The 103,143-nt window shown below is 35.5% G+C and overlaps 7 protein-coding genes and 2 long non-coding RNA genes across 38 annotated transcripts in view; 5 read left to right on the top strand and 4 right to left on the bottom strand.

Moving 5' to 3' along the window:
- Nucleotides 1-6,513: 6,513 nt before the first annotated feature.
- LOC18440796 (serine/threonine-protein kinase STY13) lies at nt 6,514-16,373 on the bottom strand. Its single transcript, XM_006850934.4, has 3 exons — nt 14,441-16,373; nt 7,338-7,689; nt 6,514-6,928 (listed from the first exon to the last, which is right to left on the bottom strand). The coding sequence occupies exons 1-2, from the start codon at nt 15,325-15,327 to the stop codon at nt 7,350-7,352; spliced, it is 1,227 nt and encodes a 408-aa protein (XP_006850997.1). The 5' UTR covers nt 15,328-16,373; the 3' UTR covers nt 6,514-6,928; nt 7,338-7,349.
- Nucleotides 16,374-32,344: 15,971 nt separating this feature from the next.
- On the top strand, nt 32,345-38,892 carry LOC18440797 (uncharacterized). The gene is made up of 6 exons (XM_006850935.4): nt 32,345-32,645; nt 33,941-34,085; nt 34,549-34,809; nt 36,805-36,886; nt 37,713-37,900; nt 38,369-38,892. The coding sequence occupies exons 1-6, from the start codon at nt 32,437-32,439 to the stop codon at nt 38,666-38,668; spliced, it is 1,185 nt and encodes a 394-aa protein (XP_006850998.1). The 5' UTR covers nt 32,345-32,436; the 3' UTR covers nt 38,669-38,892.
- A 1,993-nt stretch (nt 38,893-40,885) lies between these two features.
- LOC18440798 (protein STRUBBELIG-RECEPTOR FAMILY 6) lies at nt 40,886-56,976 on the top strand. Of its 18 annotated transcripts, none has more exons than XM_088847475.1 (16): nt 40,886-41,264; nt 50,212-50,344; nt 50,927-50,998; nt 51,097-51,162; nt 51,271-51,342; nt 51,438-51,509; nt 51,769-51,840; nt 51,932-51,997; nt 52,207-52,272; nt 52,388-52,512; nt 52,790-53,067; nt 53,602-53,873; nt 54,368-54,503; nt 54,607-54,722; nt 55,163-55,319; nt 56,497-56,976. In XM_088847475.1, the coding sequence occupies exons 1-16, from the start codon at nt 41,174-41,176 to the stop codon at nt 56,665-56,667; spliced, it is 1,965 nt and encodes a 654-aa protein (XP_088703601.1). In that variant the 5' UTR covers nt 40,886-41,173; the 3' UTR covers nt 56,668-56,976. The 18 variants fall into 18 exon arrangements, with proteins under 18 accessions (XP_088703601.1, XP_088703540.1, XP_088703616.1 ...); XM_088847414.1 differs by having other exon boundaries at nt 52,388-52,701; XM_088847490.1 differs by having other exon boundaries at nt 40,898-41,264; nt 51,092-51,162; nt 52,388-52,701.
- Nucleotides 56,977-61,022: 4,046 nt separating this feature from the next.
- On the bottom strand, nt 61,023-65,692 carry LOC18440799 (squamosa promoter-binding-like protein 3). 3 transcript variants are annotated; one of them, XM_088847521.1, is made up of 4 exons: nt 65,403-65,692; nt 63,849-63,985; nt 62,960-63,190; nt 61,023-61,408 (listed from the first exon to the last, which is right to left on the bottom strand). In XM_088847521.1, exons 1-4 carry the CDS (start codon nt 65,495-65,497, stop codon nt 61,287-61,289), a joined length of 585 nt encoding a protein of 194 aa, XP_088703647.1. In that variant the 5' UTR covers nt 65,498-65,692; the 3' UTR covers nt 61,023-61,286. The 3 variants fall into 3 exon arrangements, with proteins under 3 accessions (XP_088703647.1, XP_020526749.1, XP_088703637.1); XM_020671090.2 differs by having other exon boundaries at nt 64,390-65,424; XM_088847511.1 differs by having other exon boundaries at nt 62,960-63,183; nt 64,390-65,424.
- Nucleotides 65,693-77,050: 11,358 nt separating this feature from the next.
- On the bottom strand, nt 77,051-83,708 carry ACOS5 (acyl-CoA synthetase 5). 2 transcript variants are annotated; one of them, XM_006850938.4, is made up of 5 exons: nt 82,537-83,708; nt 80,167-80,365; nt 78,917-79,062; nt 78,315-78,382; nt 77,051-77,473 (listed from the first exon to the last, which is right to left on the bottom strand). In XM_006850938.4, exons 1-5 carry the CDS (start codon nt 83,695-83,697, stop codon nt 77,209-77,211), a joined length of 1,839 nt encoding a protein of 612 aa, XP_006851001.2. In that variant the 5' UTR covers nt 83,698-83,708; the 3' UTR covers nt 77,051-77,208. The 2 variants fall into 2 exon arrangements, with proteins under 2 accessions (XP_006851001.2, XP_088703466.1); XM_088847340.1 differs by lacking the exons at nt 77,051-77,473; nt 78,315-78,382; nt 78,917-79,062; nt 80,167-80,365 and adding an exon at nt 80,731-81,446.
- On the top strand, nt 82,386-84,018 carry LOC148783941 (uncharacterized). Its single transcript, XR_016041132.1, has 2 exons — nt 82,386-83,580; nt 83,677-84,018. It is a non-coding gene; the product is annotated as an uncharacterized LOC148783941 (long non-coding RNA).
- Nucleotides 84,019-85,604: 1,586 nt separating this feature from the next.
- Nucleotides 85,605-92,039, bottom strand: LOC18440802 (CemA-like proton extrusion protein-like protein). Of its 5 annotated transcripts, XM_088847346.1 has the most exons (8): nt 90,923-92,039; nt 89,869-89,954; nt 88,758-88,931; nt 87,519-87,633; nt 87,179-87,276; nt 86,852-86,987; nt 85,931-86,054; nt 85,605-85,826 (listed from the first exon to the last, which is right to left on the bottom strand). In XM_088847346.1, exons 1-7 carry the CDS (start codon nt 91,583-91,585, stop codon nt 85,986-85,988), a joined length of 1,341 nt encoding a protein of 446 aa, XP_088703472.1. In that variant the 5' UTR covers nt 91,586-92,039; the 3' UTR covers nt 85,605-85,826; nt 85,931-85,985. The 5 variants fall into 5 exon arrangements, with proteins under 5 accessions (XP_088703472.1, XP_088703478.1, XP_088703489.1 ...); XM_088847352.1 differs by lacking the exon at nt 87,519-87,633 and having other exon boundaries at nt 90,923-92,031; XM_088847363.1 differs by lacking the exon at nt 89,869-89,954 and having other exon boundaries at nt 90,923-92,012.
- Nucleotides 92,040-93,501: 1,462 nt separating this feature from the next.
- Nucleotides 93,502-95,944, top strand: LOC105421139 (uncharacterized). Of its 2 annotated transcripts, XR_016041107.1 has the most exons (3): nt 93,600-94,097; nt 94,284-94,354; nt 95,692-95,944. It is a non-coding gene; the product is annotated as an uncharacterized LOC105421139 (long non-coding RNA). The 2 variants fall into 2 exon arrangements; XR_966896.3 differs by lacking the exon at nt 94,284-94,354 and having other exon boundaries at nt 93,502-94,097.
- A 3,357-nt stretch (nt 95,945-99,301) lies between these two features.
- Nucleotides 99,302-103,143, top strand: part of LOC18440803 (putative ribonuclease H protein At1g65750) — a 5,173-nt gene continuing 1,331 nt past the window's right edge. Inside the window, exons 1-3 of one of the 5 annotated variants that reach the window (XM_020671309.2) lie at nt 100,661-100,680; nt 101,769-101,864; nt 102,553-102,769. In XM_020671309.2, coding sequence (XP_020526968.1) covers nt 101,862-101,864; nt 102,553-102,769 — 220 coding nt within the window. In that variant the 5' untranslated portion in view covers nt 100,661-100,680; nt 101,769-101,861. Of the gene's footprint in view, nt 99,499-100,660; nt 100,681-100,959; nt 101,865-102,226; nt 102,391-102,552; nt 102,770-103,143 lie in introns of those variants that run through there. The other 4 variants (XM_088847328.1, XM_006850941.4, XM_088847325.1 and 1 more) reach the window with 4 other exon arrangements.

Here is a 103,143-nt window from a genome sequence, read left to right as displayed (position 1 = left end):
AGACCCTTTTCCGCATGAACTACCAAATATATGATTGCTGCATTCAGCCATTCTGAAGGATATAAGTTCAACTTTCTTAGCTTACTTGTAAGATGTATGGATAAAGGAAAATGGTTATCAAAATAAGTAAGGGTGCGGTTTGTATAGAGCCTAGGCTCAAAGCATCAAATTAGGGCCCACCTTCAGGATTGAGGTTTCAATAGTGGAATTTTTTTACTAGTCCTTAAAATATATTTTCATCTTTAATTGTAAAATTTAAAGTGTGTAGATTGAGCAGATCTATGAAAACTTGAATAACTTAAAAATTGTCGGTCCAAAAGTGTGATGCAAGATGCACTATTTCAAAACTTTAAATCCATTTTTTTCTTGTGTCCATGTATCTTGATGTTGTGATGATCAATTTGAGGATATTTGGGCATCAAAATAACCTTTTCTAGTGAAATTTTTGAGGTAGGGTATAATTTGGTTGTTTAGAGCCTAGGCTCTATATAAACTTTTCTCAATGTGTAAAGCCTCACCTCATAATGCATCAAAAATTACTATTCAAGCATGGGAAAACCTTTACATCAATCATCTCGACTTGAGCATATTAGTTGTGAAAAAAAAATTAGGATTTTAAGCTCAAAAAATCGTATATATCGTAACAAATTATTTAGACCATCTATTTCACCTTAAAATTAATTGTTCATAGATCAGCAAGATGTAGACCACTATTGAGTTTCAAATCAAAGTGGTATCAAATTTTTTATCGGTGTTGGAAATTGATTTAAATCCATGATGGAGATTTTTGTTGTCGAAAGTGCTTTTTAGATGAGGATTTGAGGTACAGGCTTTATTTTGTTTTCATAAAGCCTAGGTCTATAGAAACTTCATCCAATTTGGGTAGTGATGTCATGCAAGGGTTGAATTATAGTATAATACAATCACATTTTTAAAAAACTTTGTGGTATTTGTATGACCCAAAATTTTGCGTACATACTCTCTTCATCTCAATAAGCAATATTAGCTTTTCAATTCCCCTCCAACAACGGTAGATGTCGTCAAAATGATTCCCTTTAAAACAACAAATTCATACCAGTTATTCGGTAAATTTTAAAATCTTAGCTTTTATAAATGCAAAATCTTTTTTTTTTTTTTAATATTGCTTATCAAATGATAATAATGCCATATAAAAAAATTGGAAAAGAAAAAAAGCCTTCCAAGATTTAGATCTAAGCAACTTTTCAAAATGGATGACTTATGTTAATTGGGCTAAAACAATGCTTTTTAAGTTACATTTTTATTTTATTTTTTTGTAATTGTTCATTAGGATGAAAAGAATGAATATTTCAAAATTTGAATCAAACAAATGGTTTTGAAAGTTGTTGCATTATATTACTGAAGAACGGTTCAAATCACTGCCCTATTTAATTTTTCCTCTCCCTCGGAAGTCTAACCATTTTAAGAGCATGGTCTCTCCGCGAATTGCACTGCAATAATTTGCCGACTGTGTACAATAGCTCTGCTCTTGTTGAGTGACATGTGTCCATATGTTTAATTTTGGTCAAAATATCTACAATAAAAAAATTAATAGAAAAACTCATTTTCATTTGAGTATTTTAAAATAGTTCTCCTCTTTGTATATTTTGCACTCAAATATCACTTTTGAGAGAATATGGACTTCCGGATAATACTCATAAATGACTTGTTTTTGGTAAGAGATGAAAATGTGTATATTCAGGTGTATGGTACACATCGGTATTCTAGTGCATCTCTCCCTTTGAGTCGGAATAAATATTTTTTTGAACCCTATCCTTTAAAGTGGATGTTCCAACGCGAATCTTGGCAATCACTTGTTATGATTCTACTTATTGATCATTTTGAACCAAAATAAAACCTTTTGGTGGAATATTCACTTTATGTATAATATCCCAACTCATGACGTGTACGTGTGGGATGAACTAAATCCTCATTAAATTTGATATTTCCATTTGAAAGAGCTCTTATATTTTCTGCGATACCGCATGTGAATACTCTACCGGTATGAAAAGTTTTTAATGTTAGTTGAGTTTCCGGTTCTCCAATTTATTGACCCGCAATAATACCTACAGCTTCTCCTAGTTCGATCAGATTACCATGAGTGGTACTCCGACGATAACATAACTGACAGATCCAAAATGTACTCTTGCAAGTGAAGGGGTTTCGAATATATATTGGTTGTGCCCAAGAGGTTATGAATTGATTGACAAGTCCAATCGCAATATATTGATTTCGAGTCGCAATGCATCGCAGACCCATATATACATCGTTCATTAATATGCGATCAATTAGTATTTAGACCCCAACCCCATTTCAAGGACTCACGGAAATACCTCAGATAGTGCCACAGTCCGTTCTACGTACAACAATGTGTTGAACTACTTCAACAAGTCTACGCATGCGGTATCCAGCATCTGTGGTTCGTAGAGCAGTATCCACAAACTCCTTTGCGGGCTCCATAACAAGAAATTGTACATTCCATTAAAGAATTGTATTAGGTTTTAGTTTGAGACATATTTCTTATCATTACACAACTCAAAACAAGAAATAAATAATAGAAAGTATTAAAATACTCTTACAAGATTCATGGGTGTTTTGATTAAATTCTATTTCTTTCGATTTTTTTTTTTTATTCTTTACAAGTGCATATTGGTATAAAAACTCCGCCATCTATTTCATACATGATCCAATAGTTGGACTAAGATAGAAAAAATGGAACACTAGTTTAGTAAGAATATTAGTAGAATCGAATTAGTTAAGAAAGTACCTAAAAGAGATTAATTTTGATGTCTTGAGTCGATAATATATAAGAATGTAGAGATTGATGAAGATGTAACACATAGAATTAGTATTGGGTGGATGAAATGGAGATGTGCTTCTGGATTCATGTGATCATGACATATTAATAAGACCAAAGAGAAAATTCTATAAAACAATGGTAAGACCATCCATGTTTTATAGGATAGAATGTTGGGTTGTCAAGAAACAACATATCTATGTGTTTTTGAGATGAGGATGTTAAGATGGATGAGTTGCAAGACAATAAATAATATCATTCAGAATGAATATATTTGAGAGAACTTATGGGCCATGGGTGTTTGAATAGGCGGTAAGATGAGCAAATGTAAACCTAGGTGGTTTGATCATGTGCAGCATGGATGTATGACATCGGTTAGGAAGGATAATTTGATTCAAATGTAAGCCTTTAAAATGGCAAAAAATTGCTTAAAAGGACATGAATTGGAGTACTGAGAAGAGATATGGTGGCTTGTGGTCTAACTGAGAATATGACTCTTGGTAGAACGGAATGACAAAGTAGCCGACTCTGCATAGTTCGGATAAGGCTCGGATCATGATGGTGGTGAAAAATATGCACGTTCCAAACTTGACGTTAACTCAAAAAAGTGGACTTGAACGTAAGATAAGAAATATAAATGCCTACTTCTATTTTAAAATTTTAAAAATAAATGAAGGTTTCTCTATAAATTTCCCTAAAACAAATAATAACTTACTTTAAAAAAAATGTGGCCTGAGGTTAAGTTACATATTTAGATTTCGTACCCCTAATGCCCACGTAATGGATTGGTAGAAAGACTAAATAAAACAAAACATTACCAATTGCCGCCAAACTTGGTTTCTCTTAAGTGCCAAGAGAGCGTATTTTTGGCTTTCCTTCTCCATGCTCCACTTTTAAATGACATCAAAATACGAATACATCCCTCATGCAAATGATCAACCATAATTGGTGTAGCTCTTTAAGCCTCATGTACCATTGTCTTTCTTACATGGATAAGAAGCATATTGTACTTGGTCCTCACTCCCTATGTATATTTTTTAGACAAGAGTAGATTATTTTATTAGATCAAAAGGACCATACATGTAGAGGAGAATTACAATAAATTCAGAGAAACAACTAAAGGATCAAATAGAGCCCTTTTCTTAGCAAGATCATCTTGCGACACAATTTGCTTCTCTATCAACAAGTCTGAAGGTAAATACTTCTGCCAACAATAAGGTCCATGATTTCCAGCCATAAAAACCTTAGCCTCCATGGTAGTGTGGAACTACAATGGCACCAATCGATAACATTTTTAGAGTCCCCTTCAAGAAGGGGAGAATTCTCAAGCTTCTTATCCTTCCATATTTTCCAATTCAGCATGGTTTGTTGTTGTCTCTCCACATGGTGAGATAAAAGAAAATAGGACATTACCACCAGAATCCCTACAAACACCACCGACACCCACCCTTCCTGGATTTCCCAAAGAAGATCCATCAACGTTCAATTTAAAATAATCACTCGGTGGTGGGTGGAGACCATCTACAATGTGGTCTTACCTTAAGAAACCTTAAAGATGCCAAGTGATGGATATTGAATTCCACATCCAAACGAGATACACCCCAACCTTCCTTGGTCACCCTAAACCAAGTCCATGTACAACTGGATGATGGAGATCAAACCGAGGTAGAACTCGGATGCACATTGTGCCTCTTTTTGTGGTTCAATCTCAACCATCCTTTCACAATAGGTGAACGCCCATAAGAAAGGAAAGCATGCTACATAATGTTCCGTACAATATACCCTCTCTCTTTGTTTGGCACAAATACGAGTAGTTTATCGGTTCACAGTCGTTGTCGCCCTTTTGTAATTGTAATTACCATCTGATACATTGTGATGAGAATGAAGGGACTGCAATTTCAAGAGGTTTTCTAAAGAAAGAGAGGGTGTGGGGAAGAGAATTAGGAATTTGGGGCATGAGGGAAGCGAGAGGGCGAGAGAGATGACTAGGAATTGGGCCAACATGTAACCAGTGCAGAATTCCAAGAATCGGATCGAGAGTTCATCCCAATCATAAAAACCTGGTGATCTAGACTGAGAATCGCAAATCGAAATCATATTTAGTAGCTCCCCCCATATACTGTTCTTTAAGAAGACCTTTTATTATCATTATTTTTAATGTGTGTGGCAATACAAATCCTTGTTCTATGATGCATGCTCTATCAAGAGAAATTCATGATTGTGCTACCTGCAACTCAAGAGATTTTATACAATAAGGCCATTTATCTTTGACATAAAGAGGTCACCTAAAACTCTCTGATGTAAAATCTGATTACTTGGAATATGTCATAAAGTTCGAAAAAAAAATATATCAACCCAAATTCACATCTAATAATTGAGATTAATTGTGAATGGTCTCATTATATACTTTTCTCCAAATATAATAATTTTTTATACTTAGTAATAACGAGTCCCGTGGCTTATGCAAACACCATGAGCCCCATCTTTTCATTAAATTTTCACCACCTAGATCTTCCGACAAATCCAGTTTTTCTTGTACAGGATATGAGGAGTCTAAAGTCATTCTAACGCATTTCAACCCCCAGAATGGACCCAGAGCTACCAAATTGGTACAGTATCTTATCGATCTAGTCGAATGGGCGATTCAAATCTCATGCCAAGATGGGGCATTTTAGGCCTCCAAATGCTTTTCTGATTCATTATTTTGATAGTGGGATTCAATAGAATTAGTAATTCTCAGTCACCGCATTTATTTTCTATGTTATGAGGTTAAACGAATTTTAGGACTTATTTGCAGCATTTTCCCAACAAGAAGGAATGAACAGAGGCAAATCGTGCCCGGCCTCGGCTCTAAAAAAAAATTCTCGGGTGTGTGTGAGAGAGAGAGAGTGCAACGCACCACATAAAACCCAAAAACCAAAACAATGAAAGCCGCAGTCCTAATCTCCTAATACTCGCATAAAAATAACAATTACTTAAACAAGATCCGGAAGATCATGGACTTTAAACAGCTACTTGTTTGAAACAAAAATGAACTTTTTTTTGGTAGTAAAAACTAACCTTTTTTTTTTTTTTTGGTACTTCATCGGAAAAAGATTCTTGTAGTAGGAATAGATCAAGACATCCAAGTTATGACGACCTGTGCCACTCTGATCACCTAGCCTTGAGCCCCAGAACAAAGATTAAACTTGAGGGCAAGTAACAAAGGAACCCAAAAGAGTCAAACTCTCTTAAAATTCCCGACCGAATGCCGGTGAAAGAAAGAAATATCCCCAATGGCAAACACAAAGACTACCAGCTGGATGCCAAAATCTAATAAATTCCATGCCGAAACCAAGGACACCGCCACTGTTTGAGGAAGGGAGGAGGAGATAGAGATATTCATATTGTTTGCCATAGAGAAAATGAGAGAAAGGCCTTTTCTCATCACAATCAGAGGGAAGGCCCACACTGCCTCCCTTAGCAATAAGAGAGAGAGAGAGAAAGAGAGGCCCACACGGTCTCCTTTAGCAAGAAGAGAGAGAGAGGCCCACACTGTCTCCTTTAGAGAGAGAGAGAGAGAGAGGAAGTTGTAATTCCCTAAAATTTTAGGCCTAGAAATTTTATAGAATTTTATATAATATGAAAATACCCAAATAACAAGACTTTTATTACTGAGAGTAAAAGCAACAACGATAGAGATAGGGTGACTCCAAATAGCAGAGAAAAGCAACCATTAATGTAATACAAAGAGTAAAAAAATGTCACAAATATAACAAGATTAGTTATCCAAGGGCTTCCATTAACTTTGAGATAGAAACTCAAATTTTAATCCTCAGATAGGGAGACCCACATCACATATATATAACCCATATATTGCATAAAGATACAAATAGAATCCCTTCCCTACAACTACAACACTAAAGTCACAACCTGGAACCAAGAACCAGTAGAGATACCACTGAGCCAGTAAATACCAGAAACCAGCAGTCCTATATATAGAGCAAAAGAGGAAGATGGAAGAGAGATAAATAAGAAAGATAAAACGAGATAATTAGATACATACTTTGTTGGTGAGGGGCTGCGACATGCAACTTGTGGACGCGTGTCAAGTTCAGTGTGAAATCAGCAGCCCTATATATAGAGAGACGGGAAGTAAGGGGGAACAGTCAGATGCATACCACTTTTACTACTCGGTAATTATATGAATGCTTGTGAGGGCTAGTTTGTTGTCAGGTGCAGACACAGGCAGCTAGAGAGAGATGATTGTGGGGAGAAAGGAGCTAGTTGAGTCACTGGTAACATGCATACACGAGAGAGACACGGGAGAAGGAAGAAAACAAAAAGAGAAAGGGGCGGGGGAGTTTTTAGGTATTCAAACACATGAGCAGTCCAATACATACTCAGGGAAGCTAGTCGAGGTCATGCTGCTGTGAAAAGCAGGAAACACAACACACAAAGCACAAACGACAAAGAGAGGGGAGAGAGAGAGAGAGAGAGAGAGAGAGAGAGAGAGAGAGAGAGAGAGAGAAGGTATGCATACTCAGGGGCCACGCTAGTCGGCAGTGAGGGGCTGGGCCAGGCAGCAGCGGAAACGAGCCTTGCGCACGTTTGTGAGGATCTCATTTTGGGCATTTTCAAGCATCCTCACCACCTCAGAGAATGGGGGCCTTGCATCAGGATTTGCATCCCAGCAACGTGTCATGATCTCACCCAAGGCAGGGAGGCAATCCGAGGGGACAGTGGGCCTAACCCCTTTGTTCACCACCGCAAAGGCGGCCTGAACTGCGCTCATGTTTTGGAAGGGCAGTAGGCCTGTTATAAGCTCCCAAAGCACGATGCCAAAGCTGTATACATCCACCTTCTGGGTGTAGGGTCGATGTTGAATCATTTCTCTGCAAAATAAGGCATATGCATATGCGTTCAAGGAACTCGCAAGGAAGCAGAATTTGTATGAGTTCAGTAATATTTAAACTATTAGTGGAAATTGAGACTGTAGCAATCACACTCCCTATCTAGAATATGTGATATCATGCACAAGTCTCTCTCTGTCACTCCCTGGCTCCCTTCCTCACTCCGTCATACACATTAGCCCTACAGTAAACCAGCAGAGGATTCGAGCCCCAACCTGCAAACCATTTGGCGCTGGAGAAGCTGGTAGGTCAGAGTGCCATATGAATGCTAGCCACTAAAAGGACATATGTTTAAAAGTTGGAAACAGTATTATATTTGATTGGATTTTCTGTATTGGTCTAAATAGGGTACCCTACGGTTTAGATACATCAGACTTAAGCTTTTTATAAATAGACCGAAGTAGGCAAAGCTTTCATAAATACTGAATTGTGGCTTCCAATCCAAAGACAAAGCACAACCAGAAGAAGAGTAGCAACCGAACAACAGGAAATGGCACCAATAAAACAACCCAACTAGCAAAGAAGTTGACACTAGAGATGATCAGGCAAATGAAGAAAAGTAAGAGAGGTGATAAATGTGATATCAAGTTAGGTCTTTGTATAACTAGCATTGCATTATGCTTACCTTTACACCTATGTAGAGAAAAAAATGGAAGCAAAATAGGTGGAAAAACAGCCTAAGCTACATCAAAACTAAAGTTTGTAGATCTCCAACCAACAAACTCAATCGTCTCAAATACCACCTTCATCTCAACATATATTTGGGAGCATTTGCTGGAAAAGCATTATATGTTGGTGATTGGGACCACAATTAGGAGACGATCAATACAAAAAAGGGTCAACAGCATTCTTAGGTTATGCTGCGAACACGAAGTTGATGATATCTATATACGCATGGCCTAATGAAGTGTTTATAGCATTTTCTGGTTATGACTCAGGGGCAATGTTAATGACATCTTTATGTACAATCAACAACAAAAGAATCTCAATAATTGCCAAACCTAGTGTTGGATATGGTGATATCCCAAATCACTCCCATAAAGTAATCCCATATGATATGGGATTGATATTGTTATTGATTTTGACAAGTTTCCTAAGTTAGATGTGATAACCACTACATGTCATTAGGATTCTTGGTTATATTTTAAGTCCAAGACATATGTGACATCTATGGGATTCCTATATAGTATGGAATTCATAACCCTATACATATAAAATGAGAGAGGAACAAATAGGTGTGCCTCATTTCGGTCATCATATGGGAAAGGTAGCAACCTAGAGAGAGAAAATCTCCGTCGGTGTCTCCTACAGAGTTTGGTTTATTTAGACAAGTGGTTTCCATGGATATTTTGAGTGGTTTCGTCTTTCGTGAGTAAAAGCCTTGGTTGCTCTCAAGGTTCTCTTCTTGGATAGTGGTTCAAATGCAACATAGAGATGTGAGATTGATAGGGGATGTTGATCAGAAAAGCTGGTCTAAAAGGAATGCTTGATTAGATTTTGTTGAGGATTAGAGATGTAACTATATGTCACCTTGCATTGGACTCATTTATGGCTTTTTCTAAAGGGATCACCTTGCCCGTTAGGGTTCTGGTAGCTCCCAATTTTTGTAAGGGACACTAGACCCTACACTTGTACACACAATCTTACTTCAATGAAACAGTTAACTTTATAAAAAAAAAAACTATATGTCACAAAATCTGTATGTAACTCTCGCTAGTATAGTAAATTCCAGTTTATCATACTCGTGGATATAGCCCCCTTGGGGTGAACCACGAATATCTTTGTGTGTGTGTGTGTACGTGCATGTAACCCTCATCGGTATAGTGGATTTTACTTTGTCATGCCCATCGATCTAGCCCCTTGGGTGAACTACATAAATCTTTGTCTTCATGTGGTGCGCACGTTTTATGCTTTATTTCTCTTATTATGGTTGATTGGTTTCTTCTCTCGCCTATTTTGTTCATAACCTATTAGGTACACAATTCTAGTTGGATCCAACTTTTGGTGTTCCTAATTCCACATCCAAGGGGGTTCTTGAATCCCAACGAGTGGTATCAGAGCCAGATTACTTGAAAACCTAGCAAGTCAAGGAGTTTCCATATTTTGTGGAAAATCACGTGATCTTTCATGCTGGTTGTCATTTCCTTAATGTATAAGATATGCAATGAGGTTCTAAGTAAGGGATGAGGGAAATATCATGTTAAGCTATGGGATGTTGATGTTATTTAACTCCTTAAAGGAATGGGAGAAGAGATAAGGCTTACCTAGGAGTGTTTTTAGGTTTCCTCTTTATAAAAAGGTACTTTGTAGAGAGAGAATGTGAGCGCATGAAAGAGAGAAAGAAAGGGTGAGTTCTTGTAGTCCTTTGGGTGGGCGTTCTAGAGAGAGATACCCCATTTTAAGGCTTGTGAGAGAGAGTTTGAAAACCCTTGTATGCTCCACGCTTGCATGGTGTTTTTCTGATTAGTGAAATAAATTTGTAACCCTATTGATGTAGGCAATTGCCGAATCACGTAAATCTTGGTATTTCACTTTTTTTAATTTTTTGCACTAGGTATGTATTCACTTTTTTTAATTTTTTGCACTATTTTGCTTTCCCTTTATTTTTGCCTAAACCTTGGTTTTTATCCTCTACAACTAGCTCGTGAAAGGAACAAAAGTGGCCAAGCTCTAGCATGAGCATGCATATTAACACAGCATCACCTAAGCTTGACAATGGCTCTCAAGCCTACCTCTATGGGATATGACGAGAATTTATCGGTCAACCGCGGTATACACTCTAACCAAAAACATCATCCCAAAACCACCACTTTAGTGCAAAAAATCTAGAACAACTCAACTTTGTGAATAGAATCCTAAAAGCCACACTGTTCCAAAGGCAATAATATGAAAATAAATATATGTTAATTAGGAAAGCACCTTGAATACGACCACAATTCATATTTAATAAGAATAAAAAATTAAAGGAAAACAAGTACAGACCTACAAAATTGTGAACACAAGATGGAATTTGGTTGCTCCCTGAGCACTGACTCGCCTTCTAACAACAGTTGGATGTCCATTTGACTCAACAAAACCAGAGCTTTTAAATATCATACATTGTGAGGAATTAGTCCAAAGGGGGTGACGGAAGACTCAATTTAAAACACAAACAACCAGATATTTTACATAAATGGCCTTAATGTCTCCCCAAGGCTTTCAACCTATCAATGAGTGCCTTTTTCCTGCATGTAGAGGGGTGCTCCCAGAGGCTTTCTCACTAGTCTTGAAGACATTAAGGTTGTTCACCACAAATGTAACCTATCTAATAAGCTATCAGCAACCCACCTCAAGCATTTCAGTAGAATGCAAGACACATGTAGGCATGCTCAAGACTTAATTGAGGATACCCCATATGAGGGATTATCACAGTAGCAGCAACAGTATAGTAACAACAACTACAACAAGAATAATAAAACAAAAGCAGCAACAACAACAACAACAATAATAATAAACATATTTTATACTAGGGTAGCATATGCACTCCTTAAACCGATGCTATCTTTATGATTCGCATGAAAAGTGCTCCCCACCATCAAGCACTCACAAATGCATCATTGAAGTTTCAAGTAAGATCCAAATTAAATAAGATAGAAGGAAATACAAAATGTAGAGGGATAAAAAATATAGAAAGCACCTCAAACAGAACAATAATATCGCTCTCCATAAAATTAAGGAAGCCATCTAGAAAAGAAATAAATTTTCATGCTAATGAAAATATAACTAAAATCTAACAATGCAATTAGACAATTATTATTTCTTAGCCATGCATTACTCTGAGTACATACTAATCTAAGATAATGCTCTCAAGCTGGCTAATGTCATACAAGTATGTCTGTACGGTTGAGTGGAAATTACATACAATAGGTTCACTCACTGAAAGAGTAACATGATCTAAAATTTGGGCATCAGTTAAATTTATGGCATTCTCATGAAACAAGTGTAAATGCTTTGGATTGCAGCAAGGATAAGGCACTCAATGGCACTTATCAGGTGAAAGATGATTTCAGAAGGCAACATGAGCAAGTCACCCAAGACAATCTAAACAAACAACTTGCAAATGAAATGGTACTAGCTAAATATGCCTGTGTTGCACGACCTCACGAGTCATGATACCATTAATAGTTGAATCTCTCTCTCCCTACCTTTGTTTCACTTAAACTATAAACGCACTTAAATTATCTCCTCTAAGAAAGGAGGTTTTCTTTCTAAAGTCTCCACAGACACATAAAAAGAATTTGGGTTCTCCTCTCGCCTGCAAGATCTTACATTACAAGTCAACTCTGTAAATACCCCTAGTCCATCTTAAAATAGATCTTATCTTAGATGGAAAGATGAATAATCATCATCATCACAATCAGGATTCATGAAATAAATGGATAATAATATCCTTAAATACAACTATAAATAGGAACATAACTTGCAAATAGGAATCCCACCTCATCCATATTAGCTATTAGCAAGAGATAGATATTAGGAACGTCCCCCAATGTGTTACCCCAAACTTTCTTAGTAGGATGCCTATCTTATACTCTCTCTCATTAGGCCACACATCAAGTTGATTGCCATGTATCCTACCCTTAACCATGGCATAATATATACAGAATACATTATGATACCTGCAGCATGTCCATAACAGTATCTATCAGAAATATGGCACAACACTACAAACTGCAGTGCGATATTTATCTTGGGGAGGTGGAAGAGGTAGAACCAAGGTTTTAAAACTCAGCAGAGTCGACTTGCACTCGGCCGAGTTACTCATACTCGGTATCTTCCTCAGCCAAGTCTCGGGTGCAAACTTGAACATATAAATATAAAAAAATAAGAATTATAAAATTACTAAATAAATGGATCGATACCTTATTATATAATTTTGACATTTTTCTTATTCTATGTTTCTATTTTCTCCCTTTTTTGGATTTTCCCCAATTTTTTCCAGCAAAAATTCATTTTTTTCCAAATCAATCCTTTATATAGTCTTTTCCATCTTTTTCAACTTTTAATGTTGTTTATATTTCAGTTTGCCTTTTACAATTTTTTACTTCTAACAAAGTTTTTATAAATTTTTCAAATTTTTAGCCCTTTTTGGGCTTTGTACATGACTTGGGCGAGTCCACTTGGATTCGCCTGGCTTACTCAGCTCAGGCAAGAAGCATGTCTTAAGCCTGCACCAAGGTTTTGCACCCTGGATAGAACAAATAGTCCAGACTAGTCTTAACCAAATATAGCTCGCCGTTCCCACCTAACCTCAAGTCAATTAATTCTTTCAGCTAACACAACAACAAAAATTGCAAATGCAAATACACATGAGAAAAAAGCGAAGCTACCTCATGGAGTAGTTGAATCAAGGTAATAACTAACTCCAATCTCTGAAACTTACCCAATCTAGTATGGGATGGGGATCTTATTTCACTACTTTATGTGCAACAACTCAACCATGCACTTCTACTCAAAGTGGACTCCCGTCTACATAAACAATAACAAACAAAAATGTATCTGGATTTCGGTTATGTGTCGCTCTATGCAGTTACTAGTTTTGGTTTAGCTGAGTGGTGGTCTTGTGTTTCATCCCGATTTGCTTAGCTTGTTATGTAGTAATGAGATGCCATATTAATGGACTATTCTTATTCTGTTCAATATTTTTGTCTTATCGACTATAACCAAGAAAGGGAAAGTCCATTAGCCACATGCACAGAGATATATCAGAACATGCAACACAAATGGCCAAACGGAGGAAAGGATGGACAACAGATAAATGATTAATAAAGTAGTCCATGTGTCAAGAGGCCATGACAACAAACACATCCAGTAACCAGTTTCAAAATTCCAACTTGTGTAACAATAAATGGAGAAAAATCTGAACGGAAAATCCAAAAATATAAACAGGAGGTCGATTAGGAGAACATTAAGCAGCCCATGGAAATAACTTAGACCTAAAGTCCAAAGGAATATGCATATCCAGATTAGTAGACAAACTAGAACCGGACCACTCCGAATCACATTACTGCAACTCCTAAAAAATATAAAATCACTGCCTATGGATTCGATATGGTAATGGACATTAATTGTCATAAACAGAACTTAGGCAATAACAGGGATAGAATGGCAAAGTATGAATACTGTACAGAAGGCTATTAAAAAGTGGTTTCTAAGTCATTGACAGACGATTGGGTTGAATAAATATTGGAGAATACAGAGAAATGCAATCTTATGACATGTAAAATCTTGTTGCAAACTACTTGTAATGGCATATTACATATAACTGCTAAGATAGATGACTACATCCGCACACATTACACCCAGCCAAGATATTGTATTTTCTTATATCAATTTAAGCATGCAGCATCTCAAATCTATAATGCAATCAGAGTTTTAAGGGAAAAAAGAAACACTTGAATTTGCAAGCAATACTCCAATTCCAGGATGAAGTGAGCAACCTACCACCGAGTCCCACCCTTCATTATTGTTCAAGATACATTGAGTTAAAATAAGAAAACGCCAATATAAAAGGCAAGGCTTCATGTAAAGGACTAAACTTGACATTTTTTAAGGATAGTTAACCAAATCAAACCAAACTTGCCATTTGTAATATAAATAAATAAAATTAAAATATAACTAAAAATAAATAAAAAAGAACCCACATATAAGCATCATACACAACAGACAAATAAAGAAATTTGAAGATACTTACGGTGCCATCCATCTATATGTGCCAGTTTCAGGAGTCATCCCCTCTGTTTGCACCTCGATTCTTGCCACCCCAAAATCCGCGATCTTTATTGACCTGTCGGTGGCTATCAACAAATTATCGGACTTGAGATCCCTGTGTATGAACCCAAGTCCATGAACATACTCCATTCCTCTAGCAACATCCAAAGCCTGCTTAACTGCAAGTTTTAAAGGCACCGACCGATTCTGCCTCCTCGTCAAGAATTGCCTGACCGACCCACCCTTTGCATACTCTGTAACTATACACCAGAGCACTGGCTTTCTACAAGCCCCAATAAACCTCACAATATTTGGGTGTTTTAAAGTGGCGAGCATCATGACTTCTTGAGCAAATTGTTGCTCCATGAACTGGCTCTTCTCAGGGCTATTCTCAGGCCTCTCTAAGATCTTTATTGCAACATCTTCCCCATTATAAGTGCCCTTATAGAGCTTCCCAAAAGCCCCTTGAGCAAAGGCCATCTCAATATGGAGATTCCTCAAATTGATGGTCCATTCATCATAGTGCTCAAGCCCTTCTGTTGGGTATCTATTGTCCATTAGAGCTTGAACTAAGGCATCGTCCCCACGCGTATGGGAAGCTGTATTGGGTTGGAGCACACTGTGACCAACTGAATAGCCATTAGTCATGGTTCTTATGCCTTCATGCATGCGCATCATGGGTTGTGAATCTGTTGAGCCCACACTACTCTCAACCATGATGCTTTCTCCACCACCAGTACTGGTTTGTAAGCTCCCAACACTGTCAACTGACATATCAGACACATACCCAATTCTCTTGTACCCATCAGTGAATCCATAGAAATTGTCATCGTTGTGGCCTATACCAGTGAATTTTGCCCCCTCCACCATTTTTGCAGCTCAAAAACTAAGAATCAACTGATGTACTCTTGCTTCATGTGTTGTGCTGTAGCCAGAGACCTCTAAAAAGCCAGAAACTTTTGGGATAATATTATACCGAAACCCAAAAATAGAAAAAGGTCATAGAATCAATTGGGTTTTGGAACCAGGCCACTGAATTGATTTTGCTAATTCAGAAACCTCAGCAAAAAACCCAGATTCCAGATAAGTAGGTAGCGTTCAGACACTCAAACGCTTCCAGATTAGAAACACCAAAAAGCTCCAAAAATCCACTAAATATTACGGTAAAAAACTCTTCAGTTTCATGTTCCTCTAGCTAGTTCAGGCCACTCAATTGCAATGGTCTAAAGACAACAAAAACCTCGAGCTTGGCCCAAAGAACAGTAATTAAATTAAAATTCCAAATACAACAAAAAAAACCCTAATTCTGTCCCGACAACAGCTGATTCTGTACCCCTGACTCCCAGAAAACCTAAATCCCTGATCTGCAACCAGTCACCCTGTCAATTCCCTCACAAATATCAAAACAAATGACCCTTGAATGGGGACCCTACTACTCAAAACGCAACAAAAATCACTAACTTTTACACCACACAAAACCCTAACCCCTAGAACTCCACAAACCTATGATCTGCAACTCCTTCCCCGCTCTGAAAACCTAACCCAAGAATTTCACAAATCCCTGATCCTCGGCTTGTTCCCCACTCCAAAGCAGTCAACCGTAGAATTTAACGAATCCCGGATTCCCACCTGTTACCCATCAATACAACCCCAAATTTCCACTACTAATAAACAGTAAATGATCTCATAAAACCCTAGATTTTCAGGACCATCACAGCTCCCGCTCTACTGCACCAAATCGCCCAAAAAGTAACTCGATCGATAGGGCATCTCAATCTGAACGCAAATATAATGGAAGTAAGAGAGATGAAGCGATCGAGAGAAGAGATCGACTTACCAAACGCCGGTCGAAAATGGCGGTCTCTGCAAAAGCTAAGGCGAAGACCAGAGAGTCATCGCCTCTTTGTTCTTGCACTGGTTTTTTATCTGGACCCAAATTTAATATAAATAATTATTTTTTTTGGGTGCATTTTCCCTTTTTTTTCCTTTTTTCCTTCTTTTTCATCTATAGAGGGGAATTTTCCGGTTCTCTTTCGTCATTTCTCTACTAATATTTTTTTATGGAATTACTTATTGATTTTGGTCGTTGATTTATCCAATGTTTTTGTATTAGGGTTGGAAATACTTTGCTTTAAACAATGTTGACTCTTTTGTTCGTTTAGAAAACGGCAGTCTCTTTGAAGATAAATGACTAAATCAACCTTGGTCCATAGTAAATAGCAAGTGTGCCCCTTTGGACATTTTAATAAAATTGTAACGAATATCTCTCTCACTTTTCTATTTTTTTTTAAAGATTGTGTATTATGATTTATTTATTTTTAATTACACATAGATTATTCCAGTTAATTGGAGTAGTAGGATTGAAAAAAGAAAAGGGGAAGGCCAAAAAAGATGTGGTTAAAGGTAGTGTGAAAAAATATAGAGATTTATGGTTTTACCGAGTATAGCCTTGAACAACTTTAAATAGAGCAGAATGGTATATCAGAATTAGTGTAGTCGATCGTGATTAATTGGAAACAGTTATGATGATGTTGACATATAGATTATATTGGATGAAAAATTCAATAAAAGAAATTGTGTCACAACCTTATAAAAAATTTATTTTAGATTTTGTACCCAAACAATAAAACATCCTCAATTACCTAATTATAAATCTAATGATTGATAATAATTGTTACCTCTTGATATTAAAAGTAAATGGTCTCATTGTATACATTTTATTTTTATTAGGTTCACTATACATTAAGGGATCATTACTGGTGATAATAATGAAACTCAAGACATCAGATTGTGGTGCCCCGCTATCCTAACCACCTAACATTGAGCCCATTCTTTTTACAATCGTCAAGGCACTGTTGAAAACATGAGGGTTGCCGATAATGTAAGGCACAGACTCTATGATAAAAAAAATACAATATGGTTTCATTGTTGAAAACTTTTAAGACTGCCAAAAAGAGTTATTTTTGCCTTGATTAACAAATTTGAAGTTTTGGAGATGGTGCAAATCTTATGGATCAACGAACATTCGAAAATCGATGGCTCTAGGAATGTGTTATAATATGTATTATTTTATAAACTTTAAATCTATTTTTTTCAAATAACCCAAAGTGATTATTTATAATTTTCAAATAGATTTTAGATGTAGCTCTGCTTCATACGGAAAAACCTAGGCTTTATACTAATTTTTTAAAGCCTTTCAATGACAAATGAGACTCTAGATTTATTGAAATAATTGGTTTTTGTTTTTTAACTATGAGAAAAGTAAGTGGTCACAATTAATCTTGACCATTAGATGTGAAATTGGGTGTCTACATTTATTTTATTGATCAAGCTAAAAGTTTAAAAGAGACTTTCTTTAACTTTGGGACTCATGCAAGCCGATAAATTTCACATCAGATGGTTATAAGTAATTGTGACATCTTTAACTATTCTTTAGTTCACAACGAATGAATTAAGAAAGCAAGAATCGCCATCACACTTTATTATAGGGATCGATGGCTCTCAACTGATAGGAGATCATATCAACAAATCTTTTAATTTTGTTTATTTTTTCTCGAAATGCTTGTCATTTTGGTTTTCATTTTTTGCTATATTATTGAGTGGCATTTTTGTTGATTTCATTTTTTGGAAAAGTTTTTCATGAATGCCTACGTGCATCTGCCGTGATTTTCGTGAAAGTTAGAACTTTAGGCATTTATGAAGCCTTTTTAGATCCATTTTCACTTTATTTCTATGAATTTGAAGCCCAAAAAATAATGCACTACTCCAACTCCATATATGAAACTCTGAAATGAATAATAAAAAAAATGAAATTAGAGCTCCCAAAATAATGCAAGTCTGAGTATAATACACCTAAATGAACGGTCAATATTGTTTCTATTTTATTTGTATATTTGTGATCGTGGTGGTCAAGATGACGTGCTTGCAGAGTTTTGGATCCTCGATCCATCTCCAAGATAGATTTAGAAGTTGGACGCCCGTTATTTTAGGCGATACTCACACATCAAAACGTGAAGAAAATATTAGCCGTTAGATTTAGATGTGGGATGATCAGGATTAAGCACTTAATATGCACCACAGACCTACGGTGTATGCATACTTTCCCTTGTTCACTCACCATGGAAGACTTTGTTCATTAGTTAACATTCAATGTTCACATTGAAATTTAAAAGTGTTAACAAAGTTACAATTAGGCTAATCATGCTTTTCTTACCATTATTTTGAGAGGGAATCCCAATTTTGTGAGTTATATATATATATATATATATATATATATATATATATATATATATATATATATATATATATATATATATATATATATACACACCTTAAAATGTAAAATTAAAGTACACCTCTAAAATTATTCAAAAATGATCGTTTTGATGTTGGAAAAAATATCTAATTGGTCATCTTGATATTGAGCTATATAGATATAGATAAAAAAGGAGATTTGATACCGAGATATATAGATATAGATGAAGGGTGCGGTTTGTATAGAGTCGAGGCTCTAAATAATAAAAGTAAAACGCACTTTCAAATAGTATCGAGAACTATGGTTTCAATACTGGAAATCTTCGTGATAGTTTTAAAATATATTTTTATATATAATTATAAAATTTAAAGCTTAAAAAATAGTGTAGATCAAACAGATCTATGAAAACTTGAAAACGTCGAAAATTGATGGTAAAAAAATGCATTATAAGATGCGTTATTTCAAAAACTTGAAATCCATTTTTTTCTCATGTCCATGCATCTTGATGTTGAGATGATCAATTTTAGGATATTTGGGCATTAAAACATCACCTTCTACTGAATTTTTTTATGTGGGCTGTAATTTGATTGTTTAGAGCCTTAGGTCTATATAAACTGTTTCTATAGCTAAAAAAGGAGATTTCAAATCCTATAAAAGCAAGCAGTACATCTAGCAATAAATTATCTGGAACATCTATTTTAAAAAATTTATAGAAGTGCTTGATTTGAACCTTTTTTGAGCTTTCGAATTTTACAATTCGAGATAAAAATAGACTCTCGTACCAACTTAAAAATTTCCGACACTAAAATTGCATCGCATTGCTAAGTTTGGAGGTGCACCTTAATTAAACTGTTTAAAGTGGTAATATTTTACAAAGAGAAAATAAAGAAATCTGTCATTTTTATTACAAATATTACTAAGAAATGTTCCTTTGGTCATGGGGTCACGGGTCTTTTAGAAAGATAATATTTGCTGACTTTGAATGTGGAATGTGAAATGGAGAAAGGTGAAAGCTGTAGTGAGAGTCGAGTTGTGAGTGTTAGGTGCATGTTCCAAATCCGGACGTCACAGCATTCATAACGTCGCATTCGGGGAAATTGCACAAGAATCACTTACCCTTCCCTATTATTATAATAACAATATTAACCGTACATTATTGGTTAGAGTGCAAAAAAATAGAAAAAGTACACCACTCCTTGTTGAAACTTGGAACACCACAGATAAAGCACAACTTTTTTCCCCCTTGAAAACATGACCAGCCAAAAGGCGCGTAGGGTCGTGCCCTGTCGGCATTTTAGCAAAGGAAAATGTTTGTAGGATAAATAAATAAAATTGATAAGTGATGTTAGTCTTATTGATTATATGACCTTTTATAGGATAGAATGGTTGAACATGATACATGTAGCTGATCTTAAATTGTTTGGATAAAGCTCGAATGACGATATAAATGTTTGTAGTAGAGATAGTAGCGGCTTACATTTTCAGTATGTGTTCTCTCTCGATTTGTGGGTGCATTTTTAGTACGTGAGCGAGAGAGTGAGAGAGCTCTTTGACAATATATGTTTGTGTGGAAGAGAGTGTGTGATTGCTCACCTTCGTTGTGTCTCTTTGTTGGTGCATGTTACTAGGGAAGCCAATGGGCTAGGGTTCGTCCTAATCTAAATCCAAATATCAGTCTCGGAGGGTTAGTTTTGGGTCCAAATGCCATAGATTTGACCTGGATTGGGTTTGGGTTGTTTATATTGGAAAATTTTAGCAAAGACTGCAGTCCCCACCTTGTTTTCGTGAGTAAACATGTCAAAAAAGGGTTCGGTATGGAAATGGGTGTCGTTGAATTACGATTTAGGCACGAGACTAGCCACAGGGCCACCCTCGCTTGAATCGTCAGCAATGCCAGCTCTTGACACGTCTAGAAATAGAAAGTTCGCAATCAAATTTTGAAATCACGATCCGAAAGAGGGGAAGAGATTTGGAGAAAGCTTTTACAATAGAGCAAACCAAAATAAATAGAATAGAAAACGGGAGCGCACCTGAAGCTGGCCCCAGGCTTAGAACTCGGAGTCGGTGCCGATTTAGAGTCAGTGTAAGTGCGTCACTTCACCCGAGCTCTCCGGGGTCCACCAAGAGAGGCAGATATCGGTCGACGATGTTGTAAGGGTTTGAAAATGCCCACATTTTAGTTTAGGTGTACTAAGTTTAGGTCTGAGCCTAAGGGGGGGTCTAAAGGGGTCAATCTTGGCATATGGTCGAATACGGTCCAGTCTCAATTCAGTAGAATTCGGGCGTTTTTCTCCAAAATCGGTCCTAAAAATAAGGGGGTCGGCCCTTATAAGTAGGTAGCCCCTTTAATCACTGTCCAAAGTCTGAGATTGGATGTAGGGCGTTTGCTATCAATGCTACTAGTGGTCTCTGAACAACTACAAGTTGCATAACACGCAAACCATGGTTTGTAGTTGATGCAGTTTTGGGCGGGTGGCGTGTGAGATGGCCAACAACACCATCGACAGGGTTGCGTCTGCACGTTCAAATCTGTCCACAACACTGGTGTCCCTGTAGTCAACACCACAAACACCATCATTCAAGCAATTCCGACCGTACCAACTTTTGATATTGGGTGGTGATTCCGGCCAATGATGGAAGGTCGTCACCGGTTATTTTTTAAAATTTGAAAAATAACCAAAACCAAAAATCAAAAATTTTGAAAATCAGGATCCGGACGGGTCTGAGTGGAGGTTGACCCGACCTATTTAAAAAATAACCAAAACCAAAAACCAGAAATTTTGAAAATCAGGATCCGGTCGGGTCTGAGTCGAGGTTCACTCGACCTTCCCAACCCATCAATACCCTTAAGAGCACGTGTAAGAGAGAGAGAGAGAGAGAGCTCTTTTGGTGTATGAGTGCAATGTAAGAGGGACAAAATGATGGTTTCACTTTCATGGTTGCGTAGGGACCCAAAACTAAAGAAACAGAAGATTCACGGAAAAAACAAAAAAAACAAAAAAAAACAGGGTAAGTAGATTTGATCTGTTATTTTAAAAAGGATAATTTATTAAAATAGAGTTTTAACTATTCGAATTTTACACATATTATTTCATTTTATTTCAAAATACCTATTAAAATACACATGATCAGGAATCAGAATATTCGCAAATGCGCAAAATATGAAATATTGCATCTTTCATGGGCATTGTGATAAATTCCCCTTTTCAAAAACGAAGAGCAGCTATAGCATACTCCACCTGCAGCATACCAAATGATTTATTCCCTCTGGGGGATTGTTTTCAACCTTAAATTTTTTGATCTACTTTAGAACAAATAAAAACATTTTTAGAAAAGAAATAAAATTTTTGAGTTTCCCAACGCTTAGATCTAGCTGTCAAAAAATTAAATAGTTTTTATTCAATCTTAAGACAGTAATTTTATTTTGTCACACACCTCCTCCTCTTTTTTATTCTTGACTAGTCGCTAATGGCCAAAAAATACATCCCCAAATTTTAGATTCTTAACGATACCCCTATGTACAGTTTTACCTAAGGGAGTGACAAAAGATATGCTCCCGCATGATCATATAATCTTTTAGATTTAATCCCTTGTATTAAAACTTAAAAGAAAATATTGCAATGACAGTTGGAAATTAAACCAGATAAAAGTGGCCATGTTCTTAAAAAACTGAGAGAATTCAACATTAATATTCCTTGACAATAAGTTTTCACGTGCCTTTTGGTGAATTGTAGTTAGAGACAGAGAAAGTTTGTATAAAGTGTCAAAGTATGAGTAAGGTGCACCTTAAAAATCAACCAGAGAAGGTTGTTCATATGTTGGAAAACCCTAAAATCCATCGTCTCTACCTCGAGTTTCATATACATGGAAAAAAAGGGATTTTTAGTCTTAAAAATAGTTTATTTTCTAACACATTATTTTGACCGTCCATTTTCAAGATTTTCAAGTGTTTATAGATCTATTTAATCGCCACCATTTATAAAACTTCAAATTTCACAATTAGGGGCAACAATAGATTTTCATATCATCGCAAGGCTTTACAACACCAAAACTACATTTTCGACATAGATTTGAGGTGCACCTTACTTCAATAGTATAAGGTTGACACCTTATACAAGCCTCACCCAGTAGAGAAATAGGGCCGGCCAATTGATTAAACAATGTCAAGTATCAACAACAAACATGTGAGGCTCAATATTTGTGCATTATTTGGCATGACAATTGTAGGTCCATGGTCATTAAATAGGAGGTCCACTAGTAATTGGCACCTCATTGGTTATTGTGTTGAATTGGTGGCAAATAGAAAGCAAAATTATGACATTGTGTTCTCTTTTGTACCCATTATAGCATGGAATCTCTCCCCCCTCTCTCTCTCTCTCTCTCATTGGTAAATCAGGTTTTAAGTCCCATTTTTTGAGTATTTGATCCAAGAACTTTAAAGGCATGTTTGATAATACTTCAGACCATGATTTAGAGGACCAAATCATGGTTGGGAAAAAATAACAGTGATTTACCCATTCAGGGAACATGGGGTGCTGCCCGTGATATGTAGAAAAACAACCGTCCTCGAGGTCAAATAATGGATTTGAAACAAAACAATAAAATTACGTCTGTACTGGAGAACATTTTTGTAAGCCGCTAATCCAAAATATATGTGGAGCTCCTACTTTTTCATATTTTTTTATTTTATTTTTTCAGTTTTGTCCTCGGGATGATGTTTGCTACATCGGGATCGATTTTTTATTTGTTTGAACTATAGGGTTGTCCCATAGCTTAGAGGTCAATTAAGGGTTGGTCTAATATTTGAAACGTTTGATGACCCTGAAGTTGAATTGTTTAATGTCCCAAATATAGAATAACTTCATTCTAGGTACCTTAACTTGTTTTGGTTCAGTCTGATGGTTCAAGTATTAGACCGACACATTGTTCTTATTATATATTTTTTTTAAAGAAAAATAATCGGTATGATGTTCAAACTCCAGCTACGTAAAAATATCTTAAGTTTGAGGGGGAGTGTTAGCGTATGAAATATCTTGTTAGTATTGATATACATCATTATGAATACATATGAGTATGGATATGTATCTGCATGGGTATAATACATATCAGTATGGATATGTATCTGCATGGGTATATACCTATTAATTAGGTGTCTCTTGATTATGATAAGATTAGTTAATAATTATCCATAACCGTTGGTATTTATCTTTAATTGTTATTAGCCGTATATTTATACGGGGTATTGTATACTATTGATTAATCAATAAAGAGAGAGTTTTATGCGTTATTTTGAGTTTCTTATACGGGCTCTGGTTTTTTGGAGAGAGAGAGAGAGAGAGAGAGAGAGAGAGAGGGAGGAAAACCAATTAGATTGGCCTAAACATTCAAATATGGACAAATTTTATATAAGGTTGAGGTTCTAAACAATCAAATTAGGGCGTAACTAAAATATTCACTAAAATAGGTTGTTTCAATGTTGATAAACCCTCAAATCGAGTATCTTGACCTCGAGATGTATAGATATGAAAAAAAAAAGATTGCAAGTATGGGAAATACTACATCTTTGCACTATTTGGATTGTCAACTTTTAATACGACCGAACTTTTTTGGGTAGATCAGTGGGGAATATAGGCCCCTACCTGTTTTTAGAAATAATGAACAGTTTTCGAATGCGTAGGAATGGAAACTTATACCGGAAGCTGAGGCTCAAGTGGTGCTACCTATTAGGTTTATGTGGCCTTTAAAGGCCTTATGAGTGTGTAATGAAAAACATTTATTATAGTGGAACATAAACTCAGTGAGAGTGTTGTCCCTCAAAAACCATATTAAGCAAATGATGTTTGCTGATATCGGACTATGCTTGACGATCTAGGCCAATCGGTTGGAAAACCCAAGGTACCTGGGCATAAAGAATACACCGATAAGATTTTTTGGGTTAGCCCTTGATGAAGTCGGAGCTTATGCCTAAATAAGTGAGTCGAGGGACTGTGTGACCCTTATGTGTGATGGTATGCCTACAAAGACGGGAGCCAAAACCTCATCCATGATCCATCACACGGCATGCATATCGATATATCGTTCGGGAAAGCCAGTTATCCACATTTTGGGTGAAGCGTATGCATGTGCGAGAGATAATTCTATGCGTCATATAGCTGTAGTCGTATCAGGTCGTGTCGACCTTGACTCGTCTGTAGGGGAGGACTTGTAATCCACATTGAGATTGCGACCCCTTGATTTATGAACCTGACTTTGGTGACCCGCTAATGAGCCCCTGCTTGGACTGTTGGTCATGAGAAACACTGAGTTGGTTCGATAAAGCTAGTGTGGTCTATAGTCCACAGTTGAAGGTGGAGTACCCCCATAATTACATATTGAATTCCTAAAACTATATGGATTCTTTTCCCATCATATTAATTTAAATGTGTTCATTTTATTATTGAAATGATTTTAGTTATATTATTTGAATTTTCTATGAATATCTCAATATTTTAATTATGATTTTTGGACTTATAAAAATACAGTTAATGATTTTACAAAATTGTAAAAATTCAAATATATATTAATTCGTTTTATTTAATTTTAAATTTTTTTATAAAATTCCATGGGGTGCCCAAAGTGCACATGGGCCCACCGTGTGGCATGTGGGTGGGGCCTACATGTACCACATAGGGGTGGCACGCCCCACCCCTTTGGATTCTTTTTTTATAGCTTTGTGTTCAAGTTATTTAAATATGGAAAGTGTATCTTATAACATATGGTCAATTTGTAATATACTAAATATTGACCATATCTTATCTATTTAAGATAGTAAATATGAACTTGATATTTCTTGATATATTCTTATGGAATATATGAGATGAATATGTAATTTTATGGAATGCATGATATATTTAATGAATTTAATTTATTTAAATATATTGATGGGAAAATGGTTCAATGAAAGGGAGATAATGGTTCATGCACCTTCCATAATGGTGATGGCCTACCTATGGAATGGATGACTCAGATCTCTCATCCCACAAGTCACCGTGATCAACGATTCATATTCAATATCAAGAAAGAGACAAACTGTGAGATACCGTAAAGAAATCCTAGACCTAAATTTCACGATAAATAGGGGTGCTATCCGTCCATCTCTACACACCTCTCTCTCTCTCTCCCATAAACTCTCTCTCTCCTCTCAGGCTTTCTCTCTCTAACTCTCTCTATCTCCTAAGACCCATAGGGGGCATGCCCCAACCCTAGGTCTCATTTTCTCTCTCTCTTGACCTAAAGATTTGAAGGTTGGGAAACTTAGGATTTGAGTCTAATTATTTTAGAGTTTTAAGGATGGTTACCTAGTTTGGCCGAAATTAGCTTTCCCTGTTTGAGATTGAAGCTAGACCGCTGATCCCGTGTCATTGGATGTGGTGACTCGGTGTGGGATGTAATAAGCCCGGTTGAGGTAATCTTCGACATCGTCTCTTTTACTTACTTGCTGTCTTTTATTTTTATACTCTTAAGCATATTATTAGGTTGAATAACTGGCATCAAGTGGTTGAGTTTTATTTGATTGTTGTGCTATTTTATTTTGAAATATTTATTGATTGTAATAAGACAATCTATAAGTGATATTTTTGCCAAAATAAAAAGGGGTGATTATTATCATTAATTAAAAAAAAAAAATTTGTATTCCCTTGCAAAATATCACATAGGTATTTCTTTCAGACCTCAACCCCATTCCCAACAGGACTTAGTTTCTATGTAGAAATGAGGTGCTTCTTGAAAATTTTTTTTTGAGTTGGATTTTTTTACTTAATTTTTAAGGACATTCAATCTCTAACATAGAGATCATGAATATGAAAAAAAAAAAAAAAAAAAAAAATGAAAAAAAAAAATATTAATTCTATTAAAAAAACATTTGGACCGTTAGTTTCAAATGTTTTTAGATGGACCACCTATTTGCATTCGTTGGATGCTTTATACTTCTAAATCATACATGTAGAAATGCGGTCCAGCTAGCATGAAACAATTTTCCTTGCTAATATTTTCAAGTATTTATAGATATGTTCGATCTATACTATTTTTTAAGCTTTAAAATTTATAATTAAAGATGAAAGTAAAATTTCAGGCCATATCAATAATTTTTGCTACTAAAAATCATCAATCGATACTATTTAGAGACAACAACCCTTCAAAAAATAGGGTAAGCCTGGTTCATTATACCACTTATCACGATGCAGTGCCTCGCACCAACACCGGGACAAACTATTGCTGATGGTTCCCACCCTTTATCCTGTTCCATCCGATTCTTGATCGGATGGACGGGATCGTGACTTCATGATCATTGCCATTACGCTCCATCAAAAGAATGAAGCGCCATATTTGGCTCACCATGTGAAATGCATTCTACACCATAGGATATTGGGTTCTATAAAATCAACGATCCTCAATACATGTCACAGCTCATGGAGCATCACTTATGCTTGCGCGATTGTCGTGCGTACGCTTATCTTTGCACCATGTGTGAAGTGAGATTGTCAAATCCTCACAAAGCCTGTAAAAGAAAAAGCCATAAATTGTGGTCCAATTTTTATTATTATTATCATTATTGTTATTTTTATTATTATTATTTATCTAAGTTTGTGGTCCATATTTAGAATGGGCCATTTGTCCATAATTACCCCATGCCTTGGAGAAAAAAAGAAGATGAAATAATGAATAAACTGGACTCCCACTGGTTGTCTTTTGTCTTTAGCTCCTGAAGGAGACCAACATATTTATATGAATAAAAATGCATTGAAGAAAACCCATCACAATTTTGATATTTTAAAGATTACTCTTGTTTTGGAAATTAGATGCTCATTTTAAGATACGCAGGCAACCTCTTTGTAATTACGCCAAACATTATAGGGTACTCCGGGAGCATTTTCTCTTTTCATTTTTATTTTTATTTTGATAAAGTGCGATATTCATTAAGATAATGAAGGTTACAAAAATATTGTCTATTCATTTATTCAACAATTTTTGGGATCTTGATTTGTTGAAAAAAGACTATGACGATGATGATAAAAAGTAAAAAGCACCTAAAATTTTGAGGGTCGGATTTTAGTATTTAGTAATTTAAAATATATTTCTTCCAAATAATAATCTAGTTATTTTTAAGTGAATATCACACTTTACATAAAAAATCATCCTAAGTAGCGTGTTCCTACATGATCACGTTGTACATTGAGGATTAAGTAGTTGTGAAGGACAATCAATTGATATTTCTCATAAATTATTGTATTCACAGTCAACAAAAAAAAAAAATTATTTCATTCACTTTCACCCAAACAAGTTAAATTTAGGAATGGGCTCATGACTTGGTGGATAATTGTTCGGCGCCACAATATGATGTCTTGAGAACCATTTCTATCATGCAAAAATGATTTCTTCCACGCTGAACTGTATAGTGAGGCCTCAAACAATCAAATTAAAGTGCACATTAAAATTCTCTAAAAGAAATCCTCAAATTTATCATCTCGACCTCAAGATGTATAGACATAAGAAAAAATGGTTTTAAGTCTTGAAGACAATGTACTCAGTATCGTCAATTTTCAGATTTGTTAAGTGTTCATAGATCTACTCGATCTACACTATTTTTTAAGCTTTAAATTTTATAATCAAAGATAAAAATAAATTTTCAAGCCATCATAAAAATTTCCCATATTTAAGTAAGGGAAATGTTTATATAGAGACGAGGTTCTAAACAATCAAATTTGAGCCTACCTCAAAACTCTCAATAGAAGAGGTTGTTTTGATGCCCAAATATTTTCAAATTGATCATCTCGACATCAAGATGCATGGAAATGAGAAAATAATGGATTTCAACTTTTGGAAATAGTATATTTTGTAACATATTTTTTGACCGTCAATTTTCATGATTTTCAAGTGTTTATAGATCTGTCGATCGACACTATTTTTTAAAGTTTTAAACTTTATAAATAAATATGAAAATATATTTTAAGGCTATCACAGAGATTTCCTGTATTGAAACCATATTTCTCGATACTATTCGAAGGTAGGCTCTAATTTGATTGTTCAGAGCGTAGGTCTATACAAACCGCACCCTTTAAGTAATATCTTTCAACACTATTGGAATGTACGCCTTACCTTGATTATTTAGGGCCTTTGCATTATCCAAACCATACCCCTCTTATGATAATCTATTTTTTTAAAAAAATAAATTATATGCAAGTTTATTTTCCATTCAACATCACTATCACTTACAATTTCCTGAAGTAACTGGGATCCTTTTATGATAAATATATTTTTTGATAATATTTTTTGGTGCATAACTTGGAGCCTCGTACAAATATGCCCGTTATTAATAAAAGAAAAAAGTTTATATAAGATTGCAACCTTAAAATGTAGAATTACGGATGCACCTAAAAAATCCATTGAAAATGTTGTTTTAATGTTGGAAAACCCTGTGATTGATCCTCTCGACATCAAGATGTATGACTATGAAAAATAAAAAGATTTTGAATCTCATAAATAGTGCATCTTACAACATATTATCTACACATTTTCTAGATTTTCATATGTTTATAGATCGGTAAGATTGTAATCATTTTTGCAATTTTAAATTTTATAATTAGATATAAAAATATTTTTTGAGATAATCCTAATAACATTTTACGTCAAAATTATGTATTATGATAAAATTTGAAAGGTAAAGTTTATATTCGATAAAATTATTTATTTAGGGAGAAGTTTCCATTGGTTCCTGATAATTTATTGGGTATAGTTTTTTCTAACAAGTATACCGTGATTTTGTGTGATCCATATTTTTTATATTTTTCAGTGACATTTAAATGCATATAAAACAAACTAAGCTTATGCTTTGGTCCTCACTAATTCAACCCCCCCCCCCCCCCCCCCCCCCAAAAAAAAAAAAAAGAATAAAATAGTGGTCATTAACATGCGATCCCTATAAATGCTCAGGCCTAAAATTTAGGCACTACAGATGTTTTTAGGAAAATTTATAAGAAATATATTTTATCATAAAATTTAGAATGGGTGTAGTTTCTATAAGGTTGCAACCTTAAACAATCCAATTAAGACGCACTTGCAAATTTTATTATAATATATAATTTTGGTGTAAAATATTCTTAAGATTATTTGAAAATCTATTCTCATATCTAATTATAAAATTTTAAAATCCAAAATGGTTAAAATCAAGAAAATCTATGAACATATGAAAATCTTGAAATTAACGGTCTAGATAGTGTGCTGCAAGATGCACTATCTATGGAACTCATAATATTTTTTTTTATTCATATTCATACATCATGATATCAAGATGATCAATTAGAGGGTTTTCAACAATGAAACAACATTTTTTGATGGATTTTTGAGGTACATCTATAATTCTACATTTTGAAGCTAAAACCTTATATAAAGTTTTCCCATTAAAAATAGTCTTTTACACTTTATATTTTATCATCTTTCATACTTTATATTTTATCGCTCGAGTCCCATTTGTTGAGACCACATATGATGATCATGAGGTTAGCACAATGCTGTCACTGATATGGACGGTGATGGAGAAGAGTGCGCTCCATATAATATTTCAATCAATAACTTGTATATCTCTCCTTTATCTCTATCGTTGTCTATTTAATCAAGGAATATCATTATTACAAGATGGTTGTAGGTAACATTCATACCTAGTTAGAACTACAGGTTCCAAGGTATCACAAGATTAAAAAAAAAAAAAAAAAAACATATTTAAACTTTGAGCTCGGTCAATAACACACTTTAATGTTTGCTTTAACATGTAACAATTAAAGACAACCCTGACTATCTTATAATAAATATAAGGAGTCTTATACGTGCTTTTTAATTAAGCGAAAAGTTTATATAGAGTTGAGGCTCTAAACAATCAAATTTGAGCCTACCTAAAACATTTCATTAGAAGAGGTTGTTTTGATATCCAAATATATTTAAATTGATCATCTCAACATCAATATGCATAGATATGAGAAAAAAATGGATTTCAAGTTTTAAAATAGTGTATTTTGTAAAGCATTTTTTGACCGTTCAATTTTCAAGATTTGTAAGTTTTCATAGATCTATCGATCTACACTATTTTTGAAACTTCAAACTTTATAAATAAATATGAAAATATATTTTAAAGTTATCATAAAAATTTTCAATATTGAAACCACATTTCTCGACACTATTTGAAGGTAGGCTCTAATTTGATTGTTTAGAGCCTAGGCTCCATAAAAACCGCACCCTTTAATTAATTAAGCATTAGTGAATACATAGCTGCCTCTTAAAGAGTTACAAAATTCGACCATATGTATCTCATACTTCTTTTTTTTATTGAAATTAAGAAGCAAATTGGCTACTTGCTATGTTTATAAACTCACCTACATAATTTATTTGCAAACAAAAACATGCGACTATATTATGCATAGATTAAAAGAGTTTTATCAAAATACACTTTATTTTTTAATATTATACTTTTATTTTTCTTTTACTATTCCAACTCCAAATCATGTGTAATCCGATATACATTATGAAATGGAAAAAGTTTATATAAGGGCGATGCCCTAAACAATCAAATTTAGATGCAGCTCAAAAGTTAAGTGGAAGAGGTTGTTTTGATGTTCAAAAGTCCTCATATTGATTATCTTGACCTCAAGATGGATGAACACGAGAAAAAATAGATTTGAAGTATTGGAAATAGTGTATTACAATATGCATTTTCTTTGATTGTTACTTTCAAGATTTTAAAATGTTCATAGATCTGTTCGATCTATACTATTTTTGAAACTTTAAATTTTATAATTAGAGATGAAAATAAAATTTCAGACCATCACAAAGATTTATGGTACTAAAACATCTTTCAATACTTTTTAAAGTGCTCATTACTTTGATTGTTTAGGGCCTCAACTTTGCACAAACCGCACCCCTAAAATTAAATCAAAACACAAAAATGTCTAAATAGGCCATAACTTAGGTGCACATTGAGAAAAATTTCATAAGTTATCCATGCAAATGGTTTTGGATAATTAAATAAGGGAAAAAGTTTATATATGTTACAACCATAAAATGTAGAATTAAAGATGCACTTCAAAAATCCATCGAAAAATGTTGTTTTAATGTTGAAAAACCCTTCGACTGATCATCTCGACATCTAGATGTATGAATATGAAATAAAAAAAGAAGATTTTGAATCCTAGAAATAGTACATCTTACAATACATTATCTAGACCGTCCGTTTTCAAGATTTTTATATGTTTAAATTAGGAGTTAAAATTATTATATATAAAATTTTTATATTTAGATAATTCTATTAAATTTTTAAATAAAATTGAGAGGTGCCTCTTAATTGAATTGTTTAAGGTTGCAACCTTACATAAACAAGACCCTTGAATAAGTGAGTGGCTAATGTGTGGTCCAAATTTTTCATGCCACAAAATCAGAATAAGTCCTGAGCCCGAAAAAATAAAAATAAAACCGCAAAAGAAGAGCGAAGAGGGAATTATTCCCGCCAATTTATGGTTTTCCACGTCATAATTGTAAATTCCATGGTTCTTTTTGTCATTTTGTCCAAATCCTTTCTATATTACAAGTAAAAATAAGTAACATTTTTTTAGGTTTCTTGGTGGTTACAGTCATGCTCTCGGAACCTCGATGCCATCCTGTCTGAGAAATTAGGGTTAAGAGAATGTCACCCTAGAATTTTGATGAAGTTAAACTTGAATTTGGGGATATTTCAGATTAGCGCCAAGGATTTTTGGCGTGAAAACGAATATGGAGGGAAGGCTACAATATATGTTCTGGTTTTTGTCATAACAGTTCAAATTTTCAGGAGACTCTTTGGTCTGAGACTTCGACGAAGTGATTCTTCGGTTAGGGTTTTGAATGCTTCGATAACTGATTCGTCAGCAATTGGGTGAGCTTCTTCTGATGGGTTTGTTCTGAAATTGCTGGTCTTTTTTTTATGGCTTTATTGTTGCCCAATTCTGGTAGTTTGATGGATTGGTAAGTGTAATATGGTTTCCATGGGTTTTGAGTTTTTAATTTTTGGTTGTTATTTGTTAAATTAAATCTTCTGTAATTTGACATTGGATTTAGAGGGTTCATCAATATTGATTTTATTGTTCAGTCGTAAATGGGAATTGGGGTTTTGTAGTCAATTGTTTTGTTTGTGCATTTGGAGAATCTACGCGCCTGTATGGGGGAATTGGACTGCAAAATTGTCCTGAAATTCCACATCTAGTTATATTTTTCATGGGTGTTTGTTTCCCAATTTTGGGTTGACTGTATGTTGCAAAATCCTTTACTTTTGACAGGATTAAAGTTACAGGATTCTAGTCACCTTTTACTTCTCCCAAATTCTTAATACAGGGATCTCTTAGTTTAGATATTTGCACACACAGGTTTGCAAGATTTATCCTTGAACTGGGAGATTAAAATAATAATATCTTATTCATTTATTGTAATGTTCTTTAGTATAGAAAGTATTGACTGGTATTAGAACGATAGTATTGGTGTTCCTGGAAAGAGAGAATGGATAAGGAGTTCTTCAACAATTGGGGCTCTGAGGAGAGAGGGATTCATTTGACATGCTTCCTTTTAGTTGGGAGGTGATGGGGTTAACAAATACCCTGCTCAAATAACTCTGAACGTGGCTACCTCTTCACGTGGAAACAGGGCTGAGCTTGTCTAGAGTATGGAAAGTCTTACTAGAGACAAGAATGCTCTGCGATATAGCTGAAAAGAGAAAGAAAGTGGCTTCTGGTTTTGCCTCTTCAATGTAATGTAGGAGTGCTAATTGCAGTTACGTATCTGTGCAACACATATTTAGAATGTGTTGAACCATATTAGTTTCAAATAGTAGTCACACCAGACTGTGGTAGAAAGATTTAAAAGGATTTTATGACTTTGTCCTGAGAGGGTTCTGGGACTTTTTTGGCCAAGTTGGTTTTGGAACATTCTTTTTATTTATCAAGGCTTGTTGGATGCATGTTATTAACTTTGGGGGAGTGTGGGATATGGTGTGGTTCTGGTCTACGATTCGTGTTCCTTTTCATTGTTTTGCATGTGTTTTTGAAATGGAAAGTTGGAAACACTGGTAATTTTTGATATTCTGATTTTACCAATTAGATGTGATAATCAAATTATTTTGGCTTTAACTTTTAATACTGGTCACTATTCTCTGATACAAAGTAATTTGAATGCATGCAGAATATCGGAGATTGTATCAAACTCTGATTTACGAAACTTGATTGATGATTTGGATGGTAAAGGGAGTGAATCCCAAAAGTGGGAATCTGTTATAGAGAAAAGCAACAATCTCATATACTACAATGCGAAGTGCTGCAAGCCAAAGGTACAAGGTTTTTTCCTTTCTTGAAAAGAGTGAATGCTATTTTAAATTTCTAGAATTCATGTCTACTTTTCTAGAACAATTGCCCATTTGGGTTTGACTTCGCCATTTAGTATCCTTATACATTTGGAAAATTTCAACTCTATGTAGAATATTACTTGCAAGACCCTATAAAATGCATGCTTCGTTTATGAGCCTATCCTTGTCTATATTCTTCAATGCTATTGGCCTTCTAGTTCTTTTTTTTTTGATAAAGGTTGACTGTTACTATTGGCTATTGGCCTTCTAGTTCCGCGTGCTGTATTTTCCTCCCATGCGAAAGGCAGTAAAAAAGTTGCGGCATCATTTTATCATATCTACATACACATACACATACCTAGTTGCCATCCATTGCCATTAGGGCGTCCGTTCATCTGCTGGCTTTTATGCTCATTTACTAACTTCCTTATGGTAAACTTTCTTACAGGATGGCCCTTTGAAATACATTAGCGTGACAACATTTGAGAACTGCTCGACTGAGCTGCTGAGGGACTTCTACTTGGATAACAAGTACAGAAAGGAGTGGGATAAGACACTTGTTGAACACGAGCAGTTGCAGGTTTATGAGCAGAATGGCACAGAGATTGGGCGCACCATCAAGAAGTTCCCACTTCTCACACCTAGAGAGTATGTCTTGGCATGGCGTGTATGGGAAGGAACGGATAAAACATTATATTGCTATATGAAGGTATCACCTCAATAATCATTCAAGTTTTCTTGTTGTCTTCTGAGATGCTGGTCTTTTTAGTTATTTGCTTGCTGGCAATTTGAATTACATTCTAATTGGCTGCTGATAATTTGGCAGTTTTAAGTTTTCAATGTATGTATTGCAAAATTACAGTAGCAAATCATTGGAATAGTTAGATTGTGTAAATAATTGATGATTGATTTTATAGCATACTTATATGTTTAATGCTTTATTCATAGGGATTTTACATGGGACAGTCCACATTCCCCCATTTGTTATTTCTACCAAAACAGGCATCTTTACCTTCTATAAAGTCAAAATTTTAAATGGATAATCAACAAAACTCTAATTTTGAGTGGGGTTCGACCTCTTTCAATCTGTATCTTTCCTTGCATCTCCTCAAAGGTGCCGCCTTCCTCCTCTCAATCCTCGTTTTGAGCTCTTATCCGACCTGCACATTGATAACTTAGGTGCCACATCCAAGATATATTTGTTGATTACAGTGTTTCTACAACCATTGAAAAGCGCTCTCTATCTCTCTCTCTAAACTATAATTGTCCTTTCTGTGCCCAAGAACCCTGCCCCTCTCTCTCTCTTTCTATGAACCCACATCTCTCTTTATATACCATAGAATTCAACCCACCTCTCTGTATGTGCGCCTGTGCCTATGTGCAGCCACCTACCTCCCTCTCTCTCTCCCTCTCTGAAACTGTACTGCTGCTTCCTCAATGTGCCTTAAATTTCGCCACCTCCTTCCTCTGAAACCTCAATGGCTTCTCTCGTTGCATCATAAAACCTAACCTCACCCTCGCCTGAAATAATCCCCATTTGACATCTATTTGTTTCCAATCTCTCTTTCCTACTACAAGGGCATTCTAATCTTTAGAGACACTACCCTACCTGTCTTCCTAACAAAACATGGCTGGTAGCACTAATCTGGTGTTGGCTAATGGTACAAATCCTTGGTAATCAAAGGCAAGAGAGGTGGAGCTGGGAAATTTGAGGTATGGAGGGTATGACGTAGAGTCAAATGATAGAGGAAGTTATAAACCTTCACAAAAGGGGATGACCGGTAAAAATGAGGGTGTCATGGGATTTTAATTGCAACCAGTGGGTAAATAGGAGAAATCCTTCATTCATATAGTTACCATTTGATTTCTAATATGAGAATTATTCTAGAGAATCTCAAAGTAATAATCCCCTGTTAATGCTGATTGATCCAAGTGTCATTAAAAGTATACCTCCAAGTTGTTTGTGTGGATGTGAGACTTTGGATGACCAACTGTTTTAGTTACTTCCATGCAACACAATTTGTGGGGGATTGTCATGCATTGGACTGTTTGGTCCTTGTAATTGCTTTTGTTGACTTATGTTTTGATTATTATGTTAGTGTTGCAGATATCTAATATTGTAAGGGTTCTCATATTATAAACATTTATGTGCATGATTGTAAACAAAAACTTTGTTGTTTCTCAATCTATCGGATGATATCTTTCACTTGAAAAGTGGTTCTGAACTAGTTTCAGAAGTAAAGCTTTTTGACTAGCTCACTTTGAAATTACGAGCTCCTGACTTTAAATTTACTATTGATGGCATTTATCAAAGAGAGAAATTACAACAAGAGATATTATCACCGAATAGGATTGGAATAATTACAATGAAAGTTGCTTTCTTCTTAAAAACATCAAAAATAATTGGGTAATTTTTTTTGCTTGATATATCATGATTTCAAAGGCAAATCACTATTGTTTATCTTGATGTGGTAATTCCACATGCTATTGATCGGCATAAGATAAGACATGAAGGTTCAAGTAGACGGAGTTTTTGAATGCTAACAAATGACTGATTGGTATATGAAGAAACATACTAAGTGGTTGTTTCCCATTTTCTAGTCATGCCTTCGAAGATATTAGATTTGATTATGATGGATATAAGAACCTAAACTAATTTAATCTGATCCCCCTCTTTGATTCTGATTTTTATGACCATGGTCAGGATTGTGATCATCCTTTGGCACCACCACAGAAGAAATATGTACGAGTTGGGCTTTTCAGATCTGGTTGGCGGATCCGGAAAGGTAAGAAGTAGCAAGAATCTCCAAGTAATTATCACCTAGGAATCTGCCTGAATTTGGTATCTTTGGTTGGGCTGGATCGGATTGGTCAGGTAGGGTGTGCTATGAAATCATCTTAAGAAATTTCCATTCTTGAATACCTGAAATATAAAAGTGTTCCTTCCGCCTTTAAGTTAAGAATATGCCCTAGTTGTGTTTGAGTTTATTCTATACTTGGCTTTGAAGTCCAGACCTGAAAGGAAAAGTGAAATATTAGGAAGAAACAAGTTGGTCCCCTTTGGGGCTTTTGTTGTGAACTCTTTAAGTGTTGGGGGTCATTTTAGTTCTTTTGTTTGGAGAATAGGGGATTGTGTATGTTCTAAGCATTTGAGTTGTAATGGTTCTGGTACCTGTTTGGAGGATGTGGCATTTTGTGAGGTTGCTCATCTGTACTCTATAGTTTCAGAGATGATCATTTATTTTTCTAGGTTCATGGATAATTTGATCCCATTATCACCTGAAGTTTCACTAGCATGTGATACTAGGAAAAATGTTTAAGCCCAGTTGGCTGCAAGTATTTCGAACCTTAAATGGCAAATTGTTCCTAATGTATAGTAGGTGCAAGAAAAAGTAAATGGGCTTTCTCTATTTGGGAGTGATGGTTCTTTTTAACTGTCCTTTACTTCCACAATTATTCTCAAGCCTGACTGTTAGGAGTACAAGTTATTGAACTGCTTCGAGGACTTAGTGGACTGGGTTCTTGCTTATTTCTGTCACATTTTCGCTTGTACTTTAATTTTGTAATTGAAAATCTTAGACGAAGACTGTTTTCTCTTATTTTTTATTGCAGTTCCCGGAAGAGATGCTTGTGAGATAAAAATGGTGCACCAAGAAGATGCTGGTCTGAATATTGAAATGGCAAAGCTAGCATTTGCCAAGGGGATTTGGAGTTATGTGTGCAAGATGAACATGGCTCTGCGAAAATATGCCCTTATAAGGCCGATGTCAGGGCGATGCTCGCTGGAGCTTATACAAAAGGTGAGAGAACTCTTGTGAATGTCGCCATGACCAGTTTGTTTTTTTAAAGCAGCACCACATATTTATTTCATTTCATTTTTGATGAGATGTTTCTATATTTGAAATTGAATTTGACGAGTACAAAAGTTCTTTGAATGTAACTCAACTGTTTTACGTCTCTAGTCCCAATGCTTTTATAGAAACACTAGTTTAATAGATATGGAACTTCCTAAAACCTAAGCTTTATCACAGTGTGGGGTTTCGAAACTTTTGTTCAGTATCGATCAGGACCTTGCATGTTTGATTATTGAACATAACACCCCCCACCCAAGCCCCCCCCCCCCCCCCATTCCTCTCTTCCTGTTTATTGTGGTTTTGTGTTTTAGTTTTTTGTTACCTTATTTTTAATATATTAACTACAGACAACCACCAAAAAATATCTCGTTTTCCAGAGCTATAATCCTACTCACCTTTTATCACTCTTTCTAGGTTCCCCTAGAACTGGAGATGACCCGTCTCGAGGGCTCAAGCTCAAGCCCTGGCTTTAGGAAGGACAAGAGAGAAGCCAAAGACAAGAAATTCTTGAAGAGACCTTCAAAGAAATTCATAGCAAACGGTTTACTTCTCCTTGGTGGTGCAGTTTGTCTATCTCGTAGCCACTATATGCTTGGGGCCAAGCTAGCCATGGTATGCATATTGAACAAGCTGGTTAAGCATCAAGCCCCTTCCAGCCCATCTGAAGCAAAACGGCATGCGCATGTGGAATCAAGCTCTCGGCTTAGCAGGTGATCGATTGAAACTGTTCTCTAGGTTCTCTAATTTGTTCTAGTTTTGCTTTGTATATAAGATGCTTTGTATTTTCTTTTCTGGAAAGTGTATGCTTAATGTTTAGTGTGACTGTAATATCGCTTTTACTACAGATGCTGTATTGTTGTAATTGCCAAATTTGGCGGTAACCGAACTTTGTTTTTTGTCTCTCTTTTCTTTAAGTAAGTACTTGGCTTTAGGTTAAACTTTATGGCTTATTTTTTAAAAGTTTGGCAGGTTTCTACTCTCAAAGATGGGAAAAAACTTTGGCTGGGTTGTGACATTAGCTCCAAATTTCGGTTTCTTTAAGGAATAATGCTTAAATTCTGGCATATTTTTATGAAGGCCAAGCTTCAGTCCAACATTTTATCAAACCACACCTGGGAGATTTACCACGTAAAAGTTTCATCTACTCCCTTTGCTCTACCTAACAAAATCCTATCAAGGTACATGTACATGACTTAAAAGGGGTGACATTTTGATGAAGATGAAGAATCCTTTTTTTTATTTTTTTGGGTAGTTTAATAGGGAAGAGGCTCCCTACTTGTGGTGAGGAATGGAATTCAAGGTGTCACGTTGTCATGTTGCGGTGCATTGCCACCTTGACCACTTAGCCTTAAGTCCGTTCATAATTTTCAAATTTGACCTCCATCAAAACTAATTTGGTTTTTAAGGAATCTACCGATGTTATTGTAAACACCTTGCGAGATATTGAGTCATGGATATCAATATGTTACAGGTGACTTAGTTGACATCAAGTACACAATATTATGGGTCACATTGATGGAATAGTACTACCCGTATGACTTAGTTTTTAATGTTCCACTCTTAGCACCTTGTGAGATATCGGTAAGCACAAATACCATTATCTTATGGCTAACTTGCAAGATATTGGTGTTTGAAAATTGTATACTATTCTCAGGTAGGTTCCTATTATACATTCACTCCCTCAAGCAAGAGATTTACTTGCAAGGTTTATTTTCTATTTCAAAATTTGTGATCCACCTAATAATTAGTAGATAATTATTCAAAAAAACAATTATGGATTTTGAGTTCTCTAACACTTAGATTCAGTCTTGAGGATTTCTATTTTCCCCAAGAGTGAGATTTGGAAAAACGTTTTTATTGAGGTTATTTTATACTTTGAAGAGGTTACATGAAGTTTGGGTCTACAAGTACTCTCCGATTGGGTTTACTTGAGGGAGTTAATGGACAGTATACTTCATCGGGAGTACAAAATCTTATGTCTTACATTAATTATTTAATAAAAATTAGGGAAAATTATAGATACCCCAATTTGGAGTTTTTAGGCATCCAAGTGCCCCACCCCCAACAAAGTGCTTTTGATGTTATGCTATTAACCCCTAAGCCCACCCTCAAGCAAAAAAACAAGTTAGATTTGTTTTGTACCAAAATACTTTATTTTAACCATGTTTCCCACTATTTGTATCTAAGCTAGTCCGGCATAAAATGTGCTGAGCCGACACAATTTAATACAAGTTGGTTTGACACATTGTGTGTCAAATTGATAGAATTCGTTGGTTTGACAAATTTTGTGTTGGATGGACATTTTTTTATGAAAAGCTAGTTTGACACATTTTGCGGCAAACTGGTACAAGCTGGTCTGACAGATTTTGGTGTTGGATCGATACATATTGGGTGTCATTTTGGAATATTGGGTGTCATTTTGGAATTTTGGTTTAAAATGACAAGTATTTTGATAAGAAAAAAATCAATTTTTTTTTTTGGGGGTGTCAGTATAAAAATAAATAGCATTGGAGTTAATAGTATGATATCAAAATATAGAGGGAATATGATATCAAAATATAGAGGGATATGCTAAAAAAGTACAAATTGGGACCCTCAAATTCAACATCCAAGATTTGTGATTGTATGTTATCCCTAGGACTTTCAGTACTGGAATTTTATTTTTTAGAAAAAATGATATACAATTCCACGAGTCCATATACTTGACAAATTACGCCCCTCAAAAAACTGCACCCCTCTAAAACCTCCCCATCCACACCAAAGTGATCAGGATTGCCGGTGCCGCAATATGATGTTTATGATGTTAAATAGAAATAAAAACTCGAATCAGGACACTTTCGGCATGAGAAAAGACTAAGGGTAATTATCATCCAGGGGAGACTATTTCCTTCCAAATTTAGACAGGAGCGTTCCAAAATCAAAACTATCACGCAAAGAAAACCAGACAAGGAACAACTTTGGCCGCCTCTCTCGCTTCACTTCAAGGCCTGCAACTCCTCCTCCCCCAATTTTAGCGGCCAAACCCTAATTTTGAACTCTCTGACTGCGTGGCCGTTTAGGATTGAACTACCATGCTTCTTCCCATTCACATTTCCTTCTTCCCTCTTTCTCTCTCTCTCTCTCTCTCTCTCATGGGCTCCGCATCACGTTTTAATCCCGTATTATGAGAATTTTGTTTGAAGAAACATCGTTTAATTTGGGGATTCTGCTAATTTGGAGATGGAGTGGAATATAGGGTTTTGGGCCTTGTTATATGGGATCTTGTTCCCTTTGATTGTCTGTGTTCATGGAGGTACAGATGCAGCAGTTGGTAAGCATTGGGATTTTCGGCATTAATGTCTATGACTAATGTGAATTTTTTTTTTTTTTAATAAATTTTTTTGGGTGATTGATTTAATAATCATAATTAATTTGCCGAATTAAGCTGTATTTTAATACCAGCATTTCTTTTGATCGAGCGCTCTCTCTCTCTTGTAGCATTTATTGTGATCCCTCTCTCTCTCGTAGCATTTATTGTGATCCCTCTCTCTCTAACTAGTGTTTCCTGTGATTGGTCTTTCTCTCTCTAACCAGCATTTCTTGTGATTGAGTTCTCTCTCTCTCTCTCTCTCTCTCTCTTTTATTGCTTCGAGAGTTTAAAGGCTAAGGAAAAATTGCTGGTATTGTTTGTGTGGTATAAAATATTTCATTTTTAATCACTTTTCTCATGTAATAAATAGAAATTCTGGCCATTTTTAAGAATTCTCATGTAAAAAGAAATAGCTAAGGGCATCATGACATCTGCAAAAAAAGATATTCCAATTTTAAATGTAATGTACCTGAAAGTTCCTTATCTCAACGAAGAAAAAAAAAAAAAAACAAAAAAGAAAAGAAAAAAGCATTGTTCCTTCGAAATTGTGTTCTTGATTTAATGGAAATTGAAGTTCCAATACATACACTTGATGTTATGAAACTAATCATTTATCTGACGTGATATTTTGTGGTATTTCCTTTATGCAATCTTTGAAGTTAATATCACTAATAAACTCTCTTATCTTTCTGGGTTTTAATCTGTGTATCACTCTATAGAATCCACCTGATTTTCTTGTTTTCCTGTGATTATCTTATCCACTAATTATTGGCAAGCTTTATGTTTTCATGAAATCAATTTTTTTAATGAGATGTTTCCTCCATTTTGCTTTGTATTTGTTGTAAAATTTGGAATGTTCTGCTCTCCAAGTGGAAGTTTTGGGCAATTTTGGTCATTTTCCACTTGATATCATTCAATGTTTTATAGAAAATGTGTATTTATTTACTGAAAATACTGGCGTAGGCTTACTAGCCTATAACTACATATAGGCCCAACGGCCTAGATTGAATCTGGGCCGATCTGATGGACATGACCTCATTTCGTATTAGAATTAAATTTTTGTTCTACACATCCAAATCATGTAAAAATCTAAGTGTTTATTCTTATCATCAACATGCAACTAATAAAAATATTAAAAAAATAATTCGTAAAATATAAATTGACAAAAATACTTCTGCAATAGTTTGGGAGTATTTTGGTCAATTTATATTTCACGAAATATTTTTTTGATATTTTTGTTGGATTCTAATATATTTTAAAAAATACACACCCAAAATTTCAAAATTACGCCCAAAATTTGCAAAATTACGCCCCTCGAAAAACTGCACCCCTCTAAAACCTCCCCATGCACACCAAAGTGATCAGGATTGCAGGTGCCGCAATATGATGTTTAGAGTTTCATTCCGATGTTAAATAGAAATAAAAACTCGAATAAGGACTCTTTCGGCAATGAGAAAAGACTAAGGGTAATTATCGTCCAGGAGAGACTATTTCCCTCCAAATTTAGACGGGAGTGTTCCAAAATCAATACTATCACGTAAAGAAATCCAGACAAGGAACAGCTTTGGCCGCCGCACTCGCTTCACTTCATGGCCTCCATCTCCTCCTCCCCAATTTTAGCGGCCAAACCCTAATTTTGAACTCTATGACTGTGTGGCCGTTTAGGGTTGAACTACCATGCTTCTTCCCTTTCACATTTCCTTCTTCCCTCTTTCTCTCTCATGGGCTCCGCATCACTTTTTCATCGCGTATTATGAGAATTTTGTTTGATAAATATTCTCCTAATTTGGAGATGGAGTGGAATATAAGGTTTTGGGCCTGGTTAAATGGGATCGCGTTCCCTTTGATTGTCTGTGTTCATTGAGTTCTCTCTCTCTCTCTCTCTCTCTCTCTTATTGCTTCGAGTGTTTAAAGGCTAAAGAGAAATTGCTGGTATTGTTTGTGTGGTATAAAATATTTCATTTTTAATCACTTTTCTCATGTAATAAATAGAAATTCTTTCTTGCCATTTTGAAGAATTCTCATGTAAAAAGAAATAGCTAAGGGCATCATGACATATGCAAAAAAAGATATTCCAATTTTAATTGTAATATACCTGAACGTTCCTTATCTCAAAGGAGAAAAAAAAAAAAAAAACCAAAAAGAAAAGAAAAAAACATTGTTCCTTCTAAATTGTATTGTTGATTTAATGGAAATTGAAGTTCCAATACATACACTTGATGTTATGAAACTAATAATTTATCAGGCGTGATATTTTGTGGTATTTCCTTTATGCAATCTTTGAGGTTAATATCACCATTAAACTCTCTTATCTTTCTGGGTTTTAATCTGTGTATCACTCTATAGAATCCACCTGATTTTCTTGGGTTCTTGTGATTATCTTATCCACTAATTGTTGGCAAGCTTTAAGTTTTCATGAAATCAATTTTTTAATGAGATGTTTCCTCCATTTTGCTTTATATTTGTTGTAAAATTAGGAATGTTCTGCTCTCCAAGTGGAAGTTTTAGGCAATTTTGGTCATTTCTCACTTGACATCATTCAATATTTTATAGAAAACGTGTATTTATTTATAGAAAATACTGGCGTAGGCTTACTAGCCTATAACTACAAATAGGCCTAACGGGCTAGATTGAATCTGGGCCGATCTGATGGACACGACTTCATTTCGTAATTGAATTAAATTTTTTTTTTCTATAAATCTAAATCATGTGAAAATTTAGGTGTTTATTCTTATCATCAACATGCATCTAATAAAAATATTAAAAAAATAATTCGTAAAATATAAATTGACAAAAATACTTCTGCAATATTTCGGGAGTATTTTGGGTCAATTTATTTTTCACGAAATATTTTTTTGATATTTTTATTGGATTCTAATATTTTTTAAAAAATACTCGCCCAAAATTTTAAAATTACGCCCAAAATTTGAGAAATTACGCCCCTCAAAAAACTGCACCCCTCTAAAACTTCCCCATCCACACGAAAGTGATCAGGATTGCAGGTGCCGCAATATGATGTTTAGAGTTTCATTCCAATGTTAAATAGAAATAAAAACTCGAATAAGGACTCTTTCGGCATTGAGAAAAGGGTAATTATCATCCTGGAGAGACTATTTCCCTCCAAATTTAGATGGGAGCGTTCCAAAATCAAAACTGTCACGCAAACAAAACAAGACAAGGAACAGCTTTGGCCGCCTCTCTTGCTTCACTTCATGGCCTCCATCTCCTCCTCCCCCAATTTTAGCGGCCAAACCCTAATTTTGAAATCTCTTACTGCGTGGTCATTCTTCTTCCCTTTCACATTTCCTTCTTCCTTCTTTCTATCTCTCTCTCAAGGGCTCCTTATCACGTTTTCATCCCGTATTATGAGAATTTTGTTTGAAAAAACTTCGTTTAATTTGGGGATTACTGCTAATTTGGAGATGGAGTGGAATATAAGGTTTTGGGCTTTGTTATATGGGATCCTGTGCCCTTTGATTGTCTATGTTCATGGAGGTACAGATGCACCAGATGGTAAGCACTGAGATTTTCAGCATTAATGTCTATGATTAATGTGAAATTTTTTTTTTTTTATAAATTTTTTTGGGTGATTGATTTGATAATCATAATTAATTTACCGAATTAAGCTGTATTTGAATACCAACATTTCTATTGATCGAGCGCTCTCGCTGTCTCTCTTAGCATTTACTGTGATCCCTCTCTCTCTAACTAGCATTTCCTGTGATTGGTCTTTATCTCTCGAACCAGTATTTCTTGTGATTGAGTTCTCTCTCTCTCTCTCTCTCTCTCTCTCTCTCTCTCTCTCTCTCTCTCTCTCTCTCTTATTGCTTTTGAGTGTTTAAAGGCTATGGAGAAATTGCTGGTATTGTTTGTGTGGTATAATATATTTCATTTTTAATCACTTTTCTCATGGAATAAATAGGAACTCTGGCCATTTTGAAGAATTCTCATGTAAAAACAAATAGCTAAGGGCATCATGACATCTGCAAAAAATGATATTCCAATTTTAAAAGTAATGTACTTGGACGTTCCTTATCTCAACGGAGAAAAAAAAAAAAAAAACAAAAAAGAAAAGAAATATACATTGTGTTCTTGATTTAATGGAAATTGAAGTTCCAATACATACACCTGATGTTATGAAACTAATCATTTATCAGGCGTGATATTTTGTGGTATTTCCTTTATGCATTCTTTGAGGTTAATATCACTAATAAACTCTCTTATCTTTCTAGGTTTTAATCTGTGCATCACTCTATAGAATCTACCGAATTTTCTTGGGTTCCTATGATTATCTTATCCACTAATTGTTGGCAAGCTTTATGTTTTCATCAAATCAATTTTTTTAATGAGATGTTTCCTCCATTTTGCTTTATATTTGTTGTAAAATTAGGAATGTTCTGCCCTCCAAGTGGAAGTTTTAGGCAACTTTTGGTCATTTCCCACTTGATATCATTCAGTATTTTATGGAAAACGTGTATTTATTTATAGAAAATACTGGCGTAGGCTTACTAGCCTATAACTACATATAGGCCCAACGGCTTAAATTGAATTTGGACCGATCTGATGGATACGACTTCATTTCGTATTTGAATTAAAATTTTCATTTCTACAAATCCAAATTATGTGAAAATTTAAGTGTTTATTCTTATCATCAACATGCACTTAATAAAAATATTAAAAAAATAATTCGTAAATTATAAATTGACCAAAATACTTCCGTAATATTTCGGGAGTATTTTGGTCAATTTATATTTCACGAAATATTTTTTTGATATTTTTATTGGATTCTAATATTTTTTTAAAAATACACGCCCAAAATTTAAAAATTACGCCCAAAATTTGCAAAATTGTGCCCCTCAAAAAACTGCACCCCTCTAAAACCTCCCCATCAACACCAAGTGATCAGGATTGCAGGTGCCGCAATATGATGTTTAGAGTTTCATTCCGATGTTAAATGGAAACAAAAACTTTAATAAGGACTCTTTCGGCAATGAGAAAAGACTAAGGGTAATTATCGTCCAGGGGAGATTATTTCCTTCCAAATTTAGACGGGAGCTTTCCAAAATCAATACTATCATGTAAAGAAAACCAGACAAGGAACAACTTTGACCGCCTCTTTCGGTTCAATTCATGGCCTCCATCTCCTCCTCCCCCAATTTTAGCTGCCAAACCCTAATTTTGAACTCTCTAACTGCATGGCCGTTTAGGGTTGAGCTACCATGCTTCTTCCCTTTCACATTTCCTTCTTCCCTCTTTCTCTCTCTCTCTCTCTCTCTCTCATGGACTTCGCATCACGTTTTCATCCCGTATTATGAGAATTTTGTTTGAAGAAATTTCGTTTAATTTGGGGATTCTGCTAATTTGGAGATGGAGTGGAATATAAGGTTTTGGGCCTTGTTATATGGGATTGTGTTCTCTTTGATTGTCTGTATTCATGGAGGTACAGATGCACCAGATGGTAAGCACTGAGATTTTCAGCATTAATGTCTATGACTAATGTGAATTTTTTTTTTTTTTAAATTTTTTTGGGTGATTGATTTGATAATCATAATTAATTTGCCGAATTAAGCAGTATTTTAGTACCAACATTTCTTTTGATCGAGTGCTCTCTCTCTCTCTCTCTCTCTCTCTCTCTTAGCATTTATTGTGATCCCTCTCTTTCTAACTAGCATTTCCTGTGATTGGTCTTTCTCTCTCTAACCAGCATTTCTTGTGATTGAGTTTTTTTTTTTTTTCTCTCTCTCTCTCTCTCTTTTATTGCTTCGAGTGTTTAAAGGTTAAGGAGAAATTGCTGGTATTGTTTGTGTGGTATAAAATATTTCATTTTTAATCACTTTTCTCATGTAATAAATAGGAATTCTGGCAATTTTTAAGAATTCTCATGTAAAAAGAAATAACTAAGGGCATCATGACATCTGCAAAAAAAGATATTCCAATTTTAAATGTAATATACCTGAACGTTCCTTATCTCAACGGAGAAAAAAAAAAAAAACAAAAAATAAAAGAAAAAAACATTGTTCCTTAGAAATTGTGTTCTTGATTTAATCGAAATTGAAGTTCCAATACATACACTTGATGTTATGAAACTAATCATTTATCAGGCGGGATATTTTGTGGTATTTCCTTTATGCAATCTTTGAGGTTAATATCACAAATAAACTCTCTTATCTTTTTGGGTTTTAATATATGTATCACTCTATAAAATCCACCTGATTTTCTTGGGTTCCTGTTATTATCTTATCCACTAATTATTGGCAAGCTTTATGTTTTCATGAAATCAATTTTTTTAATGAGATGTTTCCTCCATTTTGCTTTGTATTTGTTGTAAAATTTGGAATGTTTTGCTCTCCAAGTGGAAGTTTAGGGCAATTTTGGTCATTTCCCACTTGATATCATTCAATATTTTATAGAAAACGTGTATTTATTTACTGAAAATACTGGCGTAGGCTTACTAGCCTATAACTACATATAGGCCCAACGGCCTAGATTGAGTCTGGGCCGATCTGATGGACTTGACCTCATTTCGTATTAGAATTAAATTTTTTGTTCTACACATCTAAATCATGTAAAAATCTAGGTGTTTATTCTTATCATCAACATGCAACTAATAAAAATATTAAAAAAATAATTCGTAAAATATAAATTGACCAAAATATTTTTGCAATATTTCGGGAGTATTTTTAGTCAATTTATTTTTCACGAAATATTGTTTGATATTTTTATTGGATTCTAATATTTTTTTAAAAATACACTCCCAAAAATTCAAAATTACGCCCAAAATTTGCAAAATTACGCCCCTCGAAAAACTGCACCCCTCTAAAACCTCCCCATCCACACCAAAGTGATCAGGATTGCAGGTGCCGCAATATGATGTTAAGAGTTTCATTCCGATGTTATATAGAAATAAAAACTTGAATAAGGACTCTTTGGGCAATGAGTAAAGACTAAGGGTAATTATCGTCCAGGGGAGACTATTTCCTTCCAAATTTAGACGGGAGCTTTCCAAAATCTAAACTATCACGTAAAGAAAACCAGACAAGGAACAGCTTTAGCCACTCTTCTCTTGCTTCACTTCATGGTCTCCATCTCCTTCTCCCCCAATTTTAGCGGTCAAACCCTAATTTTGAACTCTCTGACTGCGTGGCCATTTAGGGTTGAACTACCATGCTTCTTCCCTTTCACATTTCCTTCTTCCCTCTTTCTCTCTCTCTCTCTCTCTCTCTCTCATGGGCTTCGCATCACGTTTTCATCCTGTATTATGAGAATTTTCTTTGAAGAAACTTCGTTTCATTTGGGGATTCTGCTAATTTGGAGATGGAGTGGAATATAAGGTTTTGGGCCTTGTTATATGGGATCGTGTTCCCTTTGATTGTCTGTGTTCATGGAGGTACAGATGCACCAAATGGTAAGCATTGGGATTTTCAGCATTAAGATCTTTGACTAATGTGAATTTTTTTTTTTTTTATAAATTTTTTTGGGTGATTGATTTGATAATCATAATTAATTTGCCGAATTAAGCTGTATTTTACTACCAGCATTTCTTTTGATCGAGCGTTCTCTCTGTCTCTCTTAGCATTGATTGTGATCCTTCTCTCTCTAACTAGCATTTCTTGTGATTGGTCTTTCTCTCTCGAACCAGTATTTCTTGTGATTGAGTTCTCTCTCTCTCTCTCTCTTATTGCTTTGAGTGTTTAAAAGCTATGGAGAAATTGCTGGTATTGTTTGTGTGGTATAATATATTTCATTTTTAATCACTTTTCTCATGGAATAAATAGGAATTCTGGCCATTTTGAAGAATTCTCATGTAAAAAGAAATAGCTAAGGGCATCATGACATCTACAAAAAAAGATATTCCAATTTTAAATGTAATATACCTGAACGTTCCTTATCTCAAAGGAGAAAAAAAAGCAAAAAACAAAAAAGAAAAGAAAAAAACATTGGTCCTTCGAAATTGTGTTCTTGATTTAATGGAAATTGAAGTTCCAATACATACACTTGATGTTATGAAACTAATCATTCATCAGGCGTGATATTTTGTGGTATTTTCTTTATGCAATCTTTGAGGTTAATATCACAAATAAACTCTCTTATCTTTTTGGGTTTTAATATATGTATCACTCTATAGAATCCACCTGATTTTCTTGGGTTCCTGTGATTATCTTATCCACTAATTGTTGGCAAGCTTTATGTTTTCATGAAATCAATTTTTTAATGAGATGTTTCCTCCATTTTGATTTATATTTGTTGTAAAATTTGGAATGTTCTGCTATCTAAGTGGAAGTTTTAGGCAATTTTGGTCATTTCCCACTTGATATCATTCAGTATTTTATAGAACACATGTATTTATTTACAGAAAATACTGGCGTAGGCTTACTAACCTATAACTACATATAGGCTCAACGGCTTAGATTGAATCTGGGCCGATCTGATGAACACGACCTCATTTCGTATTTGAATTAAATTATTTTTTTCTACAAATCCAAATCATGTGAAAATTTAGGTGTTTATTCTTATTATCAACACACACCTAATAAAAATATTAAAAAAATAATTCGTAAAATATAAATTGACCAAAATACTTCTGCAATATTCGGGAGTATTTTGGTCAATTTATTTTTCACGAAATGTTTTTTTGATATTTTTATTGGATTCTAATATTGTTTAAAAAGTACACGCCCAAAATTTCAGGTGATTTGGATTTATATAAAAAAAATTGAAATTCAAATACAAAATGCAATTGTGATCATGGGATCGGCCCATATTCAATCTAATACCGTTGGGCCTATACGTTGCTAGTGGCTTGTGTCAACATTTCCCTTTATTTATTTATTATTATTGTTTTTGTATTCTATCATGTAAAAAGCTTTATTTAAGATTACAACATTACTCTTTTCTGTTTACTGTGCAGTGTCTGCCCTTAATGTCATGTTTACCAGCTTGAATTCTCCACCTCAGTTAACTGGTTGGACTTCGAGTGGAGGTGATCCCTGTGATCAATCTTGGAAGGGAGTCAAATGCTCTGGCTCTGCGGTTACAGAAATGTAAGCCGCTTGTCCCTCTCTCTGTCTCTCTCTCTTTCTCTCTCTCTCTTTCTATATATATATATATATATATATATATATATATATATATATATATGGGATAATTTAAACTTCACAACCTTTCAAATTACAAAGGTTCAAGGTAGAGAGGGTTGTGAAAGGTGGATTTATTAATTTTGTAGTCTACTTTTTTCAAAAAGTTATTTTTGTGGGGTAATTTTGTTTGAAGGATTGTTAACTATATATATATATATATATATAAATGAACTTACATTATCCTCCCCACCAATGTGTGTAGGATTCTAAAAGATCACCATTAAATTTGACATGGATCTATAGAAAAGTCAAATCCTATACCCATGTGATAACTTTTCTAAAGATCCATACCAACTTGTGATCTTTTGGGTCCTATATACATGGGTGGGGAGGGTCCTCTATGATCATTATATATATATATATATATATACTTTTTTAATTTCTTTGGTTCTTTTTCTTTCACATCTTATTTACCTTGATATTTTTTGAGTAATCATTTATAATGGAGCTTTACTTATATTACTCATTCTCGGTGGAATCGAGCAGCAAATTGGCAGGCCTTGGATTGAGTGGGTCAATGGGGTACCAGCTACGAAGCTTAACATCTTTAACTTACTTGTGAGGCCTATGGTTTGTAACTAAGCAATTTCCTTTTCTTTTACATGTTATTGTAGTGATTTAACTAAAAACTGCTTGCTTTGTTTGCGATAGTACAGGGATATGAGTCGTAACAACCTTGAAGGTGATGTTCCATACAACCTTCCACCAAATGTTCTGCATATGTAAGTTACTGGTAAACCTAACAAGTTCCCTTGTGAATTTTGTGGTATGTAATCATAGGTAACATGGTAAAAGCAGATTTGGCAATAATCCGTGATTTTTATTTGTAGAAATCTGGCTGGTAATGGCTTTACTGGTGTGGTTCCTTATTCAATTTCTTCAATGACTGACCTTAAATATCTGTAAGTGAAGTAATTCCTTTTATCATTGTTGTTACTTGTCCCAAGTTAGTAGGCCATTCGGGGTCTTTCTCATCAGGTTCTCGTCGTGAATGCAGAAATCTTGGTCATAATCAGCTCAATGGTCAGTTGAATGATATGTTTGGGAATCTTCGGAAGCTTCGTGTGCTGTAAGCAATCTCTTTAACAGTTCCTGTATTAAACCCAATGGTCTTTTATATGCTCAATGTCCACTAGGTTCATCATATTGAAATAATTTTTGGTGGGAGGACTTCATTGTTTCAAAAAGTACATTGGGTTAAAGCGTGCTTTCCCTCCATGTAATTGCTCTGTATTGATTATTGTGAGAAATACCCCTCGTGTATTATTTTTTTAAGTATAACTGTGACTATAGATTTTTGACCTATATATATTTTTATATATATGCAGAGATCTCTCATTCAATAGCATATCTGGTAACCTGCCTCAGAGTTTTGGATCCCTCTCAAGTCTCAACACTTTGTAAGGCAACAAAACATCGACCTTCATACTCTATAGGACATACTATCACAGAGTTGCACTTGATTTATGTGTGCTTACTTTGCTCTTGCAGGCGCTTACAGAACAATCAATTTACTGGTCCAATTGATGTCCTTGCCAGTATTCCCCTTGATGAACTGTGAGTCTTAGATGGGCTTTAACCTTCACCCTAGATTATTTAGAAAATGCAACCACTTAAAACGTAACTATTTAATAATACTTTCCGGTCCCAACGATTCAGAGAGATTGTTACCACTTTCAAAAAATTTAGATTTTAGACTTGTTGTCTAACATTTAATGCTTATTCGTGGAGAGTCACCTGTTGAAAACTGTTTTTGTTGATGACAGACATTTGGAAAATAACAAATTTGGTGGATGGATACCGGAGGAGTTGAAGCATATAAAAAGTATTCAGTAAGAATCATATAAACTGATAAATTTATTCTGTTTTTCTCTTTGGCATGAAGGAGACGCTTGTTGCCTGGATTTTCTCCTTATGGTTCTCCATCTTCTTTTATTATGGAATTAGAACTTCAGGTAATTCGTGGTCTTCCGGGAGTGCACCTCCTCCACCAAATTCGCCTGGGGGTTTTTCAGAACATGGTAGAAGCAGCTCAGGAACAAAATCCGACAGTGTCAAGCATTCATCCAAAGGTGGGGAACGTGACAAGAAATCTGGTCTAAGTGGGGTAGCTATAGCTGGAATAGTGATAGGAGTTTTGGTGGTTGCTGGGATTTTGGTAGCCTTTTTAGTTAGAAGATCTTCTTCAAGTCATTATCTCAATGAAGAAAATCTTAGCCAATGCAGACCATTCAGTCCACTAGTCTCACATGAGTTTAAAGGTGGGTCTTTTTTGTTAGTAATTAAAGGTGGGTCTGTCAGAATTATTTTTTATGTGCCTGATTTACTTGAACGACATATGCATGGCAGAACTGAGGACAATGGAGTCATCTTCTTCTATAACAATGAAGACTTTGCAGAACTCTTCTTCAATGGCTCTCAAGCCTCCTCCATCTGATCGGCTGAAGTCCTTTAATGAGACTGATTTCGCTAACAAGTTCAATGCAAAGAGAAGTAACACTCCTATAAGTGCAATCTCTTATTCTTTTCCAGATCTGCAAAAGGCCACAGGAAGTTTTGGTGCTAATCACCTTATTGGAGAGGGATCTGTTGGGCGTGTTTATAAGGCACAGTTTGCTGATGGAAAGGTGTGATTCCAATGATACTTTCCTAAAAATATGGCCATAAAACGAGGGAAAACTTGCACTGAATGAGATGATTTTGTTTAGTATTAAGAGTCTGTTTATGACAATTGTAGTTCTGCTTGACCCCCAATTCCCTGCAGTTTTGGAAATGCTCTAGCAAACCATGCTGTCCTTTATGCTCTGGCAAATGATGGCAATGCCATGAATTTCTCCAAAGGAATTAGGTCATTCTTTAATATAAAGTTAGCTGTTCTTGATTAACTAGAAAGGATGTGGTTTTTCTTTTTTGGTTGGATAGATTAGAAATGGTGTCGCTAGATAATTGAACTCAAAACTACTTGGAATATGGATATGCAACTAGTTATGGTGGCAATGGTAATGTAAACTCATTTTAAAATGTTCACTAGTATAACCATCAAAAGAGAAAAAAAAAAATTGGCTAGTACAATTTAGCTAGTTATTGTTAAAAGGAAAAAGGAGAATAGTTTTTCACTTTATGACATGTTGACCTAAATATTTAGTTATCCATTTTATCAGCTTATGGTTGTGAAGAAGATTGATCCAGCAGCCCTACCACGGGACTCAACTGAAGATTTCATGGGTGTCATTTCCAACATCTCGAGGCTGCACCATCCAAACATCACTGAACTTGTTGGTTATTGCACAGAGCACGGTCAGCGCTTGTTAGTGTATGAATTATTGAGGACTGGCTCACTTCACAAGTTCCTTCATCTCTCAGATGACTATAGCAACCCACTGACATGGAATACTCGGATCCGGATTGCTCTTGGAACTGCTCGGGCTCTAGAGTAAGCTATTTTTAATGGATGCCTTGTCATTTGTGTGTTTCATCAATAATTCTTATCATCACGTTCATTAGTATTATAATAATATTTTACATAATGTTTACAATTATAATTATATGGTATATCATGCTCGTTTTGCCATGGAGGATGAATTGCCATTACAATTACTGCCATCATCATTAATCATCACTGTCATCATTATCAGCACATCAGCTAACATCGTTAACATGCTTGACATCATTATTATCATGATCTGATATGTAATGCCTGGAATCATCATCATTTGAGTCATTGTGCTGTTATGGCTGCGGTAGTTGGGGCCCCTTTACTATTGTTCCCATGATCATTCATCTTCATCATCATCATCATCAGCATCATCATGGCATATCATCATATGGTCTTCAGATTCTTGACATCACTCTCCACCATGTAAGATATTACATCATGATCATCTACAGCCTCACGCTTACCCCATTATATATTTATTATATACTCAGGTATTTGCATGAAGTGTGCTCCCCCTCTGCTGTTCATAAAAACATCAAGTCGGCTAACATCTTGCTAGACACTGAACTCAATCCTCACCTTTCTGATTGTGGCTTAGCAAGTTTCCGATCTAATGCCGACCACCAGGTAAAAAGCTTTAATTATCAGGAAAGAACATGTGATAAAGTCTAGAACCATGTAGTTATATTCCACTTCATTAATTTCCTTGATAAATAACCAATATCTGCAGGTTGGGTATAATGCACCTGAGTGCACCACAGTGGACACATATACTTTGAAAGGTGATGTGTTCAGTTTTGGGGTTGTGATGTTGGAGTTGTTAACTGGCCGGAAGCCCTTTGACAGGTAACCATCAGAATCATTAATAGGTTCCATAATATGGACATAATAACCTCGCTTGCTTCATGAATAGTAGAGTGCACCAAGAAAAAAAAAGGAGAGTTTATTCTTGCTTTTCTTTTGTTTGGATGTCTCGAATTATTTGTTCGAAATTGCTTAGGTCTTCCTTGTGGCTTAGAGATCTCTAATTTATGCATGGCTTTTCTCTTGCCCAGTTTTAACTAATGGAATTGATGTTGAGAACTCAAAAGTTGATGTTCATTACCTAAGATACCTGTTATCTTTTATTCATTTGAAGATGCCTCAATATTAAGAAACTTGGAAATCGACAATATGTGGTGCACTACGGACAGACTTTCCTAGCTCTAAGAAGCTGGTCTTTTTAGGCAATTTTTCTGGCTATTTTATGGGGGATTTTATATTGTGTGTTGTTTTGTATTTAATAGTTTCAAGCCAAGATCAGAGCAGTACTTGGTACGGTGGGCCACTCCCCAACTCCATGACATTGATGCATTGGCCAAGATGGTTGATCCGGCTCTACGTGGGCTCTACCCCCCGAAATCTCTATCTCGATTTGCCGATGTTATAGCACTTTGTGTCCAGGTAAAATTCCCTTCTCTTATGCCCTTTTTGGTGTACAACCTGCTGTGTTGGACACAATGCCTTTGCATTTTGAAAATGGACAGCAAGAGATGCATGGCTCCTCACCTTGCCATCCATCTCTTGCCATCTATTACAGTATGGCGAACACACATCATGATATAGTAAACACACATGCACACACACTCTCATTGCGTAATAAGTCTCTCTCTTGGAAAAGGGGCTGGAGTCGTGGTGATAGAACCCCCACACTCTAGTCACCATGTAGTTTCCATTCCCACTACTAACACCATCTCGTTAATACTTTCAAAAAGTTAACTCCTAAACTACTTGAAAAAATGGGTAGGGGCTGTCCTCCCCACTGATTTACCCCCAAAAAAAAAAAAAAAAAAAAAAAAAAAAATCTCTCCCTCTCTCATCTCAGGGAGTTTCTCAGTGTCGAGGTTCAAAAAATCAACTCGGCCAAGGTACTCGGGCCCTGGTCGAGGTGATTTACTCAAGCGAGTCCGAGTAGCTCGCCTGAGTTGTGTCCTATTTTAAAAAAAAGAAAATGATATAATAGATATATAAAATAATCTGTCCACAATTTAACATTAATAGTTGGGTGGCGTAGTGGCTAGACTTGCCGCTTTTTTGGAGCCCTCCAAGAGGGATGTTGGGTTCGATTCCCAGTGAACCCCTACAGCAAAAAGAATCAAGGCTGCGGGACTTTGCTTTTTTAACACGTCTCTTTTATTTTTACTTTATCAAAGCGTCAAAAAAATGAGGGACGTGGGGATTGGAACCCTTCTTGTAAGGATCAAGGCTCGTAGTATCCAAAACGCACCTATGCGACTTTTGATGGGAAACAGACATATATAATAGATAACCTATAAAACTCAGTGTACACTGTACTCGGTAGAAACTCACCTCACCCTTATGCCTAGTTACTTGGCTTATTCCGAGTGACCTCGGTCGAGTCTTAAAGCATAGCTCAGTGTTATTGCATGTCTTTGCTAGGAATATCTATTTTTGCCCTCTGGTGGGTCTCATTGTCAATTTCTATTGTGCTTTACATCTTATATTAGGGGGTTTCTGAGTGTTATTGCATGTCTTGGCTAGGAATATCTATTTTGGTCTCTCTGATGGGTCTCAATGTCATTGTCTCTTGTGCTTTACATCTATGAATTTAAATGGGCAGCCTGAACCGGAATTCCGACCACCAATGTCAGAAGTGGTGCAAGCTCTGGTTCGATTGGTGCAACGTTCAAGCATGAACAAGAGATCTGCCATTTCGGCCTCTGGCTTAGATGATCCTGGTGCTTCTCGCCGAACTGATGACTCGGACCCCAGTGAGTATATGTACTACTGATGAAGCACAAATGACTTGATGCTGAGTACACGAGCTGCTTGGCAATCTTCGAGCGCATCCATGACAATTGAGATGGTTATAGTGATGGACTGCAAAGCCAGTTTCAGGTTGGGCGATCCTCTCTCCTCGCCCTTTCTAAAATTTTCACACGTTTGTAAACGTTATATGAGTATTGCTCCCGGAAATTGAGGGTAACCAGAAAATTTGTATGTTTGTATAAGAATGGCACCCCGAAATCTTGGGTGCCTCCGAGGCCTTTTTATGTTTAAAAGCTATTCTCTTAAGTAGGATTATTTGTGAGTTACTAAAGCAAGCATCTTCCAGGGTGGTTGTATTAATCATTTGAATGTGGTAGCATACTAACCAAACCATCCAGTCCGATCTGTTGAACCATCCTCTGGTTCTTTGGCCGGTCTAGTTTAAAGCTTAAAGAAACTAGGACATCTTATTATTATCATGATAAAAGTTTCTCTACATATATATTATGATAGCAAGGTTGGAAATTTAAATTTGAAAAGAAACACTTCATTACTTAAAGGATGAATTTTCCATAGGGCGCAGGCTTTATGAAACGAAATAAAGCCTTACCTCAAATCCTCATCTAGAAAGCACTTTCGGCATTGTAAAACTTCATGATGGCTCTAAAATTAATTTTTATCACCGATAATTTAAAACTTAAAAATGGTACAAATTTTGCAAATATGTGAATGCTTATTTTTTGGGCGAAATGGATGGTTTGATGATTTGTTGCAATGCACACTATTTTTCGAATTTGAAATCTTAATTTTTTTCACTACTGTAATGTTCAAGCTATGATTGATTTCAAGGGTTTTCAACATTTGAATTGTAATTTTTGATGAGTTATGTGGTGTAATGTTCAAGCTATGATTGATTTCAACGGTTTTCAACATTTGAATTGTAATTTTTGATGAGCTTTGTGGTGAGGCTTTACTTATTTTGATAGGGCTCCTTAAAAGATACTCTAAAAAAATCTCAAATAAGGCATATTGAAAGCAATTTGCAAATAATTGATAGCAGCTATGTTGTTAAAACTGTTGAGTTGGATAATGAATTCTGATAAGGAATTTGTGATTTATAATTTTTTTAAGCATAGTTTTATTTGTATTGTGTGTAATTTGAAATCAAATTCATCAATCTGAATAAAAATAGTGATAAATCCTTGGTTGGTCAAAAGGAAGGAGTCGCCCGGCTATATGCTGCTCTTCCAAGGTCAGTTTCTTTGTCCCAAGCCTTTATAATAGCGATGTAAATATATTTAATTTGATACATTAAAATCCAATAATTATCCGAGGAATTCCCTATTAAAACGACAAATGCAATGATATCCTGATAAAAAAAAAGTCCACTTATCGTCATCAAAACTTTTTTTCAATTATTTGGGGTCAGCTACACGAATTCTGATTTTCCATTCCACTCTATCAATAACCATATATTTAATGAGACTATAGGTCTTCACATTTTTTCTCACTACTCCCAATCATGTCTTTTTGAGTATATTTTTTGCCTTTTTGGAGTCTTCCATTTCGAACCAACTTGTACTTGCTAATGGGTGTTGTACTAAATTTGGTTTGCATATGGTAGACCCACATAAGTCTATTTTTTTCATCTTATCGTTTATTGGAGCCACATCTAAGTTCTCCAAAATGTATTCGTTTCAAATTTTATCTATTCTTGTCCTCCCACTCATCTATTTTAACATCTTCATATCATCTACACTTATCCTATGGGTATTTTTGTTTCTTTATCGTCCGTCATTCTATCCCATAAAACAAAGTTGGTCTCACAACTACAATTATCTTATGGGTATTTTTATCTCTTGACCACCCATCATTCCGTCCAACAAAACAAAGTTGGTCTCACAGTTGTATAGAACTTCTCCTTCAGATTTATGAGTATGCGGCGACTACATCTATTTGCACATCTCACTTTGCTCACCCCACTTTGTTCACCCAGTTCTAATTATATGTACAAAATCTTCTCAATCTCTCTATTTTCTTGGATTATTGACCCAAGATTTGAAAGTACGTTCTTTCTTGTATTTATTAGTTGTCAATCTTAACTACTTTATCAGTTCTACTCATTTTATTACTAAACTTGCATTCCATATACTTTGTCTTAAACCATATTGTTAATTGATAACACTGATATCCTGATAACAAAATTACTTTTTCAAATCATATCAATTATCCGTACATGTACTTGGAAAAGGTTTATTGAGAGTGACCGATTACTTCACTATCAATTGGGAGAAAGATCATAAGACTTTTTCTCTAATGAAAAAGGTTGGGAAATCCTTGGCAAAGGTTTATCGAGAGTGACCAATTACTTCCCTATCAATTGGGGAAAAGGTCTATTGAGAGTGACCAATTACTTCACTGTCAATTGGGAAAAAGATCGTAGACTTTTTCTCCAATGAAAAAGGTTGGGAAATCCTTGGAAAAGGTTTATCGAGAGTGACCAATTACTTCCCTATCAATTGGGAAAAAGATCATTTGAGTAGACTTTTTCTCTAATGAAAGAGGTTGGGAAATCCCATGGGTCGATGCTTTTCCAGTAGCTTTTAGTTGGGATTGGAGTCTTGGATGTTGCGCTTCGGCCCTTGATGCTCTGCCCAACCAAGAGCCCCGGCCCCTTTGTAGAGTTTTCACAAATGGGGAAGATGGCAAGAGCATGATATAATGAGTTCCGTACTTCTTCCCAAATTGTATACTGTCCGTTTACTTCCTTGGTTTAAAATTCAATATAAGAGGTCCTTAGGTAAAACTCAATATAGGAGTCTTTCATAACCCTAAGTTTTGGGGATGTAACGTCCTCAACCCATTAGCTATCCCCAGTATAAAAAAAAGAAAAGATTTGCTGAATGGAATTCTCTATGTATTAAATAAGTAATGTCTCAAAACAATAATTCTTTGAAAGGTGACTTGCCGGCTGAACCTAAAAAAGGGAGACCGTCCAAGTTTTGAAAGGTGAGTTATGAGCATAAAAAAAACTAAAAATTCAAAATTTTTTCAGAAAAAAATTATCTAATTATTCTTAAGTGGTTCCCAAAATTTCGGACCGAAAAAATCCTCTCAAGTATGTTTTTTCAGTAAAGGAGTAGATGTAAAACTACATGCTCCCTCCGGAGCATGGTATTCGTAGTTTCGTACTCGTAATATCTATGCGTGATGATCCAAGCTATGATGTAACTGCAAGAAAGAGATGCTGGCAATGGGCAGGTCGGCCTGGCCCTAACAAAGTAGGGCCCTAGGCCACAAACGGTGGCCCAAGGGCTGAGCCAGTGCTTGCCTGTCCTCGTTTGGTTTTATTTTTCTTCTTTTTTGTAGCCTGGCCCAGCCAGGCCCTAAATCCTAACATAGCAAAGGCCGGGCTTGGGCCAGGCCTATGTGGATGAGGGCCGAGTCAAGGCCAAAGTTGACCTGGTCCAAGCTCGGCACTTTGCCACCCTTACATTAGTATATAGAGGTCACATCAAGTTATACGTTAGAACGCTGCAAAAGTGCCTTCCCAACAATGCAAATTAGAAAGGCAGGAAATGGGTGGGTCGCCGTGATTGCTTGCTAAACTATAATTTTTCATTTTTTCTACAAATTGAATTAAGGAAAACTTATGTATAAATCCTTTTTCTTTTTTTTATAATTAAAAAATAGCCCCATATTTTCATAGTTTATGTTGAATTAACTAATAAGGCATCCAAACTTGTCAATTAGGCCCAACTAAAGATATTATATTTTATTTTTATTTTTCCTACAAATTGTATTAATTTATAATTTTGAGAGTCCACACTTCTCAACTAGCGTACCTAAAACTATATTGCAGAAACTAAATTGATCAAAATACCTTTAAAGTATTCAATAGCATTTAGGTCAATTTATTGTTTCAAATTATTTTGTTTTAAAGTTTTAAGTTAGGCATGTGAAAATTTTCGTGAAAATCCAAATTGCCAAAAAAATTACAATGAAAATACAATGATGAGCAGTTATTTTCTTTTCTACTCTCATCATTGGAGGATCTATTGCATCATTTGTGCGACCCCCTCTCTCATTCACACAGGCACAAAAATCTCAATCTCACTCTCACTCTCACTCTCACTCCGGCCGGGGGCGAGGGGGTGAAGACAACCTCTTTCTCTCCCTCCCTGGCCGGTGGGGTTGAAGACAGTCTCTCTCTCTCTCTCTCAAATTATGTTTCCCCAGGTCATTAGTCATGAATTTCTTCCAAAATGGGCCTAAGATTTAGATTCTCAACTCTCGAGCACAATGTTTTCCTATCCCACAAGGGAACCAATAGACCCTAAATTTCACCTAAGTTGGCCCCTCTTTTTCAATCCATAATTACAGTTAAAGTTTCCTTTTATTTTCACGAAAAAGCACCTTTGCCAAATAGTATTTCGCAAAAGGCCACATAATATACAATACCAGCAGCCAATATAAAATAAAAATTTATTCACCGAAAAATTCTGTCACTGAAAATGAAAAGGAGAAATTCGGAGTAATAAGATTGAAGAGAAATTGAGCTTACCAAGTGCCACCTACCAGAAAACAGTGGTCATGATTATGGCACCAGGTGAGGTGGCCTCAAGTCTTGAATCCATTATTTTATTGCGTGAGATAGGCAGGCGAGTGGGCCATTGTTGAGCCCCACGAATCCGATGACAGAAGAGAGAGAGCACGCCGACGATCTGGGGCTTCCTCCAAGCCCGCAGATCCGGCTTCGATACCTGCAATTGTGGACCCAAATGTCGGTACATATAATTCATTCACACTACTCACCTACTAATTTCCTCAGTAAAAGTTGCAGGAAACATTGAAATTGTAAATGGGGTGGGGTGGGTAGCTTGGAAACTTAAGGGTGTGTTTGATTGGTGGAAAACACGGCTTCCACCGCTTCCCCTGTTATCTTGAAGTGGGATCCTATTTTGGTAAACCCGGCTTCCCATGGCTTCCAAAATAGCCTTATGATGCCCCACAGGAAAAATAGGCTTAAACCCCCCATGATGCCCCCACAGAAAGAGCCGTTCCGGAAGTTGGTGCAAGCACATTTCAAAATCCTGAAATATGTTGGATATCTCTTTGGAAGAGATCATAAATCATTGAATTGACTAGTAAAAGGTCCCGCAAATTTGGCTTTTATGATAATGTTGTAGATGATGAGATCCAAGGAAAATCCCGCATTTATGGAATCCTTGTATTTTTTCAATATACGAATGTTGGGACTATCATTCAGTTAAGGTGTCCGAATTGTTTCCAAAATCTATAGATTAGCAGTTTTTTTATAAGCTGATTAACATTTTTGGGCAGTATCCAATATATCGTGTGTAGCATTGAAGGAAAAATCGGGCGGTCTAACAGATGACCGCTCAATTCGATTGGAACCGGCCATTGGTTGGTACCGATTTTGGCCAACTTTGGTGACCGGCGAGGTATTTTTAAAAAATATTATATAAAATCTCAAAAAATAAGGGATTTTGTTTGCAATGCATTTTTTAATGTTTTTCATCATTATGGTAAAGATTGAAAATTTTTTGGTCATTAATAATTATTTTTACATTTTTCTATCTTTTTTGAAAAAAATTCAAAAATACCACTGGACAAATTAATTTTTTAAATCTATTTTTTTTTCATTTGTTTTCAACTTCATTTGGATGTGCTTTGTGTAATCATTTTTTCAATATACTTTTTATATTTTATTAGTTTTTTTTTGTATTTTTTTTAACATTTTTTTGACTGCTTGAGACTTGACCAGTTAGAACAGTTGAACCGGCCTGTTTACTAGTCAGGCTGGTTGAACTGCTTACGGCCACATGTTTGGATAACCGTTCCGATTCGATTTTTCCTACATTGGCGTCTATGCTCTTAATTTTGCGATCGATTTGACCAAAATGTCCAAGAACCACTAGGACTAATCAGCATCCAATTTCACAGTTGCGTAAAAAGTTTTGAGGTTAAATGAGGTTAATCATTTAACTGGAAACATAGTGACTATGATCCGTTCAATGATAATTAAAAAGAACATCTGTTTTTTCAGTAAAAAAAGCGCTAGCAGAGAAGATATCTTAGAATGAAAAATTACAGTAAATGAACGGGCTACTGTCATTTCAGCAAAGAGAATGGTGGGCTTTTTGGCCAAAAAAGCAGTGATCGAAAACTCGGAGTCCAGTCGGAATCATCTAAGTTACTTGGCTCAGGTAGGGCCCGAGTCCCGAGCCCGAGCCGAGTTTTTTAACCAGTAATAAAGAAAAAAAAAATGTTATAGTTCAAAAGAGCCTTACCTTGATGGAAGGTTTGCAAAGGGGCATCCCTGAGCATTAGCATCCTGTCAAAAGATGGCATCTCTGAATTTGCCACATGAGATTCTTCTGTGAGACTCTCCCAAGAAGCTTTCGAACGCGCAAAGCGTAAACCATATGTGTCCTCCCAAGACGATGATGATGACCTCGTTGTTGTTGTTGCTGCAGTGGATGCCACCGGATCCAATGCAAGTCGTTCCAGGGACCTGCAATCTATACATTCAAAAGCAGCCTTGCTTAAGTAGAATATAAACAACATTTCCGACCTGTGGTTCAGTGCATAAGACTCTTCGTAAAAGCAATATACTCTCTCTCTCTCTGGGTGGTTTTTGCCATGCAAAGCATAGACAGCTGTCTAATGTGTGCATGCCTGTGCAGACGGAGATTGCTTTTATTATATAAAAAATTAAAATAGAGGAACATATTTATGTTTGGGTAAATTAACTTCTTGGAGATTTGAAGTTAAACCAACAACAAACAAACGTAATACAAAACATATTTTCCTATACTAACATATAAGTTGCAATGAATTTATATTTTTTAATGCTGGTAAATAATTACAGTAGTTGAAGCCCATAAAAAAAAATGCAGTCCAAAAATTTAATTTTCAGACAATTCTCATTTCATTTTTTATTTTTAATCCATAAATTTGTTCAATTAATAATACAGGAATTCAACGCTTTAACTGGAATAGGATGGTAGCATATGTAAGGAACCGAATATGATAACTTTTTATTTGTAGATAACCAATCTGATAATAGTTTTATTTATTTACAGATAACCAAGTCCCTTTTATTATATGATAGTTCTTATTATTGTTATTATGAATAACCAAATCGGATGATGTTAAGCACAAAAAGAATCATGGTACCATGATGGGAGGAAGTTGTCCTAGAAGGGTTCAATAGAATTGCATCAGGCTGTGACTTCCTACGACGGGCATTATGATCAGCTAGGCGCCTGCGACAGCTTCTTTTTCTGTCGTCGAACTCCAACAAACCATGGAACCTTTGTACATGATCAGGCATGTAAAGGTGTAAGAATTACATGGAAGAAAACATATCATAACAATAATTAATAGAAAGTGATCTAAGAAGAACGAAAAATATTGGGCCTAATGGCTGCTTCAAACTCTCTGAAAACAAATGGATCTTTGATCATTATGGTGCTAGCACTTTCATATGCAAATAGTAGCCATCCGAATAAAGATATATCAGCAATGCATGAGAAAATTAGATCCTTCCAATTGCCATGCCACAGAAAACATTGGGTTAGTAGAATGAAGTAAATCAAAGGTTCCTGACAGAATAACCAAGTCAAAAGATGATAATAACATAGAATATGCAGATATTTCGAAGTGAAATTATCCAATTATATCAAGTTTAATCAACATTCACAAAGTAAGGACCTGCCTGCTACACTGTTGGCAAAATCGTTGTTCTTTTCCACCTACGATGACTTTGGGGCATTTAGAATGGTTATCACACACTTTGTGTTTTCGGTGATACTCTTTAGATGAAGTTAGATCAGCATTACAACCCTCAACTTGGCAATATGAGTTTTGGATGCTCTGACATGATGTCCTAGACCTTTTTACGACACCAGGAAGCAAAGAAGGTTCAGAAGAAGCTGCTGTAATCCTGATACTGTTTCCAGCTGAGACATCTTCAAAGTAGGTCCTCTTTCCAAGCTTCAAACCCATTAAAGGTTCTCCTAAGCTTGCTGAAACCAGTGGTAATGGTGAAAGGTTAGAGCCTTTCAATCCATTGTAGTCATTCTCCTTGGCGGAAAATTCAGGAATCCTTTCTTGTAAGTGAAATGAAGAACAAAAGTGACTGGATAAATCAAGGAAGCTAGCATCCCTGTACTTGGAGTCCTTCATGACTTCAGATTTATTCAGCTCAGAGGAGAAAATTGAGGATCCACTACTTATATTAAATGATGAAGAATCAAAACAGGATGGGATGGCCCTCTTTGAGAAAGTACCATAACCTAAACTAGATGCAGATTGTGTAAACAGCCCATTACCGAAATCTCCATTGTGAACACTTCCCCAATCTGTTGGCTGTGCAACCCTCTTTATGGTCTCATTTCCTTTACCAAGAAACATCGCAAAATTTTCCCAATTCCACTGTGAGGTGGGTTTCATATCCCATTCCATACCAGATATGTTCACAGGGAGGAAAGATGCATTCTAATTCACACTATGGATCACAAACTACGATAACATCTACCCATTTATCTTTTCAAATTAATAACATCTACCCCTTTAACAGAAGTAAAATTTACACCGGCATCCATTGAAACCAACCTTTTGTAGACGCAATACTCAAACCCAATGAAAGAAAACACTCTCAGTAAGCACATGAAATTGGCAAATAAATTTGCTGAAATAAAGGCTCACGTTTTTTACTGGTGAACTCACGAGAATGGAAAGAATGAAGTAGAACCAGAGTAGTAGTGGCAACCACTAAAAAACACAAAACTAGTTGGCACGTTTGGGCCTGAGGTTGAAGACATACATCACATCAACAAATTGTTGGTCTTGAAATATACAACCAATAACCTAATAAGGCAAAGAGAAAGATGAAAAAAATGGGAGAATCATGCTTCTGTTGGCATGAACAGAAACAGTGGATTGATGTAACCCTCAAGCAACTATACAAAAGGGTTGTCTGCTTAGCCTCTGGGATTTAGGTCTGAACCCAATTCCATAAGCAAACAGCATAGCCACAAATTCAATTATAGCATATGCAGGAAAGGCACCACACACTGAAAGCACTGTATTCCTAAATCAACAAATGCTGCTGTCCCAATCATTACTTTTGGAATTTTTAACATCCTTGAAACGTTAAAGCGATCACCTATCCCCCAAAAGTAATATTTTTATGTCCAAATCTCAATGGATTTGGTCACTATATCCACCATTACTCTATCTAGATCAAAACATTTATGTGCAAATGATGGGTTCAAATTATGATACATAGATTGCTTATCAGGAAGATATAATTACATAACTTTATCAGTCTCTTTTATTTTTATTGAGCTTTAGTTCAACAAAGTCCATATTAATGCAAAATGAAGAATGAATTTATTATAGTTGGAGACACTCAATAATGCCTCAGTTTGAGCGATATGAGCATTAGCATCACAACGTACCAAAACATTCAATCTTTTCGTCAGCCTACTTTTCCACTGAAACGTCGGGTCTTACTTTGGTAATGGTGCCATGGTCCTTTATCTCCAAATTAGAATCACAATCTTAATTGACAGTGTAAAGGGGCTCCCACATAAGAAACTGTTCAGATATTTAAGGCTAATTGACAGTATAAAGGGGTTCCCACATAAGAAACCGTTGAGATATTTAAGGCTTCAAAGCTTCCCAGCGCATGGGACTGGTGCATACTTTTGGCCACGGTGATCTGAAAAGCATTTCGCCTTGTCTGACTGTATTTTTTTTTGTTTTTTCTAGGGGCTATATTTTTGCTTGAAGGTATCCAAAACACAAATCCCAGTATTTATGATAAAAATTCTACCATTTTTTACATGATATTTTAGGCCCCAGTGTCTCTCAATTGATGTTAGCCAGCAAACAATACATGATCATTGAAATTAGTCCATTTAGTCGATTTGGTCCAGGTAAGCAATACATTTACATATGTAAGGTTCATTTAGTCATTCCAATTCCACAACTAAAAAAAAGCTCCAAGCAGGTTTTCAGAGTCTTTTCCGGTAAAATAGTAAGGGCCGAGGGTCGAAATCTCAAACTCCAATCCAATGACCAGAGTGAGGTTCTGGGATAGAAACTAGGGTTCTATGTGAATGCCGCAAACTTAAGCTTTTCTTTCTGCAGGTTCATCTATAGACGAATGTGGGGCATTGGCATGGTTCTATTAACAGGTATTATACTCTCATCACTAAGGGCGATGACCTTAAACTTTTCCTTAACCTATCTCATGCCTGGGTAAAAAGGTAGGGTTGTATTAAGCAGGCAGTCAATGTAAAATTTTGTCAAAAATTATCATGAATCCTGAAAGGCACGGCCTTTAATAAAGCAGAATGACAAACCAGGATTTATGTAGCTGACCCCAATGAATTGGGAAAATGCTATGATGATGATACTCTCATCACAAACTTTTCTAAGAGAAAGCACTAAAATTAGATTTATTTGCAACTTCTCAAAAAGAAAAAAAAGAAAAAAGGAGAATTATTTGCTAATTTGAGTAATTAGAAGAGATTTTTTGCTTTAATTCATCAACGTGATTAGACACACCCCAATCCAGAATAAATTTCCCTTCAGTCATAAATGCATACAATCATTCCAGCAACCACGTTCGTAACAATTAATTGGAAAAGGTCAAATCATATACATGAACATTAACTATTTAAGTTAACAATTCTTAAAAAAAGGACATTAACTGCTGGAAACTCTAATTTATTACCCAAGCAAGATTATATCGATCAGTACGACAAGCATAAATGTTTAATAATTAGACCTGCCAATCTATGCATCTGAAACAAATTTAATAGTTTATGGTATTTCTTCCCAATATTTAAGCTTCTTACTGTAAATACATTACACAGGTTATTTGAACTCGATTATTTGATATTACCTGCCCTGGTTCTCCACTGAATTTCAATTCCTACCTACCCTTTATAAAAGGTTTTTCCTGCAAATCTCTTGCCCTCTAACTATAGGTCTTTCTACCAAATAATTCTTTGATTTCTTTTTAACCAATTTAAATCAGAAAATTCACCACTATTTACATCAATTGATAAGAAACCTCTAAGTCTAAGAGAGTAAAAAAATCCTCAACCCTCTTTCTGGTTCATGATTACAAGAAGCAAGTCCTTATCAATTCAGAAATTTGAAGGAATACAGAATTATTTGATTTAAAATAATTAAATAGGTCCCAAACTATTTCTTGGATTCGAAGTTCTTAGATCAAAATGCACAAATTCTTAATATATAAACTATCTGCAATGTGTGCATAAAAGCTACAAAATACTGTTTTACCGCAGTTAAACCTACTTTTCTATCCAATGTTAAAAACTTATCTGTTGCAAAACCATAAATGCCTGACCTACCATACCTGAACCTATCTTGCTCGATCTTAAGTTCTTCACCACAAATACACTGACAAAGCTTTGATGTAGAACCACAATAAATTGAATTTAACAACTACCTTATAAATTCAAAAGATCTCATATAAAATACGTTGTGGCTGAAGCCAGAGCCTTTTTCCTGGACTCCTGTTAACCGCAGTAAGCCAGAGCTTTTTCTCTGCCACCAAAGTTTCACTGTAAAAATTGGACAATTGACATTTTACCGCATAATTTTTAGAATTTCATCGATAATGAAAGTGTAGAGATCAGTGAATTTTTCATGCCTAAGCATTAATACTTTAGTTAGCTTTATTGAATTCAAGTTTCAGAGCTTTATTGAATTCAAGTTTAAAACTTTAGTCTGAAATTATGGAATTTTACAGTTTAACCACATTATTTCAAAATCCATCCCATAAAATTCATGAATCTCTCTCCTGATCATCTTGTCCAAACTTAATTTCAACAAAACAATCCAACCACTTTCCTCTACTCATCAAAGCCTATCTTCGAAACTCCACCTAAATTTCACCATAAAATGCAAAAAGAAAATGACAGCTTTACTGAAGAACCAATATTCGAAATTCCATCATTGACCTGTAAAAGAAGCAAAGACCAGTAAGCTTGCATAGCTGAAAGTTAATGCTTTAGGTCGGTTTATTGCATCAGTTTTTCCCTGCTCTTACATATTCGACCTAAAATAGAGGGAAAAAGTGGAGTTTTCTCACTGTTTCTTTTTACAGATCCTGCCAATGTTGTCGGCGGCTTGTCCTATCTGTGAAGGCATGTGCCATTGCTCAGCTTAAGATACTGAGCTTTTTTGTTCCCCATTAAGAATCTGCTCCCGAATTTATACCATTACCAGTGAAAAAGAACGGTAGATATAGCGAGAGAACATTCCTTATAAATACCCATATCATTATTACTAAAGACAATGAGGTTCACAAACTGAAGTCACGTCCATGATTGTTGGGATAACATAACGTACGGCGCTCCGTTATAGATTAAGAAGAAATTTATCAATCAAAATACACCTGATTTATTAATTATTGGAAAAAGTAAAAGTTTATATAGAGCCGAGGCTCTAAACAATCAAATTAGAACGCACCTCAAAAATTTCAATATAATAGGTTGTTTTGCTATCCAAATATCTTCAAATTGATCATCTCGACATCAAGATGCATGGACATGAGAAAAACATGGATTTCAAGTTTGAAAATAGTGCATCTTGTAATGCATATTTGGATCATCAATTTTTCAATATTTTCAAGTTTCATAAATTTGCTCGATCTATATTATTTTTTAATCTCAAAATTTTATAATTAGAGATGAAATTTAAGGCTATAACAAAGATTCCTAGTATTGAAACCACATTTCTCAACTCTATTTGAGAGGCGCTTTGCTTTAATTGTCTTCAATTTTTAATCAATAATCATGTATATTTTGGTTCGATTTTTTAACTTAAATAAATTTTTTAAGTAAAATATCAAATAGTTTATCTCTTAGATGCATAGTTATAGATGGTTTAGTCCAAAACAAAAATAAGTTGTTAGAAACAGGCTAAAACCAATGTTTGGCTATGATGGGCCAATTTTGATTAGCTAGACAAACTTGGATAAATATATTTTATATATTTGATATTTTAAAATTATTAATTACTATTTTTATTTTAATATTTTTAATCATATTCAACTAGGTTGAATGGAAATCAGAACAATTATTACTAGACCATCAGTTCTGCTAAACAAATTCTAATTTCATAATCAAAGCGTGGAATGGGTAGTTAAAAAACTGAGCTTAAATCCCATCTAAATATGTGTTATCGGATTCGCTTTGAAGCCTTTTTCGGTTTGGTGGAAAAAATTAAATAATTCGGTGTTGCGGCCAATTAAGAGGATTTTTAAAATAAATAAAGTATATATTTACATATAAATCTATATATATTTAAAAATAAAAATAAATAAATAACAATTACGTGCTTTGATCGAAGAGGCTGAATCAGACTGAAGCGGCCGAAGCAAACTAAAGCTGATGCGAAGACTCTGGCCTCTACGGCGGAAGTGAAGCAAATCCGATAACATTGATCCAAACTAACATGCTTGAGCAAGTGCAATACCAGGATGGGGTAAGAAGTCCTTGTGTGCTTGTCAAAAATTGAAAAAGTTAAAAAACTATGGGTGGCAACGGGCCGAGGTCCTGGCCCTAGCCCTAGCCCAGTCTTCATGCTACAGGTTGGAGCCCAAGCCCTAATTTTTTTAGTGCCGGCCTAACCATGCCTGGCATGGCTGCCTGGCTCATTGCTAGCCCTCCAAAAAACACTTGGTAAGGGAGAAAATAATGAAATATTATGAAAATATTCAAATGAAGGGAAATGCTAAAGTGGTAGTTTGATTGAAGATGCCATTAACATGACTAACTATTATATTTTCTACGTACTTTCTCATAATTAACTTTCTTTCTCTCTTTTTTGGCTTCTATGATTGTTGAGACCGAACATTCAAGTCCATCATGCGGAATCACATGATCAAAATTTCTTTTTTTTATGCTTTTTTTAACGTTAACGGGGTAGGAAGAAAATTGGGCAGCCTCCTGGCATAACCTCTCCCAAGAGGTATTACCGGAGACAAGAAAAAGTACCAGGTACGAAACCTTGGTACTTGGCAGATTTGAAAAGTGAAGTTACATGACTTAGCTTATAATTATGTCACTAAACCAAAGAGCCCCCTAAATGTAATCAAGGGAGAGAAGAGAGTGAGAGAGAGAGAGAAAGAAAAAGATGAAAGTATTTCACAACCTGTGAACACTGTATGGCTCGGTGGTTAGAGTAATGAAAGGGTTAGAAAGCTAAATAAAACTAATTCAAGATGACCCCAACCCGAGTGACCGAGTGTAAGAGAATCAATGTCTCTTATGACCCGACTTTACTGTACGAGCTGATGGTTAGAGTAGTAATGTGAGTGTTAGAATCCTAGAGCACTACCTTAGAACGACTCCAAATCGAGCGCTCAAGAGGTGAAAGAAATAGTAAGTCAAAAAGAGAATGAAGAAACAATGAAATAATGGTGAATTAGTGAGAAATGAGAGAAAGATAGAATGGATAAGAGAGAGAGTAGATGAAGGTAGACGAATGAGGGATGCGAATTAGAATGAATGAAATAAGAGAGTGAGAGAGAGGAATTAACAAAAATGGAGAGAGAGTGGATCCGCCTATGGTGCGGGTCCGTGTACTTAGGAGGGAAGAGAGAGGGTGAAAGGAGAGAGAGATGGAAGGAAAGAAGATGGGTCCGCCTCTAGTACAGGATTGTGACTAAGGAGAACATGGGGTAAGAGGGAAACTGAAGAGAGAGAGCGATAGAAGAGAGACAAGATGGGCCCGCCTATGGCATGGACCCGGAGACTAGGGAGGGGGAGAGAATTAGGGAGAGTGAGATAGAGAGGGAGAGTGGATGGACCCACCTGTGGTGCGGGTCCGTAGCTTGGTGGGTAGAGAGGGTATGCAAGAGAGAGAGATAAAGAGAGAGGGTGGACGGACCCACCTAGGTCACGGGTCCGTAGCTTTAGACGAGTGGGAGAGAGAGAGAAAGAGAAGGAAAAGAGGAGAGGGTTGGACCTGCCCTTGGCATGTGTCCGTAATGGGGGTGAGAGAGAGAGGGAAAGCGAAAGAGCGAGAGAGTAAAAAAGGGCAGAAAGCCAGGCCCGCCCTAGGTATGGGTCCGGGACTTGGACTATAGAGAGAGAGAGAGAGAGAGAGAGAGAGAGAGAGAGAGAATGAGAGGGGGAGAGAAGGAGCTCGGATCCGCCCCTGGGTCAGAGAGAGAGAGAGAGAGAGAGAGAGAGAGAGAGAATGAGAGGGGGAGAGAAGGAGCTCGGATCCGCCCCTGGGTCAGAGAGAGAGAGAGAGAGAGAGAGAGAATGAGAGGGGGAGAGAAGGAGCTCGGATCCGCCCCTGGGTCAGAGAGAGAGAGAAGGTGCTCGGACCTGCTCTAAGTCCGAGTGAGAGAAAGAGAGAGACATGAAAAGAAGAGAGAGAGGGAAAGAGAGAAAGAAAGAAAGAAAGAAGAGAGAAAGATAAGAGAGAAAAAAGAAGAGAGAGAAGAAGAAAAAGAAGACAGTGATAGAGAGAAAAGAGAGGAGAGAGAGTGGATCTATAACGAGTTTGAGCCTATGTACGCATCCATCGGTCCTTTTGCATGCACATGAGAGAGAGAGAGAGGTCTTGGTCTTGGTGGGTCAAGACTAGGGTCCAAGGCTTAAGTGTATGGTTTAATTAGATTAAGTTGAGGTGTAGTGTATAGGAACTAGGGTGTATGACATAGGGTAGGGTGGAGGATAACTAAAGTCTGTAGGATAGGCTAGAAATTTACCAAAACACAGCCAAGAGATAAATTATTTAACATTTCCCTCATATGTAAATTAATTAAAATTTTACCCATTTTGTTTGATTTAATTTGAATAGTCCATCAAGAGATATGAGTTGGGAATGCTAGTCCCTTCAATACCAGAACTTAATCACCTAAAACTCCCGATGAGTATCTCTGTTACCTTAGGGAGTAACATTATAGTGTGATCCCGCCCGAGTAAGCTACATCTGCTCAAAATTTTGAGCCACGTCCATATCAACATCATTGACTGTAAGTCTGTAAGGCTTAGAAAGCTAGTAGACGGTTGCTTTTCCCAGAAATGCGTGGAACGGTGGGGCTGAGGGCCCATGTATTGTTGGTATGGATCTGCTCTTTATCGAGCATTGCACTTAGCATTGTACTTTCCACATGCTTGAAGAAAGTGTGGTCAAGAAAGCTTTTTAAAGACATTTTCTGGCCATGAGAAGTGCCTTTGCTCTCTTTCTTAAATGACATCATCCCTCCCACAAATCCGGCGTAGGTTCCCCACCCACCACATGCAAGTTGCTTGTCATCAGCAGAAATGGGTGGTCCTAATGTAGGGTGACATTTAGCTGTTTGGTGTATAATACTGTTTAAATTTTATTATTATTTAGAAAAATTAAAAAAAATGCGTATGTGAGATATTAAAAAAAAAAAGGAAAACTTTATATAGAGCCGAGGCTCTAAACAATCAAATTTGATCCTAACTCAAAAATTTCATTAGAAGAGGTTGTTTTGATGTCCAAATATCTTCAAATTGATCATCTCGATACCAAGATGCATTGACATGAGAAAAAAAATGGATTTCAAGTTTGGAAAGAATGCATTTTGTAATACATTTTTGGACAGTCAATTTTTAATATTTTCAAGTTTTCATAGATCTATCAGTCTACATTAGTTTTGAAGCTTTAAACTTTATAAATAAATATAAAAATATATTTTAAGGCTATCACAAATATTTGCAATGTTGAAACTACATTTCTCGTCACTGTTTGAAGGTAGGCTCTAATTTGATTGTTTAGAGCTTAGGCTCTATACAAACCGCACCGAAAAAAAAAAAGTGATAGAAATAAAATGACTAAAATACCTTTAAAAGTTTGAAGAATATTGATAATTTATTTAAGTCAAATTAGTTTTTTATACTTTTTGTACATTTATGATGATGAGAAATATGAACACTCCAAATTTAAACCCAATCAAATGTATAAATAATAATAAAATCAAAATACTTAGTCACACTCTCAATCGTCTTATCAAATATTGAATAATACAGTGCATAAACATTTTCGGTACAAACATGTTAGTTTCTCTTTTTTGATATGGGTTTAGTTAGGCGAGACTACTTGTGGTGTAGACTTTTGAAGTGCTCAACATTTTTAGATATTTAGATACCCTTATCCTATAGTATAATAACTTTTTGTTTAGAAGTATTTTAAGTGATTAATCAAAAGTAAATTAGAAATTCCTAATAAAAACAAAAGCATTTATTAACAATAGTGGACAATGACATCACCAATATAGTGTGTGACATTACCCACAAGATGTATTAATTATTTTTAACTACTTAAAAATGCTATTATTTTTTTATTAAAATATCCATTCTACCTTTCTAAATGACAAAAAATGGTTTTATGTGAAAAAAATTGTATTACAATTCAAAAGCATCTTAGTGTTAAAAAAATGTCCCTAACAAAACCCTTCTGACAAACAAAACCCTTTTGACATTTGACTTGTGCTACTCTTGCCCTTCATTTGGATGGGAATGTAAGCACCGATCACGAATCTCTTATATGGCGCCACGTAGGAAGTTCAGCCCTTGAAAACCGGAAAAACAAATTAAAATGAAAATTAGGTTCAATTTAGTGGAGGAAGAGGTTTGAAGTTTAAATTCGAGCATAAAAGAGGAAGCTTTAAACTCTTTTAAACCTATGTTTTGGAAAAGGGATCAAGTATGCCCACCCAGTAGGACATTGGATGAGAATTGGTAAAGAATTTAAAATAATAATAAAAAAAGTAGTACATAAATAAATTATTTATTTTAATAAAACAATGTCACAATCATTCTCATCCATCAGATTTCAAAATGGTTGGTTGTGGGTGTGTCATGTCTAGACTAACAGTTCAAAAAAAATTCTCAAATTTTATGACACATCTTAGCCATCCAATGTGACATCTAATGTATTATGGGAATTGTGACCTCTTTGTACTAAAAATAAACCATCTCATAGCATACATTCCCTATATTTATTAGAATAAGGTCACAATTATTCCCACTCATTAGATGTCAAATTGGATGGTTTAGGATGAGTAACAAAGTTGGATTTTTTTTTGGAACTTTGTGTCCATTCAATAACATTATTACAATTACCCATTTTGAAATTTCAGAGACAAAAATGATTAAGACCTCTTTGCACAAAAAAAATATAGGGCCTCTTTATAGATAATCCCATAAAAATAATGATATCTTTACATTGAAAAAATAAGAAGGATATGATGAATTCACATATATTCCACCGTGAATCATAAACTTCCGATTCCAATCCGACACATTCCCCGTCACACTAGACACAAACTTTTCTTTCATAGGGACACTGTATGCTTATTGCCGGTCAAAAGAGCTAACTTGGTGGATCTTTCAAACGGAATTTTTGGTCCACTTTTAGAATCATGATATGAGTATTTTTTAAGAGATACTGAATTTTGAGTTCTTACACTTATATTGGATGGTCTTCGTTCAATCGATTTTATTTTTTTAGGCAAATACATAACGTGTTTAGATTTTCCCCTTTTTAAGGTACATCAATAGGTTCAAGCAGCGTTTTAAAAAACGCCGAGTCGAACCGGACTCGCCCGGTTCGACTCGGAAATAGTGAAAAAGGAACCGGATCGCCCGAAAATCGGAAATCGTCCGGTTCTAGAGAGAACCGGACGATTCTGTACAGTGAATCGCCGATTCACTGTACGGAATCGGCGAGTCCGAACAGTGAATGGGCGATTCCGTACGGAATTTTTTTTTTTTTTTTTTTTTTTTTTTTTTTTTTTTTTTTTTTTTTTTTTTGGTAATCCATGATAGATTTTTTTTGTAATCCATGATCGAATTTTTTGGTTTTTTGTAACCCATAATAGAATTTTTTGTAATCCATGATCGAAATGTTTGTTTTCTTTTCTTGTAATCCATGATCGATTTTTTTGTTTTTTTTTTTTTTTTTGTAACCCATGATAGAATTTTTTGTAATCCATGATCGAATTTTTTGTAATATATGATCGAAATGTTTGTTTTTTTTTTGTAATCCATGATTGAAATGTTTGTTTGTTTTTTTTTAATCCATGATTGAATTTTTTGTTTTTTGCTTTTTTTGTAACCCATGATAGAGTTTTTTGTAATCCATGATTGAATTTTTTGTAATCCATGATCGAACTATTTTTTTCTTTTTTTGTAATCCACGATTGAATTTTTTGTTTTTTTTGTTTGTTTTTTTTTGTAATCCATGATCGAATTTTATGTAATCCATGATCGAATTTTATGTAATCCATGATTGAATTTTTTGAAAATTTGTGATTTTTTTTGTTTAATCCATGATCGAATTTTTTTTTGTAATCCATGATAGAATTTTTTGAAAATTTGTGATTTTTTTTTTAATCCATGATAGATTTTTTTGAAAATTTTTTTTTTTTTTTTTTTAATCCATATTATTCAAAGAGAAAACGAGAGAGATGATGATTCTGAGGCCACCCTATCCCAGCCATATTATTCACATATCGAGTCCCAACAGCAACAGTGTAGGGATGAGCACGAAATACTGTAAATTAAATGTTGAATGGCGGTTCATGCAGGGAAAGAACATATCAACATTCGCATATTCATTCAAAAACATGAAAATTCTTAATGGAGTACCCTCATTTTTTATTGAATTCCTAAAAACCAATATTTATAATGAATTTTAATAATTTTTTCGGATTTTTTTGAAGCTTTATTCTGACCGATTCACCCGATTTCGATCCGGATCGCCGATTCGCCGATCCGGATCGCCGATTCGCCGATCCGGATCGGTTTTTGAAAAGCCCGATCCGGGTCACCGATCCGGTTTTTAAACCATTGGGTTCAAGACATTCATGCGTCATCATGATCAAAGTTTTTTTTCAACTTTTTGGAATCAACTACATGAATCTTGATCCGTCATTCTACTCTATCAAAAGCCACTAGGTAGAAGACATTATATTCCCGAATTTGAGTGCCTAAAAACCTCCAAAGGGAGTGAATAGAGGAAATGCTCCAACTTCAGTTTAAAATTTTTTGATCCTAAAATTACTCCTAAATAGGATTACACCTCCGGAGTGAATGAACGACATGCTCCTGTGTCGCATATAACCATTTGACTTTAATATTTTGGACAAGCACAACTAGCAATACCTACACAGCATGAAAATTTCCAAAATCATGTCCGCCCATTGTTCTTAAATATGGGGTGAAAATGGTTGAAATCCTTTTTTTTTTGGTGAGTCAGTAGGGGAGAGGCCCCTACTTTAATTGGAATTAAGAGCGATGCAAATCGTCAAGCGCTAAACAATTAAGCCTTGACACTTTTCCTGGCTGAAATCCTATTTCATGTATCAAAAGTTCTATTTAAGTAACACAAGGTTATCAATTCATTCTTAGTAAAATGTTAAGGTATCATTGAAAACATTAAACCCCTTGCATTTTGCATTGACCACATTAGTGCTCCCATCTTCCCTAATAGATAGATCTCAAGCACTTTGGGCAGAGCCATGGTCTTTTGAGGTGTTAGAACTTGAATTCAAGCGCCTCATGACACTGTCTCTCAGCAACCTTCTTAGTATCTTGCCTGAGGGTGATTTTGGAATTGAATTGACAAAATGCACCACTCTCACTCTCTTGTAGGAGGCCACATTGGAGGCCACATACTTCATGATCTCCTCTTCACTCTCCTTTGAGGTTGGAGCCATGACAACACAAGCAGCTGGGATTTCGCCAGCTTCTTGATCAGCCACCCTACAAGCAAATACGCCAAAAGTAACATTAGCCGGATTCTTCTTTCCTTTTGGCACAAGTTCAAAACTCTTGACATTGTGGCATTTAGGATTTAGGGTTTCGGGTTTAGAGTAAATGAGGTAACCATATGCCAACATATGTGGGGAGTATATATTTTTTCTTTTTTGAAAGTTAATTTGGGACTCGTTGAGAATAGAACTTTGGATGTCACGTTGTGGCATCCACCCCGCCCTAACTACCTCTACCTGTAGGCTACAGCCCATTCTCATAAGGTGAAGGATAATGCAGACACAAAAAATAAAAGTTTCTATACTTTCTCTACAACATAAAAGATATATACTCCCTCTATTCAACCATCCAAGTTAGATCAAGTGAGCCACCCACTGTTTGATCTAAGATCTATCAGAGTATTTTATTTTTAGTGTTTTTTACAAATTGTATCAATATGATATTTGGTACGCACCATCTTCTAAATGGGACGCACCTAAAAAAAATATTAAAATGAATTTTTTGATAAAATTTAATGACTAAAATGCCTATTGAAACTTTTAGGGGTATTTTGATCATTTTATTTTATTGGAAAATTTGTTTTTATATTTTTTACAAGTGCGAGTTTAAGAGAAGAGTGGACAACCAAAATTTGGTGTCAACGTATTTTGTATTAAAAAAATTTAAAATAAAATAGTATATAGATATGACATTGTGATTTGGGTTATCTCAGCCGTCCATTCAAAGTGGATGGTTGAATAAGAAGAAGTGTATAAGTTTTATGTTATAAAAGAAGCATAAAAAGGTTGCCCTTTGTAGTTGAATCGGGGAAAACAGGGAAAATATATCTTACGCGACAACAGCAGCATCTTCAACTGAAGGATGGGAAAGCAGTATGGCTTCTAACTCAGCAGGAGCCACCTGCTAGCAAATAAATAAGCAAGCATCATTCTTGTTAACTGTGGAAAATGTAATGAGCAAAAAGCACAGTTTTTAAGGTTTAGAATTTTGAAACAGCTGAAAATCTCATCTATATTGCACTTCGCCTCAGGACATTTATATACTTTTGACTTTGAATGAAGCATATTGACAGATAGGATGATTTTATGTAATTACCATTGGTTGATTGGTTAGTCTACACCACATAAATCCATTGGAAAATGCAGTTTCGGTGTAGGAAACTATTATAGTCACCAGATCATTGGTTATGAAATTTGAAGCTTAAAATATAATGCAGATATGGTGAACCTAAGAGCACTTGCAATAGAAGGTTCACGAAATACTTTATTATACAAATCATTTTTAAGGTTTGAAATCCATCCACTTATTAGTATCCATGATTGTCAAGGTCAAAAGGATCAATTTACTATTTTCAAACAATTGAACTACATTTTATATATAATATATGTTTTGAATATTAAATTTTGAATGCTAACTTTGGGGCCAAATTTCCACCTGAAAACCTTTGTATTTGATGAGCTCCTTGATTCGATCCACAATGAACACATGCCCATCATCATCTATGTAACCAACATCACCAGTATGAAGCCAACCTTCAGAGTCTAGGGTCCTTGCTGTCTCCTCTTCATTCTTATAGTAACCTAATAACAAAAATATAAATAATATAATATGTGATAAAAGAGTAGTGGTTTTGGTCAGGTCACGACTTTATGATATTTGGTAAAATGCATCTCATAATCCTGCTGGATGATGCGGATCCGAAGATGATTTGGATGGCCTGCAGATCTATTTTTGCCTTTGATTATGAAATTTAAAGCTCTAAAAATAATACAAATTTGGCAAATCTCTGACATCTGAAATATAGACTAGATAAATTATTATTAGGGTTTGAAATCCATCTTTGTTCGTATCCAAAATTTCTCAAAGGTCCACAAGATCAATTTACATGCTTTTTTAGCATAGAAACTATATTTTGCAAAGAGACATGAAGTGCGACTTCATAAATTGGCGCCCCAACGAAATCCAATTTGAAATGCTTTTCCTTGGATAAATGGACTCCAAGATCTCCAATAGTTTTGCATGTGAACCAGATACTGTACAATTATTCCCTCAGGCAAAAGATTTACTGGGGAAGATATTTTATCCGAAAATTTGGGAACCAACTAAAAATCACTAGATCATCATGTTCAAAAGGAAAAAAAAAAATTGAATTTTGAGTTTTCTAACACTTACATCTGATGTTTAAAAAATTGATCGGTTTCTATTCAATATTGAGACATTATTTTTAGGGAATGAGATTTGCAAAATCTTTTTATTGAATTTGCACACTGGGAGGGCTACATCTTCAAAATATAGGGTCCTAAAAATTTATTAGATTGCTTTTAACTCAATTGAGTAAATGGAGAGTATGCTCCCTCGGGAGCGTACAAAAACTTTTGGGTCAGTAACATGAAGGGCGTGTTTGATAAATGGAAGTTTTTGAAAGGGGAGTTAAATGTCCCACTTCCATGTTTGATATTATTGTGTGGAGGCTGTAAAGTGGAAAGGCGACCTTCCATGCAGCTTTTTTTTAGTATTAAAATGGGTTCATTTTTGCAAAGCCTATCTTCCATAAAAAAAAAAAATAATAATAATAATAATACACGAGTAGTCTTCCATAATTTGTGAGAGAGTCTCTTCCACTCCCAAAAAATCCATGTATCAAACACATCCAAAATGAGTGGAATTATGAAATATGAGGGTACCTTTCATAACGCATTGGCTTCTAACACAGAGTTCTCCAATGGTGGTTTTGGGAAGAGAAATCCGCGTGTCCGGGTCAATAAATTTGATTTCGAGGTTTGGTAGAATGAGACCAACTGAGGTCCTCTTTGCGACGCCACCCGCTTCTTCAGATGTGCAGTGACTCATGGTAATGCAACTGTGCTCGGTGAGACCGTACGCCTATCAAGACACTTGCCCTCAAGGCTCCATGGATTAAAAATTATACTCTCTCTCTTTTAAGAGGATTAGGCTTAGCTCCATGGATTAAAAACTATGCTCTCTCTCTCTCAAGGAGAATTAGGCTTAGCTCCATGGATTAAAAACTATGCTCGCTCTCTCTCTCTCTCTCAATGTTTGCAAACTCGGCATGTCTAACTCGAAACCAGCTAGTCAAATTGGAATCAGGCATTGGCTTATCCGGTTTTAGTGGTCTGGCAGGGCATTTAATTTTTTTAAAAAAAAACCATAAAATCTCAAAAAATAAGGGATTTGTTTGTAATGTGTTTTTAAATCTTTTTAATCATTTCAGCAAAAATTGGGAAATGTTTTGGCCATGAATATTTTTTTTTACATTTTTTTCTCATTATTTTTGAATTTTTTTTAAAATATTCCTTAGCACAAATCGAATTTTTTAAATGTATTTTTTTTTACTATTTTTTAATTTCATTTGGATGTGCTTTGTTTACTCACGCTTTAAGTATATTTTTTATTTTTTTTAACACTTTCGAGACCTGTTGGGACCTGCACGATTAAGCCGATTGAATCGGCGGATTTACCGGTTACTCGAACCCATTAGGCTGGTTTCCGAAGCCTGTTCAAATTTTCGCACACTGCTGTCTCTCTCTCACTCACTCACTCACTCATACATGTGGACATATTATGGGCTACGGCGCAAACTTGAACTTGCATTTCTACATAGTCTCTGGCACGCCCATAAGCTAGTAGATGAAATAAAGCGCGGCCAGACACACTCTCTCTCTCTACATGCAGGCTCAAACACGACCACAAGCTAGAAGATGAAATAAATCTCTCTCTCTCTCAAACACGCACCCTAGGCTTAAACACCCCATAAGCTAGAAGATGACCTCTCTGTCTCTCTCTCTCAACATGCTGTCTTGAGCATAGTCGTCTTCAGCGTTTTAAAACTCGGTCGAGTTCTCTCTCATCATCAGTCTTGACCATAGTCGCCTTCAGCATTTTAAAACTCGGCCGAGGCAACTCAGCCTCACCTTATGGACGAGGAGAGTTATGGGCGAGTCAGCTGTACATCGTAGAGTCATCTTCAGCATTTTAAAAGTGGGCCGAGGCAACTCGGCCTCGCCTTATAGATAAGGCGAATTAGCTGTACATTGTATATTTTTTAGTTGAAGTATAATACTTCAATTCTAAGTCATACGTGTGAAAGTGGCAGCCAACTTTTACCACTTTTTCGAAAGGTCTTTTTTTTGCACTTCTAAAAAGCAATTTAGACCCGCGAGAAAGCAGGTCAAGACCCCTCCAAAGTTGTCAATTTTCGCAAAAAGTGATAACCTCATGGTAACAGTGAAAGGTAGGGCATGCTTTCTATGCTACCCCTACAGTATGGAAGTTCTATCATTCTCTTTATCAAAATTGGACGGCCCGATGATAGGGGGAGGATATGACTTCTATGCTGTACAGGAAGCATAAAAATATTTCTCATATATATTAGAGAAAGGTTTTTATGTCTTTTCTATAACATATAAGTTATATCCTCCCCCTACCATCCAGCCGTCCAATTTTGATCAAGAGAGCTACTCATCGTTTGATCTTAGATCCGATATCTCAAAGTATTTTATTTTTAAGATTTTTTTATATATATTGTATGAATATGAAATTTGGTACGTGCCATCTTCACATTGGGGTGTACCTATACAAAATACTAAAAATAATTTTTTGATAAAATATAATGACCTCTTGAAATTTTTCAAGGTATTGTGGTTATTTTAGTTTATTGAAAATAATTTTTATATATTTTTCACTAGTGCGAGTTTCATAGAGGAATAAACATCCAAAATTTGGTATCAAAATAGTTCATAAAAAAAAAAGTGTAGAGACGTGACATTGTGATTGGAGCAATCTTAACCCTCCATTCAGAATGGACGGTTGGATAAATGGAAGGATAGAACTTCTATATTGGAGGGGAAGCATAAAAAGCTTGAAAGGATTATGTGCTTCCTCTACAGCATAGAAATTCTATCCTCCTTTATCATCTCTTTTTTTAAAAAAAAAAATCACCTCCGCCAAGCCAAATACCTTGACCGAGTCGATTTTTTGAACATTGATCTCTTTGAATGGAACACGATCTCTCACTCTAACACACAAGCACTCACCTCTTGGACTTGCACGCCAGGGAACTTCTGCTCAAACACTTGGAGCAAATCAGGGGCAAGGGGAGCAGCGGCCGTCATCACCGATCGGAGCTTCAGCCTTGAAAGATCAAACTCGTCAACAATGGGGTTCTTCACAAGAGACAGCATGATTGGGGGCACAATCGGCGCAAAGTTCACACCATGTGTGATCAGAGCATCAAGGAACAACCTCAGCTCGAACCTCGACATCACCACCACCTTCCCCTTGTTCCTCAATGTTGCACAACAAATGCCTGTGATCCCATAGATGTGGAAGAATGGCATCAGGCCCAGTGTCGTGAACTCGCCGATCATCTCGGGCGTCACCCCGAATAGCGTAGAGCACATGTTGGCGACGAGGTTCCGATGGGTTAGCATCACCCCTTTGGAGGTGCCAGTGGTCCCTGATGAGTAAGGGAGGGCGCAGAGGTCATCTTGGCACACCACCTCGCCTTGTTTAGGGGTAAAATGGTCATTTTTCCAACCCGTAGCGTGGTCAGGGGTAAAATGGATATTTTCATCTGACCCCTTGCTGGTAGGGGCAAATTGGTCATTTTCACTCAAGAGATCTCCCTTGAGGGCAAAATGGTCATTATTCCGCCCTCTTTTGAGCAACTCTTCCCATGGTATGGTGTTTTCAATGGGATCGCCTCCTACTATAAGAACTGGTATGCCTAGGTCCCTCACCTTCTCATAGCAGGGGCCATTGGTGACTATGAGCTTGGCCCCTGAGTCCTCAACCTGCTTCCGGACCTCCGACGGGTGCGCGAGTGGGTTCGACCCCGAGAAGACACCACCGGCTGACATGACCCCTAGGGCAATGATCGGGTACTCGGCTATGTTCGGGAGGAGCACAATTACCACACTGCCCTTCACCATGCCCATGCCCTTGAGGCCATTGCCGAAGTCTCTCACTCCATCTACAACTTGGCGATACGTGAACTCTTTTCCTCCGATTGCTTCGACTATGGCCACCTTTTCTTCATATTTCTCCCAATTCTCAAGGACAAATTCCGGCAAAGTGAGGTATGGCACCGGAACTGCTGGAAATTTGCTGGTAAAGATATGTTCTCCTCCATTATCTCTCTCAAGGGGTTCTAGGTGCTGTTTTTCTCTGTGCAGGAGTGTTATGTTGTTGGCCATGCTGGGATTGTTACGTTGGCAATGTGGGGAAGGAGGGCTCTTAAAGAGGTTGAGAGGGGCAAAATTGTCAATTATGCGTCATGCGGGGGGTAACCTTTGAGTTGTGGTCCAGCAGTATTGTTCGTGCGGGGTTGGTTGAATCATGAAATTAGAGCTTTTTGCACTTTTCCCCATTTTCCATAATATGGGTGAGGATTCACTTGTTTGTTGGAAAGACTTGGTTGAATCATGTGAAACTTGCTTACGGCACTAATATTATTATTTGGGGGTAGAATCCTATGGGATCTGTATTTTTATTATAAGGAGACAACAAGTACTAAATTTTATGGCTTGCAGAAAAAAAAAATTTTGGAAATTTTGAGTCTAATCAATGGTACTCTTACAACCATCTGATTTGATTCTCACGTACAAAAGTGATTGTGACTTCCACCATAAATGATCTCTTTGTATACTCTTCCTATTTGAAAGGTTTTACATTCCAACATCGGCGTACTATCTATTTACTCCCTCTTATTAAACAAGACGCGGTAGTGATGGGCAAGCTTTCTATCCTTCCCCTTTACTGCATAAAATTTATATACTTCCCCCTATCCAACCGGCTGAGATGAACCCCATCACAATGTCACGTTTCTAAAATATTTTATTTTAAATTTTTTTCTATAAAATATTTTTTAACACCAAATTTTGAAAGTCCACTCCTCCCTTAAACTCGTACTAGCAAAAAAAAAAAAAATCTCATCAAAATAAAATAACCAAAATACCCCTAACAATTTCAAGGGGTATTTTGGTTATTATATTTTATCGAAAAATATTTTAAATATTTTTTGTAGGTGCACCCCATTGAGAAGATAGCACGTACCAAATTTCATATTCATACAATTTATATAATATAATTAAAAATATAATAATCTGATGTGTCAGATCTAGATCAAACAGTGAATCGCTCACTTGATCTAAATTAGACGGCTGGATGGAGGAAAGTATATATCTTCTATGCTAGAGGGAAAGTAAAGAAACCTTTCTTGGTAAAGGTAAAGTATACTATAATTATAAGGATGAAAAAAGTTTCATAAGACATATTTGCCATAATCCATCATAAAAATCATGATAATTTCTAAAAAGGTAAACTAACTCTCTTTCACATACACATTATTTATGGGGCATGATATCACACGAAAAGTACAGTGTGGTGCCTTTTCAAATCTTGTTTGAAACTAAACAGAATTATAGTATATAGACCTGATCGACTTATGCGGACCTGATCGATTTATGTGGCTTTCCACGAGCTCTGCACATCGGGACCATCCATTCTATATGTATATTGGTTAAATGTGATCCCACCCCATGTCTTGTTTCATCTGACCGCGCATGGAAATGGGTAGTTAGATGCAATGCCGTAGGGTAGTCCACATAAACCTCACCTGTGATCAGTACCCTTGCTCCATCCCCATTCTGACATGGCTACAGATTATATATTCCTCTTCACCATCCTTCTAAAGTTGTAATTCAAACCAATGTCTCAAAAATCGTCGGTCTGACCGCGGACAGCTACGGATGGGGAGGAGGGCAATTCAGGGCCAAAAAACCCTGGAACCACTGTAGTTTTACAGTGTTCCATTATTTCTTTTCTTTTTTAAGTTTCACTGTTGAATATTTCTGGCCCCATTCAGGTGAGGCCCGACTCAGGACTTGCCTGAGTTGGACCGGGCCCAATCAATAAACAATGATCCAAACCATATAAAATTTTACAGCTTCATGCTATTCAAATACATAACCTTTCACATGAACATCTTATAAAAGTGAACAAAGTTGTCATTACTGTAGTTGAAAATTTGAAAACTGAACTTCAAAAAGGCCATATTGCGCGTACCCAATATTTTACACCAGAAAAACGACCAAACACGAAATTTGGAAGCCTCATATTTATTTTATTAAGGTTGAAGTTCAGATTTGCCGAAAATTTTAAATCAGGCAAAATTCATTATATATATTTACTCAAGAGTTGTGTGGGATTTAAATAAACAAAAATAAAGATGAAACAATTGACAATAAATAATCATGATAAGGCCGCCGGAAATATTGGCAATCGGCCATGGCTTCCAGATATCTCCACCGGAACATGATAGCACCTAAAAATATTTATTGAAATAAAAAGTGGGTAACCGTTTTGTGACAGGTACAAATATCAGAGAACTAAGGAAAAATAAATTGATATCAGAGATTATTGAGTTACCTCCATATATGTGTGTGCGCCACAATCAGATGATAGTTTTGAATGATAAACCTCACTAGTGCCGTCTCATTTCCCGGAAAATGTTCGAGACCTTAGGTGATAATTTGGGTAGAAATTTAAACAACTGCATGAAGATGAAGCAATATCAGGATCCTATCAATTTTTGGTTGAACATAGATATGTGTTTCAACTTATCAAATTAAGCGTACATGCATGCAAGCCTCCATACATATGCATACATGTAAATCTACATACACACAAGACCATGGCATGAATGCCCTTGTGCAGTGATATAGCTTGCTCTGTCTCAACCACAAAAGTTCCATTTAACCCAAATGTCAACAATTCGTAATACATAAATATACACCAAAACACACACACACACACACACACACACACATAAATATACAATACACATGCACATGTGAACTGTGTGAATGCATGCATCTGTGTGCATGTGCCACATATACATCCGCACATGGGTATATCCATGGATCTGCATGCGCATGCATTCACATGCAAATGTTCATTGGATACATATCAATGAGAAAGGTCTCAAGAACCAGGATCAGTTTTATGTCCATTTAACTCATGTAAAAATGCTCTGGTATGTACCCTAAGCTGTTATTTTCTGTATTATTTTCAGGCCGTTATTTGCTGTATTATTTTCAGATCAGCTCTCAACATTTTCTTTTCCATTTCTTTACATGACAACCAAGAACATATAGAAAAAAAATAAAAAATCGGACCACAAAATCCAGTAGTCCAAATAACAGCCAAGGCACCCCCCATGCTCCACTAAAAGTCTTCATCCAACAGTGGTTTAGCCTAGAATAACATATATGTGCATGAATGGCCATGATGTTATGTGGGGTTGGTTCAATTACTGATGTGGAATGATATGACATATAGATGGCTTACCCAAAGTTTCACACAAGCGTCAATAACAACTGGAACCACGGATATGAAAATGGTTATGGCAGATTGATCCACCTCAAGTCCATAATGCTCAAGAATGATTTCAATCAAAGTTTGCCAGCCAGACTCAGAATGATACCTGCAATCATGAATATCACAAAAAAAGTCTCAAAATAACAAAAATATAATAACATATGTTGCTCTTTTGGGTCAACTAGAATGTAAAATTGAAATGTCACATTTTCCAAGAGTTACAGAAATCATGTTCCTTTAGCAAATGTGAAGCTTGGAGAAAAATATAGAGAAATACTGAAGAATAAAAAAATTTACCCCAAAAAAATGTCTGTTACAAGAATAATAAGAAATGCCTTCCCAGTATCAGATACATTCTTGAATATTTTATATCCTGTAAATTTCATCAAAGCAACCTGAAATGAAAGAGAATATTCAACTAAGGAAAGAATCAAGCATGTAGGAAAATTTTAGTGGTGATTTCATAATATTAGAAAAGACTAAAAAGGACAAAAATGGTTGCAATGCATAACAATTTTTTGAGAAGCAGGAACAAATCCGAAAACCCCAAAAGGCATGGAGACTTAAAAGTGCTCAATGCATGAAGAAAACCTAATATCTATTTCAATCACAGAAAAAGACAGATTAGAGTACTCACTTTGCTCTGATTGAAGAAAATAAGAACAAATAATGCTATTCCAAAAACCATATCCGACCAGATATTAGCAAATGCTTTTCGGTTTTCTAACCTCCATTCATCTCTCAGTTCTAACCTGGTAAAATAAGAGGAATAAAACTTTGAATTTTGTTAGTCCCCTTCTTCCAAGAAGAACAGCCATATGCAAGTAGTGACATGTTTAGTAAGTTAGGAAAAGAATTGCCCAATTGGATGTTGTGCACATGCTACATGCACATGACCATTAAAGATCGCCATTCAAACAAGGAAATCATTTAAAACAATAAAATTTTGATACACAATTTTTTTTCTGACAGATAACATTGAATCATACTTAATAAAAGACAATTGCGTTTAGGCATAACAACCTAAAAGACCTATTGGATCGAATAGCAAAATGCATGTAAATGCTTCGTGTTCGAACAGTGAGAAAGAGCTCCCATCAAGTCCAATAAGCATAAATAGTCTCTATAACAAAAGCTTGTACTGTAACAATCGAGAAAAGAATTTGTGTTCCCTTTATACATGTTTTGAAAGTCGGAGTGCCGGGTCAAACCAGTCACCCACTGGTTCCAAGTTAAAGCGGCCGAGTCGGTGACTCGTCTCGGCTGACCCCACAAACTTTATTAATGATAATAAAATGATAATAATAATAATCACAATAATAATAATGTAAGCAAAATATGTAACGTTTAAAATGATTAACTAAAGTTTGGGAACTTTAAACAATCTAAAACAATATTTTTATAATAAAAACAATTTTTAATAAAAATTTTAGGCCTATATGGCTTAGTCCAGAGTAGCGGAAAAATCGGGTGGGCTATAAGAGTATTCTGGCACTTTTTCCTTTATGTATACATCTTATCTATGTTCATGATGGGTTTGTGTACTTGCTTATGATTAGTTTATCATAATATGCATTTTTCTTTGAGAACGCATAGCATGTATTTGGTTAGTTGAGACAATATGATCAAGCTCATTAAAAAGAATATAAGGTTGCTAATATAGATGGAAATAAAAATTCAACACCAATATGTAAGTATTAATTTGACTAATGACCAATCATTAGATTTTTCTTAATGAGCAATAATCAATCACTTCTGGAGCCCCTTGTTACGAATTACAGTTTGTTAGTAGGTGGAGCAAAGATGTAATAATAAAAATCATCTTCAACTTGCCATATTCAGTGGAGCAAAGAAAGAATCTTAACGATCATCTTACGCTTTGTGCCGCAGCTCGAACCAAATTTCCTCATCAGAAAGAGGAGGTGATTTACCAATCTCTGCTTCAAAACGGTATCTCGCCTTCTCAATCTTTAGGGTCTTAATCATCTCAAGTTTTTGAGATTTCCTCACATCAAGCAACGCAGCAGCAAGAGGCACTTTCTCCACATACCTGTTCATATGCAAGGTCAGATAAAAGACGGATTTTTTAACCATGAAAACCCATTGGAATTGAAACTAATGGGTACATTAGGCACATTTCAGTCTAAAGCAATCATGGTGCAGAATTGGTCATCTGGGGCGTCAACCGAATGAGGAATAGTTTCCATCGAAGTTTTTAGACTTGGCTTGGACCATGGACTAGGCCCTGGCTAAAGACGAGTAACTTGGTCGAGTCGAAGTGGACTCGGCCAAATCATGTACAAGGCCAAAAATCCCTAAAAAATTTAAAAAAAATTTCAAAAAATGCAAAAAAATAAAATAAAACTTTAAAAGTGAAACAAAACTAGAAACTAACTTAAGGAATCCAAAATAAGCCAAATAAAAAAGGATTTAGAAAAAAATTGATTTTCAGTTGGAGGCATTTCAGAAAATCCACAAAAAAAGGAAAATACAAAAATATGGTATTTCACAATAAAAAGTCACAAATCAGTGCAGAACACATCCAAATTGCATGCATAATTATTATACATCAATCCTAAAATTTTATGTTTTTTTAGGCTTTCTTTTAATTTTTAATATACCCGAGTTGTACTCGGGTACTCAGCTTGGCCGGGGCCGAGTCCGAGTAACTCGGGCGAGTCCGAAAGGAATCCACTGAGTAGTCAAAGACTTGTTTCCATTTTTGTGTGAATTTTTTAAACTTTTAATCAAAGGAATCAAGAATGGTATAGGAGAGCCATGCTTCCTTCCCCCATTGATTATTTTCACAAACTGGACTTTCAGATAAGCATTCCTAACAATTATTTGGTAAGACTGCAATATAATCCAATTAACACAACTCTATAGGTGACATTGAAGTCCTTAGGAACTGAAATTTTCGCAATTAAGTGGTCATTACTTAGTAGTCAAGAGATATTGTGATTAGCTCTCATAAATGAAAAATATACCTGTCTACAAATGGCATCAAAACATAATCATGAACCACAAAATCCAAAGCACATGGTACAAGCACCAGCACTGCCAAAAATACTGCCTGCAAAGACAAGTATAGTAAATCCAACTGAAAACAATGACTACTTCTGTTCCATATGAACCCAATATTTGTGTGTGTTTTAAGATCAATTGCATGTAACATATCAGAAGAATAAAGATCCTTCTAAATGGATATACAAATTGAAGGTATAGACATAATTCAACACAATCTTCAGGGTCAAAGATAAATGAATAGAGTTCTGAAAGATAACAAAGGAGTGTGGTTTTTCGTTTATAAGTAGGACTTTAAAACCATTATCGAGATAAGGAAATATACAGTGTAGCAAGAAAAAAAATTAAGAAAAATCCGGAAAAATAAATATAGCATATAGCTCCTTGAAAACCCATATGATGCACTGGTTTGGAGCTCCTAGTCACACAACTTAGGTTGCACTTTTAATCTCTCACTTTCTACTGGAAACAGAGAATGAACTATTAGTGTCTTTGTGCATGTCCATAGATTTTATATGTGTTAGTATTAACCCCAGGTGGATGGCTCACAAACTTTCATCTTTATTGGCAATGATCTTGATAAATCTCTCTTCCAAATCTTTGGAAGAGTAACAAACATTACAAATGTAGTGGGCTTTACTATGGGAGTCTCTAGAGGGTTGAGGTTTCTCAATTCCTCAAAACATCTCAACCCTCAATTGATTCTTGGTTGGGAACATGTCAAATGACAAGCAGTGGTCAGACACCACTTCAATCCCATTTGCATGCCACCCACGAATATGGAGAACTATAAATAGTGCATTCAAAATACACTTAAGAAACCTCCTGTAAAGCAAGATTTATCAGATATATCTTTCATAAGAAGTTTCCCTTGCAAAATATAAATTCAGGCATTCCTACGAGAATATCTAATTCCTTACAAATCAAAGAAATTCACTTGCAAAGCTGCAATACATTGAGTTCTCGCAAAAACAATCAGGTATTGAACAATGTAGTGTGAAGGTCACCATTGCTTACCGAACTTCTTGAAGCATAGCGAAAAACTCTATCTTCATAAAGAATTTCATCATCATCGTCATCGGTTCCTATTACCAAATCCCTAATATTTTCAGCCACACCCTTTTGGCGCACTAAATCGCTCGAATCTAAAGTATCTGCTCCTCCATTGTTGTTGTCTTCCAAACCATCCTCCCAATTTCCATGCTTAAAAGAAGAAGAAGAAGAAGAGGAAGAAGAAGAATGATGAGTACCCATGGTTTCTCCTTGAACCCAATCTTCCCAGTCTCTGTTTTCCTCATGTTCAACACTCTCTTGAGCTTCTCTCAACTCTGAAATGGCTTCAGCTCTCCTTTTCCAAGCCTCAAACTTCTCTTTCTCTGAAATTTCATCGTCACTCTTTTCCCCATCTTGCCCCTCAATTTCACCAATGTCATCCTTGAGCCCAAACCAGTTCCCTTCTTCGTCTATGAAGAATTTCTGCCACCATGTTCTCGTCTTAGTCTTCCTATGCTTAGCATTTGGAACAGTTTTTTGACCTCTTGTCTTTTTATTGTAAAATGAAGCTCGAGAATGCCAGAAGAGGCGGGAACAATAATTCCTATGTGAATTTTCTCTGGAAAATTTCTCGTCAAATGGCACGGAAGTCCAACAAATGACCATGGAATTGCTCATTAAGAACATGAACAAAAGGCCACATTTTCCAACCCAGAGACGAATTCATGGAAACCCATTTGAAGTCTCACAACCAGAAGCTTTTTAATGATGAAATAAGTCCTGGTTCCCAAAAACTACTTGATTTTTCCATTGTAAAGATGGACACATAACCCACAACTGATACCCCAAAACCCCACTAAGAAACCATGAATAATTCAGAGAATGAGCTGGGCCAGCAAATGCAGATAAATGGACGTTTAGAGAGCATCTACCTGGTAATTTACTTCTCTTTTTAGGTGGTTTTCTTGCATTTCCTTCTCATATAACCACGTAAGATCCTGTTTGCGTTTCACTCTGGAAAATCTAGGGTTTACTGTTCTAAAGTTCCTAGAAGAATCTAGGGTTTTCTTATCCACTGCTGAGAAATTTCAGCTGTGAACGCAAGCTGACAGTTCCGAATGAAAGGGAAGGTGGTGTGGATAACGGTTTAAATCGACTGAAACTTTTAGTTCTAGATAGAGTGTAATGATTACTTACGATGCCCTTATCTTATGCCAGAATTATCTTTTTATTCTTTTATAAAATTCAACAAATTTTTCGACAAAGAGACCATTTTCCTACCGCCTTTTAAATTTCAAAATTGACGACTGAAAATTGTCTACAAAGATACCCTTTCTGTATCACGATCCTTCCTGTCTTTTGAATTTCAAAATAGGCCATTGTAAAAGTATCATTAAATAGATTTTCGGACTTTAGGACTCGCTCCAAACCATCAAATTTAATATCTAATGTTTGGCCCAGTTGTGACCCCTTTTTGTTAAAGATAAATAATCTTTTTGTAGACAATACCTCTAATAAAAAATATAAATTACGAAATCAAGCTAATCCGATCTTAAAAACTAGTCTTTGAATTCCTGGATTAGTCACCGGTTGGAAAGATATGGCCAATTCATCATTCATGAAGAAGTGGACCATTCTCTAGTGTGGTAACTCTTCTGAATAAAATAACTAAAAAAACAAAAATAATAAAACTTAAAATGAATGTGCATGGGTAGTGGGTTCCCTAATAACACTAGGCAGGACACTCCGAACTTAGATTGAATACAATTCCGAACAAGATTTGGCTTATCTACCTACTAATTCCAATCCAGATTAGCGACTCTCAATCCAGCTGGGAATAATTGAAATATGATTTACATTTCCCACTCAAAAGGGCGAGGGACTAAGGGCAAAATGGCAATTATTGTAGCTGCTCTATTTGGATGCGTTTTTGCCACGTATAATCTCTTTGACTCGATAAGGAAAATCGCTCCCAACTGCAAATTACACCTTACACAGGAGTTGTAAGACGCTGTTCTAGTACGGCTGCAGCCTGGCAAAAATTGGTTAAGACCACACTTCAGAAACCTCCCCAAAAGTTGCATGTTTGGCTTCATAAAGATTTAACAGAAAGTTGTATCATACAGCGGGGACCGCATTTTACATATATTGGGGTTCCTGAGGTATAAAACATCCATTTTAAAGATAGATGTAGACAGGTGGTCCATTTAAAAATGATTGAAACTAACTATCCAAATATTTTTTAATAGAATTATTACTTATATTTTTTAAATTAATTTATTTTTCATATTCATGATCTCCTTGTTAGATTTTTTTAGGCGTGACCCATTTTTACATACGAATTATGTATTAAGATATATAATTTTTAAGACTTCAAAACCATTTTCTTTCTTAGTCTTATTATTGTTCAAGGTTAGGATGATTGTTTGGCAAATTTTTTGATGCCATATATATTCCAATGAAATTTGAGGTACGGTTTTAAAATATATATATATATATATATTTTTGTGAGATAACAAGCTTTGCGAGCGCAAGAGCTTGCTAACCCACGAATGTGTCCAAAGATGGACATTATGTAAAGTACTCCGAATGAAATATTAGGTGGATGGTGTAAAAAAAACTCCCCACGAAAAAGGCATCTCTTAAATTTTAATTTTTTTATTTTTTATATGTATGATCACCTTGGCTTAGATTAGGAAACATAAAAAAAAGGATGAAAAAAAAACTTTCGAATGACTTTTTAAGGTGTGTTTGATAGTAAGGAGGGGCTTTTGGAAGTTAAAAACCTCTAAACTTTCGTGTTTGATAAGAAATGAGAATCCAAAATAAAAACTTTTAATCTTCCTACACTCTTCTGTAAACAAAAACAGTTCCGACCCCAAAGTCGGACCTCAAAATCGGAAGTTCGTCTCCTTGGGTAACCCTAGCGTCCTCTTTTCTCGTCTTCGCCGGTGAGCACCCCTCTCTTTGCAGCTTCCCATCTTCGCCGCTGAGCACCCCTCTCTTCGCAGCTTCCCATCTTCGCCGCTGAGAAATCCAGACATACAAAGTAACCCCCATTAAATGCCCACGCTCCTCTCTCTCTCTCTCTAAAATTTCTCTTTCTCTCTCATGGTTTCCATTTGCTCACACCGCATGTGCCAGAAGAAGCTTGCTCCAGTGACTAGGGTTGTTTTCTGTTTCCTCCGTTAAGATCACGGTAAGAACTCTCTCTCTTTCTCCTTTTTTGCTTGCTCTGTTTTTGTTTTTTGTTTTATCCCTCTGCCTTACTTTTTGCCCTAGAAATTCTGGTTTCTCAATTGTGTTTTTTGATGGATTTCTGCACTTTCCGTGCACGTTCTGCAGTATAGAGTGCTGACCTGAAATTTTGCTTTTGGCATTTTAGGGCTCTTGAGGTTTTGTGCCCTTTGGTGGCAAAGTGATTGCTTTCCTGCTTTGTTGATTTGTTATTTTTATGTAAGTTAATCACCTTGCTTCTCATGTTGCTTTGAAATTTTTGGTTATAGTTCATTGCATGTTTTTGAACTAATTTGATTGTTTCACGGTGTAATTTTCCTTGCCAGTCCTCATTTTCTTCCAATACTTGGATTTTTTGTTGTTTTGTTTACACTTTTTTTTTTTACCAACTCCTTGGTTCGCTTCAAATTGGGTGAGAAAATACGTTCATGGAAGGAGAACCTAGCTCCTTTCAATTTTTATTTTTAATTTTGATGAAACTGCTGAATTAATAAAGAAAATGGTTTTTTATGTTTGGATTCTTTCTGTGTATCTTTATACTAAATCAATTCGGGGTTTATTTGCTCAAATTTAAATCAACTTATAATTTAAGCAGATGGTTTGTGCACAAAAAAGTCAGAAATGTAATTTCTTCAACTATGATATGGCCCGATTGATTCAGGGGAATTTGTTCCAAAACATGGCTACTATATGACGGTTTTGGACTGCCTATAACTAAAACAAAGCAAAACAATTGATATCCATTTTAAAGCTTATTTAGACCAATCACATTCATATCTATCTAGTTCCATGACATTGGGATTGAATTTTTTTCAGTGGAATCTAGTCTGTGAAAAGCTCATTTTCACAGAAGAAAGGCTATAGTCATCGCATGTATCTCGGTGGCCAAAAATTGATGCCCTGAAGCCTTTTTCTTGATCACCTAACTTTTTTGTTTTGATGCATATAGGTCACTTGGACCATCTAATTTGTGGTATCCTTTTGGATTTTAGATTTTTTGGGGTTCTTTACCTACATTTCATAGTTCATAGGGTTTGATAGTAAAATTATTATATTATTGTTCCATTACATTCTTGCATCTGGTTTTTTTTTTTTTTTTTCATTAATTTATTTTAATGTTAAACCTATTTATTGTTATATGCAGCTTACAATATAAGTCATTATGTATATGTAACAGTATGATCTTCGATTTGGAGCCCATGTATATGTAACAATATGATCTTCGATTTGAAATTTGGAGCCCATGTATATATAATACATGTAACGATATGATCTTTGATTTGAAATTCGGAACCCATGTATATGTAACAGTATGATCTTCGATTCTTTCTCCATTTTCTTGAGATGGTGGGTACCTCCTTCATGTTGGAAGAATGGTACTTGTGGTTGAATTCTGTATTGGGGTGTTGGTTTTTATATTGTTCATGTGTATGCTGATTTTTGTGCAATTACGCGCATGATGAACTGGTCAATTGTACTACTTTCAGTTTTGCACATGCACTTACCATTTTGCATATCTAATAATTATATTATCACTATTTTGTGTACAATTTCAGGCCAAACTTACAGAAGTGGCACAAGATCTGGGCAGAGGAATTCATATATTCACAAACTCGGCTTTTATACCATTTGATGGGACCTTGACTTCTATACCATTTTTTTTGGTATGGATTATAGGCCGGTTTGGAAACCAAATTGTATTTTTATTATGTGGTGTTAGTGGTGGACATATGACAAATGTAACTCTTGCCAAGGGGATAAAAACCTGTCTTTTCTCTAATCCAATATAGATACCTAGTTCTTCTTTAACTTTTTAAGAGATTATTAAACACATAAATCAAGAACTTCTTAACTTCCCGAGAGGTTATCAAGCACAGAAACCAGAAACTTCTTAAGTTCACAGTTCTTCAGAAACTTCTAATTTACAGTTCATGAACTTGTTTCCAGTTATCAAGCAGATTCTTAGAGGGGGGACACATATGTACATATGAGTCGACCCACTCATAGAAACCCTATTCTTATAAGGGTGACACCTCCGTAGGTGTAGAGGTGCGGTGCCCTTAAAATTTTATCATGGTATATAATTTTGATGTAAAATGTTATTAGGATTATCTCAAAATCTATTTCTATATGTAGTTGTAAAATTTTAAATTTCAAAAAATAGTTAAAATCAAGTGGATCTATAAACATACAAAAATCTTGAAAATGGACGGTGTAGATAATATATTGGAAAATTCTCTATTTTTGAGATTTAAATTTTTTTTATTTTTCATAGTTATACATCTCAATGTCCAAATGATCAATCAAAGGGTTTTTCAACGTTAAAACAACATTTTCAGATGGATTTTTTAAGGCCATCCGTAGTTCTACATTATAAGGCAGCATCCTTATATAAACTTTTTCATTCTTATAAAAATGCCATCAGTGCAAATTGCTTTGCCTTTTCAAAATGGGTACACTGCAAGGGTGTGTACCAAGTATCCATTATCACACTGCAGGGTGTGTACGAATGGTGGATATCACCTGATATCGTTTACACATAGAAAAAGGTTGATATCACGTGATGTACCTTATAAACCATTTTTATAGTTTCCTCTATTTGTAATCAAGAGTGGATTAAGCGAAAATGTACAAAAAGACCATTTATATTTGGTTAATGGAGCTCATGAAATTGGGTAGCTGTGTTTGTTCCATTGACTAAGCTTAAAGCGCAAAAAAAATTATTTTAAATTTGAAAAGAAAATTATATAAGGGCGAGGTCTGAAAAAATCAAATAAAGGCGTCCCTCAAAATTTCCACTAGAAGAGGATGTTTTGATGCTCAAAAATTTTCAAATCGATCATCTCGACCTTAAGATGTATAGGCATGAAAAAAAAAAGGATTTCAAGCTTAGAAAATAGTGCATTTTGTAACATATTTTCTAAACTATCAATTTCAAGATTTTTAATTATTCATAAATCTGGTCAATCTACACTATTTTTAAAGCTTTAAATTTAGAATTAGAGATGAAAATTAAATTTTCAGGCCATCACAAAGATTTTCAATACTGAAACAACATCTATCGATACTATTTGTAGGTGAGCCTTACTTTGATTATCTACCGCCTCGGCCTTATACAAACCATGCCCTTTAAAAAATAAATGACTTTTTACCATGTCCTTTAAATTTTATGGCACTTTCAAACTATCAGATTTCATACATGATGGTTATAGTTAATTCTTTGAGTGCTCTATGTACCGAAAGTAAATAGTTTTGTAATACGCAACCCTATAGAATAATAAAGGATGAAGTTTCTATAAGGATTGGGCTTTATGAAAATCAAATAAAGCCTCACCTCATATCTTCATTTGGAATGCGTTTTCAGTAATGAAAATTTCTATGATGGCTCTAAAATCAATTTCCAATACTAACAATAAAATTTGAAGTACTAAAGTTCTTGTGGATCTTTTAACACTTAATCTTAGGGAGAAATGGACGGTCTAGAAAATTTTGTTAAAATATACACTTTATTTAGACTTCGAAATCCTAATTTTTTTAAACAACCATAACGTTCATGTCGAGATGATCAATGTAGAGGTTTTCCCATGCTTAAATTATAATTTTCGATGAGTTATTAGATGAGGCTTTACTTATTTTGATAGCGCTGCAGCCCTACCAAATCATTTTTCAATAATAAAAGTGTTTATTATGCTCATAATTCGGCGTATAGTAGAATGCTAAGCATCAGCCGTCCGTGACGCATATTAAATGGTTGAAATTTGCTCAAATGAGCTTGTTGTGGATCACCAATGGCGTGTGTACCATTTGACATTCAATCTCCACCACCCACACCTGTTCAATGGTGGATGCTCCTAACCAGTGAGCACGCACCCTTGTAAGTGTAGTTTGCTTATTTGCTCTACCCGAATATAATGATAAGGGATTGTATACCACATAGACCATTTGCATAGTTTGGAGTTTATTGCAAAATTGGTGATTTTTTTTTTTAAACACTGACTACAATCATTTTTTTTAGAGCCACCATATTTGAAATCTGACGAATGAAATCCATTGTGACCTCTTTGTAATACAAGTAAATAATTTATTTATATTTTTTAAACAAAATTATTTTATTTGTTTGTTAGGTTGTAGGGATTACATTCCCAAATTTTAGGTTAAGTACCTTGGGTGTTACCAGAGGGAGCAAATGAACATTATGCTCCAGCAAGAGTCGAAAATCTTTTGACAATCCAATAAAGAAAACATTTATATATGTGGGAGGCTCTGAACAATTAAATTCGGGTGTACTTCAAAAATTTCACCTTGTTTTGATGCCCAAATATATCCACAAATTAATCATCTCAACCTCAAGATGCATGAATACGAGAAAAAAAATGGATTTTAAGTTTTAGAAATAGTGCATTTGTTTTGGACCGTCAATTTTAAAGATTTTCAAGTTTTCATTGATTTACTCGAATCTACACTATTTTTTAAACTTTAAAGTTTATAATTAAAAATTACGATTTTCAAGTTTTCGTAGATTTAATGGAATCTACACTTTTTACTATTTTTTAAGCTTTAAATTTTAGGAGGCGGTTTCAATAAGTGCAATCCAATTAAAGCGCACCTCCAAATTTTATTATAACATGTAATTTTGGTGTAAATTTTTTAGGATTATCTAAAAATGTATTTTCATATCTAATTATAAAACTTTAAACTCTAAAAATAGTTAAAATCATGCATATCTATAAACGTATGAAAATCTTGCAAATAGACGGTCTAAATAATGTGTGAAAATCTTGAAAATGGACAGTCTAGATAATGTGTTGCAAGATGCACTATTTTGACGACTCAAAATCATTTTTTTTAACACAATCATACATCTCGTTGTCGAGATGATCAATTTGAGGGTCTTTCAACATTAAAACAACCTTTTTCGATAGATTTTCGAAGTGTATATGTACTTTGCATTTTAAAATTACAACCTTATATAAACTTTTCCCTAACGTTTATAAATAAAAATTAAAATATATTTTAAAGTATCAAACCGCACCCATCGAATCAGCTCTAACGAGTAACAAGGGGCCCAAAAAGCTAACGAGTAACGAGTCCCCAAAACCCTAGTTATCTGCAACTCGTGAGAGCCAAAAGCCCCCGAAAAGAAAGAACCCCACGAACCAGAGACCTAGAAAACCCTAGTTTTGTGAAGTAACTGGGTCACAATGAAACCAGTAGTGGGCATGGTGGTCTCTAACAAAATGCAGAAATCAGTGGTCGTAGCAGTGGATCGATTGTTCCATCACAAGGTCTACAATCGTTATGTGAAGAGAACGAGCAAATTCATGGCTCATGATGAGAACAACGAGTGTAACATGGGCGATCGAGTAAGTCGCTTAGTTTGCAGTTGCATGAGCTCTAAACCTTTTCCTTTCCCTTTTTTGGTTTTAAGCTTTTTATTTATTTTTATTTTTTATTTTTTTTAACCCATTTGGTTCTCATGGGAACTTATTGTTTTGATCTCGCATATCTGGGGATTATATGGGTTGTCTGATATTATTTCTATGGATTTGAATCTAAAACAGGTAAAGTAGTCTCAGTCCCCTTTTGGCCCATCATTTACTCATTGAATTTGATGATCTGTATTCTGAATGTTTCATTGTCTCAATAATCTGGAATCAATTTTGAAGATTGTATAGACTTGGTGGGATTTTAATTCTAATCTTACCGTAGTCTTTTAACATTGCAATTGAATAGGAAATGGTTATATAAATTGTGGTCGATCTTGTGTAGTAGTATGAAACTGTATTTCTTGTGCTCAATCAGTTGTGGTGGATTGTCCCAATCTTTAATCCTTGCAATTGGCTAAGGTGCATTGAGGCTAGGCCTAACTAGAAAAAAAAATAAAAAAATCTCTGTTCATTTCTATTTTGTCTAACTACCGTAGTCTTTTAACAGTGTGATTGAATAGGAAATGGTTATTAAATTGTGCTCTGTGTTCCATTATGTTTAAGTTCAGATGATTTATTTATCATCTCTTGTTTTTTATTTCTATGAATTTTGAGTGTTCGTGAGGAATATAGATGGACCATCTTGTGTAGAAGTATGAAACTGTATTTCTTGTGCTCAATCAGCTGTAGTGGATTGTTCCAATCTTTAACCCTTTCTATTTGCTAATGTGCATTGAGCCTTAAGTCTAACTGAAAAAAAAAAATCTCTGTTTGTTTCTATTTTGTCTAACTTGGTTCTTGACTTGATTTTACAGTTCGTCCGTTTATCATATGACAGTGGGATGCTTTGCTTTTGATGTTGATCGACTGGGACATCAACCTCAATGATGCCTAAAGATACAAAAACGACATCAGAAATCTCCATTCCTTCAAACAACAGTTTTACTTCAACTCATTTAGCACTTTCAAAGCCAAACTTATATTCCAATATATTTCTTTCCTCCCAAATTTGCTAACTAGTTGCTGAAGAGATTGCCCATCAGATTGCTGAGTTCCATGTGTTTTGACAGATTGATAAATAGCTCCATTTGTTTTGACACATTTATGAAAAAAGAGAAGGTATCATCCCATGATCCCATCAACTTTGAATAATGTTATTAAACCCAGCCCCTTCCTCCCTCATATAATTAGAATCAATGTTTAGGGACTCACCTCGGCCGAAGTGTGTTACCTAGCTGAGTCCAAGAGGACTCTGCCATGTCTTGTACAAGGCCAAAGCTCTAGATAAATAAATAAGTAAAAGAAAAATTTGAAAAACAATAAAAGAAAGGTCCTAGAAGTAAAATGAAACCATAAGCAAATAGAAAAAATGGATTAAAAAAATCTCTGTTTGTTTCTATTTTGTCTAACTTGGTTCTCGATTTGATTTTACAGTTCGTCCGTTTATCATATGGCAGTGGGATGCTTTGCTTTTGATATTGATCGACTAGGACATCAACCTCAATGATGCCTAAAGATACAAAAACGACATCAGAAATCTCCATTCCTTCAAACAACACTTTTACTTCATTTAGCACTTTCAAAGCCAAACTTATATTCCAATATATTTCTTTCCTCCCAAATTCGCTAACTAGTTGCTGAAGAGATTGCCCATCAGATTGCTGAGTTCCATGTGTTTTGACAGATTGATAAGTAGCTCCATTTGTTTTGACACATTTATGAAAAAAGAGAAGGTATTATTCCATGATCCCATCAACTTTGAATAATGTTATTAAACCGAGCCGCTTCCTCCCTCATATAATTAATATAATTAGAATCAATGTTTAGGGACTCACCTAGGCCGAAGTGTGTTACTTAGCTGAGTCCAAGTGGACTCTGCCATGTCTTGTACAAGGCCAAAGCTCTAGATAAATAGATAAGTAAAAGAAAAATTTGAAAAACAATAAAAGAAAGGTCCTAGTAGTAAAATGAAACCATAAGCAATAGGTGGGGACATTTCAAGAAATCCAAAAAAAAAGAAGAAGAGGAAAATATAGAAATAAAGATTAAAGTAAAAAAAAAACACATACACACACCAATCTTTGCCAAAAACAATCAAATCATATGCCAAAAATTTATAGAACAATTCCACTTTTTTTTTTACAATTGTTAATTTTATTTTTATTTTAAAATTTTTTGATGTACTGCAAGTGGTATACATAATGCAGGGTAACTCGGCCTCCCCATAGGCCGAGTTCATGGATGAGGCAAGTTACTCACTCGAGTGGAGTGGACTCGGGCGAGTCCTGTAACATCAATAGATGGTCCAGTATTTCTTATCCTTCTCTGCGCACAACACACATGTTGACAAATGCTGTACCTCTGTGCTGAAGATGAAAAATAACAGTAGCAAGAAAGGATATTCATGTTTTAATCATTCTCAATCATGATTATTAGTTCATTATCTAGAGGGTTTGTCTTATGTATTGAATATTGAATGAAGGCGAACTCTGAGTTGGAGTGTATTTCGTAATTATGAGGCAGATATGAGTTGGTGAAACTCCAAAGCAATTTTTATGCAAAATGCTACTCTATTACTATTTTTCCTCTAATATTTACAATACTACTGTCTTTGACTTCATTTTCTTCTTCACTATTTTTTACTGGATCTTCTGCTATTAAACAGTGATATCTGTTTCTTCGTTTTCTCTTAAGGAATAAATGAATGAAATCAGGATGATAGTTTGACTTTTAGAAGAAAGACTCATTTCTATGTGGTCAACCAAAAGAAGAAAAGGGTAAGAAGAAAGCGGCAACAAAATGGGCTTAGGAACAAAGCGAAAGAAAATGGCATGTTGCTAATCTATTAAAAAAAAGGGCTTTTTCCCTTCTTTTTTCTTACTGGAATTGGTGCATTTGTAAACATATGGTTGTTACAGGTAATTATGCTATTAAAAAATATTGATGCTGAAAAAAAAAATGTAAGTTTGTAACAGATGGAGTTTTTTTCAGGTGAGGTTGGACCCCTCAAGACCTTTGAGCAAACATAAACATTGGGTTGTTGCTGAAATATTGAAGAAGGCTCGCATATATGTGCCTCCTACACAAGTGGCCTCTAATGCTTCTACGACAGCTATGGGTTCTCCTTCACAAGTGGCCTCTGATGCCTCTACAACAGCTATGGGTTCAGTTAGCAAAACTGAAACACCCCTTTCAATGCCCTCTCAAGGTTAGCTTCACTTTCTTACGGTATGCTGATTGTCAATGTGTACATGGCTCAGAGGTTTTAAAATGTAAACCAAGCATCCGAAAGTCTGCAATAGAGGTTGGATGTAGCTTTTTAAGGGGGGACTTTGGGCCTGATTTCAATATTCTAACTAATCAACTTGTTGTAGCTTCAAGTTCACTTGTCTATTATATATCAGTATATGTTATTTTTTTCTTCCATTGAGACTCAACATTCATAGAATTCATTCATGACCCTGTGTGATGAGAAACATAGTTATTATCCCGTCTGTTGAATGTTTGGATGTGATGGGGAGACTAACTGGCACTTTCTGTCAGAGACAAAATTGGAAATACCTTAAAATTGATCCCCAAAAG

Source organism: Amborella trichopoda, chromosome 1 (assembly GCF_054954075.1).
Source record: "Amborella trichopoda isolate Santa Cruz 75 chromosome 1, AtrichopodaSantaCruz75HAP2 v2.0, whole genome shotgun sequence".
Taxonomy (NCBI): domain Eukaryota; kingdom Viridiplantae; phylum Streptophyta; class Magnoliopsida; order Amborellales; family Amborellaceae; genus Amborella; species Amborella trichopoda.
The sequence above is the reverse complement of the archived record's forward strand: the minus strand, read 5'-3'. Positions and strand labels throughout refer to the sequence as shown.

Coding starts and splice junctions, on each gene's coding strand:
- LOC18440796 (XM_006850934.4), bottom strand. CDS start 15,327: ATGGTGGAGGGGGCAAAATTCACTGGTATAGGCCACAACGATGACAAT. Junction 7,690..14,440: donor ACATATAGATGGATGGCACC/GTAAGTATCTTC, acceptor CTTATTTTGCAG/AGAAATGATTCAACATCGAC.
- LOC18440797 (XM_006850935.4), top strand. CDS start 32,437: ATGAAGTTAAACTTGAATTTGGGGATATTTCAGATTAGCGCCAAGGAT. Junction 34,810..36,804: donor CATTATATTGCTATATGAAG/GTATCACCTCAA, acceptor GACCATGGTCAG/GATTGTGATCATCCTTTGGC. Junction 36,887..37,712: donor TGGTTGGCGGATCCGGAAAG/GTAAGAAGTAGC, acceptor TTTTTATTGCAG/TTCCCGGAAGAGATGCTTGT.
- LOC18440798 (XM_088847376.1), top strand. CDS start 44,516: ATGGCCTCCATCTCCTCCTCCCCCAATTTTAGCGGCCAAACCCTAATT. Junction 44,817..50,211: donor AGGTACAGATGCACCAGATG/GTAAGCACTGAG, acceptor TTTACTGTGCAG/TGTCTGCCCTTAATGTCATG. Junction 54,723..55,162: donor GGCCGGAAGCCCTTTGACAG/GTAACCATCAGA, acceptor TGTATTTAATAG/TTTCAAGCCAAGATCAGAGC.
- LOC18440799 (XM_020671090.2), bottom strand. CDS start 65,138: ATGGAATGGGATATGAAACCCACCTCACAGTGGAATTGGGAAAATTTT. Junction 63,191..63,848: donor GACAACTTCCTCCCATCATG/GTACCATGATTC, acceptor TTGAATGTATAG/ATTGCAGGTCCCTGGAACGA. Junction 61,409..62,959: donor TTTGCAAACCTTCCATCAAG/GTAAGGCTCTTT, acceptor CCACAATTGCAG/GTATCGAAGCCGGATCTGCG.
- ACOS5 (XM_006850938.4), bottom strand. CDS start 83,697: ATGGCCAACAACATAACACTCCTGCACAGAGAAAAACAGCACCTAGAA. Junction 79,063..80,166: donor AAGCCAATGCGTTATGAAAG/GTACCCTCATAT, acceptor TTTTGTTATTAG/GTTACTATAAGAATGAAGAG. Junction 78,383..78,916: donor TCAAATACAAAGGTTTTCAG/GTGGAAATTTGG, acceptor ATTTGCTAGCAG/GTGGCTCCTGCTGAGTTAGA.
- LOC18440802 (XM_088847346.1), bottom strand. CDS start 91,585: ATGTTCTTAATGAGCAATTCCATGGTCATTTGTTGGACTTCCGTGCCA. Junction 89,955..90,922: donor GCTATGCTTCAAGAAGTTCG/GTAAGCAATGGT, acceptor TTGTCTTTGCAG/GCAGTATTTTTGGCAGTGCT. Junction 86,055..86,851: donor ACGCTTGTGTGAAACTTTGG/GTAAGCCATCTA, acceptor ATCTTCATGCAG/TTGTTTAAATTTCTACCCAA.